The 144179-nt window shown below is 43.4% G+C and overlaps 7 protein-coding genes across 9 annotated transcripts; all 7 read right to left on the minus strand.

The window, feature by feature from the left end:
- Window positions 1-1653: 1653 nt before the first annotated feature.
- LOC311109016 (protein rapunzel-like) lies at window positions 1654-5684 on the minus strand. Its single transcript, XM_084151800.1, has 3 exons — window positions 5502-5684; window positions 3451-3947; window positions 1654-3298 (listed from the first exon to the last, which is right to left on the minus strand). Exons 2-3 carry the CDS (start codon window positions 3942-3944, stop codon window positions 2608-2610), a joined length of 1185 nt encoding a protein of 394 aa, XP_084007926.1. The 5' UTR covers window positions 3945-3947; window positions 5502-5684; the 3' UTR covers window positions 1654-2607.
- A 12568-nt stretch (window positions 5685-18252) lies between these two features.
- On the minus strand, window positions 18253-19838 carry LOC311124757 (protein rapunzel-like). Its single transcript, XM_084158332.1, has one exon. The coding sequence runs from the start codon at window positions 19748-19750 to the stop codon at window positions 19067-19069; it is 684 nt and encodes a 227-aa protein (XP_084014458.1). The 5' UTR covers window positions 19751-19838; the 3' UTR covers window positions 18253-19066.
- A 2398-nt stretch (window positions 19839-22236) lies between these two features.
- LOC311118117 (protein rapunzel-like) lies at window positions 22237-41542 on the minus strand (the record flags this gene model as incomplete). Its single annotated transcript, XM_084157594.1, has 2 exons — window positions 22237-22931; window positions 41386-41542. The coding sequence occupies 2 exons, from the start codon at window positions 41540-41542 to the stop codon at window positions 22237-22239; spliced, it is 852 nt and encodes a 283-aa protein (XP_084013720.1).
- Window positions 41543-43861: 2319 nt separating this feature from the next.
- On the minus strand, window positions 43862-59686 carry LOC311112087 (uncharacterized protein). Of its 2 annotated transcripts, none has more exons than XM_084155066.1 (7): window positions 58984-59683; window positions 56665-56952; window positions 56360-56456; window positions 46005-46215; window positions 45710-45875; window positions 45013-45257; window positions 43862-44517 (listed from the first exon to the last, which is right to left on the minus strand). In XM_084155066.1, the coding sequence occupies exons 1-6, from the start codon at window positions 59300-59302 to the stop codon at window positions 45037-45039; spliced, it is 1302 nt and encodes a 433-aa protein (XP_084011192.1). In that variant the 5' UTR covers window positions 59303-59683; the 3' UTR covers window positions 43862-44517; window positions 45013-45036. The 2 variants fall into 2 exon arrangements, with proteins under 2 accessions (XP_084011192.1, XP_084011191.1); XM_084155065.1 differs by lacking the exons at window positions 43862-44517; window positions 45013-45257; window positions 45710-45875; window positions 46005-46215 and adding exons at window positions 46660-47678; window positions 53311-53485; window positions 54163-54232; window positions 54382-55294 and having other exon boundaries at window positions 58984-59686.
- A 96-nt stretch (window positions 59687-59782) lies between these two features.
- LOC311112104 (uncharacterized protein) lies at window positions 59783-61715 on the minus strand. Of its 2 annotated transcripts, none has more exons than XM_084155081.1 (4): window positions 61120-61715; window positions 60658-61023; window positions 60429-60525; window positions 59783-60188 (listed from the first exon to the last, which is right to left on the minus strand). In XM_084155081.1, the coding sequence occupies exons 1-4, from the start codon at window positions 61466-61468 to the stop codon at window positions 59954-59956; spliced, it is 1047 nt and encodes a 348-aa protein (XP_084011207.1). In that variant the 5' UTR covers window positions 61469-61715; the 3' UTR covers window positions 59783-59953. The 2 variants fall into 2 exon arrangements, with proteins under 2 accessions (XP_084011207.1, XP_084011206.1); XM_084155080.1 differs by having other exon boundaries at window positions 60607-61023.
- A 31987-nt stretch (window positions 61716-93702) lies between these two features.
- Window positions 93703-111069, minus strand: LOC311126952 (nuclear receptor subfamily 2 group F member 5). Its single transcript, XM_084158676.1, has 4 exons — window positions 110003-111069; window positions 98778-99058; window positions 98118-98364; window positions 93703-95864 (listed from the first exon to the last, which is right to left on the minus strand). Exons 1-4 carry the CDS (start codon window positions 110367-110369, stop codon window positions 95548-95550), a joined length of 1212 nt encoding a protein of 403 aa, XP_084014802.1. The 5' UTR covers window positions 110370-111069; the 3' UTR covers window positions 93703-95547.
- A 28851-nt stretch (window positions 111070-139920) lies between these two features.
- Window positions 139921-141312, minus strand: LOC311126960 (bolA-like protein 1). Its single transcript, XM_084158684.1, has 2 exons — window positions 141258-141312; window positions 139921-140817 (listed from the first exon to the last, which is right to left on the minus strand). The coding sequence occupies exon 2, from the start codon at window positions 140780-140782 to the stop codon at window positions 140330-140332; it is 453 nt and encodes a 150-aa protein (XP_084014810.1). The 5' UTR covers window positions 140783-140817; window positions 141258-141312; the 3' UTR covers window positions 139921-140329.
- Between the last annotated feature and the right edge of the window lie 2867 nt (window positions 141313-144179).

Consider the following 144179-nt stretch of genomic DNA (forward strand, 5'->3'; position numbering starts at 1 on the left):
CACTTCTTTTCTATTTCATCTGTATCTAGGGGCGATTTGGAGATGGAAGACAGGGATCAATACTCTGACATTCAGCAGTGCCACTGCTTACATCAGCTACATGTGGTCCTGTTTAAATATGTGAATCTTCAAATACTTTATGAAAGTGAAAGTAAAAATCAAGCAGTTTTGGAAAATGTTTTCAGAATAGGATTATTTTCAGGTTTTGAAAGGTTTAACATTTTACCACATATTACAAATAATCTGGTATGAAAAATCAAACATGGTCATGTACAATATGTTGTTAATAGCCTCAAATTTGAATCCATAACTACTTTGAGACAGCTGTATATTGTGGAGAATCACCACGCAAAATGTGTCATTCTGAGGGAGTCTTGGACAAGGTCATTGAGAAGCCTCTTGATCTGTTTGTTGATAGCGCCCTCTGTCTTCAGAGTAGCACCGGCTCCATGTCACCTCACAACCTTTCTCATTCATTATGGAGAAACCCAGATAATATTTCTAACCAGATGAACAAGGTAACCTTGGCTCCTTCACCACAAAGCAGATTCCCTCAATAGATCAGGCTAGCAAACAGAAGATTTGTTAGTTCCATACTGGCAGTTGGAATTGACATGCTATCACAGGGAAAGCTCTTTATGCAACAGTAGATCTCCATGGATCAATAGATGTTACCAAGGAAAGCCCACAGAACCACTAATGAATATAAGAGGTTCCATGGGCTTATGCTAGGTGGTTTCTGCAATAAGAGCTGAACTAACCACCAACCCAGTGATAAACAGACCATGGACAGTGACAACATGGCTCCACTCCTGTATTAAAAAACTAAACTAAAACACATGAACCCAAATAGCCTATAAATCGAGACATTGCAATTATTTCCATACTTATATACTATAGCCAACTATGCTAGGCTGCATGAAGAGCAAAATGACGTCCAGGGATGCCCTGTTTACCCCAATTTCCCGTCCTCCTGGTGAAAAGTTGGCAATGGAATTCAACTTTGAGGCATTGTTTTTCCTGTTGTGATGATGCATTTCACCAGTAGTCTGCAGGACAGGTTTTCTGGTGTGTTTGAAGAGAAGTGCTTTTTCATGGTCTCTATTTGACACACCCATTGGTCTGCGCACATCTCTTTTCAACACACCACCTGTTTTTCAATGGTGGAAAATGTATGATCAATGAGACCCTTCTTATGGAACTCATACCCTTGCCTAAGAAACTCAACCTTCAGAGATGAGCAATGTTACCCTATTAAGCCACCCTAGTAAACAATAAGAAATCTCCTAATCCCTGTTTTCCCCACACATGGAAGACAAGGGGACAATTCAAAAAGGTCTATTTCCTACTGCACTGTATATTACAGACTCAATGAATTTTGACAGGCTTGATTTACGATAGCGTAGCACTGAGGCTAAAGCCCTGGCAGAACCATATAGCTGCTCCACCGGCTCAGAAATGATGTCCGTCTCCACCGCTCTCCACCTCCAACACGGCTAATGTGTGATTCCATCATGCTGATCCAAGCACTTTGGAGCTCGTCTTCAGGACATTAGCGTAGCCAACGGTTATTCACAGACTATCAAATCAAAGCTGTGGTCAGGAAACGCTGACTTATGTGCAAATATCAATTCAATTAGTAGAGGCCCCATTGAGTGTGGGTGCACTAGCTTGCTTTAATGGCAATAGACGTCAACATGTTTACACAAGACAGGCAAGACACACTCAGATATACATCCAATAACAGCTGATGTGTTGCCGTTTACTGTCATAAAGCATAATGACAAATGTAGAATTTGGATGCTGTTTTTATTATGACTGAATTAGTGCGAATTAGAAAGATTTGTCAATTAAACATCACTTCACATCCATGCTGTAACAACTGGCATAAATAATCTGTTCACAAATAGGCACATCTCGGGAGGTAATACCATTAAAGTTCTGCTACTGCAGCATGCTTGATATGGGTTCAGAAGCAAGGGTTTGAGTGTGTTGTGAAGACAAGGCACAGTAGAGAACACTGAGTGCCAAGTTGTTTTCACGGTCGGCAAATCAGCTGCCATGCTCTCTTTCATTGTAATGTAGGCCAGCCTGTGTCGTAGTGAAACAAAATGAGAGCACAGCTCAGCAGTTGCAATCTCAGCTAAATCATCTCTTTGGAATTATGGCCAGCAAGGTTATTCCTCACAAAAACTGTGAGTATTTGGCAGTAGGGTAAGATGCATTGAGTAAAGCTATTTAACTATGAGAGAGTATTGAGTAGACTGTGGTCATACGCTTTGCTAGGGGTTAGTCACTTATAATAAAATGCATATACAGTTCATTAAATACTCTGTAAACACTTGGCTATGGTAACACTGCCTCAAATTAGCAATACATTCAGATTTCTATACAGTGAATCTAATTGCCACCAAAGCTTCTTGCTATATACAGTGTATAGTATTACATAATGACTAGCACAAACTGCATGGCGTATTCACAAAACCTCATCACCATTTATTCCCCACACATCCTCTTTGAGGTGGTCAATTCAGAATTTAGAATAACCCCTCAGGTTGATTACATAAATGATCCCTATTTGTCTGACTTGTTGCACCTCTATCAGCATCACTCTGAGTGTACGCACAGCGCCACGTTCTTGTGCCTCTCCCAGTAGTGGCAGTCCTCAGGGAAGCTCCAGGTGGCCTCGCTCTCCTTGTGGCGACTGACAGCATGCACCACGAACCCCGCCAGCTGCTTCTCCAGGACCTCCACCACGGCCTGGGCACCGCCCTTCTTCCCCGGCCCCTCCATCAGTTGCCGGATGCAGTCGCGGGGCACCGGTTGGGGACTGGTACTGTAGGAAACTATCAGGTTGGTATCGTTCACCTGCAACACCTCGAACCAGTTCTGACCAGCCATGTGTTGGAAGTGGTCCCCGGCACGCCAGTTCCGATAGCTGCTGCCAGAGTGGTTGACCACTCGGACCGACCAGCTCACCCAGTCGTACTTCCTGGATAGGAATTCCTGTACTTCCTGAGCCGTGTCCTGAAGATTGCATTCATCTTTTTCCTGGAGAAGACGCTGGGCGTCAAGGCAGGCCTGTTCAGGGAAGGCTGCTACGCAGACTTCAATGCATGCCTTCATCTTTGATTCCACTTTCTCGATTTTGCTGCTCCAGTCATGGATGGTTTCCTGCTCCTCATCAGGGCCCTTGGTGAGGGCACAGTGGCCCAGCAGGGCAATCAGGCCCAGGCAGAAGAGCTCCTTCATCCTGACACAGAAGTCCTCCAGCACGCGCCTGTTCCTCGCCTCATACCTGAGACAGATGGAGAAGCATCCACTATTTACCATAATCACAAGTTAACAGTTCAAATTAATGCCATAAGTGTTCTCAAACTAATGTACTCAACAAACAGAATGCACCACAGGTGCATAAAGGCCCATTTAGCATGGTTAAGAACACTTTACCTCTCAACTACCTCTAAGATGGACTCCCCAAAGCTGTTGGTGCCCATCAGAGCATCATACAGCACATACAGGTTCTTCTCCCCTCCGGTCTTGGAGAAGTGCTCCAGAAACAGCCTCGTCTTGACCTCCCGAAACTGTGGCTTGGCCTCCAGAATGTCCATGTACTTTCGGAACTGGTTCCTGATGTTCTCCTCCACCAAGAAGTACTGGGAATCCAGCCGGCCCTTCTTAATCTCACAGTCAATGTCCTCCAGCTGGGTGGACAGTACGTCCAGCTTGTTCCTCACGGCCAGGAACTGCTCTTTGACATAGAAGACCTCTTTGCTCTGCACGTTGTCCAGGGCTAGTCGTAGGACAGGGGCGGCTGCCTCGCAGAGAGGGAAAAGCTCCCCTACTGCGCTGGCCAACACCTCAGCCCCTCGCTCAAAACTCTCCATCACAGCCTCGATGGCCTCTTTCTTCTGGGCCACCACCTTCTCCAGAGGACTTGTCATGCTCTGGAGAGAGAATCAATACGAAAGTTGAACTATGTGTCAATGCTTGGCATAGGTGTGCCGGTCTTCAGAAATCATGCTCACAATCTGGAGGGAAAAGCTTCACATTGCTCTCAAATAATGTGGTTGAATGCCCTATAATAACAGTTGACATTCAACCCTTTATGGGGGAAAAGTCTGTGAGTTTTCCCTGCAGAGTAACACAGATAAAATGATCAATTCCAATATCACTATTGGACATTTACAAATAAGATTGTGAACCTTGTTACAGACCAAAACACACATTCATGGGCCACATCACTATTCAATCTTAAAGGGGCAATCAACAGTTCCTACATACATTTTTGGACTTATAAAGTAATGATATGCACCCATGGATTTTTGAAGAATATAACTTTTAAATGCCTCATGAGCTTAGTTCAACTATCGTACCGTATCAGAACCCAAAATATAAGCTTGTTTTACTCCAATATTTGTCAACAAAGTAAACCTAATCATACACTCAAAACATGGTTAAAACTATATTTTTTATATCATGGATGGTCAGTCCTTAAATCCAGCTCCGTTTATGATTTGGTTACATCCATAGCTCTGTTTACATTACAAACGTTACAGCAGTGGGGTGTGTTTTGTTATAGTTTCTACTGCTGACTGCCCCTTTAATGATTGACAGCCAGTAAAAAGAAATACGTAGAATATCATATTTAAATCAATAAAGTGCTGTAGTCAGGCAGCAAGTGTAGTCACTGGCCTGGAATGCCACTATGCCACTATTTACAGACACGTTTTAGAAATGCTTGTATACAAGAGCTACATTTTTATATATCTGATATTGTCATATCACAGGTAAAAATCTGTATAATATTGAATGAGATGCAACATTTGCATGTAAAACAAATTACAATCTAAAGCCAAAAGGGGATAATACATTTACCATTTCATAAAATGACTGAAATAGACAGAGGTGTGAGCAGCCTTTCACTGGGTCTGTTTATGCCTAATTTGGTTTCAGAACCGACCAAGCCCAAGCAATATATACAAAAAATCCCCTTTCGTCCCTTGTCTGCAACCTCTAATAGGCTAAATTATTGCGTCCTTGGTCAGACCACAATCCGTAGAGGATGGACCGTCATACAGACACTGCGTCATTTTCAAATACATGATGTCCAATTAACCAAGCCTAAATAAATAAACACCAATTAGATGTGTTTTATTGGAATATATTGAAATTATATTTTTGCCAACTGCCTGTGTTGGAATTTCCAATGTTTGAAAAAAATTAAGAATAACAATTTATAGCAAATGTTGATACAAAGTTTACTTCTACAGTTGTAATACTCCAACTGCAATTAATAACTATTGCAGTTGGGTCGGTAGAATAATAGAATAATGTGTTTTCACTCATGCCCATGTATGATGGAGACGCACTGTATGGTTACATTTACGCACGCATTAGCTAAGTCGGATGAGTAACATTGGGCACACCTTGCAGTCTTTACCCTGTCTTGTTGTTTGAGAAACCCATTTCTCTCATACAACAGCACAGCGTTTCTTTACCTGATAGTGGGTCGACTTGTCCTTCACGCCCGATCAGCCCCAACAGCTGCAGTTAAGATTTTTTAAAACGTTTTCCCACGGCTCTCTTTTCACTGTGATGTTGAGGAGAGGTCCAAATAGAGAGAAGGATTCACGGCCACGCATTTAATATCTGCAGATTGACATGTAGAGACAAAGAGGGAGAGAGAGCGAGAGAGCAAGCGAGAGCAATCGAGAGAGAGAGAGAGAGAGAGAGAGAGAGAGAGAGAGAGAGAGAGGGGCGCACACTATGCGGTGGAATATTTTAGCATTCCCTCTCCCCTGTCTCAACCGCCAGTGCTTACATGAAGAGGAATTTGGTAAGCTCTTATGAGTGAGGGAAAGATAGATGTGACTGTGACTGTAATTTTCACTGATTCTCAGGTATAGGCTGAAGATCTTGGAAGAGACTATTGCGCACTTTGCGTGAAAGAGTCATCTCTTGAAAATGGGTGCGGGATGTGCACACATTGTGTATTCTGAAATGTTGTTGTTTTTTAACTCGGTAAGTACATCACGTTTGTATAAATGTGTGATAGTGTAACATGTTCTAGCAGTTAAGACATTGATCGATGGGTGAGACGTCGATACCGTTGACCCGAGCGCATCTCCCATACAGGGAAAGCTTTTATGTGCTACCTATAGCACATACAATCTTTTCTAGCCTAATCTTTTTTGTCTAACCAGCATTGTATTCAGGGGTTTACTTATTGAAATCCAATTAATGAAGTCGTGTATACAATTTGAGAATGTGCATGACTGTTTGAAGCTTTTTACCTCAATAATCAAAATAATATTGTGCCATATTGTGCCTATAATATTGTATAGGCCTATATGACAGTCAAATTACATTGATGATGTTGGTCAATTTTTACAGCTTTTACAATGAATTGAAACAACTTCATAGTGTCTAAAACAATTAACTGCATCAGTTTTATTCTCTCTCTCTGTCTCTCTCTCTCTCTGTGTGTGTGCGCGCCGTAGACATGGTGCGCGCGCGCCTCGCCTCACGAGGTACTCCCCATTCCAGCATGAACAGAAACCATTACGCAAATCACTAATCATTATAATCTGCTTATATATTTGGTTAATGCACAATTAGACCTTTCTATTCATTGAAATGTTATGAAACGGATTACACAACACAATTGAATTTAACGGCATTTAGTTGCCATTTAATTTGAAAAAAACAACAACATATTTTTCGGTGTCTTTGAAGCATGCAGCGGCCAGTCTCAAAGGATGACTTCTGACTGATGCATTAAGGTGTGGGAGCTGCACATATAGGCCAACTGCACATGAAACAAGTGCTTCCAACACGTCATGAACTTATGCAGGTAAGACAATATCTTATGTCTCAGACAGTAGGTCTACTCATCTTAATACATTTCAGTTTTGGTCCACCAACTCAGGGGACAGTGATGTGTGGGGAAACCTGTTTTTCTGGCTGGCATGGGGGCATACCACAGAGGCGTAACATATAGCTGTGTGTGCTGTCTAGATGTGTCCTCTTTAACAGTGCAGTGGCCTAAAACAAAAGCAGACTTTTGAGTAGGCCTACTCTCATAGTAACATATTTTACCAAATTAATGTATTTTTCATTTAGGCCCACCATGAGACTTATCAAAACGGCCCATAGGCCTATACATAGATTTTCTAATACAGTTTGGTATACACCAGGCCCTATGGTGGAAATATACAGTACACTCTTAGAAAAAAGGGTTCCAAAAGGGTTCTTCGCCTGTCCCCATAGGAGAACCCTTTTGGGTTCCATGTAGAACCCTACATGGAAGCCAAAAGGATTCTACCTGGAAACAAAAAGTGTTCTTCAAATGGTTCTATTATGGGGACAGCCAAAGAACCCTTTAAGATTCTACATTGCAATTTTTTTTCTAAGAGTGTAGGCACAGCATCTTCATGCAACAGCATTGGCTTGCAACAAGAAAATGACATTCACTAATACAGTTGAAGTCGGAAGTTTACATACACTTAGGTTGGAGTCATTAAAACTCGTTTTCAACCACTCCACACATTTCTTGTTAACAAACTATAGTTTTGGCAAGTCGGTTAGGACATCTACTTTGTGCATGACACAAGTAATTTTTCCAACAATTGTTTACAGACAGATTATTTCACTTATAATTCACTGTATCACAATTCCAGTGGGTCAGAAGTTTACATACACTAAGTTGACTGTGCCTTTAAACAGCTTGGAAGATTCCAGAAAATGATGTCATGGCTTTAGAAGCTTTCGATAGGCTAATTGAAATAATTTGTGTCAATTGGAGGTGTACTTGTGGATGTATTTCAAGGCCTACCTTCAAACTCAGTGCCTCTTTGCTTGACGTCATTAAACAATCAAAATAAATCAGCCAAGACCTCAGGTTCATCCTTGGGAGCAATTTCCAAATGCCTGAAGGTACCACGTTCATCTGTACAAACAATAGTACGCAAGTATAAACACTATGGGACCAAGCAGCCGTCATACCGCTCAGGAAGGAGACGCGTTATGTCTCCTAGAGATGAACGTACTTTGGTGCGAAAAGTGCAAATAAATCCCAGAACAACAGCAAAGGACCTTGTGAAGATGCTGGAGGAAACAGGTACAAAAGTATCTATATCCACAGTAAAACAAGTCCTATATCGACATAACCTGAATGGCCGCTCAGCAAGGAAGAAGCCACTGCTCCAAAACCGCCATAAAAAAGCCAGACTACGGTTTACAACTGCACATGGGGACAAAGATCGTACTTTTTGGAGAAATGTCCTCTGGTCTGATAAAACAAAAATTGAACTGTTTGGCCATAATGACCATCGTTATGTTTGGAGGAAAAAGGGGAAGGCTTGCAAGCCGAAGAACACCATCCCAACCGTGAAGCATGGGTGTGGCAGCATCATGCTGTGGAGGTGCTTTGCTGCAGGAGGGACTGGTGCACTTCACAAAATAGATGGCATCATGAGGAAGGAAAATTATGTGGATATATTGAAGCAACATCTCAAGACATCAGTCAGGAAGTTAAAGCTTGGTCGCAAATGGGTCTTCCAAATGGACAATGACCCCAAGCATACTTCCAAAGTTGTGGCAAAATGGCTTAAGGACAACAAAGTCAAGGTATTGGAGTGGCCATCACAAAGCCCTGACCTCAAGCCTATAGAACATTTGTGGGCAGAACTGAAAAAGTGTGTGCGAGCAAGGAGGCCTACAAACCTGACTCAGTTACATCAGCTCTGTCAGGAGGAATGGGCCAAAATTCACCCAACTTATTGTGGGAAAATTGTGGAAGGCTACCTGAAACGTTTGACCCAAGTTAAACAATTTAAAGGCAATGCTACCAAATACTAATTGAGTGTATGTAAACTTCTGACCCACTGGGAATGTGATGAAAGAAATAAAAGCTGAAATAAATCATTCTCTCTACTATTATTCTGACATTTCACATTCTTGAAATAAAGTGGTGATCCTAACTGACCTAAAACAGGGAATTTTTACTAGGATTAAATGTCAGGAATTGTGAAAAACTGAGTTTAAATGTATTTGGCCAAGTTGTATGTAAACTTCCGACTTCAACTGTACATTCTAGTGATTTATTGTAAGGATGTCTTAACTACTTATGAGTTATGACAGCAAATAGCAAATGTTAAAATGCACTTTATCATTAGGTATTAAATTAACTTATATGGCATCATGTGTGGGTGCCTACAGTAGCAGTGGTCCCAAATGTTTACTTATCATGATTCCAAGTCTATTCTGACACCTAGAGGTATGAAATTATACTACAGCAGGGTTCTCCTACCCTGTTCCTGGAGAGCTAGTCTCCTGTAGGTTTTCGCTCCAACCCAGTTGTAACTAACCTGGCTCATCTTATCAACCAGCTAATTATTAGAATTAGGTGTGCTAGATTAGGGTTGGAGTGAAAACCTACAGGAAGGTAGCACTCCAGGAACAGGGATGGAGAGCCATGTACTACAGCCACTACCCGATTGGCTTCATGCAACACATGGGTCCAATCCCTAAAGGACCCATAGACCCTACACTCTATGCACTTCTGGAGCTCTGATAATATTAGACATGTGCAATCAATATGGTAATAGTTCCACCTTGCCCTCTGATAGGCTAAGTGGAAGTTTCACCATATTGCTTATACCAATCAAATCCTCTCAGATCTCCGCAAGTGCATAGGGTCTAGGGGTCCATTTGGGATTGGGCCATGGACTCAGGGGCAGACTGGCCATTGAGAAGTTTGGGCAAATGCCAGATGTAATTTTTTGTTTCACAAAATTATTTAGCTAATAATTTGGGTCTTGGGGGAAGGAAATGGGCGAGTGTTAGAAATGTTCATACAGTGGGGAAAAAAAGTATTTAGTCATTTATTTATTTTTATTTTTTGTTATTTCACCTTTACTTAACCAGGTAAGCCAGTTGAGAACAGCTTCTCATTTACAACTGCGACCTGGCCAAGATAAAGCAAAGTAGTGCAATAAAAACAACACAGAGTTACATATGGGGTAAAAAAAAACATAAAGTCAGAAATACAACAGAAAATATATATACAGTGTGTGCAAATGTAGCAAGTTATGGAGGTAAGGCAATAAATAGGCTATAGTGCAGAATAATTACAATAGTATTAACACTGGAATGCTAGATGTGCAAGAGATTATGTGCAAATAGAGATACTGGGGTGCAAAAGAGCAAAATAAATAACAATATATGGATGGGGTAGTTGGGTGGGCTAATTTCAGATGGGCTGTGTACAGGTGCAGTGATCGGTAAGGTGCTCTGACAACTGATGCTTAAAGTTATTGAGGGAGATAAGAGTCTCCAGCTTCAGAGATTTTTGCAATTCGTTCCAGTCATTGGCAGCAGAGAACTGGAAGGAATGGCGGCCAAAGGAGGTGTTGGCTTTGGGAATGACCAGTGAGATATACCTGCTGGAGCGCAGACTACGGGTGGGTGCTGCTATGGTGACCAATGAGCTAAGATAGGGGATTTGCCTAGCAGTGATTTATAGATGGCCTGGAGCCAGTGGGTTTGACGACGAACATGTAGTGAGGACCAGCCAACAAGAGCGTACAGGTCACAGTGGTGGGTAGTGTATGGGGCTTTGGAGACAAAACGGATGGCACTGTGATAGACTACATCCAATTTGCTGAGTAGAGTGTTGGAGGCTATTTTGTAAATGACATCGCCGAAGTCAAGGATCGGTAGGATAGTCAGTTTTACGAGGGCATGTTTGGCAGCATGAGTGAAGGAGGCTTTGTTGCGAAATAGGAAGCCGATTCTAGATTTAACTTTGGATTGGAGATTCTTTATGTGAGTCTGGAAGTTGAGTTTACAGTCTAACCAGACACCTAGATATTTGTAGTTGTCCACATACTCTAGGTCAGACCCGTCGAAAGTGGTGATTCTAGTCGGGTGGGCGGGTGCTAGCAGCGTTCGATTGAAAAGCATGCATTTAGTTTTACTAGTGTTTAAGAGCAGTTGAAGGCTACTGAAGGATTGTTGTATGGCATTGAAGCTCGTTTGGAGGTTTGTTAACACAGTGTCAAATGAAGGGCCAGATGTATACAAAATGGTGTCGTCTGCGTAGAGGTGGATCTGAGAGTCACCAGCAGCAAGAGCGACATCATTGATATACACAGAGAAAAGTGTCGGCCCAAGAATTGAACCCTGTGGCACCCCCATAGAGACTGCCATAGGTCCAGACAACAGGCCCTCCGATTTCACACACTGAACTCTATCTGAGAAGTAGTTGGTGAACCAGGCGAGGCAGTCATTTGAGAAACCAAGGCTATTTAGTCTGCCAATAAGAATGCGGTGGTTGACAGAGTCGAAAGCCTTGGCCAGGTCGATGAAGACGTCTGCACAGTACTGTCTATTATCAATCGCGGTTATAATATCGTTTAGGACCTTGAGCGTGGCTGAAGTGCACCCGTGACCGTCAGCCAACAATTGTGCAAGTTCTCCCACTTAAAAAGATGAGAGAGGCCTGTAATTTTCATCATAGGTACACGTCAACTATGACAGACAAATTGAGAAAAAAGAATCCAGAAAATCACATTGTAGGATTTTTTATGAATTTATTTGCAAATTATGGTGGAAAATAAGTATTTGGTCAATAACAAAAGTTTCTCAATACTTTGTTATATACCCCTTGTTGGCAATGACACAGATCAAACTTTTTCTGTAAGTCAAGGTTTTCACACACTGTTGCTGGTATTTTGGCCCATTCCTCCATGCAGATCTCCTCTAGAGCAGTGATGTTTTGGGGCTGTCGCTGGGCAACACGGACTTTCAACTCCCTCCAAAGATTTTCTATGGGGTTGAGATCTGGACACTGGCTAGGCCACTCCAGGACCTTGAAATGCTTCTTACGAAGCCACTCCTTCGTTGCCCGGGAGGTGTGTTTGGGATCATTGTCATGCTAAAAGACCCAGCCACGTTTCATCTTCAATGCCCTTGCTGATGGAAGGAGGTTTTCACTCAAAATCTCACGATACATGGCCCCATTCAGTCTTTCCTTTACACGGATCAGTCGTCCTGGTCTCTTTGCAGAAAAACAGCCCCAAAGCATGAAGTTTCCACCCCCATGCTTCACAGTAGGTATGGTGTTCTTTGGATGCAACTCAGCATTCTTTGTCCTCCAAACACGATGAGTTGAGTTTTTACCAAAAAGTTCTATTTTGGTTTCATCTGACCATATGACATTCTCCCAATCCTCTTCTGGATCATCCAAATGCACTCTAGCAAACTTCAGACGGGCCTGGACATGTACTGGCTTAAGCAGGGGGACACGTCTGGCAATGCAGGATTTGAGTCCCTGGCGGAGTAGTGTGTTACTGATGGTAGGCTTTGTTACTTTGGTCCCAGCTCTCTGCAGGTCATTCACTAGGTCCCCCCGTGTGGTTCTGGGATTTTTGCTCACCGTTCTTGTGATCATTTTGACCCCACGGGGTGAGATCTTGCGTGGAGCCCCAGATCGAGGGAGATTATCAGTGGTCTTGTATGTCTTCCATTTCCTAATAATTGCTCCCACAGTTGATTTCTTCAAACCAAGCTGCTTACCTATTGCAGATTCAGTCTTCCCAGCCTGGTGCAGGTCTACAATTTTGTTTCTGGTGTCCTTTGACAGCTCTTTGGTCTTGACCATAGTGGAGTTTGGAGTGTGACTGTTTGAGGTTGTGGACAGGTGTCTTTTATACTGATAACAAGTTCAAACAGGTGCCATTAATACAGGTAACGAGTGGAGGACAGAGGAGCCTCTTAAAGAAAAAGTTACAGGTCTGTGAGAGCCAGAATTCTTGCTTGTTTGTAGGTGACCAAATACTTATTTTCCACCATAATTTGCAAATAAATTCATTAAAAATCCTACAATGGGATTTTCTGGATTTTTTTCTCTCAATTTGTCTGTCATAGTTGACGTGTACCTATGATGAAAATGACAGGCCTCTCTCATCTTTTTAAGTGGGAGAACTTGCACAATTGGTGGCTGACAAAATACTTTTTTTCCCCACTGTACTTAATTCTGGTCCCAGTCCGTCCCTGCATGGATTTCTCAATTCTCAGCTCCTACCTTTTTCAATGTCTCAGATACAGTCAGGTCCATAATTATTGGCATCCTTGAAAAGATGAGCAAAAAAAGACTGTATAAAATAAATAATACAAATACTGAGCTACAGTGCCTAAAGAAAGTCTACATGCACTTTAACTTTATTTCCTACAGATCTACACAACATACAAAAATAATAATAATAATAATACAGAAATATCATCATTGGATAATGTGTATTTTGCATTCAAATGTGTGTAATTGTCCTGCAGAAAAATAAAATCCCAGGGTTAGGTTTTCAAAAGACAGGTGAGTTTTCCTATAACTTTTACCTGGTCTTTGCTTCTTTCATATTTATTTGGATCCTAACAAACTCTCAAGGCCATGCCAGTGACAAGCATACCCATAACATGATGCTGCCACCTCAATATTTGAAAATACAAAGGGATCAACAACATTGCATTCACTCCATATCACTGGCCTGTATGACAAAGTGAAAAGAAAGAAGCCTGTGCTAAAATATACACTCCAAATCATCCATTCTGTTTGCAACAAGGCTGTTAAGTAATACTGCAAGACAAAACGGCAAATAAATTAAATATTTGGCCTAAATTCAAAACTACATTTTGGTGGCAGCATCACGTTATGGGTATGCTTGTCATCGATAGGGACTGGGGAGTATGTCAGGATCAAAATAAATATGAAAGGAGCAAAGCCCAGGTGAAAAGTTAGAGGAAAACCCACCTCAGTCTTCTGAAAACCTAACCCTGGGATAGAGTTTTATTTTTCAGCGAGACAATTACACACATTTTCATGCCAAAGACACACCAGAATGGCTTTCCAAGAGGTGTTCATGAGTGGTCTAGTCTCAGTCTCAGAACTTGAGCAATTTTGACAAAAACAATGGATATATGTTGCCTTAAGAGTTGTGCAAAGTTGATGGAATCTTATTCCAAACGATTCACAGCTGTAATGGCTGCCAAAGGTGCTTCCACCAAGTATTAATTCAAGGGGGTGGAGACTTATCCAATTATGATATTTCAGTTTAGTTTGTATTCGTTTAGAAACATTTCTATAACCTTCTTTCACATTGAAAATGTGGAGTAGGTTGTGTAGATCTGTAGGGGAAAAAATCCAATTTAATCCCTTTTTAGATGTAATTTTCAGGCAGCATAATATGAAACGTGAAAAAGGTTCAAGAGGGTGTAGACTTTCTGTTACATGCTCAAAAAATGGCGTAAATTATTGTTATTTTATACTAATACAATTTCTCAGAAAAATTGATTTTGTTTAACAAGTCTCAAAAGATAGGGTAAAAAATTATTGGCACCCCTGTTTTCAATACTCTAGCACCCTCCCCTTGCGAGGATAACTACACTGAGCCTTTTCCGAATTGCATTATTTATTGTATAGTATTTTTTTATCAAGTGTGCCAATAATTATGGACCTGACTGTATGTATTGCCCCTCATCATCATTTTGAGATAAACCAAGTTAAAATGATGATACTATTGTGAATGCCTCAAGATATTTTAATGCATAAAATCAACCAAATACAAGTGATATTTAACGTTCAATCTTTATTCATAGTGCTGCATAGCACATCCAGGCAACAAAGAACATAACAAAAAAAAGGCTATGACGTTTAGATGAGGAGCATATATTTTCAGAAAGCCCTAAAGAGGTAAATATATTTCCATCTATTCATTTTAACAGTGCAGAATTATAACTATTTAACAGCCATACATCTCGGTTGTAACAATATGAGAGACAGGGACTGGTACCACAGAATAGCCATTCCATTGAATATAGGGTTATGAATCAGAGAGCTCTCTTGGATCGGTGAGCATAGAAATGGCATCAATAACACTGGAAATCTGAGTAGTGGGGTTAATAGCACAGAAGAGATCAAAACAAACTGCAGTGCTTTAGAGCACAAGAACAAATGAAGTAGAGAACATAACTTTGTGAACCCTTTCTTAGGCAAAGACATAGTAAGGGGACACGGAACGTGGACCACAGTGTAAGAGGAGACACTGTTGGTCAGTTTTGAGAGGATACTGATCAAAATAAAAACTACTATGGAAAATTAAGATATATAAAATCCCCAAAACATCCCCATAATATATTTTAGTCATTTTTTATCTTTTACCTCACTTTTGGTGTAAATTGCTTCAAAATATGAAAATAATATAATACATTAAGTGAAAAGAAAGAGGGGCACAGAGCAAAGACAATTCCCCAGAAATCAAATTATTTAGGGTGTGTTCGTATATTCAGAGCGTTGTCAGAATCTCCGTTTGTAAATTCAGAGCATTTCGCTCTGGCCGAGGAATAGGGTTAATCTGAGCGTTCTGACCTCACAACGGCAGACAAGCACCCAAGCTAACTGGCTAAAGTTGGCTAGCTTGCTAGCTACTTCCAGACACAAATGAGAGAACACCTCACACTGACCATTTTACTTGCCCTAGCAGAGCTAGTTAGGCTATTTTCATGTTGTCTAGAGCGTTGGTGACTATAACTGTGCTGCTGGCAACAATTTAATTATGTTTTTTTTGGAGACGTTTACTGACACAGGTCATATTCAACGGGTGTTGCGCGTTCGTAAATTAATCAGTTATTCTGCGCTCTGACACTCAGATGAGAATGCTCTGAAATCAGAGTAGATGGCCAGAGTGAATTTACGAACGAACCCTTAGTAAAAACAAACTTGATTTCTCTGAGATACAAGAGAATACATAAGAGAGGAAGCACTTAAAGCTAATGTATACATGTATACTTTGACCTTTTGTATTGTTGTGTGGTTATTGTAATGAGTTGTCACGTATAGTTTAGTGTTGTCACTGCACTTGGTTGGCTTAGATCACACCCACCATAATGTAGTGTGTTCATGAAAACAAATGGAAACACCATACAATATGGTTGAAACGGAAAGAGTAGTGTTTTTGGCAGTATAGTAGCCATGTTTTGGTATTAAATTGAACAGGCTACAAGTGTTTAGTGTTAGTTACAGTATGATTATCATTCCACTGACTTCATTATCCGGGCCAAAGCGCTTTGACAGACAGTCTAGTGTTTTTGTTGAATAATTATGGAAGCAACATCATGCTAGTGTTGTGTGTGTGTGGCATTAACTATAGAATCCCCGTCATAAATCCATTCTTAGATAACTTTGGATATTTGTTTTCAGTTAGATTTGGGTTAAATTCGATTTTACAGTGCATTATTTATCAATACTTTTTTAAAAAGCTATTTCCATTTAAATGGTAAATAATAGTTGCAGATATATAAAATAGTTACAAATTACCTAAGGTAATAAGTAAAGTAATACCCTTCTAATTAACCCACTGTAAAGTCAGTTTTTTTTTGTATTTACAGTTGAAGTCGGAAGTTTACATACACTTAGGTTGGGGTCATTGAAACTTGTTTTTCAACCACTCTACACATTTCTTGTTAACAAACTATAGTTTTGGCAAGATGGTTAGGACATCTACTTTGTGCATGACACAAGTAATTTTTCCAACAATTCTTTACAGACAGATTATTTCCTTTATAATTCACTGTATCACAATTCCAGTGGGTCAGAAGTTTACATACACTAAGTTGACTGTGCCTTTTCTGTGTCCAGAAAGCTTTAGAACAGGGTTCTTCAATCCTGGTCCTGGAGGGCCGAGACACCTCTGTTTTTCATCCTCTCCTTCTAATCAGGGGCTAATTCAGACCTGGGACACCAGGTGAGTGCAATTAACTACCAGGTAGAAATAAAAAACAGAAGTGTTTCGGCCCTCCAGGACCAGGATTGAAGAACCCTGCTTTAGAAGCTTCTGATAGGCTAATTTACATAATTTGAGTCAATTGGAGGTGTACCTGTGGATGTATTTCAAGGCCTACCTTCAAACTCAGTGCCTCTTTGCTTGACATCATGGGAAAATCAAAAGAAATCAGCCAAGACCTCAGAAAAAAAATTGTAGACCTCCACAAGTCTGGTTCATCCTTGAGAGCAATTTCCAAATGCCTGAAGGTACCACGATCATCTGATCAGCCGTCATACCGCTCAGGAAGGAGACGCGTTCTGTCTCCTAGAGATGAATGTACTTTGGTGTGAAAAGTGCAAATAAATCCCAGAACAACAGCAAAGGACCTTGTGAAGATGCTGGAGGAAACAGGTACAAAAGTATCTATATCCACAGTAAAACGAGTCCTATATCGACATAACCTGAAAGGCCGCTCAGCAAGGAAGAAACCACTGCTCCAAAACCGCCATAAAAAAGCCAGACTACGGTTTGCACATGGGGACAAAGATCGTACTTTTTGGAGAAATGTCCTCTGGTCTGATGAAACAAAAATAGACTGTTTGGCCATAATGACCATCGTTATGTTTGGAGGAATAAGGGGGTTGCTTGCAAGCCCAAGAAAATCATCCCAACTGTGAAGCACGGGGGTGGCAGCATCATGCTGTGGGGGTGCTTTGCTGCAGGAGGGACTGGTGCACTTCACAAAATAGATGGCATCATGAGGAAGGAAAATTATGTGGATATATTGAAGCAACATCTCAAGACATCAGTCAGGAAGTTAAAGCTTGGTTGCAAATGGGTCTTCCAAATGGACAATGACCCCAAGCATACTTCCAAAATTGTGGCAAAATGGCTTAAAGACAAAAAAGTCAAGGTATTGGAGTGGCCATCACAAAGCCCTGACCTCAATCCTATAGAACATTTGTGGGCAGAACTGAAAAAGCGTGCGAGCAAGGAGGCCTACAAACCTGACTCAGTTACAACAGCTCTGTCAGGAGGAATGGGCCAAAATTCACCCAACTTATTGTGGGAAGCTTGTGGAAGGCTACCCGAAATGTTTGACCCAAGTTAAACAATTTAAAGGCAATGCTACCAAATACCAATTGAGTATATGTAAACTTCTGACCCACTGGGAATGTGATGAAATAAATAAAAGCTGAAATAAATCATTCTCTCTACTATTATTCTGACATTTCACATTCTTAAAATAAAGTGGTGATCCTAACTGACCTAAGACAGGGAATTTGTACTAGGATTAAATGTCAGGAATTGTGAAAAACTGAGTTAAAATGTATTTGGCTAAGGTATATGTAAACTTCCGACTTCAACTGTAATTGGCCTGCTCTGTTAATAGTGGCCACAGTATAGATAATGTGTTTGTTTTTTTACTGAAAGTGCTAGGTTGCATCAGTGGCACTATTGGACTTGCATGGAGTATATATATATGTGTTCAAATAGATACCCATTATGGTCAATCTTACATTCATGCAACAGAATGAGCCTGTTCTCTCTGTCTCCCTCTAAATCACCAGCAAATTTATAGGCAAGACAACATATTTTTTTAAAGTGCTGAATATTGTCAGACATTAAAACCACTCCCTCTTACTCTTTAGAAGACAGGAATGGCATAGTTAAATCTAATTGAGAGCCAGTCCAAAGGTTGATCATCAGACCACTGTGTATGCAGGTTTCCATATCAACATTCACATATATATTATATAGGTCTGTTAATTGACTACTGCTGTGGATGAGGCAAATCACTAACTGTTTTCATTCAATCTACTTATCTCTAACTCATAGATACCAACAGTGAATAGTCATGTGATCATTAAAGAATAATTAATCCACATCACAGGAGGCTGCTGAGGGGAGAACGGCTCATAATAATGGCCGGAACGGAGCATATGGAATGGCATCAAACACCTGGAAACTATGTGATTGATGTATTTGATACCATTCCAGCTCCAGTTATTACCATGAGCCCGTTCTCCCCAGTTAAGGTGCCACCAACCTCCTGTGATCTACATTGATAGTCAATTAACTGGTTGAATAAACACAGAGAAGTTGTATACACAGCGGTCCTGGAGTAAGGACAAAAGTGATGGAAGGAAGGATGGGGGATCCTAGGTCATAGAGGGAATGTGGAGAGAGTCCTACGTATGGAGGACAAGTAGCAGAGGAGCAGCCTCTACACCTCCTTCTCCTCTTCACTTGCACTTCTGGAGGGCCTCTTGCATCCTCTCCTGCACATGCTCCATCTTCTCGGTCCACTCGTCGCTAATACCCTCCTCGTCGTCTCCGATGACGGCGGCATAACCCATGAGGGCAATCAGGCCGATGCAGAAGAGGTATGTGAGGCGCGTGCACAGGTTCTCCATGGTGCGGCGGTCACCCTGCGAGTGCTTCAGGTACACCTCCAGGATGGGCCGGCTGAACAGCTTGGGCTTGCCCACCACGCCCTCGTAGAGTGTGTGCAGGTTCTGGTCTCCCAGGTCGTTGGAGTAGCTCTCCTCGAAGTCCTCCTTCTTGCGCTCGCGGTGCACGGGCCGCGCCTCCACCATCTCCATGAACTTGCGGAACTGATTGCGCAGGTTCTCCTCCACACGGCAGTACTGGCCGTCCAGCGTCTCCTTCTTGATCTGTAGCAGGGCGCTGTGGTTCTGCTGGGACAGCTTGTCCAGGGCACGGTTGACCGAGCCAAACTCGCGCTTCAGCGTCTGGATGTCCTCATCGTCCACGTGGTGCAGCACCACTCGGATTAGAGAGCCGGCCACGCCGAAAATGGGGTTGACCACAGCTGCAGCAGAAGAGATGGTGGCCACACACTGCAGCACCTTCACCAGGCCCTGTTTCAGCTTGGCCCGGTCTTCCACAATCTCCATCTCCGACATGATGGCACGCAGGGGGTCACGACACAGACGTCAAAACCAGGTAGTGCTTGAAAGGGTTGGGGAGGATGGTAGCTTCTGATAGAGAGAAAGGAGCCTAAGAGAAAGAGAGAGTAGAGCAATCTATTGACAAGTTCTTTAAAATAAAAAAGGGCAAGTTTTAAACTCTAATAGTGTTACATTACTAGTATATACACTGCTCAAAAAAATAAAGGGAACACTTAAACAACACAATGTAAGTCAATCACACTTCTGTGAAATCAAACTGTCCACTTAGGAAGCAACACTGATTGACAATAAAGTTCACATGCTGTTGTGCAAATGGAATAGACAACAGGTGGAAATTATAGGCAATTAGCAAGACACCCCCAATAAAGATGGGGTTCTGCAGGTGGTGACCACAGACCACTTCTCAGTTCCTATGCTTCCTGGCTGATGTTTTGGTCAATTTGAATGCTGGCGGTGCTTTCACTCTAGTGGTAGCATGAGACGGAGTCTACAACCCACACAAGTGGCTCAGGTAGTGCAGCTCATCCAGGATGGCACATCAATGCGAGCTGTGGCAAGAAGGTTTGCTGTGTCTGTCAGCGTAGTGTCCAGAGCATGGAGGCGCTACCAGAGACAGGCCAGTACATCAGGAGACGTGGAGGAGGCCGTAGGAGGGCAACAACCCAGCAGCAGGACCGCTACCTCCGCCTTTGTCACTGCCAGAGCCCTGCAAAATGACCTCCAGCAGGCCACAAATGTGCATGTGTCTGCTCAAACGGTCAGAAACAGACTCCATGAGGGTGGTATGAGGGCCCGACGTCCACAGGTGGGGGTTGTGCTTACAGCCCAACACCGTGCAGGACGTTTGGCATTTGCCAGAGAACACCAAGATTGGCAAATTCGCCACTGGCGCCCTGTGCTCTTCACAGATGAAAGCAGGTTCACACCGAGCACATGTGACAGACGTGACAGTCTGGAGACGCCGTGGAGAACGTTCTGCTGCCTGCAACATCCTCCAGCATGACCGGTTTGGCGGTGGGTCAGTCATGGTGTGGGGTGGCATTTCTTTGGGGGGCCGCACAGCCCTCCATGTGCTCGCCAGAGGTAGCCTGACTGCCATTAGGTACCGAGATGAGATCCTCAGACCCCTTGTGATACCATATGCTGGTGCGGTTGGCCCTGGGTTCCTCCTAATGCAAGACAATGCTAGACCTCATGTGGCTGGAGTGTGTCAGCAGTTCCTGCAAGAGGAAGGCATTGATGCAATGGACTGGCCTGCCCGTTCCCCAGACCTGAATCCAATTGAGCACATCTGGGACATCATGTCTCGCTCCATCCACCAACGCCACGTTGCACCACAGACTGTCCAGGAGTTGGCGGATGCTTTAGTCCAGGTCTGGGAGGAGATCCCTCAGGAGACCATCCGCCACCTCATCAGGAGCATGCCCAGGCATTGGAGGGAGGTCATACAGGCACGTGGAGGCCACACACACTACAGAGCCTCATTTTGACTTGTTTTAAGGACATTACATCAAAGTTGGATCAGCCTGTAGTGTGGTTTTCCACTTTAATTTTGAGGGTGACTCCAAATCTAGACATCCATGGGTTGATACATTTGATTTCCATTGATAATTTTTGTGTGATTTTGTTGTCAGCACATTCAACTATGTAAAGAAAAAAGTATTTAATAAGATTATTTCATTCATTCAGATCTAGGATGTGTTGTTTAAGTGTTCCCTTTATTTTTTTGAGCAGTGTATATTGTCCCACACTGCACAGAGGTTAATGTTACACTTTTGAAAGTGTTAAATGTTTTGAACCTAATAAAGTGGACTATACTTTAACACCATTGGTCTATTTACATAATTCCATCTAAGAACATAAAAATGAATAACAATTAATAACAAGTGCAAAAAAGCATTTATTTAGAAAAAGTCAAGAAGTAAAAGTACACTTAATCCAAGTAAGAAAAAAACAACGATATACAAGGTTATCATAAAACACGCATTCAGACTAATTTCTCAAAGTAAACATGACAGCGTTGGCAGTGGGAAATAGAAAACATGAGGGCTGAAGTGCAACACTGCTCATAGCAAAATACTATAAAATCTATATTTAATCAATTGCATTCATTGACAAAGAAGATTGCCCACCACCCAAAAGGAAATTACTTTTCTTTTTTAATTGAGGGAAGAGGACTAGTTTAGTCTCCAAACAGCTTTTAACCTTAAAGGGATACTTCTGGATTTTGGCAATGAGGCCCTTTATCTACTTCCCCAGAGTCAGATGACTTGCAGATACTCAGACTTCCAGTCATTGCGCTAATGCCAGTTAGCATTGACTCACAAAACTACCTCTAACTTCCTTCATACTGGACACAGAGACATTACATTTATACCCACAAGTTCATCTGACTCTGGTGAAGTAGATCAATTGCCAAAATCCAGAAGTATCCCTTTAAAGCCCTCATATGCCCACCCAACCCTGGGAGTGGATGAGGATCAGTTCCCCTCACACTGGGCCAGCGCCTCATCCATCTTGGCCTGAATAGCCTTCACCCTGGGGGCCCATTTATCCCTGACTTCATCCTCATTATCCTCTGTGACCACCGTATATGCCATTAGTGTCATCAGGCCCATTCGAAAGACATTAGCCAGTTGGGAGCACTTTTTCTCCATGTCGCCTCGTTCTTCCTTGTAATGCTCTAGGTACACCTCCAGCAAACCCCTTTGTTCAAAATTTTTCTTCTCTTTTATGACCCCGCTGTAGTACGTGTTCAGAGCAAGGGTACTCTTGTCTCTCTCATAGACCCTCTGGAACTCTGCCATGTAGCCCTCTCTTCCCTCAGGGTCTTTTTCAATCTGCTCCACCATGGTGTTGAGGGCAGTGTACTGGTGCTTGATATACTCTTCATACTTGCTGTACTTCTCATTGACCTCGTCCAGGTGAATCTGCTTCAGAATCTGCTGGTTTGTCTTGGAGATGCTTTCCAGTTTGGCATGGATGCGGCGGAATTGTTGGGCGTCCAGGTCTTGGGTGAGGTCTTTGGCGACAAGGCCCTTTGTCACCTTCACCACTGCGGTGACTATGTTGAAGAGTGGGTTTATGGTGGAGGCGAAGGAGGAGACTTTCTCTATGCCGTTTAGGATTATGAGCACTGTCTCCTTGTCCATGGCTGCTGCTGCACACTGTAGTCCTAGAGAGAAGAGAGTATTTTAGTATGTACATCGCTCATGTCTGCAAGTAGTGCCAACTTTATTGAATTTGAATTATGTGGGGCCATTTGCTTGAACTTGTATTCAGAATATTCACAATGCAGCCTTGTCAATCTTTTGCAAACTTTTTAGTGTGTGCGCACATTCTGCAAATGCATCTTGAATTTAAGATACAGTGAGCTAACTGTCATAAAGCTGAAGGACAGATTACAGTCTTCTCTTTGAACATCGGTTGACTCTCTACAACATTGGCACACAACATTATACCCCTTATTTTTAACAAGCAGAAAATGATAAGTAGTTTAAAATAGCATATATGCCACACAGATGGAAATGTTAGTTAAATAAATACTCTTCCCAGAGTATTGATGAATGTACAATTTTTTATGCAATCATTGGAAGGGATTACGTCTTTTGATATCAGTGCGATCTACAGCTAGCACTATTCGATCTGAAATTGTGCCCAACAATAGATGTTATTGTGCTAGATAGATTAAATCAATGGACATTGAATCTAAAATTATGATTAGTAATCGAATCTTACCTGAGTCAAGTCGGTAGCTGTTTCCCTCCTTATGGTTCTGTAGTAGTAGTCTTGGTAGTTGTGGTTCTGTAGTAGTAGTAGTAGTAGTAGTAGTAGTAGTAGTAATAATAGTAGTCTTGGTATTGTGGTTCTGTTGTCTCTGTACTAGCAGCCTTTATATCCATCTGTAGACCTTGGCCAGTCCTCCTTGCCATGTAAGGGCAGGGTGTGGGAGTGACTCATGCATACACAATGCTGATTGGGTTACGGGGAAAAGGCTACTCTTCAATACACTTTTGATTGGTTCACTATCCCACGGCGGCTGTAGTGGAAATCTTTCATTAATGTGCATGTAACCACAGGAATGAAGAGTGACATTGACAAAGTGCACAAAAAAAAAAAATGTTTTTTTTGGCTGTGTCTTCAGGTTTACATAGAAATTATCTTGGAAGTTATGATGCCAGATGATGCAACTGCACACACAAAGAGATACTGAGTTGAGGGTGTCCATGTTTGCTGTTTCAAGACAGCTGCTAATGTAGCACATGGGGATATGTAAAACGTACTCCTCAGTCTGAAGTGTCCCCACTTGCGCCCCACCGAATAGCTAGCTGTTTGCGTGGCGCGACTGGTAAGACGCTTTGGGAGGGTGGTCACGTGCTAGCAAAAAAGAGATCCTGGGTTTGAGTCTCTGTGTGAGCCGAATCAGGAGGAAGTGGTACTCGCTAAGCAAGAAACGAAGTCCATTATACTAACACCAGTACCATAGCTGTTGTGCAAGTGATAGACATTGTCAGCTAAGGGGTGCACAGAGGTGTAGCAACAGCCAAAATAAAACTGTACACATTGCAGTAAGTTTACGTAAAACACCCTTACTTTTTATTATGACAGAAATGTAGGTAAAATAGTGAAAGCTTTAATCAAAGTGGAGGTGATATGTAGGCTATATTAAAAAGTGCAGAGCCTTTGTATCATCCATGTGAGTAAAATATGTAAGTACAATTCTGAGTAAAATTCTGAAAGAAGTATTTGTATCTGTTGACAAGTGAGTGGAGGAATTGTAATGGCTTACGTTGAAGGGTTCGACTAGCTCCTGGTCTGTGACTCCGTGCTCTGATTGATGTGATGCCTGAAATAGATAAAATGCACTTATTACTACTAATCACTGTACCTGAGCACACCTTATTGTGTCCTTTCAATTTCTAGTTTATATCTGACAGCAGTGAAGGCGTTAACAGCCATCTCTGTTAGTGAAACCTAAATCAGTGTGCTGCTAACAGCTTTGCTTCCTCCACTGTCCCTGTCCCCTTACTGGGCTCGAACCAGTGGTGCTCTAATGGCAAACAAATGCCCTCCTTGACAACTTACCAACCAGTTGTGCTATAGAAAATGATCCGATACGATAGCACCATGGGCGACATTTAAGCTAGTTGTGTGGAGTAAGCTTATGGCACTTTCTGACCTCCGTTACATTAGCATAGCAGCCCTCCTTTCAGCATTTCAGCACCAGGCCGATTTGATTGTGCCTTTATGGAGGGGACTGATAGCTCCAGTGAGGAAGTCATGCCTTTTGAGTGGTAGTTAGAAGCAATGGACGCTAATCCATCCACTTGTGATTGGTTCACACACCCACTGCTGCAGGATAGAACACTGCTGCAACCCAACTTATTCTAACTGATGCATGTCAACTTCCATGAAAATCTTTCAGTTAATGGAACTACGGGAATAAGGGTAGGGTTATCCAGAAATATGTTTTAGCTGGAACCAAAAGCTGGAACCATCTTTTTTCAATGAAGCAAAACATACTGCACAGTGATAAAGTACACAAATATGTTGGATTATTTTTTGTTGTTGCTGTAATTGTCTTCAGAAGGTATGGGTTTACATGGAAATGATCTTGAAAGTTATATGATGCCAGATAATGCAACCGCACACACAAAGAGCTAGTGAGATGTCGAAAAACCTGTTTTCACTTTGTCATTATGGTTTATTGTGTGTAGATTGATGAAGGATAGAAAAAAGAAAAAAAAATTATAGAATAAGGCTGTAACGTAACAAAATGTGGAAAAATTCAAGGGGTCTGAATACTTTCCGAATGCACTGTATGTAGGCTATATTAAGAAGTGTCAGACAGAGCCTTTGTATCATCCATGTGAGTAAAATATCAAAGTACAATTCTTGGAGTAAAATTTGTGGCTGTTGACAAGTGAGTGGAGGAATTGTAATGGCTTACGTTGAAGGGTTTGACAAGCTCCTGGACTGCGACTTCGGGCTCTGATCGATGTGACTCCTAAAAAAAAGATTGGGGGAAAATATGACTGCATCTGTGCGCAGCTAATAGACAGAATTTCTCTCTACAGCCTTTCATGCAGGTTTTAAAAGGGGATCACATTGCCTATCATACAGAGACATTGTATTTGTCAGTGAATGAGTTAACAGCTATCTCTGATAGCATAGCAGCCCTCCGTTCAGCACTTCAGCACCACGCTGCTTTGAATGTGCTTCTATGGAAAAGACTGATAGCTCCAGTGTAGCTGTGATAGCAGCGCTAGCAGGCGAAATGAGGAAGTCATGCCCCTCAAGTGGTGGTTAGAAGCAATGGAAGCTAACAGACACTGGGCAGGACTGAGTCATACAGAGAAGCAGAGACGACAACAGACCCTCAGAGGTCAATCTTGGTGGAAGAGAAACCCGTACTATGGCAACACAGTTGCTTAAACTGTTGTGTACTACATCAAGGACACTACTGTATACGAAGTGAAATAATTTCACGGTGCTAATTTAACCTGCATGAGTTGAGTGAGAGTGATGGACATTTTCAAAGATCGGCAGTTGTTGCCAAAGGTGTACCTAGATCACTGCGACAGAAACTGAGGTGGCATAGAGGCTAAATGTTCCCGACATGTTTCCACATGTTTGAAATACAAAATATTTTGTTGTTGGTTTTTTAGCTGTGTTTGTCTTCAGAAAGTGTGGGTTTACATGGAACTTATCATGTGATGCCACCTGCTGCACACAAAGAGCTACTGAGATGAGGGTGCTCATGGTTGTGTTTTTTTTTTTTTTTTTTTTTTTACAGCTGCTAACAACAGTGTCACAGCTGTCGTGCAACTGACTCCCATTGTCAGCTGTCTCAAAGGAGTGCAAAGAAGAGATGTAGCCAAAATAATAGGGGGGGCTACTCTTCAATCCACTTTTCGTTGGCTCACATGGCCACTGCTGCAGTAGAACATACAGTAGCTACAAACCAAAACAGAAATCTGGAGTAGCAGTGGCATTTGGCAGTGAAGGAGTTAACAATAGCAGCCCTCTGTTCAGCACTTCAGCACCAGGCCGATTTGAATGTGCCTCTATGAAAGAGACTGATAGCTCCAGTGTAGCTGCGAAAGCAACGCTAGCAGGCTAAATGAGGAAATCATGCCCTTCGAGTGGTAGTTAGAAGGAATGTGCGCTAACGTCCACTGGGCGGGACACTGAGTCATACAGAGAAGCAGAGGCGACAGATTGAGCTCAATCTTGGTGGAAGAGAAACCTGTTGTAGGGCAGTACGGTTGACATAACTATAGTACTACATCAAAGACACTACTGTACATGAAGTTAAATGATTTCACCGTGTTCTAGTGAAGGAATTCAGAGGCTAATTTAACTTGTATGAATTGAGGAGTAATGTTTGAGAAGTGCTTTCTCAGTCTACACAGTAGCACTTGTGCTCATGTTTAAATATGTTGCAAAAACACAGAATTATAGACCACTGTGTTTTTTTTCAAGCACAGCCTTAATGTACCACAGTCACATGAGCTGAATTTGACAGATATCAGACAGAGCAGTGGCAATGTTGAGAGTGGAGTCAAAGTGAGAGCCTGCTCATAATCTCTTTTAGTCTCTCACCTCACATGACAGGATAGGAATAGGAATACGTGCTGAGACCACAGCCACTACAAACATTCACCCCAACTGTGGGATTGCAACAGTGGCTAAATACACATGGGTTCTGATAGAGGTTCACCCACATGTACAGGCAGAGACAAGGGTTTATCAAGAGTTGAGGCACTGCACACAGTATAGTGTGAGAAACACCCAGGTTGCCTGTCTGTCTTTGGTCCCACTCACTCTTTCGTGCCTGAATCTACCAGAGGGGGCAGTAAATGTACATATTTTAAATGGGGGAAAAAACTCTGTCAGATTTCAGCACCAATGATATGGACTGAGTAGGAGTGTCACTCCAGAGCACGTTTTAACCCTTTACATTCAGGTACATATTAGTTAGTGGGTTTGGATGTTATTTAAAATAATATGGGGGAAAGAATGCACTTGAAAATAAGAAAATGGGGAGATAGTAGCTTAAAGAAATCTGTTTTCATGAGAATATGATCCCATTTTATCACATTTTCTGGCTTTTGGTGCTCAATTAACCCTAACCACACACGTGAGACAACATATGTCACTTTCTGAGATTTGAAATATATCTATGGATACAATTTCTAATTACTTTAATTATTTGTCTTTCCCTTTACAGATAACACCACATCTGAGAGAGAACTCGTTACCCATCACCCATCAGTCAACCCAATATGGCTTTGAAAAGTAGGTAATGAAAGCGTTAATTGTTTTCTTTAACCTGGGGAACTTTTTCTTTTTTACTTCTAAAACTACAAAAACAGCAACGAGTGAAGTAAATGAAGAAACATAAAGCCCTATTACAGACATTTTCACATTAATACTGTCTATCATCATCGCAGCAATGCAAGTGGCAGTGTAATTTAACCCTTTGTGCAAATGAAGCCTGTGTTTAATTGTTCCTCCCAATTGAATGCTTTATAACTGGTGGTTTCAATTCTACCCATCCCATAGTAAACTGTGTTTCTACACAGTAGAAAAGTGTATGCATTGAAAAGTTGATGTATATGGGCTGTTAACCCAATATGCTATTTCAGGGAAACAGCTGATCAGGCCCCACGGCAGTTAAACTAACTCTCCCTTTTAGGTTAACCGATCACCACTGTGCTATAGCTGAGCCTTCAGAGACTCAGGACACTGCAACACTCCCTGTTTGAAGCAGTTAGTCTAGGCCCATGTCCTGAAACCTCACATACCACCATTATTTCCCAAATAATTAACTTAATTCTAAGTTAAAGCTGGTAATTTGTATTCAAACAACATATTTTGCCTGAGCATGAGTGCAAACAAAGCAGCTGCGATGGTGCTTCAATCAGGAAGTGGGCAGTTACTCTCACCATTCTCCCTACAGTGGAGCGGCCATCTTTACAGCTCTCTAGATATGCCCATAGCAGAGCAAGCTAACTAAATTCTACATGTTATCTCACACTAAAATCTTTACAAACTTTACCATTTGCATGTTTGCACTTTATTTGAATAATTTTCTGTCTCTTATTGTTCAAACATGACAGGTTCCCATCTTTCTTTACAGAGCACAGGCTGTGAGGCAGTTTGGGCACTTCCCTTTGGACAACAGCCCTGAGACCAATATAGATTAAACAATAACTGACTAATTAACACAATATACAACAATACAGTTTCTCCCAGAGTTTTAATGACTTTGTGAGTACTAAATCCAACCCACATCTCCTCTGCAGTAGCACAGAGCCAGCAAGCTCCCTTCCCTTCCCAGCTATGGCTCCCCCTAGCCGTGCTTCCATATTTCCTTGTTTATGCACAGCATAATGTCCTGTCCCTCCCTTCTCTATAACATTATACAGACACCACCTAGCACCTGAAAACCTCTCTTTTTCTGGATAAATTTTGAGATTAGAGTCTCTATATAACCCATATCCATCTAATGACACCCTAACCATAGTGGAACATAGCTTTTCTTACCTTTACAGAGTGCCTCTCTCTATACCTCTCTCTCCAAAGTCCCAACCTCGATAGCCTCCTTCTTCTTCCCAGAAATCCCTGCAAAAGGGGCACTTCCATGTAAGTTGAATGTGTAGGGGTGCTCATATTGGACTCAACCATTACTGTACAATACAGAGGGCCCCAGATGCTCAGTAAAGGCCTATTTGGGTACATAGTCCCACAAGCGCCAAACATGTCCCTTTCAAATGGTATGCCACTGGCCCTATAGTAAATACCCCTCCCCAAACTCCCTCTGTCCTCCCCCCCAATGGCTTTCACATCATATGGCCCATCCACCAGTCATACAGCCGATACTGAGAAGCAATTGTCACTTGCTGCACAAATGAGCTCTCAGAGAGTTTCCACTGGGTTTTTGTGGATTCACCAAGCTTTGGAGCCTCTTAAAGTGGCCCAAAATCATTGCTAGGGGATATTTTGGACACACAGAGACCCCTTTTTTATTGAAACCTACCATTTGAATGCAGAGGAAAATATTCTGGTGTGAATATGATGCAATCAAGCAAAAAGAGAGCACCGTCTCCAAGTGTCCCTCTCCAAAAGTGCAGAGATGTATCAAGTGGGACAAAGTGCTTTCCACTCACACAATGAGAAGGTAATTAAGCTCCTGAAGTTTAAAATGTAATTTTCTTCATATATTACTAAATAAATCATCCGTTTTTGGGGTCCGCGCTTTGAAAGCCCACCAGGTAAGCTCACCAACTGACAGGAGACACTGCAGTGCACAAGGTAAGGACTTAATTATTGTTCAAAACTATATGTACATACATAAACTATTTCTTTTAATTATTTTAAGATGTCATATAAAATCAATGGTGTATCATCTCAAACTGAAATTATACATATTTACCATATAGTCTACAATATACACCTACCACTTTATTCTAATATTTGATTCAGCACTAGCCTATACTAGCCTACAGTTGAGAGCATGGTCCTGAAATAAGATAACATGCTAAAATAAATGTACATAAACGTTAAGTCTTAAATATCAGAAAATGAACAATACTTCGCCTAGCAGTTTAAGACTTTACTGAACCAAATTTGATGTAGCCTACCTGAATTAGCAGCTATATTTCAGGATCTGACAGTAGGCATCATCATGAAATCAAATGACTATGCTTTCAAAAGGTCCAGTGTTTTAAAAACAAACACTAAAACCTTGTAGTCTTATTTCACAGTATTTCCAAGGTAGAAGTGGTGGGAAAACAAATGCCAGTATTTGGTTTCCTGCGAGTCCAGACTTGAGCTGAGCCATGTCCTAAAACAATAAGACCCCCAAACCAGTCGACAACTGCCCAAAGCAACAGCAGGTCAATCCAAATCTTCACAGTGTCAAAATAAGGCGTAAAACGTGGTCTTCATTTTAAAACCCTGAATAACAAACGCACAAACACCTGCCCAGAACGAATCTCGGCACTACAGCACAGATATGCTATTTAAAATTAATCATGTATTCTTCTTTAAACAATGATAAATTACATTTAATCTAATAAAAATGAGACACTAGGTACATTACCGAAGTGTTGTCAGAATATGGAGACAGGCTTCAGCGCAGGACTGGAGAAGTCAGCTGCTGGCGCGCGCCTGTCACTTTTGTTCAGGAGAACAGCCGCAGCTGTCAGACTAGAATAGAGCACATTTATGAGCGGAATAAGCACCAGAAACAGACATGAAGTGGTCATTTATCTGAACAGTAGCCAATAGCCATGGTGATAATAAGCGTCACATGTGAGTTGTCCGTCGGCGGTTTGAATGCTAAAATATTTACATGTAGGCCTACACAAACCTGGATGTGGCAAACGACAGACGCCCTTGTTGATGGGGGTTTATTTGCAGACAGGCAGACCATTGCATGGGCTACAAGGGAAACTCTAACCTAAATACCGGTACATACTATGCGACAAATTAAGCCTATTATAAGAGCATATGATTTGAGCATTTGACATTTTAAACCATTCCTTCTAGCTACCTAAGGTTGAATTATACATAAGAGATTAATGCTAGGCTAAATGTTGCCTTTCACTACAAGTCCTAACACATAATTAAAATCAATCAATGTATGCAGTGTAACAGTATCGCATTCCCATATGATATGAGGCAGTGCAGTGCAGGCTATGTGGCTACGCTATGGTCTGCGTGCGTAAAACACGTGCCAACGTCACTACGCTTCTACATTAGAACAGAGCATATGGATGAAATACAGTAAAAATGAATGAATGCCTTCACTTTTGTTTCATAAATGTTCTCTATAATGTTGTAACTTTTGAATATCTGTACTATTTATCAGGGGCGTCAAAAATCTGAGGGGGCACAAAGTAGGTGAGGATGGCTTGGGGGTGGTCATGAGCGGGGGTTGGCCCCTTTTCATAAATTGGAGAATGTAGCATTTTTCAATCTTGCAATCTAGAGCCATAATCATTATGCTTAATTCTATATCAAAATTTTGTTTTTCTGCTTATCTAAGCAAACCTCTTGAGCTGTCTGTATCCCCCTGACTGGTGTTTATAATTTAAAGAAACTAAATATGCTTCTCTGCATCTCTACTAAAATCTGGATAAAATATTGAAAGGAATGTGTGTCTTAATCAGTACATTTAGTTATTGGTGGCTTTTTTAAAGTCTACCAATCTTGCCAGTAGGCATGCCAGCGAAGATGATAGTTAGACAAGCTAGCTACTCTTACTTGATTGATTGCCTCAACCTATCTGGGCTAGCTAAAGCCAACTTCATAAAATTGCTAGGTGGCTAGTAGAATTACAAAAATTGATTAAATTCAGATTTTGTGTCACTGATCTACACACAATACCCCATAATGTCAAAGTGGAATTGTGTTTTTAGAAATGTTTAGAAATGAACTAAAAATGAAAAGCTGTCTTGAGTCAATAAGTATTCAATCCTTTTGTTATGGAAAGTCTAAATAAGTTTGGAAGTAAAAATGTGCTTAACAAGTCACATAATAAGTTGCATGGACTCACTCTGTATGCATTAATACTGTTTAACATGACTACCCCATCTCTGTACCCCACACATACAATTATCTGTAAGGTCTCTAAGTCGAGCAGTGAATTTCAAGCACAGATTCAACCACAAAGAAGGGCACCTATTGGCAGATTTTTTAATTTTTAAAGCAGACATTGAATATCCCTTTGAGCATGGTGCAGTTATTAATTGTACACTTTGGATGGTGTATCAATACACCCAGTCACTACAAAGATACAGGTGCCCTTCCTAAATCAGTTGCCGGAGAGGAAGGGATTTCACCATGAGGCCAATGGTGATTTTAATACAGTAACCGAGTGTAATGGCTGTGATGGGAGTTAACTGAGGATGGATCAACAACATTTGTAGTTACTCCACAATAGTAACATAAATGACAGAGTGAAAAGAAGGAAGCCTGTACAGAATAAAAAATATTCCAAAACATGCATCCTATTTGCAATAAGGCTCAAAATGTCCTGAATGTCCTGAATACAAAGCGTTATGTTTGGGCAAATCCAATACAACATTACTGAGTACCACTCTTCATATTTTTAAGAATGGTGGCAGGTGCATCATTTTATGGGTCGGCAAGAACTAGGGAGTTTTTTAGGATAAAAAGAAACAGAATAGAACTAAGCACAGGCAAAATCCTAGAGGAAAACCTGGTTCAGTCTGCTTTCACATTTCTACAGAACAATAACCTAAAACACAAGGCCAAATATGCACTGCAGTTGCTTACCAAGACGACATTGAATGTTCTTGATTGGCTTAGTTACGGTTTTGACTTCAATCGACTTGAAAGAAAAATGGCTGTCTAGCAATGATCAATAACCAACTTGACAGAGCTTGACATTTTTTAAGAATAATGGGCAAATTTTGTACAATCCAGGTGTGCAAAGCTCTTAGAGACGTACCCAGAAAGACTCACAGCTGTAATCGCTGCCAAAGGTGATTCTAACATGTATTGACTCAGGGAGTTTAATACTTATCTAATCAAGATATATTTGTGTTATATTTTCCGTTAATACAACATATATTTTTTAAATCTTCCACTGACAATACAGGGTATTTTGTGTAGATCAGTGACAAAATATGTCAATTAAATCTATTTTAATCCCACTTTGTAACACAACAAAATGTGGAAAAAAAGTTGTGTGAATACTTTCTGAATGCACTGTATATACTGTATATAATGTATATATTTTTAAACACAACAAATTTGAAGGGGCACGTGACCCTGTGCCCCCTGTGGGCATGACACCTCTGCTATTTATGTTTGTGATATTGTTATAATAAACAACAACAAATAAATAAATACACCAGAGCAATATTTCAGGGTAAGGTTCTTCTGTCCATGATATGTCATACATGTTGATGTTTCTATGTTCATTTTGATGTTTTCTATAAGCCCTAGGGCTAGGCAATGGAAGATGGAGTCTACATGCAATAGGTTCTTCAGATTTACAGAGACTGTCTATACTGTATGCCGCTTTAGTGATGATATTCAATTCAAAATTGTACAGATACTTTTTTAAAAAAGTAAATAAAATGTAATATTTCAAGACATTAAAGTGTAAAGTGTGAGATTGTTACTATAACCTCTTCTCATATACATTGTTTATAATTCAGTGACCATACAGTAAGTGATATATCATTCCCTTTTGAGTCTGTAGAATACTATCTAATACAACCTATCATAATCAACATCTCATATCTCACAACCTGCCTTATTTCTGCTTGTGGTCCAAAAGGGGTTACTGTAATGCCTGTCAGACTACACGGGGACAACCTCTGAGTTACTCTGCATGCTCATTTCCCATCTACAGTTACAATCACTCCACTCATAAGGAGGTTTGTCAAGATAGTTCATCTTCTCAATGTTGTATCAAGCTGCATTTAGTCATGGTAAAGGGTTAATAATTAAGTAATTTGTGCTTATTTTTTTGTGACGAGTAGAGAGTAGAATAGGGTAGTACTTTATTGATACCCACGTGGGAAATTGTTTTAGCACTCTGCATCATCAATAAATTACAAGGACAAGAAAAGACATGTAACAAACATGTAAGGGTTGGTGTGAGGTGTGACCCAGGTGCGGTGCAGGATAGACAGTAGGCAGTAGGCAGAGATGGCGAAACAAGGATCTTTTTATTTTTATATTGTATTGATTTTTAATGTTTTTAATAATAGATTTTTTTATTTTTTGGGGGGTAGATCAGCTTTAATATTGCAGATAGATTGTAACTTCCATCAATGTAATTGTCTGCATCACTTCCAATCCCCCATTTGTTCTTCTTCTCGCAAATACATACATACACATACATATACATACATATAAATACATATACATACATATATATACACATATCCATTAAAACAATATATTTCCCTGTATTACTTTCCAACCCCCCCCCCCCCCCCCCCCCCCCCCCCTTCCCTAATTGGAGTAAACTAGTGAACAACAACGCTTAGGCCTCTACTTCCAGCTATATACAGTGAGGGAAAACAGTATTTGATCCCCTGCTGATTTTGTACGTTTGCCCACTGACAAAGACGTGATCAGTCTATAATTTTAATGGTAGGTTTATTTGAACAGTGAGAGACAGAATAACAACAAATAAATTAAGAAAAACGCATGTCAAAAATGTTATAAATTCATTTGCATTTTAATGAGGGAAATAAGTATTTGACCCCTCTGCAAAACATGACTTAGTACTTGGTGGCAAAACCCTTGTTGGCAATCACAGAGGTCAGACGTTTCTTGTAGTTGGCCACCAGGTTTGCACACATCTCAGGAGGGATTTTGTCCCACTCCTCTTTGCAGAGCTTCTCCAAGTCATTAAGGTTTCGAGCCTGACGTTTGGCAACTCGAACCTTCAGCTCCCTCCACAGATTTTCTATGGGATTAAGGTCTGGAGACTGGCTAGGCCACTCCAGGACCTTAATGTGCTTCTTCTTGAGCCACTCCTTTGTTGCCTTGGCCTTGTGTTTAGGGTCATTATCATGCTGGAATACCCATCCACTACCCATTTTCAATGCCCTGGCTGAGGGAAGGAGGTTCTCACCCAAGATTTGACGGTACATGGCCCCGTCCATCGTCCCTTTGATGCGGTGAAGTTGTCCTGTCCCCTTAGCAGAAAAACACCCCCAAAGCATAATGTTTCCACCTCCATGTTTGATGGTGGGGATGGTGTTCTTGGGGTCATAGGCAGCATTCCTCCTCCTCCAAACACGGCGAGTTGAGTTGATGCCAAAGAGCTCGATTTTGGTCTCATCTGACCACAACACTTTCACCCAGTTATCCTCTGAATCATTCAGATGTTCATTGGCAAACTTCAGACAGCACTCTATATGTGCATTCTTGAGCAGGGGGACCTTGCGGGCGCTGCAGGATTTCAGTCCTTCACGGCGTAGTGTGTTACCAATTTGTTTTCTTGGTGACTATGGTCCCAGCTGCCTTGAGATCATTGACAAGATCCTCCCGTGTAGTTCTGGGCTGATTCCTCACTGTTCTGATGATCACTGCAACTCCACGAGGTGAGATCTTGCATGGAGCCCCAGGCCGAGGGAGATTGACAGTACTTTTGTGTTTCTTCCATTTGCGAATAATCGCACCAACTGTTGTCACCTTCTCACCAAGCTGCTTGGCGATGGTCTTGTAGCCCATTCCAGCCTTGTGTAGGTCTACAATCTTGTCCCTGACATCCTTGGAGAGCTCTTTGGTCTTGGCCATGGTGGAGAGTTTGGAATCTGATTGATTGATTGCTTCTGTGGACAGGTGTCTTTTATACAGGTAACAAACTGAGATTAGGAGCACTCCCTTTAAGAGTGTGCTCCTAATCTCAGCTCGTTACCTGTATAAAAGACACCTGGGAGCCAGAAATCTCTGATTGAGAGGGGGTCAAATACTTATTTCCCTCATTAAAATGCAAATCAATTTATAACATTTTTGACATGCGTTTTACTGGATTTTGTTGTATAATAAAAAATAAACCTACCATTAAAATGATAGACTGATCATTTCTTTGTCAGTGGGCAAACGTACAAAATCAGCAGGGGATCAAATACTTTTTTCCCTCACTGGACACAGTCAATTTTACAACAATTCTATTTTGTTTGTTTTTACTCCTGAACTTCCTCTACCCTCAATCTTTCCGATCATTTTCATGATGTCCATCCGGTTTGCTTCTATATGCCATATATTTCTAACTGTGCTCTTTCACAAAAGCTCTCAACCTATAACCTATATACTTATTATGGACACAGTATGCTTTACATTAGTTATCTTGTTTTTATTAGTTGTTGTTAGTTGTTATTAGTCCCATCCTTTAGCTCCATTCAACACCTCCCATCTATCTCTTAACACCATCCATATTGGATTTCTATTTGCCATATATTTTTCAACTGTACTGTGATGTTTCACAAAAGTTCTGAACCCTTCTATTCTCATTGTTTCTACAGATTGTAAATTGAAAATAAACATTTTTGCTAAAAGTATTATTATATTATTGATCGATTGACTATGACTTTTCAGATCACCCAGTAGTGCTATCTGCAGGGTTAGCTCCAGGTAAATATTGCAATCCTTCAGCCATTCCTGGACCTGTGACCAAAAACAAGCTACAAATGGACAGAACCAAAACAAATTATCTAATGATTCTGTCTCTTCGCAGCAAAATCTGCAGAGCTGGGAAGATTGTATCCCCCATATAAATAATATTCTATTGGTAGCAAGAATTTTGTATAATAATTTAAATTGAACAATTTGAAGTTTTGAATCCGGCGTCGTTTTGCATACCAGTTCATAAACACTATGCCATGGAATCGGTACGTCAAAAATCCCTTCCCAACTATTTTGCAATCTATATGGGATGGCTGTCAATCCTTTGGTCCTTAAATGAAACTGGTATACTTTTTTATTTATCACAATTTTCTTTAACCAATTATGTTCTTTAATGCAGGGCCAACAGACAAGTTCCTTACTTTTTCCCCTTCCACTTTCCTCTTCCATTTTTTGCGGTAATGCTGCAATTATGTAGTTGTAATTTTCCATATGTTTTTGTTAGCTGCATGTGCGACATAACTCCAACAGTCCTACCTATGATATCATTGACGAAGATTATACCTTTTTAATTTTTTTATTCTAAAAATAATGTTTTTTTAATCAATTAGTATATTTGAGTTTAACCACAATATGTGTTGCATTAATTGTTCTGTTGTTTCTGGAGGATTAAATTGAAATTGCAACCAACTTTCTATGGCTTGTTTTAGAAATAGTGATATTTGGGAGATTATTTCCTTTTCAAATAACTGAAAGTGAGAGGTTGTAATCTGAATAAAGGGAAAAAGGCCATTCTTGAATACGGGGTAGGACAATCTTACTAATTTGCTAGAGAACCATTTTGGATTTAAGTATAACTTTTGTATGACTGAAGCTTTTAGTGATAGGTCTAATGCTTTAATATTGAATAATTTCTGTCGGCCGAATTCATATTCATTATATAAATAGGCCCGTTTAATTTTGTCTGGCTTGCCGTTCCAAATAAAATGGAATATTGTTTTTTCTTTCTTTTCGCAAGGCAAGACCATAAGCAAATAGGTCAACTGGGATAATACTAAAGAGTTAATCAGGGGGATTTTTCCACAAATAGACAGGTATTTACCTTTCCATGGTATCAAGATCATATCTATTTTTGGTAACTTTCGATTAAAATGTATTGGAGTGAGATCATTTACAGTGGGGAAAAAAGTATTTAGTCAGCCACCAATTGTGCAAGTTCTCCCACTTAAAAAGATGAGAGAGGCCTGTAATTTTCATCATAGGTACACGTGAACTATGACAGACAAATTGAGAAATTTTTTTTTCTCCAGAAAATCACATTGTAGGATTTTTAATGAATTTATTTGCAAATTATGGTGGAAAATAAGTATTTGGTCACCTACAAACAAGCAAGATTTCTGGCTCTCACAGACCTGTAACTTCTTCTTTAAGAGGCTCCTCTGTCCTCCACTCGTTACCTGTATTAATGGCACCTGTTTGAACTTGTTATCAGTATAAAAGACACCTGTCCACAACCTCAAACAGTCACACTCCAAACTCCACTATGGCCAAGACCAAAGAGCTGTCAAAGGACACAAGAAACAAAATTGTAGACCTGCACCAGGCTGGGAAGACTGAATCTGCAATAAGTAAGCAGCTTGGTTTGAAGAAATCAACTGTGGGAGCAATTATTAGGAAATGGAAGACATACAAGACCACTGATAATCTCCCTCGATCGGGGGCTCCACGCAAGATCTCACCCCGTGGGGTCAAAATGATCACAAGAACGGTGAGCAAAAATCCCAGAACCACACGGGGGGACCTAGTGAATGACCTGCAGAGAGCTGGGACCAAAGTAACAAAGCCTACCATCAGTAACACACTACGCCGCCAGGGACTCAAATCCTGCAGTGCGAGACGTGTCCCCCTGCTTAAGCCAGTACATGTCCAAGCCCGTCTGAAGTTTGCTAGAGTGCATTTGAATGATCCAGAAGAGGATTGGGAGAATGTCATATGGTCAGATGAAACCAAAATATAACTTTTTGGTAAAAACTCAACTCGTCGTGTTTGGAGGACAAAGAATGCTGAGTTGCATCCAAAGAACACCATACCTACTGTGAAGCATGGGGGTGGAAACATCATGCTTTGGGGCTGTTTTTCTGCAAAGGGACCAGGACGACTGATCCGTGTAAAGGAAAGAATGAATGGGGCCATGTATCGTGAGATTTTGAGGAAAACCTCCTTCCATCAGCAAGGGCATTGAAGATGAAACGTGGCTGGGTCTTTCAGCATGACAATGATCCCAAACACACCGCCTGGGCAACGAAGGAGTGGCTTCGTAAGAAGCATTTCAAGGTCCTGGAGTGGCCTAGCCAGTCTCCAGATCTCAACCCCATAGAAAATCTTTGGAGGGAGTTGAAAGTCTGTGTTGCCCAGCAACAGCCCCAAAACATCACTGCTCTAGAGGAGATCTGCATGGAGGAATGGGCCAAAATACCAGCAACAGTGTGTGAAAACCTTGTGAAGACTTACAGAAAACGTTTGACCTGTGTCATTGCCAACAAAGGGTATATAACAAAGTATTGAGAAACTTTTGTTATTGACCAAATACTTATTTTCCACCATAATTTGCTAATAAATTCATTAAAAATCCTACAATGTGATTTTCTGGATTTTTTTTCCTCATTTTGTCTGTCATAGTTGACGTGTACCTATGATGAAAATTACAGGCCTCTCTCTTCTTTTTAAGTGGGAGAACTTGCACAATTGGTGGCTGACTAAATACTTTTTTCCCCCACTGTATTTCATTTGGGATATGTATTCCGAGTATATCCACATCACCATCAGACCATTTTATTGGTAAACTACATGGTAATGTAAAAATTGTATTTTTTAATGATCAAATAGGTAATATAGTACATTTATCATAATTTGGTTGTAATCCAGAGAGGTTAGACAATTTATCTAGATCCTCTATGAGGCTGTGACAAGGATCTTTACTGATGGTCCCGATGCCATGATACAAAATTACGGAATTTAATCGAAAAAGAAAGGCGTAGCAAATAAGACTCCAAAAAGCAGGCTGCCAGCCAAAATACGAAATACTAACTGTGACTGAAATAATAACTAAACGGAGAAAACTGAGCCTTGGCTTGACCTTGGCTGGGTACATCCGTAGGTCCCCCTGGGTGACGATGAACCCCAGGAAGGAGACTGTCTCAGTGTGGAACACACACTTCTCCGCCTTGACGTAGAGCTGGTGACGGAGAAGGCGTTGGAGGACCTGCCGAACATGATGCTGGTGTTCACTCATGTCCTTCGAAAATATGAGGAGGTCATCCAAATACACGAAGACGCTGTAGTCGGGGAGGTCCCGGAGCACGTCATTGACCAACGCCTGGAACACCGCAGGCACATTGGCTAGACCAAACGGCATGACTTGGTACTCGTAATGCCCACTGGGTGTGTTAAACGCCGTCTTCCACTCGTCCCCCTCCCGAATCCTCACCAGGTTGTAGGCATTACGTAAGTCCAGCTTGGTGAAGACCCGGGTTCCCTGCAACGACTCGAATGCCGTCGTCATCAGGGGGAGTGGGTAGCGGTTCTTCACCGTGATGTCGTTGAGCGCCCGGGAATCAATACACGGCCGCTGCCCACTGTCCTTTTTCCTCACGAAGAAGAAATCTGCGCCCGCGGGTGAGGTAGAGGGACGGATGTGACCCTCGACGAATGCCTCGTCAATATACTCCCTCATGGCCAGCGTCTCCGGCTGGGACAAGGAAAACAATCACCCTCGTGTGGGCATGGCGGCCGGCAGGAGATCTATTGTGCAGTCATATGGCCTGTGAGGAGGTAGGCCCTTGGCACGCCTTACTAAACACCTCCCCCAGATTTCAATACTCCCGGGAACGCCTGCCAGGTCTGGGCCGGTGACAGAGTCTGTAGCCGCCGTCCTCCCGGTGGCAACCGCTGCTAGGGTGGTAGGCAGTTCGGAGTGCAGGACCTGGGGAAGAGGTGAGGACTGGTAGGTGGTCTTGGATGGTGGTTTGGGCTGATGAGTGGTCGGTGGAGACCGGAACGGGACAGGAGCGCAGCCTCCCTCCAGGATGAGCCGCCCCGTGGAACAGTCTATCCGGAGTTTGTGGGCGACCAGCCAGGGGTGCCCGAGGATGAGGGGACACTCCGGAGAGTCCACAATGAAAAACTGGATATCAAAACCATTTGCCCCCCCCCCCCCCGCCACCGCACAGGGACAGTGCGCCGGGTGATGAAGCCCGACCCCAACGGCCGGCCGTCCAGGCCCATGACCGGAACCGGCTCGGAGAGGGAGAGTAACAGAATGCTCCACCCTTGGGCCAGCCCCGCGTCCATCAGGTTTCCCGCGGCCCCAGAATCCACCAGTGCCTGACATGCAGCGCGAGCCCACTGAACCCTGACGGGGAGAAAAGTCCAGGAGTCTCTGGAGTTTGGTTTTCGGTTCGCTAGCACCCCTCCCGATACTAGCGAGCCCTCCCGTTTACCCGGCTTCTCCGGGCTGATAGGGGGACGCGGAGGCGCACCTTGCGTCATGCCTCTCTCGTGCGCCCTCTCACGACGTCGATTGTCTACCCGCACCGAGAGGTCGACGAGGCCGTCCAGTCGCTCAGGCAGCTCCCTGAAGGAGAGTTCGTCCTTCATCCCCTCTGATAGCCCCCGAGCGTAAAGGACGACCAGGGCGGCCTCCTCCCACCTGCCTCTCAAGCCTGGGTCCGGAACTCCACGGAGTAGTCCGCCACCGAACGGTCACCCTGCCGACAGGCTGTAAGCCACCTCCCGGCCTCGTGCCCCGACACCACCCGAGAGGTGTCGAACACCTTGAGTAGCTCCTGGGTGAATAGGTAGGAATCGGAGTACGCCGGTGTTTGGCTCTCCCACTCTGCGGTAGCCCAGGAAAGGGCCTGACCCGTCAACAGAGTGATAATGTAGGCCACCCGGCCCTAATCCGTCGGGAAGAAGGAGGGTTGTAGGCTGAATATCAGGGAACGCTGGGTGAGGAATTCCCTGCAGCCCTCTGGACGTCCGTCGTACCTCTCCGGAGGTGATAGGCGGGGTTCCTGCGATGTCGCAGGTGAGACAGGAGGATGGTTGGGTGTCCACCCGGCTCTGCACGGCGATCGTCAGCTGGCGGAGATTCTCGGTGATCTGCTGCAGGCTGCGGTCGTGCTGGTTCAGCATGGCTCCCTGCGTTGCCAATGCGCTATGATACTGTGCTGCCTCCGCTGGGTCCATATTGGCTCAGTTTTCTGTAAGGGTTGGTGTGAGGTGTGACCCAGGTGCGGTGCAGGATAGACAGTAGGCAGAGATGGCGAAACAAGGATCTTTACTGATGGTGCGAAGCCAGGATACAAAATAATGGACTCTACACGAAGCAAATAAGACTCCAGAAACCAGGCTGCCAGCCAAAATACGAAATACTAACTGTGACTGAAATAATAACTAAACAGGGAGAACACTTCTCACGTACCTGTCCATACGTCCCACAATCAGACACTGATTAGTACTGTTTGGCATAGTGAAACTAGCAGAGAAAACTGAGCAAGGGAACACAGGGAAGTGAGGGCATAAATACACAGGTGAACAGGTAGACACAGTTGACACCAATAGGATCATGATTAGTCCAGACTGTGAGTGAGGAGGTGCCTAAGGTTGTCGGAGGATGACACCTAGTGGGTCGCTCCGGAACGGCAACCCCCTCCTGTAACACAAATACATGATACAAAACAGAGACACATACAGTAGGAAGGCACCTGTACCTTAGAGGCCATAAAAGATAGAGTTTGATTCAAAGGAGTTAAGAAATGCTGTCTATTCTACTCTGGGGAAGCAAGCAGCAACAACATTCATAATAAATCAGTTAATTATTACACTCATTAAGAAGCCTCATGGCTGTGGATAAGAACAACCGTCTAAACCTCTCTGTGCAGCTTCTTTGCAGGATGAACCTGCTACTGAAGCTGCTCCTGTGCTTTACTACAGTGCTGTGGAGTGGGAGCTGCATAACAGTGCTGTGGAGTGGGTGTGTCTTAGCTTGCAGCCTTTTTATGAATATGTCCTGCGTTGATTCTAGACTGCAGCTGATTGTAGCACTGGCTTTCTTGATGATTTTGTCAAGCTTGTTTAAGTCCTCCTTGGCTACGTTCCCATTCCAGCACACAATGGTACTGTATAGCACACCACACTGCTGTAGAACATGCAACGCATTTTGTCACCAACAATAAAAAATCTAAGCTTCCCTAAAAATACAGTCTGGATTGGGCTTTTTTGTAGACACTGTATGAATTCTCCTTCCAGTTCAGCTTGTTGTCCACTATTACACCCAAGTTATTGTAGGAGTCAACAGTACCGATGTCTTTACCATTAATACAAATTTGATTGAAAATATTTTTTTCCTAAAATCTACCACTAGCTCTTTGGTCTTTAGTAGATTGAGGTCCAGGTGGTTGGCCTCACACCATTTCACAAAGGACTCTGTTGTTTACCTGTGGTGAGCATCATCTCCTCTCATCACACAGCTTACTATAGCTGTCATCAGTTCATTGTTGTGTTTAAAGACATTTGTGTAAAGGATAAACAGGAAAGGTGACAGGACAGTCCCTTGCGGGGCCCCCATGTTTGTACATATCCGATCTGATACCGCCTGGTTCAGTCTTACGAATCGTGGTCTATTGGTCAGATCACAATCCATGTGATTATGTGTGGGTTGACATGAATGTCCTTTAGCTTTTGGCCCAGCAGGTGGGGTTGTATGGTATTGAATGCACTGGAGAAGTCAAAGAACATTGTTCTCACCACACAGCCAGGCTTCTACAGGTGCTCTGTGGAGGAGATAGAGCAGAGCATCTTCAACACCAGTTTTACGGAGGTATGCAAATGGAGAGGATCCACCTCGGCTCTTAATAAGGTTATTGAAACCTGTTCGATGATAAGGTAATAAAGACATCAATAAGTAATATTCTTCCAAAATCAAGGGATTTATTTTGGTCATAATAATTCTATAACACCTATCCAATTGTTTCAGATCAGGACCATTTGAAATTCAGAAAAATACTTCAGTTTGTTAAATGTAATTAATGTGCAAAAGATGGACAGTATGTCTAAATGAAAAAGGAAAAACATGTGTCTCGCTTTATTGCTATTACAAACTGGTAACAGTTTATGCTAAATTGAACATCTGATAGAATAACGCTACTAGTATGGACGCTGAGAAGGTACACCTGTAAGTTCAACCAGTCAGGAAACTCCTGAACATGCCCAAACAGTGCCTCCTGTTGACAGGCTACATTACATCAATTTCAGAGATGAACCAGGTATCTATTCAGTCCAGAAACTGTTTGTTACCGGCCATTTTAAGTAAGTGGTCTGTATGGAATGTCAAAAGAAGACTGTCCAGTAGCTATCCAAACTTTCCACCCTACTGCCTGCCCCTGCGGCGTCCCCTAGTCCCCCCAGGTGTCTCTGTATTCTGGGGGAGGTGGCAGGGCTGTGTGGGGTTCGTCTGAAGGGAGGACATTTTGCGGGCACGACGGCGTCTGGATGCTTCTCTCCAGGCCTCCCTCTGCAGTCTCTGGGTCTCTTCAGGTAGGTCTGATATCAGCACCCTCTTCTGATAATACCTGAAGAAAGAATGAGTGTGAACACAGGCTCCACAACACATACACACACTAGGGCTGTGGTAGTATAACCGCCTGACCTTTACTTTTGGATGATGTGCTTATTGTTTTCTAGGTATTATTGCTGCTCTGTTGGAGGTAGAAACACAAGCATTTCGCTGCACCTGCGATAACATCTGCAAATCTGTGTACGCGACCAATAAACGTAGATTTGATAACCACAGTCATAAATACAGACCATGAGCAAATTGAAGTAAGCCTAAACCTTGGTGGATAGTCATTGTTTTACATTTCAGTAAATTTATTTATTTTGTTTGGAGTGGTACATTTCTACAAGGAGATTAAAATAATGAATGATGCTGTTTCGCTGCCTTAATTCATTTATTCATCGGGCCTCTCACACAGACAGATGATTGATAGAAAACATGAAAATGCATACAGCTGTTGCGCAACATTTTAAAAACACTATTATGGCAAAACAGAGTTTGGAGAGCACACCTCTGTGGTGTAGTGCAGCTCCCTCTACTTTGTGTTCTTGGCAGGTGACTGGTAGTCAGGTTCCATGTCCTCTTCATCTCCCTCAGTTCTATCTCCATCCTCTTCTCCCACATCTGCAGCCCTTTCGTCCACTCCTTCCCCAGTGCTAACGTCACCCTCCTCTCCTTCCTGTCCCTCTTGTCCTACCAGCACACTACCACTGGTGGCTTCTGTGGAGTTGGTGGGGGGCTGGTTGTCAGGGATATCTGTTTGAAGAAAAATGCAAGGTATTTTTTATGTAAGGTATATCTTCAATAAAATAATTTAGCATACATTCTGCAATCTTCACTTTAATGTGTTGTTACACAGAGGGGAGTTGTTGGTATATGCTGTTGAAAGTACACTGAGTGTACAAAACATTAAGGACACCTACTACCATAACCCATTGAAAGGCACTTAAATATTTTGTCTTGCCCATTAACCCTCTGAATGGCACACATACACAATCCATTTCTCAATTGTCACAAGGCTTAGAAATCCTTCTTTAACCTCTCCTCCCCTGCATCTACACTGATTGAAGTGGATTTAACAAGTGACATCAATAAAGGATCATAGCTTTCACCTGGATTCACCTGGTCAGTCTGTCATGGAAAGAGCAGGTGTCCTTAATGTTTTGTACACTCAGTGTATGTTGTGTATGCTGTGGAGAGTAACTTACGCTTCAGTAAAGATTCATAGTATTTGAGCAGCTCCTGGAGGTAGACCTCCTCCAGACCTGGCTTAGGGTTGGTAGGCGTCATGACTTCTACTCCCCAGCAGCCTCCACGGGACTGCTTCCCTATGAGGAGGACGGGCCTAAAGCCCAGAGCATGCACTTTCCGGAGCTGAAGAACACAAAAGGTTTTACAGAATGATCATTTCAATCAGATGGCTGATAATTAGAAATACAATAGGAATTAGTTCAGTTCAAATGGAATAAAGCTAAGAATGTGTCCAGAAATGTAGAGGGTTACCATTATGAAAAGTGAGTCCAGGAACCTGGCAACGTTGTTGTGCAGGATGGTATTTCTCGACCACTCCATCAGTGTCTTGTCCATTGCCTTATTGCGTAATTTGTGGTATTTCTTGAAAGGCTGCACAGCTTTGCAGCTCTCACATATTTTAGAAGCACAATTTAACAACTTTTTGCAGTTGTCACACACCTTCTTCGTTGAGCCTTGAGTTCTATTGGTTAAATTTGATAAAGAATGAACAAAGAAACAAACAGAAACGCGTCAAGGAGAGCACATGGGTTTCACATTTGATTTGACAATAAACAGTAGTTGCAGTCAACATTACCTCTTGAACAGGGACCCTGAGTGTGGCCTATTACAATCAGCTAGATTGGGTGGGTTTTGATCATATCATAGCCTTAAGGATAGCCTCCCCACTCCCTATTAATCCCATTCAAGTGCAAAAAACGTTAAATAACCTATTCAGCAGTAGAGCACACACATCAAGTACAGGTTGAATGAATGGGGGATTAATGGATATTTTTTTGATTTATGGCCAATTGTATTTAAAATTGTTTAACATTTTACTGTAATTCAAGGTGCGAAATTGATCAGCTACCAGTCAGAGAAAAACACTGCACTGTCAGTAGACAAATTCCATTCCTCAAGCTAGATTGGCAATGTCAAAATGCAGTTTAATCCAAAACAGAACATTTTATCACAAATAAATTATATTGAAAAAGATAACATCTTAAAGCCCCCATGCAGTCTAATACATCACTGTGTTTTATTTAATGAAAATAACTCCAACATATACATATTTATTTCCAAGCCCCCTTTCGCCCTTAAAATGCTCAGTCTGATCGTGTGGGCGTTACGAAACGTTTGAAGATACAGTATTTACATACACAGACCTGATTGGCTGATAGGATGGTCTAGAGCCCACCCCCTTACCCAGATGAACAGTCATTGGTCTATTATAAATCAGATCACATTGGGACGTCATGATGTGGGCCAAAAGTTCCATCCCACCTGAACAGGCTGAAATTCCAGGCAATTTTCAAACAGCTCACAAAAAAAGGGCATCATTTTCACAATTTATGAGTTTTATTTCAACCTCATTGTGTGGAAATATAAAAAAAAAAAGCAGGAAAATCACATTTAACTACACTGCCTCTTTAACACTGTAGTGAAATGGGAACTCCAAAACATTCCGTAACAAAACAGAATTTACACTGATTTTGTTTACAATAAGTCAACAAAACGTCTTAACGAAATCTGTCCCAACATTTTTTTACTAACACTCCCGGTATTCCTTTAGAACATCATTATAACATAAAAGTTATAAAATCATGTTTCCCCATCACAGACAGGGCCAGTCAACAGAAACATATTCCAAGATGCATATCATGATAGAACTCAATTTCAATCTGTAGTGGTGATTGATTGATATTAAACAAGAGCAACATTGCAACATTTGAAGCTATGCATCATCTATCTGCATCCTTGTTTGTGTGTGTGCATCTCCTATTAAACTGGTTCTACTATTCAAATTCAGTCAGGTCTTTGAGGAAAGTGGCAACTGCATCGGTCTTCCTCTGCACAACTTTTCCAGTCCTGCGGCTCACCCCGGGTTCTGAATCAAGGTAGGAAGAGCATTTTGTTCCTTCATCTGGGTTGATCCCTACTAGAAACCTAAACAGTCAACATGGAATTGTTAGTCAATCCAGGCAATCAGGCATTGCTTTCACAATTCTTTAAATTTGGGTTGCAAAGCTACCGATAATTTACCAAAGATACCGGAATCTTCAGTAATTTGGTAATTAAGATAAAATCTATGGCAATCTATCATAACTTTGGAAAATGTATACATGAATAACTTAAAATATGTTTTCATATATAGTATTCCTTTTTTTTTTTTTATACAGAGGGGGGAAAAAGTATTTAGTCAGCCACCAATTGTGCATGTTCTCCCACTTAAAAAGAAGAGAGAGGCCTGTAATTTTCATCATAGGTACACGTCAACTATGACAGACAAAATGAGGAAAAAAATCTAGAAAATCACATTGTAGGATTTTTTATGAATTTATTTGCAAATTATGGTGGTAAATAAGTATTTGGTCAATAACAAAAGTTTCTCAATACTTTGTTATATACCCTTTGTTGGCAATGACACAGGTCAAACGTTTTCTGTAAGTCTTCACAAGGTTTTCACACACTGTTGCTGGTATTTTGGCCCATTCCTCCATGCAGATCTCCTCTAGAGCAGTGATGTTTTGGGGCTGTTGCTGGGCAACACAGACTTTCAACTCCCTCCAAAGATTTTCTATGGGGTTGAGATCTGGAGACTGGCTAGGCCACTCCAGGACCTTGAAATGCTTCTTATGAAGCCACTCCTTCGTTGCCCGGGCGGTGTGTTTGGGATCATTGTCATGCTGAAAGACCCAGCCACGTTTCATCTTCAATGCCCTTGCGGATGGAAGGAGGTTTTCACTCAAAATCTCACGATACATGGCCCCATTCATTCTTTCCTTTACACGGATCAGTCGTCCTGGTCCCTTTGCAGAAAAACAGCCCCAAAGCATGATGTTTACACCCCCATGCTTCACAGTAGGTATGGTGCTCTTTGGATGCAACTCAGCATGCTTTGTCCTCCAAACACGACGAGTTGAGTTTTTACCAAAAAGTTATATTTTGGTTTCATCTGACCATATGACATTCTCCCAATCCTCTTCTGGATCATCCAAATGCACTCTAGCAAAATTCAGACGGGCCTGGACATGTACTGGCTTAAGTAGGGGGACACGTCTGGCACTGCAGGATTTGAGTCCCTGGCGGCGTAGTGTGTTACTGATGGTAGGCTTTGTTACTTTGGTCCCAGCTCTCTGCAGGTCATTCACTAGGTCCCCCCGTGTGGTTCTGGGATTTTTGCTCACCGTTCTTGTGATCATTTTGACCCCACGGGGTGAGATCTTGCGTGGAGCCCCAGATCGAGGGAGATTATCAGTGGTCTTGTATGTCTTTCATTTCCTAATAATTGCTCCCACAGTTGATTTCTTCAAACCAAGCTGCTTACCTATTGCAGATTCAGTCTTCCTAGCCTGGTGCAGGTCTACAATTTTGTTTCTTGTGTCCTTTGACAGCTCTTTGGTCTTGGCCATAGTGGAGTTTGGAGTGTGACTGTTTGAGGTTGTGGACAGGTGTCTTTTATACTGATAACAAGTTCAAACAGGTGCCATTAATACAGGTAACGAGTGGAGGACAGAGGAGCCTCTTAAAGAAGAAGTTACAGGTCTGTGAGAGCCAGAAATCTTGCTTGTTTGTAGGTGACCAAATACTTATTTTCCACCATTATTTGCAAATAAATTCATAAAAAAATCCTACGATGTGATTTTTGGGATTTTTTTTTCTCAATTTGTCTGTCATAGTTGACGTGTACCTATGATGAAAATTACAGGCCTCTCTCATCTTTTTAAGTGGGAGAACTTGCACAATTGGTGGCTGACTAAATACTTTTTTCCCCCACTGTATATATATCTGTGTCCATATTGTCCATGAGTTTCTAGTAGATAGACCATATGGTTAAACAGAAAATAGCCTAATTAATGGAAAAAGCATCTAATCAACAATGGCATTATTTTCAATTGACTCTGCAACTCTTCCAACTATTGACTTTTTTCACAACTGCCACCAGTTTGACACCAAAACATTGACCAAAAATACATATTGACATAGTCAAATAAATAAAAGTGTGTACAAAATATATAAAGGATATTTAATGCTGAAACCCTCATATTAAACACTAAATGGTATTAACTAAGTTGATGGTTTATATTTAGGATAATGTTTTACAGTTTTGTTTTTCTATTATTTATATTTTTAAATAATCTTATTTAATTATTTCATATACACGGCTCAAAAAAATAAAGGGAACACTTAAACAACACATCCTAGATCTGAATGAATGAAATAATATTATTAAATACTTCTTTACATAGTTGAATGTGCTGACAACAAAATCACACAAAAATTATCAATGGAAATCAAATGTATCAACCCATGGAGGTCTGGATTTGGAGTCACCCTCAAAATTAGTGTGGAAAACCACACTACAGGCTGATCCAACTTTGATGTAATGTCCTTAAAACAAGTCAAAATGAGGCTCAGTAGTATGTGTGGCCTCCACGTGCCTGTATGACCTCCCTACAACGCCTGGGCATGCTCCTGATGAGGTGGCGGATGGTCTCCTGAGGGATCTCCTCCCAGACCTGGATTAAAGCATTCGCCAACTCCTGGACCATCTGTGGTGCAACATAGCGTTGGTGGATGGAGCGAGACATGATGTCCCAGATGTGCTCAATTGGATTCAGGTCTGGGGAACGGGCGGGCCAGTCCATAGCATCAATGCCTTCCTCTTGCAGGAACTGCTGACACACTCTAGCCACATGAGGTCTAGCATTGTCTTGCATTAGGAGGAACCCAGGGCCAACCGCACCAGCATATGGTCTCACAAGGGGTCTGAGGATCTCATCTCAATACCTAATGGCAGTCAGGCTACCTCTGGCGAGCACATGGAGGGCTGTGCGGCCCCCCAAAGAAATGCCACCCCACACCATGACTGACCCACCGCCAAACCGGTCATGCTGGAGGATGTTGCAGGCAGCAGAACGTTCTCGACGGCGTCTCCAGACTCTGTCACATGTGCTCAGTGTGAACCTGCTTTCATCTGTGAAGAGCACAGAGCGCCAGTGGCGAATTTGCCAATCTTGGTGTTCTCTGGCAAATGCCAAACGTCCTGCACGGTGTTGGGCTGTAAGCACAACCCCCACCTGTGGACGTCGGGCCCTCATACCACCCTCATGGAGTCTGTTTCTGACCGTTTGAGCAGACACATGCACATTTGTGGCCTGCTGGAGGTAATTTTGCAGGGCTCTGGCAGTGCTCCTCCTGCTCCTCCTTGCACAAAGGCGGAGGTAGCGGTCCTGCTGCTGGGTTGTTGCCCTCCTACGGCCTCCTCCACGTCTCCTGAAGTACTGGCCTGTCTCCTGGTAGCGCCTCCATGCTCTGGACACTACGCTGACAGACACAGCAAACCTTCTTGCCACAGCTCGCATTGATGTGCCATCCTGGATGAGCTGCACTACCTGAGCCACTTGTGTGGGTTGTAGACTCCGTCTCATGCTACCACTAGAGTGAAAGCACCACCAGCATTCAAAAGTGACCAAAACATCAGCCAGGAAGCATAGGAACTGAGAAGTGGTCTGTGGTCACCACCTGCAGAACCACTTCTTTATTGGGGGTGTCTTGCCAATTGCCTATAATTTCCACCTGTTGTCTATTCCATTTGCACAACAGCATGTGACATTTATTGTCAATCAGTGTTGCTTCCTAAGTGGACAATTTGATTTCACAGAAGAGTGATTGACTTGGAGTTACATTGTGTTGTTTAAGTGTTCCCTTAATTTTTTTGAGCAGTGTATTTACACTACCGTTCAAAAGTTTGGGGTCACTTAGAAATGTCCTTGTTTTCGAAAGAAAAGCATTTTTTTTGTCCATTAAAATAACATCAAATTGATCAGAAATACAGTGTAGACACTGTTAATGTTGTAAATGGCTATTGTAGGTGGAAACGGCAGATTTTTTATGTCTACATAGGCGTACAGAGGCTCATATTCAGCAACCATCAGTCCTGTGTTCCAATGGCACGTTGTGTTTGCTAATCCAAGTTCATCATTTTAAAAGGCTAATTGATCATTAGAAAACCCTTTTGCAATTATGTTAGCACAGCTGAAAACTGTTGTGCTGATTACAAAAGCAATAAAACTGGCCTTCTTCAGACTAGTTGAGTATCTGGAGCATCAGCAATTTTGGGTTCGATTACAGGCTCAAAATGGCCAGAAACAAATAACTTTCTTCTGAAACTCGTCAGTCTATTCTTGTTCTGAGAAATGAAGGCTATTCCATGCGAGAAATTGCCAAGAAACTTAAGATCTCGTACAACCCTGTGCTCCCTTCACAGAACAGCGCAAACTGGCTCTAACCAGAATAGATAGAGGAGTGGGAGGCCCCGGTGCACAACTGAGCAAGAGGACAAATACATTAGAGTGTCTAGTTTGAGAAACAGGCGCCTCACAGGTCCTCAACTGGCAGCTTCATTAAATAGTACCCGCAAAACACCAGTCTCAACGTCAACAGTGAAGAGGCGACTCTAGGCAGAGTTGCAAAGAAAAAGCCATATCTCAGACTGCCCATCTTTATCTTTTATTTTTATTGGCCAGTCTGAGATATGGCTTTTTCTTTGCAACTCTGCCTAGAAGGTCAGCAACCCGGAGTCGCCTCTTCACTGCTGACGTTGAGACTGGTGTTTTGCTGGTACTATTTAATGAAGCTGCCAGTTGAGGACCTGTGAGGCGCCTCTATGAATTTGTCCTCTTGCTCAGTTGTGCACCGGGGCCTCCCTCTCCTCTTTCTATTCTGGTTAGAGCCAGTTTGCGCTATTCTGTGAAGGGAGTAGTACACAGCGTTGTACGAGATCTTCAGTTTCTTGGCAATTTCTCACATGGAATAGCCTTAATTTCTCAGAACAAGAATAGACTGATGAGTTTCAGAAGAAAGTTATTTGTTTCTGGACATTTTGAGGCTGTAATCGAACCCACAATTGCTGATGCTCCAGATACTCAACTCGTCTCAAGAAGGCCAGTTTTATTGCTTCTTTAAATCAGCACAACAGTTTTCAGCTGTGCTAACATCATTTCAAAAGGGGTTTCTAATGATCAATTAGCCTTTTAAAATGACAAACTTGGATTAGCAAACACAACGTGCCATTGGAACATAGGACTGATGGTTGCTGATAATGGGCCTCTGTACGACTATGTAGATATTCCATTAAAAATCAGCCGTTTCCAGCTACAATAGCCATTTACAACATTAACAATGTCTACACTGTATTTCTGATCAATTTGATGTTATTTTAATGGACAGAAATTTGCTTTTCTTTCGAAAACAAGGACATTTCTAAGTGACCCCAAACTTTTGAACGGTAGTGTACGTGTGATAAGGCCACACAGAGGGCCAGAGATAATTATAGACACCTGTGATAATCTGAGGTACCCAAAAGGGCAACTATGTCTTCTAATAGATTACATAAAATCCTTGAAAGATACCAAAATTCTGGTAGTTTACTGGTAAACGAAAGTGTAGAGTAATATATCCTCCCTTTGCAACCTTAGGTAAGAGTCTCAAAACTGAGATGCGCAAAGACTAAATGTAATTTAACTGCAAGGCATGCAAGATAAATGTAAGAGCTGGATCAATAAATAATAATTGCCTCTGAATAAGCTCCAGTGTTGCTGAGGCTGTCTCCTGGTACTCTGTATTGAACACGTAGAAACATCCGAAGAGCACAGAGAGGGCAGCAGCAAAGTCGGACTGATTGTCCAAAACACAGACCACTCTCCCCTCGATCGACACCATCCACTTAGACGAAGCCAGCAGGGAACTCCCTGAAGTATACAGTAATAATGATTGTTTTACACAATATATTTTCTAATATAGGCTTACTCGACAATATATTTGTTACACCACAATTAAACATTACATTATTTAGGCTAGAATTAATCTTATTGTTCTATTCTTCTGTGCAGTGTTAACATTATGTAATTAAGTGCCAGTATGCATTTCTGATGTTTTATCTAGCCCCACCATGGACATAATCTGAGTTATGAATATGATTGTAATGATGTCATGTCATAGTATCGTGGGGACCAGGTTAGAATTACTAGATAAGTGGTTTGGTGCCACGGAGTCTACATTCCGTTATGTCAAAGGAGATTACTGATGTTTATGATAGCATGATTGATGGACAGGATATACTGACTTGGGGTAAAGAGTAATAACATCAAAGAATGGGAGTGCCCATGAGGATTACCAGATGTTCGTGGAGAGACTTGTAACAGAGTGTATATATAGAGAGAGTGGATCTTTGTTCTGGAGTTAGGGAGATGGTAGAGGCAAAGCTCTGTCCTTCTGTTATAACTAACCATGGTACATATTAAATATCTAATATGAACTCCCCATCAAAAGTGTCTAAGTACATCCTTACATTCGTAATCACTTGATACCCTAGAAACTCATCATAACAATGATACTCTCCGGTCCATACACAAAATGTTGTCATTACCAAGCATGATAAGTCTTGGAGTGGCCGGCAAATGCAGCTGTGCCTCTACATCCATCTGGGTGTCATTCACCTACATTAAACAGAAAAAGAAGAAGGTTGTTGAATCCTGATATGATCAATCATGTGTGCAAAAGCACAGTATAATGTATATAGTCCCACTATGAAACAATCAGAATATAATGTTTTTTTATTTGGATAAAATCACAGACAATAACTTACATCAGCCAAAAGGAAGAGAGAGTCCTCTTTCTCTCTGAAGTGGGACAGCACCAGAAGAATGGCAGCACAGGCTGTGAGGTCCTTGTTTCCACCTATATCACCTTCAATGTCATCGAGGAGACTTTGGATGCCTCTCCTCCAATTGGGTTTCTGACTTCGGAAGAAATTGACAATGGTATTTCCCTTGCTCAGCAGAGCGTCACTGAGGCAGCGGTCTATCTCAACTCCAGTGAGCATGTGGAAGTGGGCGCAAAGCCATCTCTTGGTAAAAAGAAAAGGCCATTGTTCCTTGACGTCACCGATGCTTGGGGCTGGCCATGCATTTATCATGTGGCGTTGGTTAATGTACGTAAGCCTCATGAATTCATCCACGTCTCCCCTGTCCACACCTCTGGGACCTGCACTGTTGAAAATGGTGGCCATAATCTGTCTCTTGTTTTCCAGGGACTCAGGAGTCTCTCCTTCCGGAAGGTCCTGTGGGTGCCAGTTGATGCACCCATAACTGTCCACTTTTGTTCTTGCTGTTTTGGCTTGTCTGTTGCTGTTTTCCCCTTTTTTGCTCGTCTTGGGTCTGCGTATTCTATTTTCAGTGTTCCGGTTCACATGCTCCACTCTGGTCTTTATTTGGGTGAGCAAGGAGGAGTACCTTCTGCTAAGCAGTTCCCCTTCTTTTGACAGGTCTGCAAAGCTCTCAGGATATTCTGAAACTATGGCTTTGGCTATTTCTGCGCATACTTTCTTGTTGGGGTTGAGGCAGTGTACACGCATTGCATCAACGGTGATCCTCACCATCAGCCGCCTATCTGCCGCCTCGACTCTTCGTCCCTCTGCAATGGCTCGCCTGAGACTTTCAGGCGTCTGCTGCCAAGGGACATGAAAGTTGCTGATCCAATCCTCATCATCATCATCCTCCCTAAAAAGCAATACCAATTGCATGGGATCAATTGATGGTTGCTTGTGTGGCAAGTGTTCATAGTGTTATACAAAGCCAATATGTTATTATACATTTTATTTTTTTTGCCTGAGCCAAGAGGATTTGGTACCTCCAATGCATCCTGGTAGATATTTATTGCCAATGATGATGGGAGGCTCTTGTAACAGTCCATTTTCTTTTAAATTTGGCCATTTGTCATGTCCTCATTAGCAACAAGGTGGATCATTTTGTACTGGTCTTTCACTGTTGACAGTCCAAGAAGAGGTGTCAGAGTCTCTTTGATAGGGATCTATTGACAGAAGCGTATCCTGCCTGTAGCATCGGAACCAAGACATCTGAGCTGAGTGGGCTCAACATATTGTCCGGTTAGACCGTAAACCTTTTCCATTTATACTTTAAGCAGATCTTCCGTGACAAATCAATGATTTTTTAAATATCTATTAAAATAATAGAATAAAAATATCTGTCTTCCGACAGTGAAGCGTTGTTGATTTTAACAAAAATGTGTCATTTAGCAGACACTCTTATCCAGAGCGACTTACAGGAGCAATTATGGTTAAGTGCCTTGCTCAAGGGCACATCAACAGATGTTTCACCTAGTCGGCTCGGGGATTTGAACCAGCAACCTTTCGGTTACTGGCCCAACGCTCGTAACCGCTAAAATACCTGCCGCCCCGTTTTCTCTGGTAATCTGATTTACTGACATCAATTACAGTAAATATGTTTTTATGTGAAGTACAGTAATGTTACAGTAATATAACAGGAAGCTTTATATTACAGAAGATTACTGTATTGTTTTCCCGCCTGAAAAAATTGCCCATATTGTAATGTAATTGAGGGTATTTTACTGTAGATTTGTGACAGTCATTCACAGGTTAATAACAATAATTGAGAACCCAAAATCCAGGCCTGTCACAACACTAAGATATGCTAAACATGTCGGAAATATTGCATGCTCCATGTTTTGCAAGACAACTTCACTAAATTGAATCACAATTTAAGTGAAGTTGTGGACACCCAGACTGTGTGGGTGAAAGGTCATACCTGCATTTTGCCCTCTCCTTGTAGGCCCGCAACTTCTCAGGGTCAGCACGGATTCTCTCTCTGTATTGCCGCTGTGTCTCTGCGCTTGACAGCCTCCCTGATGTCAAGAGACAATAGAACCGTATTGTTATTGGCATTATCCACTTAAACCTGAATTTAACTTGGATTTTACCATGAACTGCATAGCAGACAGTTGTTTTTAAACCCATAAGACCCCTTACAACTTCACAATCCCCTCACCACTCCACTATAAAAAAAACACAACAACAAACAGAAAAGGACAGAGACAAGACACACAAGCATACTTTTCACACGCTCTGTCGACGTCTCCTCAGACTGTTCTGAACGTCTATCGCCTGGACTCTGGCTAGCAGCAACAGAAGACGTTCCATCAGACTCTTTCCCCAAGACGTGCATCGGGCCTAGGCCCTCCTGTTGCTCCGCAATGCTCTCCTCACTCATCTCCCATTTTATGTAGAAGGACCCAGTGTCAGCAGGCTCCTCTTTTATCACTGGGCTGGTGACTAGACTGGGTGATGGGGACTGGCCTCTGGTTCTCTCTGCTGAAAGCCCAGGAGTCCCTGCATCGAGACCTGGGATTGAAACAAATACATTATATCTAAAGCAGGGGTTGGTCTCAAACTGGCCAGGTTTGAGCATAGACATGTTCAAGTAGCCTTTACCTGCAGACCGGTTACCATGCACAAGAAGATGTCTCAGCATAGGCGTTGCAATCCTAAATGGGGCAGTACCTACTACACAATGATAATCTACAGTGGGGAAAAAAAGTATTTAGTCAGCCACCAATTGTGCAAGTTCTCCCACTTAAAAAGATGAGAGAGGCCTATAATTTTCATCATAGGTACACGTCAACTATGACAGACAAAATGAGAATTTTTTTCTCCAGAAAATCACATTGTAGGATTTTTAATTAATTTATTTGCAAATGATGGTGGAAAATAAGTATTTGGTCAATAACAAAAGTTTCTCAATACTTTGTTATATACCCTTTGTTGGCAATGACACAGGTCAAACGTTTTCTGTAAGTCTTCACAAGGTTTTCACACACTGTTTTGGCCCATTCCTCCATGCAGATCTCCTCTAGAGCAGTGATGTTTTGGGGCTGTCGCTGGGCAACACGGACTTTCAACTCCCTCCAAAGATTTTCTATGGGGTTGAGATCTGGAGACTGGCTAGGCCACTCCAGGACCTTGAAATGCTTCTTACGAAGCCACTCCTTCGTTGCCCGGGCGGTGTGTTTGGGATCATTGTCATGCTGAAAGACCCAGCCACGTTTCATCTTCAATGCCCTTGCTGATGGAAGGAGGTTTTCACTCAAAATCTCACGATACATGGCCCCATTCATTCTTTCCTTTACACGGATCAGTCGTCCTGGTCCCTTTTCAGAAAAACAGCCCCAAAGCATGATGTTTCCACCCCCATCCTTCACAGTAGGTATGGTGTTCTTTGGATGCAACTCAGCATTCTTTGTCCTCCAAACACGACGAGTTGAGTTTTTACCAAAAAGTTATATTTTGGTTTCATCTGACCATATGACATTCTCCCAATCCTCTTCTGGATCATCCAAATGCACTCTAGCAAACTTGAGACGGGCCTGGACATGTACTGGCTTAAGCAGGGGGACACGTCTGGCACTGCAGGATTTGAGTCCCTGGCGGCGTAGTGTGTTACTGATGGTAGGCTTTGTTACTTTGGTCCCAGCTCTCTGCAGGTCATTCACTAGGTCCCCCCGTGTGGTTCTGGGATTTTTGCTCACCGTTCTTGTGATCATTTTGACCCCACAGGGTGAGATCTTGTGTGGAGCCCCAGATCGAGGGAGATTATCAGTGGTCTTGTATGTCTTCCATTTCCTAATAATTGCTCCCACAGTTGATTTCTTCAAACCAAGCTGCTTACCTATTGCAGATTCAGTCTTCCCAGCCTGGTGCAGGTCTACAATTTTGTTTCTGGTGTCCTTTGACAGCTCTTTGGTCTTGGCCATAGTGGAGTTTGGAGTGTGCCTTTTTGAGGTTGTGGACAGGTGTCTTTTATACTGATAACAAGTTCAAACAGGTGCCATTAATACAGGTAACGAGTGGAGGACAGAGGAGCCTCTTAAAGAAGAAGTTACAGGTCTGTGAGAGCCAGAATCTTGCTTGTTTGTAGGTGACCAAATACTTATTTTCCACCATAATTTGCAAATAAATTCATAAAAAATTATACAATGTGATTTTCTGGATTTTTTTTCTCAATTTGTCTGTCATAGTTGACGTGTACCTATGATGAAAATTACAGGCCTCTCTCATCTTTTTAAGTGGGAGAACTTGCACAATTGGTGGCTGACTAAATACTTTTTTCCCCCACTGTATACTGAGGCAAGTAGGGTAGTTAGCTACATGACCTCATGAGAAAACATTTTCTGTCATGTACCATATTTCCCTCAGTATTAGCAATGGCGTAACTTTAGAATATGGGGAATATCAGCTATGAATGCATTCATGGTCATGATATCATAGCTTGTCTATAATGATGCACACACTGACATTTATGCACCGATGTCCTGAGTGGGAATGTACAGTATTATGAACTACTGATAACCAAGCAATTGGGACATAGCTACTCACTGGGGAAATCCATTCTCCAATCAGTTTCGCTTGCCACCTCGTTCTCATTGCACATCGGTTTCCCAAAATCTCTTTCTGGTGAGAGAGCAGAAAATTCAAAGGATAGGCCTACTCGAAATGCTGTTAATTCGTCTTCAGCTTTTTTAAGCTTACATTTAAGCGTTTCGTTTTCTTTGTCCCTCTCGGCCACCTTCCTTTCATATTCCAGTATTTTGGTACTGTTCATATTGTAAATAACATCCATGACAGTATTTACCGCTGTCCTTATAGCATTTTCCACTGCACGAGCGTTTTCTTCGTTTTGTAAACAGGAATTCATTGCTCTACTAGGGAGATTTTTTTTTTTTTTATCAACCACACAACCTAACGTCACCTAGTTAGCTAAATTGGCCAAGTCACCGATAGTGAAGCAGCACTACCAAATAGACTGATAACTAGCTAACCCTTTTGTCTGTGGCACTGTAACGTTACTACTAGATACTAGTTACTACTGCTGAACAGCAGCCAACAACTTTATCGATGTGTGCGTCAGTTTGCAACCCTCCAGAAGTCCTGATAATTGTAGAAGAGAGAAAGCGAACGAAAATGTGGTATTTCAAAGGCACTCACACTTTTAAAAAATATTCCCCCAAAAATGCCTTTGACATGTTTTAGAGAGTAACTGTATTACATCTCAATGTTTATGTCGCAATTCACTTCCGCCGCGCCGACCGCGCGCGTCACGTGTCAAATGTGTTTGTGGCGTCTCAATCACAGCGCATTCTAGTGGTAAATCAGTGAATAATCAAATAGCAAAGGGTACAATGTGAACTAATTTAAATTATGAAAAACATAAACATGAACAGCCTCAACCAATTCATTGAATAACTGGATCGTTACAATATGATACAGAAATCGTCCCCTCAAACAACAAAGGAAATATCAACAAATATGATCCCCCAAATCCCCATCTTTGTTCAGTAGCCTAAAGTCAGCTGTGCAGGCCTAATCCCCCCCCCCACCCTACTGCCTGCCCCTGCTGGCGTCCCCTAGGCCCCCCAGGTGTCTCTGTGTTCTGTGTTAGGTGGCAAGGCTGTGTGGGGTTTGTCTGGAGGGAGGACATTTTGCGGGCACGACAGCGTCTGGATGCTTCTCTCCAGGCCTCCCTTTTCAGTCTGCGGGTCTCTTCAGGAAGATCTGATATAGACACCTTCCTCTGCTGATTCCTGGAGAGAAAAAAAGAGTGAGTATGAACACAGATTCTACAACAAATGTACATACACATGATCACAAAGTTAAACATATTGCATGCTCTATGTTTTCAAATGTCTATGCAATTAACTTCTCCATGCAGGTATATGGAATTAAGATTAATTGAATTAATGTTAACGTCAATATTCTCATCAATACTGTATTGAAGGTGGACACCCAGACTGTGGTATTGAAAGGTACTGTAACCTATTTACCTGCGTCGTTCCTTCTCCTTGTAGGCCCGGAACTTCTCAGGGTCAGCACGGACTCTCTCTCTGAACCTCCGCTGTGTCTCTGCGCTTGACAGCCTCCCTGAGACAATAGAACCATATTGCCGTTGGCATGATCCTCTTAAACCTGAATTTGTATAATTTAATCAATTCACATGCATACTTTTCAGATGCCTGGTCGGTCTCGCCCCATACTCATGTCCACTCTGACTACCAGCAACATGGTGAGTTCCGTCTCTTTGCCTGGTTGGAGCTCCACCCCTCTGGTGGGCTTCGTACTCTTTTCCCAGGACGTGTATCGGGCCTAGCACCTCCCGTTGCTCCCCAATGCCCTCCTCACTCATCTCCCATTTGATGTAGAACGTCTCAATGTCTGAGGGCTCCTCTTTTATCACTGGGCTGGTGACTGGACTGGGTGATGGGGACTGGCCTCTGTTTCTCTCTGCTAAAAGCCCAGACTCTTCTGCAGAATGGGAGGTAGGGTTCTGGTGATGGGACATATAAATAGTTGACGCGCCAGTGGGAAGAGCTGTGTCTTGGCACTGGGAAAAAACCTGTGGAGGTGTCCTTGCACCGAGACCTGTGATCGAAACAAAGATATTTGGACAAAAACAGGGGTTGGAAAGTGTGTCAAAGAGTGAAATATTGGGATAAAAACAATTGGGACAATACTCACTGGGGAAATCTATTCTCCACTCATCTTTGCTTGACACCTCGTTTTCATTGCAAATTATTTTCCCTCTAAGAATTTCTGGTGAAAGTGCATAAGTGCTTGACCTGACTTGATGACATTCATTTCCAGAAAATTCAAAGGACCCTCGCAATGCTGTGATCTCTTGTTCTGCTGTTTTAACTTTGCGTTTAAGCGTTTCGTTTTCTTTGTCCTTCTCGCCCAACTTCCTTTGATATTGTTGTATTTTGGCACTGTTGATACTAGAAATAACACTCACAACAGTATGTATCGCTGTTCTAACTGCATTTTCGACTGCTCGAGCGTCGTCTTCGTTTTGCAAAAAGGAGAACATTGCTCTACTATTGAAATAATTAATTATTATTTTTTTACATTAAAGCCGGCCACTAAAGACTGCATGTGCACCAAGCAGTGCTAGCCAACAGCTTCTAACACAGGTGATGAGATAACAACAAATTGGTAAGAGAACGAACCGACGATATTTCAAAGGAACGCGTTAAAAAAAAACAGAAAATAATACATTTTAGGGAACAGACACAGTTCATGTTGATTTTCTCCAAAGAGCATTCACTTCCGCATGTATTTGGTATTTTCAAGGTGGGTGGCGAAGTCACAGCGTCGACTAGTGGTAGCTAACTCAATCAATAATGAGGTTGTTTCAAGTTTTCATGTCATATGCACAAGTACAGTTAAATGCCTTTCTTGCAAGCTCAAAACCCAACAATGCAATAATCAATAACAATGTATTACTAGAAAAGAAATAAGAATAAGAAATATGAAACACACAATAAAGTAAGTAAGTAAGCATACTATATACAGGAAATATTTGAAAAGTCAGTTCCAATACCATATTTACATGTGCAGGGATACTGGAGTGATGGAGGTAGATATGTATAGGGATAAGGGGACTAGGCAACAGGACATAAGATAAACAGAGTAGCAGCAGCTTGCATGTGAGTGGGCATGCGGGTGTGTACATTTTACATTTTACATTTACGTCATTTAGCAGACGCTCTTATCCAGAGCGACTTACAAATTGTAGAGTCAGTATAACTGTATGTGCATATTATGTATGAGTGAGAAAATGATGGCGTGTGTGTTGGAGTGACTGTGTGTGTGTGTTGGGCCCTGTGAGTGCGCATAGAGACAGTGCAAATATTGAAATAAAAGGGCCAACTTGCAGTAGCAGCTTTGCTCCACATGATGGTAGTATACGGCAAATAATATGGACATAAGGGAAGAAAGTTGCCCAATTCTCCAATGCTGTAGGTACCAGCCTTTGAGGGATGGTCACAGACCATCATATATGCACAGGTGCATTATATCATCAAAATAAAGCGAGAAAGTTTCATGGGAATATCTTTACAAATTGATGTGGATATATCCATATAATGTGGTTTGCTGGCTCATAACATTTCAGGTTATGGATATGCATGGAAATCTAAATCAATTGTTGCGAGCAGAAAGTATGGGATAGATTGGGGTGGAATTACAATTGTAACAATAGATAACCCAAAATATAACATGAAAAGTTATAGCTTTCGACATTTCTTCATCATTAGAAGGTTGGACCAATATGAGGTAAAGTCAGGTATGATGTATACATATCCTGCTTAGTTCTTACTGTCTGACTGAAATTGAAAAAAACATGGAGTCATCACAAGTGCAAACACAGTCACAGCATGTTCTATTTTAGCCTTTTTGTGACTTGGGTGTTAGGGGAAGCGTTCTTTTCATTAGAAGTGGCTGAAATGGCTCTCCCAGGTCTAGGGGTTTTAACGCACTTGAGGCTGCTTCCCCAAGTTGTTCTGTGAAGTGACCCGGATACTAAAGCAAAGTGGTGGAGGTGTCTTATCGTGGGGGGTGGAGGGCTTGTATGTTGAGAGAAGGTAGTGGTGAAGTGGAGGTGGTATGGGGGAGATATGCAGTCTTGCAGCTGTGCGTGTGCTTGTGTGTCCGTGTGTTTAAATAAGGGGGGGCAGAAAAGGTTCAGAAGTGTTGGAGCAGAAAATCTCTCTCTCCCCCCTCTTTTCTCTCACTCCTTTTCTCTTTCTCTCCCTCTGTCGCTGGGCCAGACGTAAAGCAACAGCAATTTGTGCGATTTCACAGCTCACTGGGTCCCTAAAACTCTGACAGCCCTGCAATGACAGAGGGAGAGGAGGAGAAGGGAGAGGAGGGGATGAGGAAGAGGGCAGAGATAAAAGGATGGAGAGGCAGGGTGGTGGCGAGGGTAAATAGAGGAGGAGGATTAAGAAAAGCAAATTAAAAAGAACAGAGAACATTGTAGAGAGAAGGAGGAAGATTTATGATAATATATACATATAGATTTGGCTGTATGTGAGGGCAGGTGGTCAAGATGTGTACAGTATTGTGATGGAAACACGAATACATGCATGTGTAGCACTGATCCAATACTGAAACTGTCAAACCTTGGTGAAGACATGGGGCTGTTATATTCCCATCTGTAATACTTAAACAGTGTAAACAGTATGGTATCTCAGGTCTATAAGGAAATACTTGGACATTTCATGAAAATACTTTGGACCTTTCTCGGAATTTAAATTTAAGAAATTAGAGCCATTTTGGATGCTAATCCCAGCATCTGACCCGGACAGAGTCCGAATCCGTTCATCTCTCCATACCCTCTTAGACATTAATAGGGTTCCCTTTGGGTGGTCATTCCCCTGCCAAGTGTCTGTCCTTTGGAGCAAGGTCACCCTCGAGACCCCTCAAGGACCACCACCAACTTCTGAAGACCTGCACGGCACGAGGTTAGCGCGGTCACACACACATTCTTGAACAGAGCCACAGACAGGAGTATACATACAGACCAACTTTTCCTTTCTTCATTTCATACAGACAGCGTATGTCTTTGTCAGTAGCTCTCGACCTTGGTCGGCTATTCTGAAACACCTTGCAGCAGGTGTGCAGCGGAGGATTGAGACCAAGAGACTCATTTCCATCCTTAAGTCATTCAGAACCCCAGACCGCGGGTCCAGTCGAGGAAAAGCCGACACTCCGACCACCCCCTCTCAAGACCAGAGGGCAGGGAAAGCCATTAAGAGGCTGAGCAAGAGAGAGAGAAAAGAGGGAGCCCTTGAGAAAAGAGGTGTCACCTGAGTGCTTTGTCTTGAGAGTGTTAAGAGTGGGTTCAGGACATCTGGGCAGGCTTTGAAGGGTCAGCCACGGGACAGGAAACCCTCCTAATCCCCCAGCTGGGCCTGGAGGAGAGGATTTGGCCCGACTCGGCCTCCGCCCCCGGTCCCAATGCCAACACCCACAACAGTAGCTAATTGAACCCCACTCTGATCACAGAGCTCCCATCTAAAGCCTGAATGCTTTCACAGGCTTTTGTTGCGCAGCCTGGATATCTGTGCTACTGTATCTGCTATGGTAGATAGATGTTATCAATGTGCACAGCATATAGGAAGCCTGCGAATTGAATTCTAAGCACGTTACACAGATGTACAGATGGATGCAAAGCCTTTGAATATGTTCTGCCTGCCTGTATGCATACAGTTAGACACTGTTGGCAGGCATGTAAAATATTGATAACTAGATAGGCGGATGGATGGACTTAGAGTTCAATGAAGGAATAGAGGGCAGTAGTTTGTCTACAATGATGCGTAAACATAGCTAAGGCGGGCTGGTACATAGTTAGAGGACACTGGCCTTGAGCTCATGTTGTGTGGCCTCTCTCCTCTCAGATAACTGCCCCTCCCCCTACATGGCATTACCATACAGGCCGAGGGGTCAAGTGAAGGTGCTGTCCTCAACTAGCCAACTGGAAAACTTAAGAGTTCAGAGGTCATGGATAAGCAGCCCTGTTGGCTGGTTGGTCAGACATATCAAATTAAAATCATATTGTGATCCCCTCTTAAATCACGGTACATATGGAATTAGGTGGGAAGACTGCACATTTCATTTAGTTTATCCTGGTACTTGACCAAAATATTGATAAGAAATAACATCAGATCAATTGACAATATAGAATTATGTTTTAGAATTTTATTTAGCTTATCTAATAATATCATGCAAAATTATTTTAGCTTTAGTTCGTTGGTTCTCATGAATAATAATAATAATAATATAATAATAATAATAATAATATAATAATAATAATATGCCATTTAGCAGACGCTTTTATCCAAAGCGACTTACAGTCGTGCGTGCATACATTTTTGTGTATGGGTGGTCCCGGGGATCGAACCCACTACCTTGGCGTTACAAGCGCCGTGCTCTACCAGCTGAGCTACAGAGGACCACATGAAGCAATTTGTGTGCTTATACAGTGCATTCAGAAAATATTCAGACCCCTTCACTTTTTTCCACATTTTGTTACGTTACAGCCTTATTCTAAAATTGATTAAATACATTTTTCCCTTCATCAATCTACACACAATACCCCATAATGACAAAGCGAAAACAGGTTTTTAGATATGTCCACCTGTGGTAAATTCAATTGATTGGACATGACCTGTCCATATAAGGTCCCATAGTTGATAGTGCATGTCAGAGCAAAAACCAAGCCATGAGGTCGAAGGAGTTGTCCGTAGAGCTCCGAGACAGGATTGTGTCGAGGCACAGATCTGGGGAAGGGTACTAAAAAACGTATGCAGCAAAAAAATCTGTAGAAGGTTCTCAAGAACACAGTGGCCTCCATCATTCTTAAATGGAAGAAGTTTGGAGCCACCAATCAGGCCTTTATGGTAGAGTGGCTAGATGGAAGCCACTCCTCAGTAAAAGGCACATGAAAGCCCGCTTGGAGTTTGCCTAAAGGCACCTAAAGGACTCTCAGATCATGAGAAACAAGATTCTCTGGTCTGATGAAACCTGTATGCCAAGCGTTACGTCTGGAGGAAACCAGGCACACTCATCACCTGGCCAATACCATCCCTACTGTGAAGCATGGTGGTGGGTGCAGCATCATGCTGTGGGGATTTCTATCAGCGGCAGAGACTGAGAGACTAGTCAGGATCAAGGCAAAGATGAACGGAGCAAAGTACAGAGAGATCCTTGATGAAAACATGCTCCAGAGCGCTCAGGACCTCAGACTGGGGAGAAGGTTCACCTTCCAACCGGACAATTGACCCTAAGCACACAGCCAAGACAACGCAGGAGTGTCTTCGGGACAAGTCTCTGAATGTTCTTGAGTGGCCCAGCCAGAGCCCGAACTTGAACCCGATCTCTGGAGAGACCTGAAAATAGCTGTGCAGCGACGCTCCCCATCCAACCTGACAGAGCTTGAGAGGATCTGAAGAGAAGAATGGGAGAAACACCCCAAATACAGGTGTGACAAGCTTGTAGCGTCATACCCAAGAAGACTCTAGGCTGTATTCGCTGCCTTAGGTGCTTCAACAAAGTACTGAGTAAAGGGTCTGAATACTTAGGTAAATGTGATATTTCAGTTTTTCTTTTTTTAATGAATTTGCAAACATTTCTAAAAACCTGCTTTTGCTTTGTCGTTATGGGGTATTGTGTGTAGATTGATGAGGGAAAAAAATTATTTCATCAATTTTAGAATGAGACTGTAACGTAACAAAAGTGTTGGTCAGGTCATGTCATAGTTCTTTGTCCCTGCTCTTTTGAACAGTGTTGAATAGGCTGATGAACAGCCATCACTAGCCGTCTACCAGGTGATGCACACTCATTCACACAAAACACACACACAAGCTATCACACACACACACACCTCATACTCACAAACACATGCACATACACACACACACAGCCAACGCTGCTGTCCCATGCTAGAGACATTGAACCACTGGTCACTTCCAATTTCACACTGTGTATTTAAATACTGTATCCCCGACGTAGCTCATCATAATATTTATACTACTGTACATTGCATTTTAGTTACACTGTTTATACACACAACATATTTATTTACAGTATACACTGGATTCTTGACATAGCTTACTCTAATATATCCACTGCTATACATATACTATTTGGGTTGCTAATCAGATTCGTCCCGCCGTTCTTTATTTATTGTCCTTTTTTGTATTTTTTTCCTTACATTTGAATTATTTGACATTTTACTGCATTGTTAGGCGCTAGTAACATAAGCATTTCACTGCACCAGCTATAACACCTGCTAAACTGTACGTGACCAATAAACTTTGATTCGATTTTTCTTTGAATAAGTTATTCAGTCTGTTTCATGTACAGAGGACAAGCTAAAAGTGAAGGGGTTTGGGTCCAGTTTGCCACCACCACCCACAGGGAGATGTACATTACATGCTACATTGGTGTTGGCACCTCTCATCTGAACTCACCATCTTTGTAATTTCATTTTTATCCCTTCCATGACTTTGACCTTCTCTGGCTGCGAGCATTTGGGAAGTAGTGATTTATCTGCCAAATACATTTGTTGGCTCCATTGAAATGTGTTTAAGGTGAGGGTCACTCTCCAGGTCAAAGATGGCAGATAATAAATCGAAGTTGGGGTGAGGGTTGAGAGGAGAGGTGGAGAGAAAGAGAGAGCTGTAGGCAGGATGGGGAGATGGACCAGGAGATAAAGTGGGGGAGTTTACAATTCGGCGAAAAATGGGGGGGAGAATCATTCTAAGGAGATGTAGGGTGTTTTATAGAGGCTTGAATGCTAAACGTCTCGGTACAGTGCAGCGTGGGAAACCTCACCTTGAGTGAGATCCGGCATTAAGATGGCGTATCATTCATGTTGACAGTTTGAGGTTGAGCCGGCAGGTTAGAGGGCTCATCTAAAGAGTGAAGGGCAGTGTTACCTGGCGCAGTGGTGTACTCCTGAGTATTGCATTGCAGTGCTAACTGTGCCACTAGAGATCCTGGTTCGAATCCAGGCTCTGTCGCAGCCGGCCGCGACCGGGAGACTCATGGGCGGCGCACAATTGGCCCAGCGTCGTCCAGGGTAGGGGAGGGAATGGCCGGCAGGGATGTAGCTCAGTTGATAGAGCATGGCGTTTGCAACGCCAGGGTTGTGGGTTCGTTTCCCACGGGGGGCCAGTATAAAAAAATAAATGTAATCACTAACTGTAAGTCGCTCTGGATAAGAGCGTCTGCTAAATGACTAAAATGTAAATGTAATTATAAATTATAAATTATAATTATAAATATTATAAATGGCTTTGATGATCAGACTCTTTTAATGAGCATTTATGACAGTTGATATGATTTTATAAAGATGGAGAATGTTCGAATCTAGGTTGAATACTGTACTACTATCCCGTATACACTCTTAGAAAAAAAGATGCTGTCTGGAACCTAAAAGGGTTCTTCGGCTGTCCCCATAGGAGAACCCTTTGAATAACCTTTTGGTTCCAGGTAGAACCCTTTTGGGTTCCATGTAGAACCCTTTCCATAGGGGTTCTACCTGGAACCAAAAAGGGTTCTCCTTTGGGCACAGTCGAAGAACCCTTTTGGAACCCTTTTTTATAAGAGTGTACATGATTACTTGTTGTGTGTATTATGTTGGCCGTCAGCTGTTATGACAGTGTTGTGAAGTCGTTATGACAAGCTCTTGAGGTGAAGTGTTACCCACTTGCCTTTGGTAAGGCTTATTCCTTTGAATTTGGGAATGTCAATGTGATCATCTTAGCTTTCATCGCTCTTATTTTCCGTTTTGCATGCATCACAGCTGACAATTACAACCTCCCTACCTCTCCTATACGACAAGAAACTGTTTTGAAAAGGTAAGCACAACTATTGTTTAAAGATGTGAACTTGTACAGAGAGGTGAGTTGGTGGGCACTTCATGGCCTGAGCATATACTGTAGCTTCCGTACATAGATACGTAATCTCTGTTACAGTGAGCGCTGATACAGGCCCTCATGTAAACCCTTTTAACTTTGAGCCTGTTTCTTATGCTGAGGTCTGTAAAACTCTAAAAGCCATAGACCCTAAAAGGTCTGCAGGCTCAGACAACATGGATTCCTACCTCTTAAAGACAGCAGCTGCTATTATTGCTGAGCCTGTGGCTCCAATTTTTTACTTAAGTCTCTTGACCAATTCTATACCCAAAATATGGGAATTAGTTTATGTCCTCCTTCTTCTAAAGGGTGGAGACCCTTCAAATGTGAATAACTACTGCCCTATCTCCAAGCTCCCTATCCTCGCCAACGTCTTTGAATCCCTAGTGAAGTCCCAGCTAAAGACATTCCTACTTGAAAATAACATCCTGAGAGGGGTTCAGTCTGGTTTTAGGGCACAGCACCATAACTCCAGCTATGGCAGTGGCAATTGACATCATAAATGCACTTGATAAAAAACAACATTGTGTTGCATTGTTTGTTGATTTATCAAATGTGTTTGAATCAGTTGACCATGAACTGTTACTAGCCAGACTCAGTAACATTGGTCTCAGTGAGGGGCTGTCAATTGGTTTAGAAATGATTTTGCAGACAGAACACAATGTGTCTATGCTGATAATAACAAGTCGAGCTTCCTTGAGATCACTAGAGGTGTACCCCAGGGCTCCATTTTAGCTTCAATTTTGTTTTCTATTTTTATCAATGATCTGGGAAATGGGATGCAACCAGCAAAATTGCATCTGAATGCAGATTACACGGTCATCTATGCAAATACTCCTTCTCTGATTCAGGCTGTTGAAGAGCTCCAGACTGCCTTTAAGTCACTGCAGAACTCCTTATGTGGTCTCAAACTAATCTTAAATGCTCAAAAAACGACATTCATAACCTTCACCAGAGCTTGCGCTCAGCCAGAGAAGGTAAGCATTTTGACATCTGGGGGCACACCCATTGAAAAGGTGTCATCCTACAAATACCTTGGTCTTTGGTTGGACGATAAACTGTCCTACAAAGTTCATGTAGATAATCTTGTGAGGAAGATTAAACTGAAATTGGGTTTTCATTTTCGTAACAAGACTTGCTTCCTGTTTTGAGGCTAGAATGAAGACACTTTTTTGTTCAAGACACTTTTCTTTCTGTAATTGATTATGGTGACTTATCAAATCAAATTTTATTGGTCGCGTATACATTTTTAGCAGATGTTATCGCAGGTTCAGCGAAATGCTTATGTTTCTAGTTCCAACATTGCAGTATACCTAATAAAACACACAAATCCACAAAAATAAATAGAAAGAAATAAAGAAATATCAGAAAGAGCAATGTCAGAGTCTGGAATATACATAGATATATATACAAGAATGATGGAGGCCACTGTGTTCTTGGGGACCTTCAATGCTCCAGACATTTTTGGGTACCCTTCCCCAGATCTGTGCCTCGACACAATCCTGTTTCGGAGCTCTACAATTCCTTCGACCTAATGGCTCTGACATGCACTGTCAACCGTGGGACCTTATATAGACAGGTGTGTGCCTTTTTCAGATCATGTCCAATCAATTGAATTTACCACAGGTGGACTCCAATCAAGTTGTAGAAACATCTCAAGGATGATCAATGGAAATAGGATGCACCGGAGCTCAATTTCGAGTCTCATAGCAAAGGGTCTGAATACTTATGTAAATAAGGTATTTCAGTTTTTTGTTTTTAATATATTTGCAAAAAAAATCAAAAAAATGGTTTAAGCTTTGTCATTATGGGGTATTGTTTGTGGATTGTTGAGGGAAAACAATAATTTAATCAATTTTAGAATAAGGCTGTAACGCAACAATATGTGGAAAAATCAAGGGGTCTGAATACTTTCCGAATGCACTGTGTATATATATATATATATATACACAGTGGGGAGAACAAGTATTTGATACACTGTCGATTTTGCAGGTTTTCCTACTTACAAAGCATGTAGAGGTCTGTCATTTATTTATCATAGGTACACTTCAACTGTGAGAGACGGAATCTAATACAAAAATCCAGAAAATCACATTGTATGATTTTTAAGTAATTAATTTGCATTTTATTGCATGACATAAGTATTTGATACATCAGAAAAGCAGAACTTAATATTTGGTACAGAAACCTTTGTTTGCAATTACAGAGATCATACGTTTCCTGTAGGTCTTGACCAGGTTTGCACACACTGCAGCAGGGGTTTTGGCCCACTCCTCCATACAGACCTTCTCCAGATCCTTCAGGTTTCGGGGCTGTCGCTGTGCAATACGGACTTTCAGCTCCCTCCAAAAAATGTCTATTGGGTTCAGGTCTGGAGACTGGCTAGGCCACTCCAGGACCTTGAGATGCTTCTTATGGAGCCACTCCTTAGTTGCCCTGGCTGTGTGTTTCGGGTCGTTGTCATGCTGGAAGACCCAGCCACGACCCATCTTCAATGCTCTTACTGAGGGAAGGAGGTTGTTGGCCAAGATCTCGCGATACATGGCCCCATCCATCCTCCCCTCAATACGGTGCAGTCATCCTGTCCCCTTTGCAGAAAAGCATCCCCAAAGAATGATGTTTCCACCTCCATGCTTCACGGTTGGGATGGTGTTCTTGGGGTTGTACTCATCCTTCTTCTTCCTCCAAACACGGCGAGTGGAGTTTAGACCAAAAAGCTCTATTTTTGTCTCATCAGACCACATGACCTTCTCCCATTCCTCCTCTGGATCATCCAGATGGTCATTGGCAAACTTCAGACGGGCCTGGACATGCGCTGGCTTGAGCAGGGGGACCTTGCGTGCGCTGCAGGATTTTAATCCATGACGGCGTAGTGTGTTACTAATGGTTTTCTTTGAGACTGTGGTCCCAGCTCTCTTCAGGTCATTGACCAGGTCCTGCCGTGTAGTTCTGGGCTGATCCCTCACCTTCCTCATGATCATTGATGCCCCACGAGGTGAGATCTTGCATGGAGCCCCAGACCGAGGGTGATTGACAGTCATCTTGAACTTCTTCCATTTTCTAATAATTGCGCCAATAGTTGTTGCCTTCTCACCAAGCTGCTTGCCTATTGTCCTGTAGCCCATCCCAGCCTTGTGCAGGTCTACAATTTTATCCCTGATGTCCTTACACAGCTCTCTGGTCTTGGCCATTGTGGAGAGGTTGGAGTCTGTTTGATTGAGTGTGTGGACAGGTGTCTTTTAAACAGGTAACGAGTTCAAACAGGTGCAGTTAATACAGGTAATGAGTGGAGAAAAGGAGGGCTTCTTAAAGAAAAACTAACAGGTCTGTGAGAGCCAGAATTCTTACTGGTTGGTAGGTGATCAAATACTTATGTCATGCAATAAAATGCAAATTAAATATTTAAAAATCATACAATGTGATTTTCTGGATTTTTGTTTTAGATTCCGTCTCTCACAGTTGAAGTGTACCTATGATACAAATTACAGACCTCTACACGCTTTGTAAGTAGGAAAACCTGCAAAATCGGCAGTGTATCAAATACTTGTTCTCCCCACTGTATATATATATATATATATATACAGTTGAAGTCGGAAGTTTACATACACCTTAGCCAAATACATTTAAACTCCGTTTTTTTCCTAGTACAAATTCCCTGTTTTAGGTCAGTTAGGATCACCACTTTTTATTTTAAGAATGTGAAATGTCAGAATAATAGTAGAGAGAATGATTTATTTCAGATTTTATTTCTTTCATCACATTCCCAGTGGGTCAGAAGTTTACATACACTCAATTAGTATTTGGTAGCATTGCCTTTAACATTTTTTACTTGGGTCAAACGTTTCGGGTAGCCTTCCACAAGCTTCCCACAATGAGTTGGATGAATTTTGGCTCATTCCTCCTGACAGAGCTGGTGTAACTGAGTCAGGTTTATAGGCCTCCTTGCTCGTAGGCCACACGCTTTTTCAGTTCTGCCCACACATTTTCTATAGGATTGAGATCAGGGCTTTGTGATGGTCACTCCAATACCTTGACTTTGTTGTCCTTAAGCCATTTTCCCACAACTTTGGAAGTCTGCTTGGGGTCATTATCCTTTTGGAAGACCCATTTGCGACCAAGCTTTAACTTCCTGACTGATGTCTTGAGATGTTGCTTCAATATATCCACACAATTTTCCTTCCTCATGATGCCATCTATTTTGTGAAGTGCACCAGTCCCTACTGCAGCAAAGCACCCCCACAGCATGATGCTGCCACCCCCGTGCTTCACGGTTGGGATGGTGTTCTTCGGCTTGCAAGCATCCCCCTTTTTCCTCCAAACATAACGATGGTCATTATGGCCAAACAGTTCTATTTTGGTTTCATCAGACCAGAGGACATTTCTCCAAAAAGTACGATCTTTGTCCCCATGTGCAGTTGAAAACCGTAGTCTGGCTTTTTTATGGCGGTTTTGGAGCAGTGGCTTCTTCCTTGCTGAGCGGCCTTTCAGGTTATGTCGATATAGGACTCGTTTTACTGTGGATATAGATAATTTTGTACCTGTTTCCTCCAGCATCTTCACAAGGTTCTTTGCTGTTGTTCTGGGATTGATTTGAACTTTTCGCACCAAAGTACGTTCATCTCTAGGAGACAGAACGCGTCTCCTTCCTGAGCGGTAGAACGGCTGCGTGGTCCCATGGTGTTTATACTTGCGTACTATTGTTTGTACAGATGAACGTGGTGCCGTCAGGCGTTTGGAAATTGCTCCCAAGGATGAACCAGACTTGTGGAGGGCTACAATTTTTTTTCTGAGGTCGTGGCTGATTTCTTTTGATTTTCCCATGATGTCAAGCAAAGAGGCACTGAGTTTGAAGGTAGGCCTTGAAATACATCCACAGGTACACCTCCAATTGACTTAAATGATGTCAATTAGCCTATCAGAAGCTTCTAAAGCCATGACATCATTTTCTGTAATTTTCCAAGTTGTTTAAAGGCACAGTCAACTTAGTGTATGTAAACTTCGGACCCACTGGAATTGTGATACAGTGAATTATAAGTGAAATAATCTGTGGTCCTCTGTAGCTCAATTGGTAGAGCATGGCGCTTGTAACGCCAGGGTAGTGGGTTCGATCCCCGGGACCACCCATACGTAAAAATTTATGCACACATGACTGTAAGTCGTTTGGATAAAAGCGTCTGCTAAATGGCATATTATTATATTATTGTAAACAATTGTTGGAAAAATTACTTGTGTCATGCACAAAGTAGATGTCCTAATCGACTTGCCAAACTATAGTTTGTTAACAAGAAATGTGTGGATTGGTTGAAAAATGAGTTTTAATGACTCCAACCTAAGTGTATGGAAACTTCCGACTTCAACTGTATATATAGTGGTGTGTATGGACAGTATATGAATAGAAAAGGTGTTTACAGTTGTAGTTATATAGGATGAGCCTTGGCTAGAATACAGTATATACATATGAAGTGGGTTAAACAGTATGTAAACGTTATTCAAGTGACCAGTGTTCAATGACTATGTACATAAGGTGCAGGGTAGCCGGCTAGTACAGTGACTAAGTTCAGGGCAGGGTACTGGGCAGAGGCTGAGCACACATTCCCTTGTGGGGCCCGTGTGTTGAGGATCAGTGTGGCGGCGGTGTTGTTGCCTACCTTCACCACCTCGGGACGGGCCATCAGGAAGTCCAGGACCAGTTGCACAGGGTGGGGTTCAGACCCAGGGCCCCAAGTTTAGTGATGAGCTTGGAAGGCACTATGATGTTGAAGGTGGAGCTGTAGTCGTTGAACAGTATTCTTACATACATGTAGGTATTGCTCTTGTCCAGATGGGATAGAGCAGTGTGCAGTGCGATGGCAAATGCATCATCCATGGATCTGTTGGGGCGGTATGCAAATTGTAGTGGGTCTAGGGTTTCGGGTAAGGTGGAGGTGATAAGATCGTTAACTAGCCTCTCAAAGTACTTCATGATGACAGAAGTGAGTGCTACGGGGCATGCAGTCTCTTCTGTGTTAAAGAGACTGGACTCAGTTTATCATGCATCTTTCCGTTTTGTTACAAATGCCAAGTCGCTCACCCACCATTGCACTTTGTATCAAATGGTGGGCTGGACCTCACTTTACATGTGCTGACAGCTACATTTGTATGTGTTCATCTACGAAGACCTTCTGGGTAAACTCCCCCTCTACCTTGGTACCCTGCTCTCCTTCACCACTAGCAGTTACCAGACACTTTCTACTAGGTGGTTGATACTAAAAGTCCCCAGGGCCGTTACCGAGTTAGGCAACACTGCCTTTTCCTATTGTGCACAGGAGGCATGGAACAGTCTGCAAAATATGCTTCACCTAGATGTACGAGTGAGTTTAAAACTCTGGCCCAAAACTCTGTTTAGGAGGAGTGTAAATGTTTCCTGTAGGCCGGATCAGCTCTTAATGATGTGTTGTCGTGCTGTTTGTATTGTGTTAAATGTTGTAATATTGTATTGACTGCTTCTGCTTTCTTGGCCAGGTCTCCCTTGCAAAACTGTGTCTCAATGGGTTTCTTCCTAGTTAAAGAAAGGTTAAATTAAACAAGATGGTGCTACATATTCCAAAAGCATTGATAAAGAAATATAAAACATTCTGCAATCTTCAACAAAACCAAGGCCAATACAGCACAGGACTGTACATGCAACTTGTTGGCGAGCATTGTTCAGTTTCAGTCTATCAATGATTGTCCTTTTGTTTTCCTTAATTCACCACCTGCATTTTAGCCACAAATGATGTGGCCAGCGATGGTGCTAGGGGTCGTTTGGTTGGTTCACGCAGCTCTATATTGCGTCACCGTGGGAGGAGAGGGGAGTGCAAGTGGCCAGAACCCCGAGCAGATGTCAGCAGCTCACCATTAATGAGGCCTAATCACTAATTAGGGAGGGGTGGCTAATGAAGGCTACTAACGAGAGGGAGCCAGGGAGCAGCCTGGAAAAGGGAGGATAGGACAGTCACTAGCGTCTTATCAAAACAAGGCTGTTAAGGAAGGTTCACACTAAACCGTAGACATATCCAAGCATGCTAAAGAATCTTATCTTAGGTCGACACTTTCACTATGTGCTAAGTTAACAAAGCTATTTATAGAGTTAAGAAAGGGGCAAGCCCAACGAAAGATATCAACGCTAAATGTGCTCCATTGTTGTCCTTGGACCAGACACAGTGTCTGTGAACGTTTTGAGTTCTGAACTGTACACGACCGTCGACCGGGGGTCAAGCACATGCTTGTTTGTCTTGCAATATGAATAACTTTGTACTGGGATTACATTTGCCCGTGAAGGGAGCACAATGAGGAAAACAAAAGCGGGAGTAGCAGATGGAGACGGAGATGGATGGAGGGTCCTAAGAGGCAGATGTTTATGGGCCATTATTTACAAGCTCTTTAATCTGGGCTATTTCCTCGCCCTTGGCAATGGACAGGTCTATGGGTCACGCTAGCTGAACCCTTCCACTCCTGGTCATCCATCTCCCACTGGCTATGAGAGACAGAGGGATGAAGGGAAAGAGAGAGACGGACGGAGGGAGGGAGGGAGGGAGGGAGGGAGGGAGAGAGGGGAGATTGATGGATGGAGATGCAGACATGGAGCCACTCCACTGAAAAGCTGTCACAGCCATTATTCATTCATCTTTCTGTTGTTCTTTCGTTCTTTTTCTCCCTCTGCATACATTTCAATTAGAGGAGCCCTTACAGTGCTGTTGCAATGCCAACTGCTCTCCTCTGGCCCAACTCTCGCCTAATTTTCCCATCTGCAAGATGAATATTAGCCGAATTGCTGTCCATATCGATTTGCGCTAAGGTTAAAAGCTTTGAAGACCTCGGCTTGAATATGAGTTGCCTAGCCACCGGCCCTTCGACCGGGGTCCCGGCCTACCCAAACAGCTGAAGCCTGGACCTTGATTTCTTCTCCCCATCTGTGATTAAATGCAGCCCCTTCTGCCTGACATGGCGACCTTAACCCCGGACCTCCCTGCTCCGGGGTCACTTAACCTTGAACCCAATTACAAGATAAGGTTACTTAAGTGTGACCCACGCCTTGCTTCTCTCAGTTAATAGGACAGTCAGGAAAAAGGGCCAGCGCAGCTGATACGCTTCTAGCTAATTCGCTGGGTTGACAAAGGTCGGGTGGCTTCCATAAAGAACGGGCAGCTTCGATTTCTCATGCAAAATGAGACTCAGCAATACGATATTGCAGCGGACTAAACAGCAGCGCTAGCAAACCTGGTATTCAGATAGGGCGGTTTCATCACTTCAGACACCTCTGCTGAGCCTACTGCTTGTCTTCTGTGTTGGATATCCTTATGCACTAGCAACTGTCTTGTAGTCATAGAGCTATGCTCTACTAAACAAATGTATTATCTATTGTCAGTCCAACATTGTTCTAACAAAGCCAGTTTGCTTTGCTTTGCTATGATGCTTGTGACCCGTTATGGCTGAATTATCTAGTAATTATCTTGTTCTGCCATTCACCCATCCAATCTGGCATTACTCCTGTTGGAACCTGGCCAATGGGCTGGCTTAACAAGCTGTGCTACATCATAGCAGACCAGAGGGAGGGATATCAAAGTCTACAACTGATGAGCTATACATTAGCAGCTAATCCTGCTAGCTTGCTAGTTTTAATGCTGCTACTGGTGTTGCTGCTAAAATGTACAAATGTGATACAAATGTATTCAAAGACTAGAATTATACAAATATATTAATATGGACTGCAACTGTCAAACACTGCAACTAGCAAGCTAGCAATAAAGCATTATAGCGTGCTAGTTTTAGTGCTGCTACTGCTTGTTAATGTATCATTATGGGCTGTGTTACTGTTATTGGTGTTACACTTTGTATTATTCTCTTGATAAATGTAAGCTAGACTTAAGATAGACTTAAGCTAAGACAAAATAACTGTGTATGTGTATTTATTTTATGTACTTGCAGTCATAGCAAAAGATCTTCAAACTTCACCTCTAATCAAGTGCAAATACAAATAGCCATGTATATGAAACAATGATCTTTGACCACAATGAGCAATGCGAAAATGGAATGACAAAAATGTGAGCACACCGACATGTGTGATGGCAATGACTGGCATATGTTCAGCCACTGACTATAGAGCACACACTGTACTGTAGTGGTCTGGTTTAGCCTACATGGGCTTTGGGCTTGTTTTTCATTGGGTTGTTGACATGTCACAGAGGTCCTGAACTCTCTGGAACTACCCACAGATCAACACATAGTTAACCTTACCACCACATCGCCTTTTTTTAATCAGCTCCCAAAATAGGTCACACATTTTACCTACAGTGAAAGATAAAGGGTTTCTGATAAAATTTTGCGACCATGTTTGCCGACATACGGATTTATCCAGATCACAGCACGTCAGGTTATACACACGTACTGTACAACCTGATCACAATCTCCCTTGTGAAGTTTTAAAAAACGAATACTTTTCATATGGTGGACCACAATGTACCGTAACACAATGTTGTTAAATCGGATGAAATCTCAACTACAACCACTTTACTTTAGGTATAGTAACACGGTAAACAGGCAAAAACATGTACACACAGACAAGCATGCACTTCAACACTTAGCCAAACACATACAGCGCATATCTCCCATGCATAGAGGGAACAATATGGCCGTTGTGTTGTCTACGGCAGTAAACATAACACTCGTTTTTTAATACACTCTTTCGGAGAGAGTGCTGGCTGATTTGCTTAAAGCAGTCAAAAAAGAGACGGAGAAAGGAGAGGGAGAATGAGAAAAACAGAGGGGGGAGGGAGGGGGGGGGGGGGGGGGGTAGAGCGAGCAAGCGAGAGAGTGCCCTGGTAGCGGCTTGCTGACCGCCAGTTGAACCTATCACTGAACTGAGGATGAACCCTCAACTTGAGGAGCGTCCGTCACAGATCTCCCTGGGAGCTACAAGCGAGAGCAGCCAACGCTGGGAGACACACACACACACACACATATATACAGTCTTTCACTGGCATGCACACACACATTGGGACGTCATACACACATAATCCTCATTCATCCGGTACTGGGTGTACAAACATACGCACAGACACACCCCCATTTGTGCACGCGCGCACACACAGCAACGTAATAATGACACAATCACACACACGTACACTTTCGATCCCTGACACACAGGTCGACCCTGCTTGCCCTTTTCACAGGCACCTGCTCTCTGGTCCGCAGAGGTGTGCGTGTATAAGCAGACATGCAAAAGCATCACGCACAGTGTTTTGTGTCACACACACACACACAAGCACGCACATACACAAACGCACACTAACACTCTGCCAGACACATCCGCGGCAGCTAGCCCTTTAACCATCCCACTGTGACACACCCATGGGGACATGGCAGAATGCACCACGGGGTCACGGACAGGTCAGCACAGAGCATACCAACCCTGTCCCGGTTTGGCATTCATCTCCAAATGTCAGAGGGGAGGGGAAAGAGAGAGCGAGGGAGACAGAGAGAGATGTAGGGGAAAACTGATAAAGGTTGCAGAAGGGGCACTGTTTTTCATGTTATCTGTCTTTTCTGAGGGGTATTTCGTGTTACCATGAGGTCCCAATGGAAATCCCCACTGTATGAAGTGGGCAAGAGGGACCTTCGGGGTGAGGAAGGAGGGTAACGGGAGGATTTCTGATCTGGCGTTGCGCTGTCAACATGTCAGACACAAAAACACCAGGGTTTCATGTACTGGACCCCCCGTTGCGTAGCCCGCCCCTTCACCCCAAATGTGACTTTTCCTTTTGTTTATTTTGATTCAATCACTATATGGCGACCTTGAATCCAAAGGCCACCAGGACGCACTGTGGTGGAAATTCGGTCCGTTTTTAAATGTTTTGTCAAGGCGACAGACTCATAGGATTACAGTTTGCATGGTATATACTTTGCATTGAGTTATTGTCACAGATGCTTGCAGCAGATATACAATATTACAAATCCAACAGATTTGCCCCATTTATGTCGTAATATAAATGCAGTGATATGTGTATGGTATTAATTACATATTTATCAACATATATTATTCATTGCCACAAAAAATTCCTAAATACTAGCGTAAATATATTTTTGTTAATTAGCATTTGCTCTGTAAAGTTAAGCACTATTGTCCACATATGGAATTGACTCTGGCTTGGACACAGTCAAGCTTCTTGTAGAATTTACAATGTCCCGTTGTTTGAGATGTTGAATATCTGAGTGTTTAATTTAACAGGTGGATTAATAAAGAACTTTCCTACGCTTCCTCTGATAATTTATTCATATCCCAGAGGATGTATGTGGGAAGGAAAATAACAGAAGCTTGGTGTACTTGTACAAATGGGACGGGGGACGCAATCATTTCCCCTTTTATTGGTGTTATGTTTTGTCTTTTTCTTCTAACCTTTTTTAGTCACTTAAGTGGATCCCAATTAAACTGTAGTGTTGTGTCAACATCTTACACTACATGTGTAAAGGATGAGGCACTGCATAATTGGATGTACTTGCTAACCTATTACACGGTAACTACTTATGTCATTCCACTGGCTGTATCTGGTGTAGGACTTATTCAATGTAAAGTGTGACCTCTTTATTTCATATAATGAAATTATCTTGAACCTCTTTGCAGAACATGTATCTGTCACGATGATAAAGACATAGGTCTGTGTAAATTATAAACAGTTTGAAAGATAAAACACACAGAAGTGATTATTAGGTGTGACACGAGGTAAGAGGATTTCCAATTGATCCTCTGTTGTTTCCTAACTGTAGATGAATATGAGTGTCGTCTCAGGTGAGTAAGTTATGTCAGCCATAGGTCATGGCAGCATTTCTTGCCCTTGCTGTTATCCAGGCCAGCAGGCATCACATTGAAAGTCCTCACAGAACACTTTAGGTTTACTTGTGATATCACACGCTGTGAGTGAAAAGGTCACTATGTGGCCCCTGGAGGGGCGGGTGGGCCTCCCGCTGTGTTGTTCTCGAGTGGCGCAGTGGTCTAAGGCACTGCATCGCAGTGCTAGCTGTCACGGATTCTGCCGAGGCTGCTCCTCCTCCTTGCTCGGGCAGGCTTCGGCGTTCGTCGTCCCCGGAGTACTAGCTACCACCGTTAGATGTTTCGATGTTTGATTGGTTTGGTCTGTCTGTTGCACCTGTGTCCGTTTGTGTCTGATTATGTGTCCTATAAGTTTCCTGCTTTGTGTTTGTGAGTTTGTGTGTTATTGTCCGCCTGTCCGTTGGTGCTGCGTGTTTTTCTCGGATTTATTGTTTTTGTAGTTTACGCACAGTTTGCGTAATCGCTCGCCTCTGTTTTGTGTCGAGGCCGTTATTTGTATTTGCCTAGTTTTGACTAGTAAAGTCTGTTGGACTAAGCTTCTGTGTCCTGCGCCTGACTCCTACACCACATCTACATCAGCCCATGACAGAATAACACACCCGCTATGGAGTCAGCAGGAGCAGCGGCGGCACCCAAGTCGCTGGAGGAACGGATCAGCGATCAGGACACCATGATCCGGCAACTTGGGGCCGCCATGAACGAGGTGTCTAACACTCTGCGCCGTTTGGTCACCGGAGAGGTGTCCACACCTCCGCACACCTTACCATCACCATCGGCCAGTCCTCCTCTCCCAGCACCGGAACCCAGTGGTATTCGGCTCTCGCTCCCGAGGGCATATGATGGTACCGCAGCCGGGTGTCAGGGGTTCCTCCTGCAGGTGGAACTCTACCTGGCCACCATACACCCGGCGCCCTCGGTATACGAGAGCGTCTCCGCCCTCATCTCCTGTCTCTCCGGCAAGGCGTTGGAGTGGGCCAACGCCGAATGGAGGGGAATAGACGCCGCCACCATCACCTACTCGGAGTTCTCCCGCCGCTTCAGGGCAGTGTTCGACCATCCACCTGAGGGGAAGGCGGTGGGGGAGCGTCTGTTCCACCTCCGACGGGAAGAGGAGTGCACAGGATTTCGCCCTGGAGTTCCGGGCTCTAGCGGCGGATGCGGGGTGGAATGAGAGGGCCCTCATCGACCACTATCGATGCAGCCTACGTGAGGACGTTCGTCGTGAGCTGGCCTGCAGGGACACCAACCTATCTTTCGACCAGTTGGTGGACATGTCCATCCGTCTCGACACCCTGCTGGCTACCCGCGGACGTCCCGAATGGGGGTCGTCCATTCCATCCTCCAGCGCCTCCGAGACGATTCCTATGGAGCTCGGGGGTGCTGGCGCTAGAGAGAGGAGGAGATAGAACCCGAGGGGGGCCGTCCCCTGCACCAACTGTGGCCGTGGAGGGCACACTGCGGCTAGGTGCTGGGGAGGGTCTCCTGGGAGAGGGGACAACAGGTCACGCACTGGGGAGTCATTTCAGGTGAGTAGGCGCCCCACTTACCCAGAGCTCTCTGTTGTTCACCTATGTATACCTGTGAGATTTCCACAGGTGGCACCTCATTCCCAGCATAAGGCACTAGTAGATTCAGGCGCAGCTGGGAATTTTGTGGATCGTAAATTTTGTTCTAGGTTAGGAATTCCCCTCCGGCCGGTGGAGGTCCCCTTCCCTGTCCATGCCCTAGACAGCCGGCCGCTGGGGTCGGGGTTGATTAGAGAAGTCACAGCACCACTTAAGATGACTACGCAGGGGGGTCATGAGGAGACCATTCAGTTATATCTGATCGACTCTCCTGCGTATCCCGTGGTGCTGGGGCTTCCCTGGTTAATCGCCCATGATCCTACCATTTCGTGGCCACAGAGAGCTCTTTATGGAGTGGTCTGCCCAGTGTGTAGGGAGATGTCTAGGTGTTTCCGTAGGGGCGACCTCGGTGGAGAGTCCAAACCAGGTGCCCGCAATGCACATTCCCCCTGAGTATGAGGATTTGGCACTCGTGTTCTGTAAATCGAGGGCGACGCAGTTGCCCCCTCATAGACAGGGGGACTGTGCGATAAACCTCCAGGCAGGAGCAGCGCTTCCGCGGAGCCATGTGTATCCTCTGTCTCAAGAGGAGAAAAGGGCTATGGAGACTTACATAGCCGAATCTCTGAGACAAGGATACATTCGGCCCTCCACTTCCCCTGCGTCCTCGAGCTTCTTTTTTGTGAAGAAAAAGGATGGAGGGTTGCGCCCGTGCATTGATTACCGTAGTCTCAATCAGATCACTGTGAAATACAGTTATCCACTCCCTCTGATTGCGACTATGACGGAATCATTGCACGGAGCGCGTTTCTTCACAAAACTGGACCTCAGGAGCGCGTACAACTTGGTGCGCATTAGGGAGGGCGATGAATGGAAGACAGCATTTAGTACCACCTCGGGTCATTACGAGTATCTCGTCATGCCATACGGGTTGATGAATGCTCCTTCAGTCTTCCAATCCTTCGTGGATGAGATCTTCCGGGACATGCAGGGGCAGGGTGTGGTCGTGTACATTGATGACATTCTTGTGTACTCTTCTACCCGAGCCGAGCATGTAGCTCTGGTGCGCCGAGTGTTGAGGAGGCTGTTGGAGCACGACCTGTATGTCAAGACAGAGAAATGTCTGTTTTTCCAGGAGTCGGTCTCCTTTTTGGGTTATCAGTTGTCCGCGTCAGGGGTAAAGATGGTTGACCGTGTGTCAGCCGTGCGTAATTGGCAAACCCCAACCACGGTTAAAGAGGTGCAGCAGTTTTTGGGTTTTGCCAATTACTACCGGAGGTTTATCTGGGGTTTTGGACAGGTGGCAGCTCCCATAACGTCTCTTTTGAAGGGGGGTCCGGTGCGGTTGCAGTGATCAGCTGAGGCGGACAGGGCTTTTGGGAGACTGAAGGACCTGTTTACTTCGGCTCCGGTGCTGGTGCATCCAGATCCCGCTTTACCGTTTCAGGTAGAGGTGGACGCGTCAGAGGCCGGTATTGGGGCCATACTATCGCAACGGTCCGGCACGCCACCTAAACTCCGCCCCTGTGCTTTTTACTCTAAGAAGCTCAGCCCGGCGGAGCGAAATTATGACGTAGGGGACAGGGAGCTGTTAGCCGTGGTACAGGCCCTAAAGGTGTGGAGGCATTGGCTTGAGGGGGCTCAACACCCTTTCCTCATTTTGACTGACCACCGTAACCTGGAGTACATGCGGGCAGCTAGGAGATTGAACCCTCGTCAGGCGCGGTGGAACATGTTCCTAGCCCGGTTCGTATTTAAAATCACGTACATCCCTGGGTCCCAGAACGGTAAGGCAGACGCTCTGTCCCGGCGGTATGACACAGAGGAGAGGTCCGTTGAGCCCACTCCCATACTGCCGGAGTCTTGTCTGGTGGCACCGGTAGTATGGGAGGTCGATGCGGAAATCGAGCGGGCGTTGCGTACCGACCCTAGTCCTCCACAGTGTCCTGTGGGTCGGATGTACGTTCCGCTCGAGGTTCGGGATCAAATGATTTATTGGGCTCACACGTCACCCTCCTCTGGACATCCAGATATTGGCCGGACAGTGCACTGTCTTAGCGCTAAGTACTGGTGGCCAACGTTAGCCAGGGATGTGAGGGTTTATGTCTCCTCCTGCTCGGTGTGCGCCCAGTGTAAGGCGCCTAGACACCTGCCCAGGGGAAAGTTACAACCCCTGCCCGTTCCACAACGACCCTGATCTCACCTCTCGGTGGATTTTGTTACAGACCTTCCCCCCTCGCAGGGGAATACCACTATTCTGGTCGTTGTGGATCGGTTCTCTAAGGCCTGTCGTCTCCTCCCAATGCCGGGTCTCCCTACTGCCCTACAGACCGCTGAGGCACTATTCACCCACGTCTTTCGGCACTACGGGGTACCCGAGGACATAGTGTCTGATCGAGGTCCCCAGTTCACCTCCAGAGTCTGGAGGGCGTTCATGGAGCGTTTGGGGGTCTCGGTGAGCCTTACCTCGGGGTACCACCCGGAGAGCAATGGGCAGGTAGAACGTGTGAACCAGGATGTGGGTAGGTTTCTGAGATCGTACTGCCAGGGCCGGCCGGAGGAGTGGGCGAGGTATGTCCCCTGGGCAGAGATGGCCCAGAACTCTCTCCGCCACTCCTCCACCAACCTAACCCCTTTCCAATGTGTGTTAAGGTACCAGCCGGTTCTGGCACCATGGCACCAGAGCCAGATTGAGGCTCCTGCGGTGGATGAGTGGGTGCGGCGCTCGGAGGAGACGTGGAACGCTGCACACGTCCATCTGCAGCGGGCCATCCGTCGACAGAAGGCGAGCGCCGATCTCCACCGCAGTGAGGGCCCGATGTACGCACCAGGAGATCGAGTCTGGCTCTCGACTCGAAACCTGCCCCTCCGCCTGCCCTGCCAGAAGCTGGGTCGGCGGTTTGTGGGGCCTTTTAAAGTCCTGAGGAGATTGAACGAGGTGTGTTACAGGTTACAACTGCCTATTGATTATAAGAATATTAACCCCTCGTTCCATGTGTCTCTTCTCAGGCCGGTGGTAGCTGGTCCACTCCAGGAAGGTGAGATAGGAGAGACCCCCCCGCCCCCACTGGACATCGACGGAGCTCCGGCGTACACGGTCCGGACCATCTTGGATGCGAGACGTCGGATGGGGGGTCTCCAGTATCTCGTGGAGTGGGAGGGGTACGGCCCGGAGGATCGGTGCTGGGTTCCTAGGAGGGATATCCTAGATCCATCCCTCCTGACTGAGTTCCACCGTGGTCATCCCACGCGCCCTGCTCCGCGTCCTCCTGGTCGTCCCCGAGGCCCGGGTGGAGCCGCGCGTCAAGGGGGGGGGGGTACTGTCACGGATTCTGCCGAGGCTGCTCCTCCTCCTTGCTCGGGCAGGCTTCGGGGTTCGTCGTCCCCGGAGTACTAGCTACCACCGTTAGATGTTTCGATGTTTGATTGGTTTGGTCTGTCTGTTGCACCTGTTTGCCTAGTTTTGACTAGTAAAGTCTGTTGGACTAAGCTTCTGTGTCCTGCGCCTGACTCCTACACCACATCTACATCAGCCCATGACACTAGCTGTGCCACTAGAGATCCTGGTTCGAATCCAGGCTCTGTCGTAGCCGGCCGCGACCGGGAGACCCATGGGGCGGCGCACAATTGGCCCAGCGTCGTCCAGGGTAGGGGAGGGAATGGCCGGCAGGGATGCAGCTCAGTTGGTAGGGCATGGCGTTTGCAACGCCAGGGTTGTGGGTTCGATTCCCACGGGGGGCTAGTATGAAAAAATAAAAAATATGCTAAATGACGTAAATGTAAATGTAAATGTTCTGTCCTCAGTACAGGGACACTGAGGTCTTTATTGAGTAATGAGGAGGTTTGAACATTGGCCCATGAGGTCTATCATATGAGTTGGGAAGCTTGTTTGTGAGTGAAGAATTACAATTCTATGGATGTGAAATGAAAAATCTACAGTATGATTGCATATCAGAACGTCCACATCTAATCCTAAATTAAGTTCTAAAACCAAGACAAAAGTTACAGTCTATTGACCTGCAGTGTCTGTAAGTTTTTGTCCTCATCATTTCAATACTGATTGAGACCTCTCGAACCAATCTCTCTCACCATTAATGAAATACAAAGGAATAAATATCAAACAGCAGACATTTGGGCCTTCATGGAATCGTGCACCAGAAACGCAGCAATTTTCTGGACTTTATAAAAACAACAACTGGGAGTCAGGCTGTCCCCGAGGTAATAACAGGTGTTGGTATCCCCGGGTAACGTCCATAGCAACAGCTGCCATGGAGACCTGGCTGTGCGTTGGCCACACAGACAGTGCAGGGGAGGCTGACAGGTGGTGGAGAGGGAACCACTGTCAACATCCCTATCATTAGTCATGACCTAGGATGGGGTTTCACCTCCAGGCAACTGGTAGGTCACTGATACACATACACAATTCCCTTTGATAGGCTGTGGGCTCTGTTAATCTATTTGCAATAAAACGGTGGTGGTTGCTTTGTTATCGTTCCCCACAAATGCCGGAACCATGTCCATACTGGTGATAGTATGAAAATGTATGCACTAACTACTGTAAGTCGCTCTGGATAAGAGCGTCTGCTAAATGACTAAAATGTAAAAATGTCAATGTAATTCGAGGGTGACTCTCACGCTCACTTTCTAACTTTGAGTTTGTGTGTGTGTGTGTTCAGTGTCCAAGCCAAATAACACATTTACAGCATTGATGGAATTGCTTTCATTCTGACCCCTTTGGAGAATTCATTTCACCAACACACACATGCACACCAATATACGCACGCGCACACAAAAGTCTCGTTCTTTAATCACACTTGATGAAGCACTCAGGAACATACAGCTGCATCACCCAGCACCAATTACCACGGTGGTGACCTCACACATCCGGGTCAGTGATTCCTACAACAGGAACAAAAAGAAAGCTTGTCCTGGAATCCCTGTTCCCAATTACTCTACAGTGAGCTGCCCAGTGTACAATGCTGCAGGTGAGAAGTTGGATGGGGCCTCTGTTAGAGCTTGGCAGAGACACAATGGAACACTGTGGCTTCGGCTTTAACAGTTAGGCTACATGCTCGTTGGGAGAGATCTAGTCCAAGAATAGGAGTTGTTGGGGATTACGCCACCAAGGCCCAAAGACCTTGTCCACTGTGCTCGCCCTCCTCTTGTATCACCTGATATTTCATTTAAAGTATGGCAAGTCACAATGCTGGAAATGGCGTCTTTGTCTATAACTTTTATTTAAATGACAGTGCATTGTCGTCCTTCAATTTCAGGACAACATAATGATCCATAAGGACATCAAATGTAACAAATGTTAAACAACAGATTTTGAACTATTTCAAATATTTTCTCCCTTTCAGTAATACATTCTATGGGGTTACATGGGAACAAAGGAGATTCATGCATGGGTTGCAATGCACAGACCATCTGAGGGCAAAAACAACAGAGCTCTCCATTGAGCCCACATATGTGGCATGGGTCAAAATACATAATGGGACATTTGCTCCTGGGCCCATTCTAATAATTTCTGTTTCTGGGAAAACTTGCACCATGTTTTCAGTCCAATGGCCGCTCATCTCTGCAACAATTACCCTGCCCTCCTTGCATCCTGTGTGCTCAATGCAATATGCATGTGATCTAATATTCCAGAACTATCGCCATTGATTTGAGGGCACTGGAACCAGAGGATGATAATTAGTCTACTGTACAATATAATGTAATGTTTCCTTTCCACAAAACGTGGTTGTAAAGTCTATATGGTATAAAGTGTTCTTTCCGAACATATAAAACAATGTTGATCTGCGAACTGAAATGGACTATATGACTGACTGGCACTATTCACTCCAAAGACCAATCCTGAAATGGATCTGATAGGGGCATAGTGGATGATGGTTCGCATTGACTCCAGCAGCCAAGGCTTCAATGTCACAACCTCTGTGGCTCTTCTGTGGTTGGACATTTACGCTCAGTTCACAACCAATTACAGAGGGACCCTTCTGCACACTATGTGCGATTGATATGCCTCTGGGCCATGTGAAGATGACTTAGTGGGTCAAATGGAGCCTGCAGACATGGCAGTGAACGAGAGAGAAACAGAGGGTTGAGAGAGGAGATAGACAGGGAAAGACAGAGGGAGCGAAAAAGAGAAACAGAAAGATAGAGGGGAAAGAGAAAGAAAGATAGAGGGGGAGGGAGAGGGAGAGAGCGAGCGAGCGAGAGAGTAATGGAAAGAGAGAGGGAATGATAGAAAGAGATAGAGGGAACAAGAGAGAGAGAGAGATGCACTGGTGAACACACGCATGAAGGGAACGTACAGAAAGTGGAAACAGACAGGCTAAAAATAAACCATCTGAAATATTTAATTTACTGACCCAGAAACAGCCCCAGTGTAATCATATCTGTGCTCCAACAGAAGAGACTGCAATGGCACAGCCATGATATCATTTGGGCCAATGGAAACAGTAATGAAATGCCAGGAGTCCGTGGCTCGCCGCGGGAGAACACACTAGAAAATGTATGCATAATGACAGTGTGTCGGCCATAATGTTGGCGGCGAAAATCTGGAGATTTTACAACAGCTTGACTGAGATCAGGGTACCACTGAGTAAAATGAAGATACTCACTCAGAATGTTAGATGCGGTAGTAATTTATCAATGAACTAATAACACTTTTCACAATGGCCCAGTTTATAAACTCTCATGTGACCTTTCTAACCAATGAACAGCAATAGGGTAATACCTTTTCAGATTTGTCAATCAGATATGGAAAATACAACTTTCGCATGGCAATACTGAAAGAAAACATAAGAACAATAGCCCTTCTCCATATAATAGAATGAAAATAATTGAAATTTATTTGTTTATTTGGATCCAATATTAGCTTTTTGCAGAAGCAGCAGCTACTGTTCCTGGGGTCCACAAGAAACACGGTGACTAGCCAACCCTCGACAGACACGTATTGTGATGGGGAAGTTGTTGGAGAAGACCTGGTGATTGACATGGACCTTTGTCCCTTTCTACCTCAATCTCCATGTCCATCTTCAGCAGTGAGATTGGCCTATAACCCCAGCCCTGTTGCCATTACCATTTTAGATGCTGCACAACACCATCAATATTAATGTTCTGTGGCTAAACCGGCATTGGAAGAACTTTCTCCCACATTAATATTGATGCTATTGCCAGATATTGGAGTTTGGCCCTCTTTAAGGATTTCTAACAGGAACAGTGGAGGCACACTCCTCTTTGGGTCCGTACCTCGATGATGCGGACAATTTCTCTCTGTTCGTAGCAATTTCCGTGGGAGAGGGGTGACTTCTGTGTTGATGAGATCTGAGGAGAGAGGGTTGCCTTGACGCAGATCCAATTCCCTTCCGACTGTTATGGAGAAATGAGCTTTCCATTTCAAGGGATCTGGGAATGCCAAATGGGTATGTTGATTCTGGAATACGGGGTATTGCTTTTGGGACATCTTCACAAACAGCCACACACACAGACTCCCATATAACATTCATTATTCATTTTGAAGATGTATTGCTTTACATATCAAGTGTCAAGTGGGCTTACTTATGAAGCGTTCCAGGCCTGGATATTTTGTCATGCATTCTGTGATAAATTGACTCTGTGGAAAACCCAGTCATCGTTGCCTGACATACAATCATTCTATCAGACTTAATAAGGAATCCTGAAGCATTGGTAATCTTGACTGTTTAATTTAGTGACAGAGCCTTTATTGGTCATGATTTTGGGGGTCTCCTTCTGAATCTTATTTCCATCATGCACAAACATTTCTAACTAGGCAACACAAATAGCTTATCATACACTACATTACCAAAAGTACTGCTCGTCGAACATCTCATTCCAAAATGATGGGCATTAATATGGAGTTGGTCCCCCCTCTTCTGGGAAGGCTTTCCACTAGATGTTGGAACATTGCTGCGGGGACTTACTTCCATTCAGCCACAAGAGCATTAGTGAGGTCAGGCACTGATGTTGGGCGATTAGACTTGGCTTGCAGTCGGCGTTCCAATTCATCCCAAAAGTGTTCGATGGGGTTGAGGTCAGGACTCTGTGCAGACCAGTCAAGTTCTTCCACACCGATCTCGACAAACCATTTCTGTATGGATCTCGCTTTGTGCACAGGGGCATTGTCATGCTGAAACAGGAAAGGCCCTTCCCCAAACTGTTGCCACAAAGTTGGAAGCACAGAATCGTCTAGAATGTCATTGTATGCTGTAGCGTTAAGATTTCCCTTAACTGGTACTAAGGGGCCTAGCCCGAACCATGAAAAACAGCCCCAGACCATTATTCCTCCTCCACCAAACTTTACAGTTGGCACTATACATTCGGGCAGGTAGCGTTCTCCTGGCATCTGCCAAACCCAGATTTGTCCGTCGGACAGCCAGATGGTGAAGTGTGATTCATCACTCCAGAGAACGCGTTTCCACTGCTCCAGAGTCCAATGGTGGCGAGCATTACACCACTCCAGCCGACGCTTGGCATTGCGCATGGCGATCTTAGGCTTGTGTGCGGCTTTTCGGACATGAAAACCCATTTCATGATGCTCCCGATGAATAGTTATTGTGCTGACGTTGCTTCCAGAGGCAGTTTGGAACTCAACAATTTTTATGTGATACATGCTTCAGCACTCGGCGGTCCCGTTCTCTGAGCTTGTGTGGCCTACCCCTTCACGGCTGAGCCGTTGTTGCTCCTAGACGTTTCCACTTCACAATAACAACACTTAAAGTTGACCGGGGCAGCTCTAGCAGGGCAGAAATTTGACGAACTGACTTGTTGGAAAGGTGGCATCCTATGACGGTGCCACTTTGAAAGTCATTGAGGTCTTCAGTAAGGCCATTCTACTGCCAATGTTTGTCTATGGAGATTGCATGACTGTGTGCTCGATTTCATACACCAGTCAGCAATGGGTGTGGCTGAAATAGCCAAATCCACTAATAGTATATATTCAACATTTTAATTTGCATGGCCTATATATAGAACAAAACCTGTCAACAATGACAACTATGTCTTGGCTCAGACTCCAAATGAACATGTTACTGACAAAACCCATATATCTCTGACATGGGTCGCCAATACAACTATCCAGCTAACATCCCCCTCTCTCCATCCCCCTCACTTCCTCCATCCCTCTCTACCTCCCTTCAGCCCATCTAGCTTTTGCGTGCGAGCCAGTAAGTGGGACCTCTTAGGGGACAAAGAGTGACCTCAATTCAATCTGACGTCTAGCCTATCGATCTCCTCCAATTGCGGCCTGGGCTGTCGTATCCCCCGGAGACAGACAGCTTGGCCGTCCTTGTATGGCTGACGTTCATGTTTAAACCCCCCCCCCCCCCCCCCCACCAACCCCCCAGCCGGTTTTCCTCATACGCATTGCTCATCTACAGAACCCTATATAGAGTGTGTGTCATAACAGATTGAGGAGGTGTCTGGGTTAAATGCACGTGACTGGTGCCTGTGTGTCTCATCTCCATAGAGGCACCTGCGTGTTTCAGTTGGGCGATGGGACCTGGAACAATTACTGTCAGGCTACGGGTGATATATCGGCAGGGTTATTGTATTTATCATCCCAACCTCTGACTTGAGCCGTAATTGGTAAGACCTAACCTCCAGATTGTTTAGATGCATGCAGGTCTTTTGCCATGCTGTTCCAATATTGGTGTATTCAATTAAATACTTCTGTGTTCACACATGGGGAAGTACTATACAACCTTGAATTTGATTGTTGACTCCACCTACTGATTCATATGTCTATGTAGTCATGTTTTGGTATATGCAGGTGGAAATGTTCGCCGTAAAAAGGCAGGTGTGCAAAATGGAAGGCAAGAGTCATTCTTCTCAAACCATTCAAAGCAGCCATGTCAGGGTTTGATTTACCCTTACCCCCAGTAGTACACACACACACACACACACTCGCATATACGCACACGCGCACACACGCACAGTCACTCACACACAAACCTTTGGGCCACATGTGTTTTTTATATTCATACCAAGGGAGGGGGAAAAAAGTGTGCCTCCAAAATGGGGTTTGAGGGGTCATGGTGTTTGGCCAGGAGTGACAGCTCTGAAATGAAGGCATAAGTCATTCTCCTACTCACCACATGCACCATTCTGGGATAGGGTGAGAGGGGAGGGGAACAGAACAAGGCTATGAAAGGGTTGGGATTGGGGAGGGAGAAGGCTGCAAGGCAGTTGGTGGGAGGGAGGTGGGGTGTAAAGGGCACAAGGTTATAGGGTGGGGTAGTGTGGTGTGTGATGGGAGGAGGGGGGAGAATGACTGAATATAAAGCATGTCTTTAGGGAGGCAGAGGACCTGTGAGCTCTTCTCTCTTACCTTTATCAGTCTGACACAAAGCTGCCACTCCAAGTGAAGGACCACAGATGTTGTTTACACATACAGTACCCACCCACCAAGCCACTCTCTCTCTCTCTCTCTCTCTCTCTCTCTCTCTCTCTCTCTCTCTCTCTCTCTCTCTCTCTCTCTCTCTCTCTCTCTGTCTCTGTCTCTGTCTCTGTCTCACACACACCACCTTGAACTGAGGGGTCAAAGACCATGTGTACACTTTCTCTTGATTCTCTCTCTCTCTTTTTCTCTCCCTCTATTTTTCTCCCCGACTCAAACACACACATGCATCATTAAGTGAGAGGTCAGAGTGTTTGTTTACACTCTATCGCACACACTAACAGCAGGGGAGTATCAACATTTGGGCTGCACCCTGCCGTGAGAGCTGGGGAGTCCCCCACTTTGTTTCTCATCCATTGATTGGTTTAGAGCAGGGTTCTTCAATTCCGGTCCTGGAGGGCCGAAACACTTCTGTTTTTTATTTCTACCTGGTAGTTAATTGCACTCACCTGGTGTCCCAGGTCTGAATTAGCCCCTGATTAGAAGGAGAGGATGAAAAATAGAGGTGTTTCGGCCCTCCAGGACCGGAATTGAAGAACCCTGGTTTAGAGTATAGATTATTTTCATGCCTCTGTACCCCATCATATCCAAACACGCTCGAGATAAACACACTGACCACACTGAGTGACTACTACTCATGCCCAATGGACTGCACTACATGGAATTACCCATATGACTTGAGCCATCTGTCATAAGCTCTTGTCTAAAATGGCCACTTGAATTCATACTGACTTGGTGTATCACCTGATTTCAGCCTGTTCTTTGGTAAAAGAGAAAGTAGTTGTATTATGTTGTGGTCATAATGACAGAATATGTCATGGTGTTTGAAGTGAATATACTTTTGATAGTCTAGTTAAACATCTAAAACGTTAGTCATGGCTATGACTGGTTATGACATCTACAAGTCATGTTTTAACAGCATTAGGTAATACGTTCATAGAGTAGGATGTTAGCTGGTTCGCATAGGTCTTGCAAGTGGCGAGATCATAGCAACACAAGATGGAGAAATAACTGTGAACAACATATTTTTATTTCAATGAATGGATCCATATTTCCAAACAAAAATAGAGAAAAAAACATACTCTCATAGAAATATTCTGTGAACTAATTTATCAACAGACAGTCCTGCTCTCCAAGGTCCCAATGGCTTTCAAATCCCAATAATTGTTGCTGATACCCCAGTGCCACATTAAAAAACAGAGACTGGTCGTCCAACAATCAATGTTGCCTTACAGCCGTCATCAATTGATGGTAACAAAAACACATAATAATATCTACGCTAAATCACAGTAGATGCCCTCCTCTTAGGGGACCATTGTAACTTTAATTGAGGTTTTGGAGGTTAGTGATACAATTTCCTAGTATGCTGCTTGAATGACAATTGAATTGAGGTGGCCTCTACCCTACATGACAATGTCATATGGAGGACATATTGCCTGTCATAACAGGTAACTTCAGATTATGGCACAGTCATAAAATAAATGCTCAGTGACAAAATCTTGTTCTAAGGCAAGTACAACTATAGTTTTCAAATGCTTATTGGTTCAGGCTCCATAACAATTCTAATTTTTCACAAAAACATAAAATGTGATTGTGACATGAAACTAACTGGCATTAACTGGCATGTGTTATGTCATTCCTATGACAGCATTATGTAGACGTTATGAAGGGCCACTTTTATGATATTCCGCTTTGAAACAGTGGCAGAAGTACACTGACCATTACCAGTTAGTGGCCCTGTAGTTTTGACCTCAAAATGGTGGCTGAGGAAGAATCTACCAGTGCTGTGTTTATGATGGGAGTGGGTCAAGTGTGGGTTCTGGATAGTTTCACATTGCAAGTGCCTATTTTTTTACATATTTTTTTGCAACTTCCCACACCCTCTGACATCTAAATACAAGTAAAAGGTCAAATTATGGACAAACCAAACGTTTTTTTTTGTCACCACTACCACAAAGATAATCCAAACAATTAATATCCATGTTCCGCTTTGGTACAGGCTGTTGATAGGTGTTTTGCCCTGGGTGAGGCATGATTCTCTGTTTCCTACTGATAGTGTCATGTCTGTCCTGTCCTGTCCTGTCCTGTCTGTCCTGTCCTGTCTGTCCTGTCCCCCCACCCTGACCCTGAGCTAGTCCCAACATACCCCTTAACATGGATGTCTATGAGTCAATGACATACATATGGACACAATCATGAATTTCTCTCATTATAAACAGTGCTAATACACACACACACGGACAATACATGTCTTCTGAAAATTCGGAGGAAATTTGGCATCGTTTTTTAATGGCTTCTGGTTTCTTTAAAAAAAAAATGGTTGATGAATAACCTTGGGCCTGGCTCTCTCGGTCAAGCAGTTCTATCAGCAAAGGCCTTGCTCTAAATCGCCATACAGTGGAGATTCTTGGACACGTCTCCTTTAGATGCAAGCACAGTGCCGACAATAGAGTGACTGTGTCGCCAGTAGCCACCACCGCTTCCAGTCCGAGACTGACAAAGTCATCTTTAACGGCGTGAGTCCGACAGAGCTGCAGGAGAACGGCGCAGAAACCATTATGCCAGCCGGCCCGTCTAGTGTCACCTCTCAAACGTGGCGAAGGCGAAGTAGGAGGGGCCATGGCAGCCACCAAGTCTCTCTATTGGCCGTGGTCCCCTGGAGAAGAGGCGTGTGAATGGCTGGATTGGTGAATGGGGGAGGGGTGTGGTGAGATAGTCAGGTGGTCAGTCTTCTTTTTGGCGAAATGGTGGTGGTCTTCCAGGGGATGGATGGAGGAGATAAATGGAGGGAGGGATTGAGGGATGGTCAATGAAGGATGGATGAAAAGCAGAATCTGCGGCGACTCGTCCTCCTCAGGGCCCGTTCTCATTGTAGTGGAGGGAGATGGGGCGGTCGCGCTGCACGGGCATGTAGGGCCAGTTGTAGCTGGAGCCCGAGAGGAGCATGTCGCGCAGCAGCGTCTCGATGGGCGTCTTGCCCACCAGGCGCACGAAGAAGAGCTGCTCAATGACGGGCGAGGAGACGATGCGGAGGGAGGGCAGCCGCAGGAGCAGGCGGCCGAAGCGGTTGGGCTGGCTGGGGTACTGGTTCCTCACATACTCCTCCAGGGCACACTGGGACTTCTCCTGGATGCTCTCCACGTGGGCCACATCCGACAGGCCCATGGCATCTGAGAAGGAGAGAGGAAGGTTAGGCGTTGATGAGTTTATGGATCATTATGGTTCTGATGAGTTGACCTCACACTGACATACAATGTGAAATTGTGTCCAGCTACGTACACACATTAGAGCTGAAATGTCAGTATCCCTATGTAAATATGTCATTCTATGTAGTGGAATACAATTCCCTTTGCCTTCAGTTGTGGGTCGAGGTGTTGTCCCTGCTCTTACACCTCCCCTAGCACCAGTCCCTGGTGTGAGTCTCACACGACAGAGAGAGTGTGTAGACTGCGTGTGATACTTTTCACTCCCCCCGTGCTCCGTGGTTATGGGGTCAGAGATGGGTGAACTCAAAACAAAGTCACATTTAGTGTACTGCATGGTACTGTACTGCACGTTAAGTACTACTGTACCAGTGTTTCTGTCCCCAGTATGAACCTAATTTAAAGGCTGCATCGAACAGCGAGGGTAATTTTCTCCCAAGTGCTTTACTCTAGTGTGCAGCAGAAGCACTGGGCCAGGATTCAACCAGCACGCTAGTCCCTTTGTCACAGTACACTTTTATCAGCCCCCTGCGCAAACTTTGGCCTGCTGAGCTTCAGTCCGCATAACAAAAGATTAATGTGCCTCATATTTTTGTCGTAGGTCTCCCCCCTCCCCCTCCCCCCCCCCCCCCCATCACCCCAGGTGGGGTATAACTGCCAATTCTGCCACATTTCCCACTGTGAGGGCAAGCGTGTAGTTTTTTTTGCCATCCGCCATTTTGGGGTCTGTGTGAGGCATCAGTGGCTGACAAAGCTAGGGCTGTCTGTGCAACTGAGCCCTCGCGTGCTACCACGACACCTCCACAGGCGTCCTTTACAGGCACGACTTCCCTTTGTCTGGCTCCTTGGGCGCACACACACGCACACACACACACACACACACACACACACACACACACACACACACACACACTGGGGATGAGGATGGTGGCGGTCGTAAGATGGCCACTGTTTGATTCGGGGTGATGTGACTGGGATCTAGGGCGGAATGTCTGAGGGCGGAGGTGAGAGAGGGTATTGGGAGTTTGTCTGTCCTTGTTAGCTCATGCAGGCAGGTCTCGATGGGGGGCCTGTTCTACGAATGGTCTGTCTATCTCATTGTGTGTACGTGCATGTATGTGTGTATGCGTGTGTGTTGGCTGGAGTTGCGGGACGGATCACATGGATGCTCAGGGCTACAGGGGTTATGTAGGTCAAGGCCTGGGCTGTGGCAAATCCCCCTTGTCGCTGCAACCCACCATGAATAATTCAAGCATGGTGGTGGGGGCAGGGGTGAGAGGGCTGGGGTTTGGAGAGGAGGGAAGAGGCTGCCTGACTGGTTTCAATAATAGATGGTAGCGTGAAGGAGAAGAGTGTGATGAAATAAAAGAGAGAAGAGCGAAGGGGTTCTTCAGCCATCCAAATTGAAGAGTGTGGGCCAGAGCTAGATACATGCAAAGTGATTCTGACAAGCTGTGCGATGGAGGCGAGGAAAATGGCGATTGACAGGAAACAAAAACAAAGGTGGAAGACCTCAGAGTTGGGTTCTCTCACACTCACACCCCCTGGGTCATAAACAATGAATCCTCAACACATCACAATCCCAGATCTGACAGCATTCTGGGTGGCGTAGAATAGCCATAACTATCTACTGTGCCTCATACATTGGTAAAAGTGGTGTAACAAAGGAATGAGCAAACTATTGTTTGCTATTTCACCTATATTTACGCTTCTTTACCTCATATAAGTAGTTCATCCATGATAATATTTATATGGTATCCATACATTATCGATACATTGTTTACAAAGACATTGTTAACCACTTGGTTGTTAACCACATGCTATACTGCAGAGAGTCTATAAGTCTGCAGACTCTGTCATAGCTGGCCGCGACCGGGAGACCCATGGGGCGGCGCACAATTAGCCAGCGTCGTCCAGGGTAGGGGAGGGAATGGCTGGCAGGGATGTAGCTCAGTTGGTAGAGCATGGCGTTTGCAACGCCAGGGTTGTGGGTTCGATTCCCACGGGGGGCCAGTATGAAAATGTATGCACTCACTTAACTGTAAGTGGCTCTGGATAAGAGCGTCTGCTAAATGACTAAAATGTAAATGTAACTTATCTGGAGTGACCACCATTACCTAAATATGTTGTTCCGCACAAAACACAACACAAACTATCCTACAGATAGACATAAACAACGACATATAGAAACAGAAACCACTAAAGTCAGACGCCACTCACCGGAGGTGAAGAGCACAATGGATTTGAGGCAGGAGTACTCAGCCGTGTCCACCTGCAGAACCTTCAGTTTCTCCACCTGCTCCTGGAACACCCGGATGTGGTCCATGAACGCCACCACGCGTTCCGCAGACATGGGCGATGCGTGCAGGCCAGCCGCCGCCAGCAGGGGCGCCACGTGCAGTGGCATGGAGCACTGGGCCGCGTTCAACACAAACAGCTCACTCCATGACATGCGCAGGAGCGCCACCTAGGGCACGGGGGGAATGATGGTAGGATTGGTTAATTCAGAGTTGACAGAGGGTGGTTCTGGGAAATAAGGATAACAGTGTTTATCTTCCTTATGCAGATGGTTGAGTATGGCAAGTGTTAGTGATATGGCCAAACTTAAAGGCTGCTGACCCCACAATTTAACCTTTACATGACATTCCAATTGCAGACATGGACATATCTGTTCTGGACAATATTTTCTGGGCAATATCTGTGTTGAGCATCTACAGCTCATCCATAAGGGACTACCCAAATAAAGTGACCAAACCACATCTCTAGGCATACATTATTTATATTTTCTAGTCAGGCATAAAAAAAGATTATAGTCAGGCATAAAAAAATAATTATAGTCAGGCATAGTTTCTAGTCAGGAATCAGGGTGGTCTTCCACACCTGGTCCATGAGCTGCAGGTCAGGGAAGAAGGGGATGTTCTTGGCCCACTCCACAGCGCTGAAGAGCAGCCGTGCGGCCAGCTCGCAGATGTTCTCGATGCCCATCAGGTTGTTTCCCTGCATGCACTGGGACCCGTAACGGGATGTGGGGTAGGGCTCGGCGCGCAGCAGCAGAGAGATGAATCCAGATAGGTAGGGCTGCCCATTGTAAGGGTCGCTGCCATTGGTCAGGTACTGACCCGGGCTGGACTGGGAGTTGGACATGCGGCCTCTCTGGACAGCTGAGGGAGAGAGAGAAAGAAAGGGTTAAGAAGGAGATATGGCATTAGATTTTTATGAGAAAAAAGAAAAATACATTTGTCCTCTTTTTACATTTCAAAGGCTCACAAAAAAACTGTGATATGTCTTGTAATATGTCAAAGGCTGTGGGTAGAAGTGAATACTCAAGTACTAGAAGCTAATTGTTTGGCCAGGTGCAGGTACAGTAGGTACAGTAGAACTACTGCATATTTCATTCATTCATGTGGCTGTACTCTATCCACCTAGCCTTTATTTAAATCCAGGCTGGCGCAGTTACAGTAACATTTAGGACCTGAAGCTTCTCTGTCATCACGTCGTTATGACTGCATCCAGCACTAACCGACTTCATTTAGTAGGCTGCAATTACCACCGTGTCATAAAGCACCATCTAGAGGTTGGAGGTGCAAAGTGTGGAGAAACGGGGAAATTTCTGCGGCTCTAAATGTGTCAGCACTCTGTCTCCTGACAGGCAGACCCCGGTGCCGTGCATCAATGAGTAATGGCAACCAGCAGCCGGTAAAGACACTACGGCTCTTCACACCTTTACCCTCCTCCCCAAAACACCCCCACTCCACTGCCAAATGGCTCAGCCGAAGGGGAAGGGGGCACGCAGAGGCTAAGCACACATCCCCACCCCCGCCGAGCTATGATGCGGCGGCTCAAAGCCCATTTGGAAAACACCTGTTCAGTCATCCCCACTGTCTGATTAATAACTCCATCTACAGTTACACAGAACGAGGGAGAGAGAGAGAGAGAGAGAGAGAGAGAGAGAGAGAGAGAGAGAGAGAGAGAGAGAGAGAGAGAGAGAGAGAGAGAGAGAGAGAGAGAGAGAGAGAGAGAGAGAGAGAGAGAGAGAGAGAGGAGAGAGAGAGAGAGAGAGAGAGGGTGGGACAGGCCTTGGAAAATACTTTGAAACTCAGCATCACCTGTCCTTCGACACAACAGCTGTGAAAATGTAATACACTACAGTGTAGCAAAAAGAGGACAGGTCAAATCACTCAAGAACACAGTAAGTCAATAGAATTTCAAGACTGATTACAAAAAAAAAAACATTTGAGTTTGTGACCTCAAAATACTGGTTTCCCTTGAACTCAAGCAACTCCTGTCCCAGGGAAAGAATGTTGTCTCCTTTTGCAAACAACAACATAGGGTACAGAGACAACATTGCACAATGGGAATTACCATGTAACTCACTCCTAAAAAACCTTACGTCAAAAGAATTGAACAAATTCCGGAAAAACTATTAAAAAAAGATTCCAGTTAGCTTAAACGGGTTGAAAGTGCACATTTTTTTAGAGCATGGTTGTCCTTCATTACAGGTTAGTGTGTTTTGACTATCTGAATTAAAAAATAATAATCAATGCATCATAATGATTAATGCCATAATCCACCAGACGTCAAATCCACTCCATCCACTTGTCTTTTGAAAAGCCTCTTTGAGGAGGTTGTGTGTGAGTGCTTGAGTTGAAATGACGCATCAAAAGCATCTCTATGTGAATGAGCAAGGGAAATGAATGAGACAGGGAGAGAAGGGCATAGACAGGGTAAAAGGGAGAGGGGAGAAAGATAGTGAGTGGCATTGGATGAGAGAGAGAGAGAGAGAGAGAGAGAGAGGGAGAGAGAGAGAGAGAGAGAGAGAGAGAGAGAGAGAGAGAGAGAGAGAGAGAGAGAGAGAGAGAGAGAGAGAGAGAGAGGAGAGAGAGAGAGAGAGAGAGACAGAGAGAGAGAGACAGAGAGAGAGACACAGAGAGAGAGAGAGAGAGAGAGAGAGAGAGAGAGAGAGAGAGAGAGAGGATGTAGAGACAGATTTGAAAGCCTGCCATAATCCATTTCCAGTTTCTAATTGGTCGGCGGTGGCTTAGTGTGATTGGACAGACCAAATCCACTATCTCTTGACAGTAGATGTACTGGCAAACAGTGGGACTAAACAACTAAAGTGCCTAAAACCCCAAACAGAAAGACCATGGCACTACATCTAACCCCATGGTACAAAAATAAGGCAGAGGGGTAAAGAGGGCACGAAACAGGTATCCTTGGCGATTTCAGCCATGACATTTAAAAAACGCCACCACAGCGAGTCACAGAGAGTGTGTGGCGGTGGAATTAAGCACGCCTCATCCCACCAAGGCTATCCTTATTTGGCCTTAAGTCACTGTGCTAGAAGTACAAGACAGTTAAGCAAACTATTGTAGATAAATACAATTAAGGACTATCTGGGGCGGCAGGTAGCTTAGTGGTTAAGAGCGTTGTGCCAGTAACCGAAAGGTCGCTGGTTCTAATCCCCGAGCCGACTAGGTGAAAAATCTGTTGATGTGCCCTTGAGCAAGGCACTTAACCCTAATTGCTCCTGTAAGTCGCTCTGGATAAGAGCATCTGCTAAATGACATAAAAGTAAAAGGTCATAGTCGGGGGTTATGCACTAGAAGCATGACAGATTTGGCACAGCCTCTTCATTAACTGAGATAAGTGGTATAATGGGTTTTGTGTAGTCCATTAAAGGTCCGCTAACAAAAAACACAAGATAATATTCAAATACACAGACACACAAATATAGCTTATTTTGGACAGTAAAGCAGTGTGTATTGTGTAAGCCCACTCAGAGAGGAGCGTATGATGAGTGTGTGATGTGACATTCATGTGTTATTCCTGTGCTTCTCACAGACTCATTTAGCTTAGGTTGAACTCTGACCTCTGGGGTCACTGCTCTCACACGCTGCATGCAAGGGTTACAGTGAAGCACCAACCCCCTGACAAAAAGTCAAACCATTTACCCTTAGTCAACTACAAATACACAGAGGCCAAGGCTGTGAGAAAGACGTGGAAAGAAAGAGTGGAAGAAAGGGTGAGAGGAAAGGAGAGAAAAAAAGAGGTTGAGAATGAAGGTGAGTGTAAGAGTAGAGAATTAAGAAATAGGGGGATGGTGTGAAATAGACCACTCCCCCACCCCAAAAAATATATACAATAAAATATATGGGGGGTGGGGGGATGCGGGATGTTCCCCAATGCTGGAAGTGGGGCCTCGAGTGAAAAGGTTTGGGAACCCCTGAAATAGACAATGGGAGCGAGGAAGAGGGAAGGAAGCTAGTATGATATTGTATGGAAAGGGATCGAGAAGGGGTAAAGAGACAAGGAAAAAGAGCCAGACAGACAGACAGACAGACAGACAGAGAGAGATGGAGAGAGCTTCCTGTGAGGACGCTCAGACACATTAGCTGCAAACGTAGCCCCTTTAATATCCACCCAGTCACGTTGGCGCTGCTTTGATGAAGCAGATATGAATTAATAACAGAAATGCACCCTGCATGGAGGAGTGCTCTGGCTTTCTATCCATCTCTCTAGTCTATCTATTTCTACAATGGAAGAGATCACACAACAAGCTATACTATACAAGCGACTCAATCATTTTCATTACATTTAGTTAAACACTCAATGGCTGTTTCTCAAGAAAATTGGTGTAAAGTCACCTGGACTCAAAAACAATACGATACTTCAAAATGTAACAATAGACATGGATATGGATAACGCTAGACTTACTGTAAAGGCTAGCCTTTCATATTGTGGCAATAGGCTAGCCTGGCTATTGTACAGACAAGAGAGAAAATGAGCGACTCAACAGAGAAATATGACAGTATGACACGCAATGTGTCGTGAACTGGAGTCTATTCACCTTGAGGTGTCAAACGAAGCCCATCTCTGCAGAGTGAGCTCTAGTCCACACACATATCCTCCTCTAAAATATGAAATCCTAGCCTTGGGGATATCAGAATGGGAAACGACTAGTGCCTCAGCTCTATGGTCTCTTTGTGGCCTATCACTTCAATGGAGGCTGCTTTCTGTCAATGAATAATGGCAAGGCCTCTGTCAATATGGAAGCCATGGTGCTGGAACTCACAGCCACCTTGGACTAGGGAGAGTGAATTAGCCTAGTAGCTTTACGTAAAGAGACCTATTCTAACATGTCAGTAAACTATGACAGTATTGTTTTAGCAGGCCAGGGTTTAGGGGGTAAACTAGTCTCGGTTTTTGATTGCCTGCTCATACAAGCTGGACAACATGCATGGATTAGTCAATAAAGGCAGTCATTTAGCGAGCCGTGGTATTTACTCACATTTGGACTTTGCCTTGAACATGTCCATTATTAATGTTTCGTTTCTGGTTCTCGTTGACCTACAGTATATCTGTCTCTGTATTTGGTCTGTGTGAACCAAGTGTCAACGGCTGTAGCAACGAGTCTCATATAGAGTGATGTGTTTCATAATCCTATGTATGAGTAACTGAATATCAATATCCAGGACTTTCCCTGTTACCGTTGAGGGACATACACTAGGAGTCACAATGGAGATAATCTGTCTTTGAATGTTCTGTCTATGAACAGTCGTAACTATGTATTTACTATGAACAATCTAGAGCAGGGGTCTCCAACAGGTCGACCGCAAGATACCAGTAGCTTGCAGCCCACCTATGAGTAGCTCGCCAAACAATTCTGAAAGTACATGCAATTTTCACGTGTTCCACGGCAATCTGTCATAAACAAATCTCACAAGTATCAGACACCACAAGCTCCCAGCTACTATCTAATCAATGCAACATTGACATTATCCCACCCCTGGTTAGCCACTATTGGCTTAAAAAGCCAAACCTAACACAATATCTGCCAATTAATTTCCAGCAATATTGCCCCTGTCTGTCTGTGTGGTGCGTGCGTTTGTCACACCGTGTGTAGCCAGTTGATGTGATAATAACGTCTTGTAGGTTGACAGAAATACTTCCCCCCAAACCTTCTCAATTAAATGTTAACTGCAAAGTAGGCATAATAATAATAATAATAATATGCCATTTAGCAGACGCTTTTATCCAAAGCGACTTACAGTCATGCGTGCATACATTTTTACGTATGGGTGATACCTGGCAGAAGTATATCATGAGTAAGTATATCATTTATATCTATTATTTGTTATTTGAAAACTTTGCCATGAAATGAGCATTAGCAGTACAGAACCATCACTAGACCAGCACATTAGATGGCACAATCCTCACTTGCTAGATGTGCAATTAAAGGGCCAGATGCACAATTAAAGGGCCAGATGCAAAATTAAAGGGGAATTACACCCCCAAATTGTTGTTTTGTTTTATTCCAGACCCCAAAAAAAGGGTATTCTGATTTGATTTAAGCATTGACATGGACTCAGAACATCCAATTTCGTTGTTTCTCTATGAACAATTGCAATTTTGAGAGTGAAAAAAAATAAAAAATAAAAATCTAAAACCAGGAAAAATAAAACTGAGAAAACAACATCAGTTGGGAAAATATAAAATAGAATATGGGGAAAAAATCACATATTCTATAGGACCCCCCTTAGAGTTGTTTATTAACCATTATTTTACCAGGTATATTGACAGAAAATATAGCTAGAAAAAAATAAGTAGCTCACCACACGTTTCATTTTTTAAAAGTAGCTCTCATGCTAGAAAAGGTTAGAGACCTCTGATCTAGAGTATGTACTTTAGTGTACAGTGTGCCTGCCCATGCCAATCTCTGGGTGCATGTCACCATGTGAGTTGGTATCTGTGCCCATGTTACTATGTGTGGTAGCTGGTAGGGAATGTTAGTTGTGAATGTAAAATTGTGAATGTGTCAAGTATATGGTGTGTTCTTCTAACGTGTGAATTTGACAAACATCACAGTCTATATTGGTATTTTTTGGTCTCACTAAGGTCAGAGGAGCGCATACGGAAAATTCTGACAGCAGAACATGATATGCACTTCACTCCCAACTAGCCCAAGGAACTGTCAGCCAGTTGTGCAGGTTCACTGTCTCTCTCTCCCTCACAACTTCCTTATCCCTTAAACCAGTGTTCTACTCTAAGCAGGAATGTCATTGAGAAACATGGAGAGTAGAGGAGATGCCAGAGGTGCCAAACAGGTAGAGCAGTGAAGAGGTAAACATGACCTTTTACATGACTGTTAAGTATAAATTTACCTTAACACGAGATATTAGATATCTATGTGGGCTGAAATAGAGTGACCTCTCAGTCAAGTTACACACTAAGGTCAACCAAAATATCAGCTGGACTGTCCAAATAACACTCCTAAATTAGACACGTACAACACCAGTGAATGTGACACTTGTCTTAAATAATGCAGATGTATGTGCAGTACATTTTGGAGCAAGTTACTGCATAGATTGGTTAAATTACTCACTCACTTTTTGTACCTTACTAAAACGTCGCCATGTTTTACAGAATTTTGCCACTAGGGAGTGATGCATTTTTGGAGCGGGACGGGAGATGCAGGGCACCGACTTGGTTGACAAGAAAGGCCCACCTAACCACAAACATAACCTGTCAGGTTTGTTTTTCTATGCTTTGTTGCTGATATTCTGCTCTATTTGTTTGTTTTCACTGGCAGAAGCCTCCTACACCATCAATACGTTACTTTTATGCATGTTACCAACAGTAGCGGTGCGTGGGTAAAATCACTGGGGAAGCCAGAAAAAAAGCCATATTACAACCTATGTGTTGTGATAATTGCTTTGTTTGCGCTATAACCTGTTAGTTCATATGCCTTGCGACCGTGATATATAGGCCTAAAGGCCAAGACAATAAGAAGAGACAGTGGCAGAATAAATTCAACAACACCATTGTTTAATCACAAAACCAGAGAGCAACCTCTGTCCGGTGAAGTCCACAAAGCATATTGCATGTAACAAATGGTTACTTGACCTACAGCATGGTCAAGCAAGTTAATGTTTCCGACATTTCGGACCACTAAACAACTATTTATTTAGAACCACGGAGAGTTACCGCAAGTTGCAAAGAAAACAGGAGCTGCCTCCACTATTCCAGCACCATTTCAACTTCAACTTTTCAACATCATCAAATCACCTCTGCTTAGTCTAATACAGTGACATCTAAAAGATACCAGAAACGATTTAGTCCAATCATCGTAAGCTAAATATGATGTGGCTGTCCATGGTTCTGATTTCTGTGTGTGTGTGTGTGTGTGTGTGTGTGTGTGTGTGTGTGTGTGTGTGTGTGTGTGTGTGTGTGTGTGTGTGTGTGTGTGTGTGTGTGTGTGTGCGCGTGCGTGCGTGCGCATTTGTGCAAGTAGAAAAACATGTTGACTCACCCTACTTGTAGAGAAAGGCCAATGCCATCCTCCTCTCTTTCATGTTGATGAAATAGTCTATCACTCTGTCATACAGTATATGCTTTTATTTTTTCTTGTCCTAGGCTACCTGGCTAAAATGTTTGCTCGCTAGTCTAACTTCCTTTCATGGGCAACATGCTACTTAACATTAGCCTTTTACATCTAGCTACATATTGAACTTCCATCCTCTCAGGCCAGGGGCACAATGTAAGAATTAATGGTTGGATCAGAATCGCCTTTATAATCATTGCCAGTACCGGAGAATTAAGTAAAACCACAAGTTCATATACCTATCTCCATCCATGGCTAATTTATGAAAGGGACAATTTTAACTAGCTAGCTAGCCACCGGAGGACAACAACACAACATGATGCAACAATGCAAGTTGTTTCTGTCAATGACGTATGCTCTCAATGCAATTTGATAGGAGTGACGCCAAATTCAACTGGCTTCCCTTGACACTTTTGTACTTTTGGTGCACCAGGACCATTCACAGTTGAGCTCACTCAGTTTAGCTCAATGCTGATTGGCTATTATTTTATTTTATTTTTATCAAGGGAGGCCATATGCTCGATGGCTTCCCTTGCATTCAATGCTACGGGCGGCAACAATGTCATAGTCTTTTGGACCAGACAGCATCAGATAGATGGCCTACACATTCAGAGACATAGGTGCGCTGTTTTGCTCGCTCAGATGCTTTCTCCAGTGAGATACATTCAGCCTCTTGCAAATTGAAGGAAAATTATGAAACACAGAGAGACTAAAGATAAATTATTTTATATACTGAACAAAAATATAAACGCAACATGCAACAATTTCAACGATTTTACTGAGTTACAGTTCATATAAGGAAATCAGTCAATTGAAATAAATAAATTAGGCCCTAATCTATGGATTTCACATGACTGGGCAGGGGCGCAGCCATGGGTGGGCCTGGAAAGGCATAGGCCCACCCACTTGGGAGCCAGGCCCAGCCAATCATACTGAGTTTTTCCCCACAAAAGGGCTTTATTACAGACAGAAATACTCCTCAGTTTCATCAGCTGTCCGTGTGGCTGGTCTCAGACGATTCCACAGGTCGGGATCGATTGTCCCCAGCACAAGGTGCACCTGTGTAATGATCATGCTGTTTAATCAGCTTCTTGATATGCCACACCTGTCAGGTGGATGGATTATCTTGGCAAAGGGGGATTTGCTCATTAACATGGATGTAAAGAAATTTGTGCACTTTTTTTTTTTTTTTTGAGAAATAAGCTTTTTGTGCATATGGAAAATGTCTGGGATCTTTTATTTCAGCTCATGAAACATGGGACCAACACTTTACATGTTGCATTTATATTTTTATTCAGTATATTTATTTTTCTTGGTACATTTTTTGAGATGCCTGGCTTCCCTTGACATCCATGAATACTAGTTACCAATCCATGTGTCGAGAATAGCGTGATATTTAGATTATTATTTTGTGCCTGGCTTGCATAACACAAGTAGGCAATACCTTGTAGTTGTTTCTTTATATTTTGGAAAATTAAAGAAGATATTTCTGATGACTGTTATAGAAGTGATAGTCCTCAGTATTTGCCCTCTGCTTTAACCCAAGAGCAAACACACGTTTGTGAATAACTATTACAAAGTTAATTATTGATAGTTCCAACAATCAATTTGAGATTACTTCAAATCCATATACGGGGCAAGAATGTACATTTGTGTATTTCCAAAATGTTCCAAAATTCACACGGATTATAACTCAGAAAGCCCAATGGCCTCCTCTTGTCAGCCGACCCTGTTGCATTATATAGAAGAAACATGACTTATGTATGACCTCTGGGGAAGACGAATAGGAGATTTGGGTGTGTAGTCTTACTGCTTCCTCGCTGCTACCAGTAAGCTTTTAATGTGATTGCAATGCTGCATTTAAATGTGTACAATTTAATCCCACCATTAGGCTACCTCTGAACTTTTCAGGGCAAATTGTTAGCAGGACTTTATCTTAGGCCCTATTGCCGAGTTAGAAACAAATATGTAGCCTATTTCACAGCAAATAATGCCTCTATAACTGGAGTTTATTTTGGTTATTACAATCTGACTAAAAAGTTCATTTGATTTTCTTTTGGTGTTTGAAAACCTAATTATTGGTAGGCCTAAAGAAAACGGTGAAATATGTTTGATTTACTATCTGACAAATGTTGCCGTTTCAAAGCATTGCTAAGACTTGGTTGTGGTACAACACAACTCTGCATAACATTTCAATTATAATTATTGATTTAAAGTCAATTAGAAAATTAGGTATATCCAAAATACTTATGCCCAGGGCTTTAAAACCAACACTTTCAACATTTTAAAGAAGTGCGATTTTTTTACATTTTCCTCAAATGCACTGAGATTTACGAGGACATGGATCTAGGCTTATAATCCACGATGAGGACGAGTTTGTTTTGCGTATGATATACCAATACCAATTTAATCAACACTTGAAAGAATTATAGATTTTTTAATCGTGTTTATGCTGAATATTAGTCTAGACCATATAATAGTAGTATAGCTTAACAAATCCCTTTCAAAATGTTATCTGCAGTAGTTAATATATAATGTAGCCAAATAATGGCCTGATAACATATTGTGCATGTTTATGTTGATGAAAGGTCAACAGACTTCGGTGTGTCAGGCGATTTCCTCGGGTTCATTCAGTCAGATAGGGGCATGGCCGACTAAATTTACCCTGCAGTGCTTTACATGAACTGTGTACAGTGTACACACTAGCACACTAACGAGATCCCTTGAATGATTATTTTCGGCGATAGGACGGGTATTTCCACCTAAAATGTATTGAATAGTTTATTATGAAGGAGGCTACTGTATTCAAGACCTCGTTTGTAATAGGCCTGCCTGCTTGACACACTCACACTGGAAGTTCAACACAGCGTGCTTCCTGTTGAGTACTGTTTGTGCCACTATTTGCACTGTTTATGGTCATATCATAGGGACCTTTTGGAGTATCCACAACAGCTTGAGTGGCCAGGTTGATCAAGAATTACAGTATATCATTTGCGATAAAACCTATTGCAATATGCTAACAAGGTTTACTCCAGAGTAGGCTACACTGCACAGTGATGCATGCATTTATGATTAGAGAAATGTAGTATTGTTGGTGGGTAATGCATAAAATACAGAGTACAACAACAGCAACGTCCAGCATGGAGACATGCATGTGCAGAGATTTTGTGAGGATTTCGAGTGTCTGGTTCGCGTGTTATAATTAACACAACTCGTCTGATTGAACATGACGCAGCAAGATCCTAGCTGACTGATTAAAAGTGAAACGCAGTGCTTTGCGAACACGTTGCCACTGTTCATCTTTCGCACTAATTGACCCGTTCTTAATCATGCACAATACAATACATGTAGCGGGCCCTCTTGTAGCGGATAGGGTGTCGGGGAGCAAACACCAGAATTAATGGGGAAACAAAGAGAGCCCTTTTCCAAGGGGAGAAAAAGAACTGCATACTATGGACTGAATAGGGAATAAAAGGGTAGGCGATCTGAAACAACAAGCATTGCGTTACAGCAGACTACAATTGCTTTTAGGATAACTATGACTTATAGAAGAGGGAAATATATAAGACAGGGATATCCATCGTTAAAGCACTATATGGTTTCAACTATACGCAACGACATTCTTGAAACCGAATGTCCGCCAAAACCCAATTTGATAATTTTATTAGTTTACAACATTTACATAAAGGCTACAGTCTTCACCGAATCTCAAATCCTGTCTTACCTTCTCTTCTCATGCCGACTTTGAGGCACTTCTTCAGTCGGCAGTACTGACACTGGTTCCGATGATGTTGGTCGATGGGACAGTCGCGGTTCCCCCGGCATGTGTAACTGAGGTTCCGTCGCACCGAACGCTTGAAGAAGCTTTTACAGCCCTCGCAGGTGAATTGGCCGTAATGCTTGCCACTGGACTTATCCCCACACACCATGCAGTCCACGTTGGGGATCTTGTCCCCGGAAAGTGCATCGTTCCCTGGGGTTGAACCAGAGGGGGTTCCCGGTGTCCCTCCGGGCTCCTGACTGCAAATCTGGAGCTGGGACCCGGGATCCGCCGAAATGTTCTCTTGCCACTGGTTTACTACCATTGCCATGCTATCCTAAAACACTTTGGTTAAACAACAGATACGAGTCCAATTCCGTAGCGCGGGGAGGAGATAAGAATCCGTTCTGACGTCTTAGGAAAACAAGGCAGGGTGAAAAGGCGCTTCCCACTTCCTCCAAAAAGTATTTAATAGATTTTCAAATAGATTTTCTCTAGTTAATCAAATATCCCTGTCATAAACGTATCTTCTGTAAACTTCTATCAAAGTTTACGAAGACAGCACGGTATCAACATGACTATTACTTAAGAATGTAGCCTACTGCCAGTGTTCTGCTCTGCGCAGAAATCCATAAACACGCTCTCTCAAAAACGTTGAGTGTATTTGAAAAGTCGACTATCAATACAGCATGTACACACTGGAGAAGTGGTCGTTAAAGTGTCATTTTCATGAATATCGACTGCTTCTAATCTTATTGTAGTTAATTTTCGAACTGAACTAAATCAAAATCTTCTCTCAATCCCAAAAACACAATACTGACCATAGTTTACGCAATTATGTGATCGAAGTTGTCTTGTAAACTCATACAGACGTGCAATCCAGAAAGTAAAGTTGCTTTCGGTCCTCTAATATTGTGCGCCACGATGAGGTCTGAATAGAAACGTCGATAAACCATGGATGGAGTGCTCTGTGGTAGATGCAGTATGTTTACAAGCAGATATATTTGCCAATCATGTACTTCACCCGTCGGCTGTCGGTCCCATCTCTGAAAATCATAGTTAGAATTTGGTGAAAGTGACACTAAACAGCCGTGCTCGTAGCCCCCCCCCCTCCCCCCTCCCCCATATAAGGCCAGAACTACCATATAAGGCATGACCCCTCCTCTCATTGCGAATGGATTTACGCATGAACGGGCAGATTCAATTGGCCAGGGGAGGCTTAAGAAGTAAGGCACTCTCCAATTGGGCAGCCGCCGATTAGCTATACAGTATGTTCTGATTGATAGAGTAACTGTGTCATTAATGTATAACGGAGTGTAGCTGTATACAATAATCAATGTAGACATAGATCTTGATTTTTTTATATAAAAAACCAAAACTGTTAGGCCTCACTCAAAGGGTCAAATATATTTATCAAAGTAATAGGCCTATGTCAAATATGTCCTCAAACATCAGTGTTTATAAACTATTCCACTCAAACGTAGCTTTTATTTTCATTGTTTATTTGATGGCTATTTCAACTCAATCATCCCCACTTTAATTTACTTTTCTAAAAATGTTTTAATTACTTGTATATCCTACTGATACCACAATGCAATTCTGAATGTTTAATGTTATGCCCACGTGCTGAAAGCTATACAGTTTTCACAGTAAGATTATCGATTGTTCCAAAGCAAGGTGACAAACTTCTCACCAAGAGACACATATGGAGTGTTAATTTTGTCAGTTTGTTGTGCAGCTAAACTTGCCATCTGGATCTCAATGCACAAAAGGCCATAGCAGTAATTAACGATGACTACTGTGTTTTTCTCTAATGGGGTTTTCAAGCTGAAAACAGCAGGGACCTAATTATTTTTCCAGACAGGTCCTGATCTGTCATTTGAGGAGTAGTAAGACCATTGTGATTGACAGCAGCAGAATCCCATGTGAAGACTAAAAGTAAACTCAACTGAAATAGTCAATGTTTTCAACCTTTCACTCTGCGGAATTTGATGACCTAGGCCTGGGTCATGGGATATTAATAGCAGTGGTGTAAAGTACTTAAGTAAAAATACCTGAAAGTACTTCTTAAGTAGGTTTTTTGGGTATCTGTACTTTACTTTACTATTTTTGACAGCTTTTACTTTTACTTCACTACATTCCTAATGAAAATAATGTACTTTTTACCCAAAGGTACTCGTTACATTTTGAATGCTTAGCAAGACAGGAAAATTGTCCTTTCACACACTTATTAAAAGAACATCCATGGCCATCCCTACTGCATCTGATCTGGCGGACTCACTGAACACACATGCTTCGTTTGTGAATGATGTCTGAGTGTTGGAGTGTGCCCCTGGCTATCTGTAAATTTAAAAAACAAGAAAATCATGCTGTCTGGTTTGCTTAATATAATACATTTTACATTATTTATACTTTACTTTTACTTTTGATACTTAAATATATTTGAGCAATTACATTTACTTTTGATTCTTAAGCATATTTAAAACCAAACACTTTTAGACTTTTACTCAAGTAGTATTTTACTGGGTGACTTTCACTTTTACTTGAGTCTTTTTCTATTAAGGTATCTTTACTTTTACTCAAGTATGACAATTGGGTACTTTTTCCACCACTGATAATAGTAGTATAGGTAACAGCCACTTGTTTGTGACTTGAACATAGTCAATATCGAAGGTAGGCTATAGGCCTAACTCAAACAGAATTTCATATTTTTTAACTCCGGCCTGAAATGTCAAATACAATTTCATATTTTCTAACTCCGGCCTGAAATGTCAGATGTTGATAACAGCATTTAAGCCTGACAACTTTGACAACATCAGCATTGTATGTATTCTCGCAACAGATCAGTGAGTAGATTTCTTTCCCCAGACGTGTCATAACATGCAGAGGGAAATAATCCCTAATTGTCCCCAACCGGTGTGCGCCAAAAGTCAGCTCTCATACCGCCAATAAATTGTCGCAAATGGAAATGACATTAACTCATTCAAACTATTCTGACCGGAACTCATTCACACAATTTTAAGCTGTGCCATTTAGAAAACATTCTCTATTTCGCTTTCATGCTGTACCAGAACAGACCGAACAGTGTGTGTCGTGAAGGCTTTGTGCGCTTTCAGAAATGCAAAGCTACACACATTTTGCTTTTATTATTTTTACTTTTTCAATAATGAGGATAACTCATTATTAAAATATCTTCATTACAATGTCATTAGACAACCTATTGCAGGTGCAGGTTGGTTTGACAACCATGCGTAAAACCAAATATTCAGTATGCCTCAAGTATAAACGGAATACAGCCTGGGTTATTCACATTCACAGAAATAAGCTACGGGAACGGAAAAACTTCATTAACGTTGAAGTGATTTCCCCAAAGGAAAAAAGCGCGAAGAGGACGGGACCCCACTTAGCTTTTAGCCAGGTTGAGTGCAGTGCTTCAAGTGCCCCGGGCGAAAAAGTTGGCCTTGCGCTAGGCATAATTGTTGTCACATGTAACCTTACCTGTCTTCCAATTAGCCCCTTGACTCGCTATTAGAGCATTCCATGGGCTATAGGCTAGTGACCAAGGGCACTTTTTGGTTTGGGGGCCTAATAATTAGGGTGTAATTCGATACACTGAAGGCTTATGAGGAAGGCTGGAGGAGTTTTCCAGTAAATTTCATTGAGTAAAGCAACATTTAATGAGGTTCAACCAAAATTGTTCAACATTTTTTAATGCATATTATATGTACTCCTCCTCCTTCATTCTTCAACATAAGTAGATAGACCAATACTAGTTGTAAATTATGTTTTCATTGACTTAAGTGAACTGTTGAAATTTGGAACTTGTGAAATTGGATCAGTTTCCATGGCAGATTAATTAGAATGCATAAAAATGATCCATCAAATTCTATTTTTATTTATTTGTCACATGGTTCGTAAACAACAGGTGTATACTAACAGTGAAATGCTTACTTATGAGTCCCTTTCTATCAATGCAGAGTTAAGATAAAGATACAAAATAAAATAAAACACAGAAATAGTGACACAGCAAGGAATAAATTACACAGTGAGTAAGAATACCAATGAGTAAAAATAACATGGTTATATACAAGGAGTACCAGTACCGATTGGATGTGCAGGGGTACAAGGTAATTGGGGTAGCTATGTACATATAGATAGGGATAAAGTGACTAGGCAACATGATAGATAATAGACAGTAGCAGCAGCATATGTAGTGAGTGTGAAAGTGTATAGGCTATGTGTGTGTGTGAGTGGGTGGGTGTCATGTGAATGTGTGTGTGGCGTCAGTATGCATGTGTGTACATGTTATGTGTGTGTGGACATATGTGGCATGCATGTGTGTGTGTGTGTGTGTTGGGGTGTCAGTGTAGTGTGTGTGAGTGTGTGGGTAGAGTCCAGTGTGTGTACATAGTCAGTGCAAGAGAGGCAGTGCAAAAAAGGGTCAATGCAGGTAAAGATGTGACACCTATAAAGAGACCTGATTTGATGGACCTATGATAATTGCTTATTAAGATGACAATACAACTTCTGATTGTATTTCTGAATATAAATTAGGGTAATTTTTGTTGTTATTTAGCTGTAACTTGATGATTGAAATTGATATGGCAGCTCATACCAACCTAACCCATGTCAAACGAATTAGTCCTAAATGAATGAACCAAAACCTTTGCATGTTTAAGTGATAGATGACCACAGCAACTGGCGGTCAGGTTTGGGTTTAAGGGGTAAGGGGGGAGGGGGGAGGGGGAGGGGGTAAACATGACCACATAGGATTGCCTAGGACATGCAAAGTCATTTATGGAGGCTCTGACAATGCCAGAGGCCCACAATGCAATGCTTCTTCTGGCTATGCTAAATATGACCCATTTCAGAAAGGTGTCCATAAACTGATCAGGTATGTAAGCTGAGTGTGGGGTGAAAATAGAAGTGTGACCTGAATGACCAGTTCGACAGGGCTTCGCTAATCCCCTTAGAGAGACAAGAAGTGGTGTTTGGACTCTCTATGTATGTGATCAAGTCCAACTAGTTACATGGAGTGTAGTTTTCAAGAACTAGGCTAGCACAGAGACAGACATAAATGAAAATCCAAGGGAACGTGTGTTTGTGTGTGTTTGTTTGTGTGTGTGTGTGTGTCAAAGGGAATGTGTGAGCATGTTTACTTTTTATAGTGGTCTGAGCTGACAGTTTTTAGGCTTTGCTGTTTCCTTTGGCCGATTGGGGTTGATTAAGAGGTTAACCATGGAGAAGCATGGCGTCTTTAAGGGAGATTTATCTGTTCCTGCACTGACCCCGTAGGGGTTGCTTCCCTCACCCCAGTGTCCTTAGGATTTATTTAGTTATTTGTTTATATGTTGGAAGGGGTCACTCGTTTCCCCACTCCATTTCCCCCCTGTTTGTCCATCCCAAGCTAATTCCTCATCCTTTTTTTGCAGTGATTATGAAGTTGTTGCCATTTTGCTGAGCAAGCTATGTTATGACATGAATTAAGTCCCTGCTAAGTCTCATGACCTTTATAAAAACAGTAAGACGCTCCCTAAAATGGTTATTTTGATTTAACACATATTTTGTTATCAGTTCAACTTTGACCCCTGGATAAATGACTGTGTTTGTTTTAGAGCATTCACTGCTTATTTCAATTCAGTTCCATCTTATGCTTTTCAGCTTTATGTTTCCTATTTCATTTATTCCTACATTAATTTGTTTTGTACATTTTTAACGAACAAGCTCACTAACTTCCTGTACATTTAGTCCAATGAGGAAGCTATGACATATGATCAAGCTTGTTATAGTTATATAGATAAGGAGTTAATAGTTCTTAAACAATTAATTTTAATCAAGTTTAAGTCTATAATAATTAAGTTATTCTAACTACTGATATTAGGACTTGGGTTGAAAAACTACACATAAAAAATTCTAAACACATGGACACTTTCTCCCAAAAGTCTTTAAACATTTTCAACTGACTATCTTTCAAAGACACACACTTACTCAAACACACACTTACTCACACCTATTGTGTAGAGGCCTGCCACAACCTAGAGTCAGTGGGCCTTTTCCAGGGGGGCTATACAGGGAATGCTATGTGCTAGCATGACCTGACATGTCTCTGAAGCTGGAGGGGGTCTCGACCTTTGAACTCAGGCTCCAAAACTAGGAAGATGAAAAAAGGGATTGGGTGGGAGGGTTGCTCCTAAACAAGGGCTTCTGTTTCGACTACTCTAGGAATGTCAGTTCCATAAAAAGATGCCTACAGAGAGAGAGAGAGAGAGAGAGAGAGAGAGAGAGAGAGAGAGAGAGAGAGAGAGAGAGAGAGAGAGAGAGAGAGAGAGAGAGAGAGAGAGAGAGAGAGAGAGAGAGAGAGAGAGAGAGAGAGAGAGAGAGAGAGAGAGAGAGAGAGAAGCGATTCCCAAACCTTCCATAACAAAGCCATCACCTAAGCAAGCTGGTCCTGGGGCTCTGTTCACAAACACAAACAGACCCCACAGAGCCCCAGGACAGCAACACAATTAGACCCAACCAAATCATTAAAAAAAAAGATAATTCCTTGACACATTGGAAAGAATTAACAAAAAAACTGCGCAAACTAGAATGCTATTTGGCCCAGAGAGTACACAGTGGCAGAATACCTGACCACTGTGACTGAACCAAACTTAAGGAAAGCTTTGACTATGTACAGACTCAGTGAGCATAGCCTTGCTATTGTGGTCCTCTGTAGCTCAATTGGTAGAGCATGGCGCTTGTAACGCCAGGGTAGTGGGTTCGATCCCCGGGACCACCCATACGTAAAAATGTATGCGCACATGACTGTAAGTCGCTTTGGATAAAAGCGTCTGCTAAATGGCATATTATTATTGAGAAAGGCAGCCATAGGCAGACCTGGCTCTCAAGAGAAGACTGGCTATGTGCACAGTGCCCACAAAATGAGGTGGAAACTGAGCTGCACTTCCTAACCTCCTGCCAAATGTATGACCATATTAGAGACACATACAGTGGGGAAAAAAAGTATTTAGTCAGCCACCAATTGTGCAAGTTCTCCCACTTAAAAAGATGAGAGAGGCCTGTAATTTTCATCATAGGTACATGTCAACTATGACAGACAAATTGAGGAAAAAAAATCCAGAAAATCACATTGTATGATTTTTAATGAATTTATTTGCATATTATGGTGGAAAATAAGTATTTGGTCACCTACATACAAGCAAGATTTCTGGCTCTCACAGACCTTTAACTTCTTCTTTAAGAGGCTCCTCTGTCCTCCACTCGTTACCTGTATTAATGGCACCTGTTTAAACTTGTTATCAGTATAAAAGACACCAGTCCACAACCTCAAACAGTCACACTCCAAACTCCACTATGGCCAAGACCAAAGAGCTGTCAAAGGACACCAGAAACAAAATTGTAGACCTGCACCAGGCTGGGAAGACTGAATCTGCAATAGGTAAGCAGCTTGGTTTGAAGAAATCAACTGTGGGAGCAATTATTAGGAAATGGAAGACATACAAGACCACTGATAATCTCCCTCGATCAGGGGCTCCACGCAAGATCTCACCCCGTGGGGTCAAAATGATCACAAGAACGGTGAGCAAAAATCCCAGAACCACACGGGGGGACCTAGTGAATGACCTGCAGAGAGCTGGGACCAAAGTAACAAAGCCTACCATCAGTAACACACTACGCCGCCAGGGACTCAAATCCTGCAGTGCCAGACGTGTCCCCCTGCTTAAGCCAGTACATGTCCAGGCCCGTCTGAAGTTTGCTAGAGTGCATTTGGATGATCCAGAAGAGGATTGGGAGAATGTCATATGGTCAGATGAAACCAAAATAGAACTTTTTGGTAAAAACTCAACTCGTCGTGTTTGGAGGACAAAGAATGCTGAGTTGCATCCAGAGAACACCATACCTGCTGTGAAGCATGGGGGTGGAAACATCATGCTTTGGGGCTGTTTTTCTGCAAAGGGACCAGGACGACTGATCCGTGTAAAGGAAAGAATGAATGGGGCCATGTATCGTGAGATTTTGAGTGAAAACCTCCTTCCATCAGCAAGGGCATTGAAGATAAAACGTGGCTGGGTCTTTCAGCATGACAATGATCCCAAACACACCGCCCGGGCAACGAAGGAGTGGCTTCGTAAGAAGCATTTCAAGGTCCTGGAGTGGCCTAGCCAGTCTCCAGATCTCAACCCCATAGAAAATCTTTGGAGGGCGTTGACATCACTGCTCTAGAGGAGATATGCATGGAGGAATGGGCCAAAATACCAGCAACAGTGTGTGAAAACCTTGTGAAGACTTACAGAAAACGTTTGACCTGTGTCATTGCCAACAAAGGGTATATAACAAAGTATTGAGAAACTTTTGTTATTGACCAAGTACTTATTTTCCACCATAATTTGCTAATAAATTCATTGAAAATCCTACAATGTGATTTTCTGGAATTTTTTTTCTAATTTTGTCTGTCATAGTTGACGTGTACCTATGATGAAAATTACAGGCCTCTCTCATCTTTTTAAGTGGGAGAACTTGCACAATTGGTGGCTGACTAAATACTTTTTCCCCCCACTGTATTTCCCTCAGATTACAGCGATCCACAAAGAATTAGAAAACAAACCCAATTTTGATAAACTCCCTTATCTACTGGGTGAAAAACCACAGTGTGCCATCACAGCTGCAAGATTTGTGACCTTTTGCCACAAGAAAAGGGCAACCAGTGAAGAACAAACACCATTGTAAATACAACCCATATTTATGTTTATTTATTTTCCCATTTGTACTTTAACTATTTGCACATTGTTACAACACTGTATATATACATAATATGACATTTGAAATGTCTTTATTCTTTTGACACTTCTGAGTGTAATGTTTACTGTTAATATTTATTGTTTATTTCACTTTTGTTTACTATTTACTTCACTTGCTTTGGCAATGTTAACATACGTTTCCCATGCCAATAAAGCCCTTAAATTGAGAGAGAGAGAGAGAGAGAGAGAGAGAGAGAGAGAGAGAGAGAGAGAGAGAGAGAGAGAGAGAGAGAGAGAGAGAGAGAGAGAGAGAGAGAACAAGGTGAAAGTGGAAGATACTGCACTTTGCCCATAGTCCTTTACTTATTCACCAAAAAAAGATACCCTGTCACATTTCCACACCATTTATGATACCGTCAATTGTCCACAGTTTAAGAAGTTGTTAGTTCACATTTATGTAACAAACAAATAATAAGCAGAACTCTTTTGAAATATGAAGTGCATTTCAAATCTTTATTAGTGTTACTATTTCCTCTATACAGTCTATTGGCTGTGCCACATGAGGATCATGTAAGTGTGTGACTACCTAAATCCATACATAAGACTGTGTAAGGAGGCCTTGTGGCAGGCAGCCTTGTGTCCTGATAGACACGATTATAAATGATCAGGCGTTGAGACTGTGACCAATGGGCTTAACAAGACACTGTACCGGGGGCAGAAACAGATACTCTTCCCCCTAGCCTCCTCCACCTTCATAATGCAATGTTTACAGCCATTTCTACCCTGAACTGTGGTCATGCGATCGGGCAATAAATTAACCCCTGGCCCCTGCGGAGGGAAGGGAAGCCCTTGTGACTTGCTAGCCTGTGCGCACTAGGCTAGCCGGAAAAGTTCTGATGTCGAATGGCCGGGGCCACGTCAGGAGATAACCTTGTGTGACACTGTTTTCCATTGAAACAACCATGAAGAAGACAGACATCTGGAGAAGAACACCCAGCACCACCCAGCAAGGCTCCTAATGCATTCCCATTGGAACCTCGCTGACACAGGCCTGCCGACCGTACGTCTCCTGGAAGCGGCTAGCGTTTTAGCTTAATGTCGTCTTTGTGCTCTTGTGGTGATAAGAACGGCAACAACAGGAAATGAGGCAGCATATGAGCACAATGCGGAAAGATTGGGGATCCTGATGCTGTTTTTAAAAATGTATCTTCAATAACTCCTGCATGAGATGAATTATCTTCTAGTGTAAGGAGGTTTGTCTGTGTGGGCGATGATTTAGTCTATTCGATCTAGTCTGTCTAGACGCCATGTTTTTGGACCACATGCTGTTAGATCCACCTCATCAGGCTGTATAGATTATTCTTACAGAGACTATTTTGTGATCATGATTCACCAATGGCCATGTCATGGGCCATCCAGACTTCTGACTGATCCCAGACCTGCTTTAGTGTCTGATTGCATCAGATGTCCTCCATGTGACGTCCTTATGATGGAATCTCTACTAGTCAGGCTACAACCCATGGTCCAATCTCTAGGCACAGAAGACAAGAACCCCCAGCAAACGTTTGGAGAACTCCTTGGTTCTCAGTAACAAACGTTTGGAGAAAACTCCTCTGTTCTTAGTAACGTAACATTAGGCCACCAGGCCAGGTCAGTCCAGCCATCTCTGCGTAGTTAACGTGTGCAGGGGTGGAAAAAGGGCAAATTCCCTCCCCGCTGTTAAAATCTCAGACGGTGGTCTTTAACACATTCTCCCTCTCCCTCTCTCCCTCCCTCCTCCTCTCCCAATAAAAATCTCTGACCAACAGTTGACCTTTCGCCGTGGCCCCCTCCATTCCCTCCTCCTCCTCTCCTTCCATTCCCTTCTTCTCTCCCTCTAACCTCCACCACTGAGGCTCCACTGCTGGCCAATAGGAACCAGCAGCTGTGGGGAGGTGGGGAGGGAGGAATGGGGGGGAAGAGAGAGGGGAGTTGTGGGGGGATCGAGGTCACGAGGGTCATGGCACTGGTAAAGTCATCGCTGGGGCTCCGATGCGGGGCATCGCTTCCCCCTTCAAAGGCATTGTGGTGACGTCCATAGCCCCCCGCCCCCTTTGGCCCCGCTGTTCCTGGGCTCTCAGGGTCGAGACAGCCGAGGGTTAATAAAGTGATACCAGGTGTTGGCCAGAGAGGCTTTTTTCTTCTTCTCTTTTTTTGTTTTACTCCACCACCAAACTGGGGGCCCCCTATTTCACACTGCTGAATCCTGCTGGGGATCAATCATGAGAGCAAGCTAGCCAGGAGGGGTGGCCACGTATGTCAAAATTAAAACACTCAGTCAGCAGTGAGTCACAGAGACATGGTGGACGAGTGTGTGTGTGTGGATATCCTAAGCAGAGGGGAGGACACAATGCCATGTGATGGCAAGCTGAATAGCATCAGAGTTCCAATTGGCCTCTATGACAATATGGGTTAACTGAGCCAACAAAGTGTCCGATTATGTACCACGGAGGAGGATTTTAGCCAAAAAGATCCCAATCCCAAATCCCACCAGTCACTTTCCCGGCTCAGTGGACACACAAGCACAGATCAGAGGTTTATAGGGTTGCATACTGGGGTTAGAGTTGTGTGGGGTGGAGGGGCTTGAGCCCAGGAACACTAGAAAAGAGGACCCCCTGAATAGCTGTGAAGATCAAACCCAGTGAAAGGGAAACATTATTGCGAGAGCAAATCGTCTCTGACAACGAGTGAAGAGCAACAGAGGGAAGCGGCTGCAACCGCGATGCTAAACGAGAGAGTCCTCGGCTTGTGTGTGGATATCTGTGTAAAGCTCAAATTATATACAGCAGACAACCACCAGATTTGGTTCCAACACCCTCACAACCAACTCATTGTAAAGCCCCCACCCCATGGCACAACCAGCAATTCACATCAGTCCGATGTGGTCCTGATGGCGAGTGAAAAAATGGGTCAGGCCCCGGGGTCTGTTCCATCAGTCTCGTTGTGTTTATAGGCTGCAGCAAAACAATTACTAGCTGATGAGATGATGCTCCATCCATACTGAGATGCGCAGTTTTTCCCCACATGGGACCAACGCCATGCTTGGGAACACGAACACCCCCGTGCACTGTAGTGATTTGCTCATGTCAAAGGAGGTCGAACCAACGAGACCGGATAAGACGATCAGATTCTCCGGGAGAATTTCAACCAACGCACTCCCGACATTTCCCCAACATGCTCAGAATTTCATTCACGTAAAAGCGACGGTACTTAACTCTATCGAGTCGCCCAGGTCTAAATGAACCCTATGGGCTTTGAAAGAAAGCCTCCAGCGTACACACACAGGTTCCATGGCCGTACCCCCATCCCGTTTAATGAGGGGCTCCTAATTAACGCTAATTAACGTCAATGACAGGCAAGGGGCCATTAGTCAGGCTAATCCGTAGTTTACATTTTCCCCTCTCTTGGAACCCTGCTGGCGAATTCTCACTCCAATCACAGAAAGGACACATTGTTAAGAAGCCCAGCCGGCATCAAAGCTACGGCCCCCTCAACAAGTTGCCCCATTAGGACCTGAGAGAGAGAGCCGGGCCTGATCAGAACACACCACTCACACAGCTCTAGGACTGGAAGGGGTGGTTGGGGGGGGGGGTTGTGCCCCCCGGCCCCCCGAGTTTAGACCCCCGTCCGATCCATCAATGACTCGTTTGCTCTCTTTCATGATCCCTGGTCGTGTAAAAAATGTTGAGCATGAAAGAGGGTAGTAAGGGATCTGAAACTGTAAACAGGCCTCAGTGTAAGGGCTCTGTTGGGACGGGATGGGAGCCTGAGAGTGGAGGGAGGTGTGTGTGGGGCTGAGGGGCGAGGGGACGGAGAGTCTCTCTGGTTTTGGAAGGGGGAACAGGGGGTGGTGGGAGTAGGTCCTGACCTTTGTGTGTTTCTCTGTGTGATAGCACTGTTCTCTGGGCCAGGGTTGTGCAGTGGAAGCTGTGAATGGGACAGTGAGTTGAGCACTTGTTCACTGTTAATGTGTAATAAAGCCGACACTTCTATTGGCAACCACACAAAACCCAGAAACCGCATGATCTGCAACACACATTTTGTGCATTAATCAAAAGGGATCATTAAAGTAACTGTCCAGTGTTTCCAGATTTCTATGAAATATGACCTATAATTAATTACAATATGAGTAAAATAGTTTTCCTTCCCAAAAATGTTTAATTGAATGGATACTTTGGGATTTTGGCGAAGAAGCCCTTTATCTACTTCCCCGGAGTGAGATGAAATTGCGGATACCCATGTTTATGTCTCTGCATCCAGCATGAAAGAAGTTAGAGGTAGTTTCACGAGCAAATGCTAACTAGCATTAGCACAATGACTGGATGTCTATGATAACAGCTAACATGCTATATGGTAACATAGATGTCCAGTCATTGTGCTAACACTAGTTACCAATTGTGCTAACACTAGTTAGCAACTTTTTTCAAACTGCACACAGAGACATAAAAATGGTATCCACGATTTTATCAGACTCATTGCCAAAATCTTCCTTTAAGTATGTTAAAAAGCAGCTTTTCAGTGTTGGGATGGTGTGGGCGTACACCAACAAAATAATAGTGTGGGCATATACTGTTCATTAAAATATTCAATATATGACATCACCCTCTATGAGGAAATAGCAAAAACAATTGAAACAGTCTGTTTGAGATAAGTTTGAGTTGGTGTTTTTGAAGTGTTTTTTTCTGAAATGTATACTTTGCTCACAAATACAAGTATAGAATGAGTCAACAACATTATTTGGTTATGAGTTAACAGAATATGAACTTTTAAAAGTTAGATTTACTTCAACATTATGTTGTTGGAGTGTCACCCAAGCTTCTGGAGACATTTCTGAATAAGTTGCTATGGGCTGCTGTACAGTATGCAGCATTCCCAACTTGTAATATTCCTCAATAAAGAAAATATTGCCTGGTGGCTCAATTAACATAAAATCAATACTTCCATTATATGGTATGTTAATATTACCAACACGATTAAATAGCTATTACATCCACGGATTGGTAATATAACAAACATGGCTTGAGGAAGAGCAGTCGTAGTTGAATGACTTTCCCCATGTTTGCACCATGCAATAATAACACACTATCCAGTTAATTCTCCATGGGTTTGACCTGACTTGTCCCTCTAAACTCTCTTTAGTTCTCTGTGTAACTTTATCGGCCACAAAGAAACTCTGCACCACCTGTATGTCCATAATTCACTCATTATTTTTGAAATCATAAAAGTGAGCTCCCGTTTTACTATAGTGCTTCCAACACGTCAACCGTCCAACACTTTTTTCACTCATCTCCTCCAAGTCTTTGAGAGTAAACGTTATAAATTCCAGCACATAGCCAGGCTGTAGGCTTCAGAGTGTTGTGTTATTTTGTGGGTCCATGGATAAGTACAATGGAAAGACAGCTGCGCTCTCTATTTGTGGTCTTGGAGCCACTGGAGACATGGGAGCACATGTTCGTTAATGATCGATTACAAAGGCTACAATGGGGGAACTAGTCGCTGAGGGCTGTAGTGCTTTGCATCTCAAATCATTTGAATGACCAAACCTTCTGCTAAATGTATAACCGAGGATGTCGTCTTAAATTGATCATGGATGAGTCGACGGTTTAAGCCCATTAGGGCTGGGTGTAAAAACGGTCATTAACTATTAAACATTGATTTACTGAAGAAACAAGTTAGCAAGTTACTTGCTTCCCCTTGACTTTCCTCTAATTTTAAAGAAAGGCTGTCATTAATAATGTTTGGAGAAACGTCTACATCTGAAAACACCCCCGATTTTTTTAATGCATTTCACTCAATCTACAAGTCTTCCATATCAAAATAGTTCAGTTACATTTTCAAACACAACTATTTTGGTAAAACAATATATACTGAATAAAAATATAAATGCAACATGCAACAATTTCAAAGATTTTACTGAGATACAGTTAATGTAAGGAAATCACACTTGAAATAAATTCATTATGCCCTAATCTATGGATTTCACATGACTGGGACTACAGATATGCATCTGTTGGACACAGATACCTTTAAAAAAAAGTAGGGGCGTGGATCAGAAAACCGGTCAGTATCTGGTGTGACCACCATTTGCCTCATGCGGCACGACACATCTCCTTCGCATAGAGTTGATCAGGCTGTTAATTGTGGAATGTTGTCCCACTCCTCTTCAATGGCTGTGCAAAGTTGCTGGAGATTGGCGGGAACTGGAACACGCTGTCATCCATGTCGATCCAGAGCATCCCAAACTTGCTCAATGGGTGACATGTATTGTGAGTATGCAGGCCATGGAAGAACTGGGACATGTTCAGCTTCCAAGAATTGTGTACAGATCCTTGTGACATGGGGCCACGCATTATCATGCTGAAACATGAGGTGATGGTGTCGGATGAATGGCACAACAATGGACCTCAGGATCTCGTCACAGTATCTCTGTGCATCTCACGACATTGGAGGCGGCTTATGGTAGAGAAATGAACATTAAATTCTCTGGCAACAGCTCTGGTGGACATTCCTGCAGTTAGCATGCCAATTGCACACTCCCTCAAAACTTGAGACATCTATGGCATTGTGTTGTGTGACAAAACTGCACATTTTAGAGTGGCCTTTTATTGTCCCCAGCATAAGGTGAATCCACCATATATCGAGCCTGTGTTCTAAGTTATTTTGAATAGTGCTTAAATCATTTATGTTCGGATGAAGAGGCTTAGCTTTGGTTCCCAAGTCCTGTCTTTAAATCTCTTTACACCAGAGTAACTTTATCAGTAAAGGCTTACACTACAAAAGGCATTACAGTATGATGGGGATATTCTAATCTAGACACCAAGTTAGGAGTGTTAGTTTTGCAACATGTTGGGCAAGTTTTTCCCAAAAGGCTTTTGCAGAGCAGTAAACTTGAAGAGAAAGTTTCAAATGCTGTGAGCACTAAAGCTGTAAGGAGAAGTTTTAAATAAAGAGCTGTCCGGACAAGCTCACACACACAAACACACACATACACACACACACAGAGAGAGGCACCTATCCCTCTAGGGCAGTCCACGTCCCTCCCCCACCCCTGAAACCCGATCTGTAGGCATGCAGCACGGAATTCTCCAATCGGGACTTTTGACCTCTGCCCTTTTTGGCAGCACAGAGAAGAGAAGATGAAGTGTCCAAGCCTCTCTTTTCCCCCAACACAAAAAAATCCACTGTTCTGTCCTCCCTCCCACACACACACACACACACACACACACACACACACACACACACACACAGAGAGATTCCCATTTGGGACGCCTCTAGGCCAAACACTCCCTTCAGTTCCCGTGAGGCACTCGGCATAATGACTCTTAATATCTTGGTCTCTAACTAAGGTTTGAATGTGTGTGCGTGTGTGTGAATGTGTTTGTGTGTCTGTGTGTGTGCGTTCATGCTTGCATTCGTGCGCTCGTGCAGACGTGCATGTGTGTGCGAGCAAGTGTGTATGTTTGTGAGATGGTGTGAGTCCTCCGTTCCCATGCTGCTGCCCCAACACGACTCTAAAACCCTGTGGTGCACCACCTCTCGTTGCACCATCTGACCAGTGCCATTTGTGCATTGTGTGTGTCCGGCATGACTGCTCTCGTCATTTTCCTCTTTGATTGGCCCTCTCACAATGTAATCAGTGTTGCAGCTGTCTGAAAAGGCCTCTTGTGCAGTATCTGAGCAATGTCGATCGGACCGATGTGTCCGCACTTCGCGTTTATTTCCATTCACTTCCATGACAATCGGCAAACTGTCTGGTGAGCATTTGTCAAACCACTTGATTTACTTCATTGTTGGACTGTGGTGGCCTTTTAATGCTGTCTCGTTTCTGTATTTCTAAGAATTGCCATGGCCATCAGCTTGAAATTCTAATGTACAGACTGATAGACTGGAGAATAGGACCACAGTCGAAGAAGAGAAAGTCACATGATCCTGCTAAAAAAATAAGGCTTACTTTTTCCCCTTCTGCTAATTCTTTGAAGATTGCCTCATCAATTGAAAACATAGCTGACCAATATCCTTATTAACTAACCCAGTCTAGATTATCCAATGATTAAACAACACTTACAGATGTGTTTTTTAAGTTCGAAGCCCAAAGAGACAAGAAAAAATCCAGGAAACACCATGTGGTTTGAGTTAGTTTGTTACCGAGTGGCATGCCTTCATCTAAGGTAACTCGGTGTGGTGGATCCCTAAACTGTAGCCAATCCATTAAGACAAAGGTCTCTTGATCCCTTTCTTTAAACTGTGCACCGTGTCTGATTAAATGTAGCCGATTTTTACGCCTGGGCTATGGAGGCCATGAAGCTGAATGGGTCCTCACAGTCAAACCACCATGTGCTGTCACTTCAATAGCCTGAGGAGAATAAGCCAAATAACCACCAGACTGGTTAGAACTGCCAGCTTGCGATATGAAGATACATTTCACCAAGAGGAGTATGAAAGGGCTGTTTGTAGATTATTTCAAAGAGTTGCAACATAAAGACATACTGGGGCAAACAACTACAGTAGTATGGATATTAACAAGAACAAATATGATTAGGGGAATGGTAACTGGAACTACCTTCAAAATGTGTCGGTCAAAAAATCATAATTGAATTAACCATATAAAGGGGAATAATTAAATAACAATATTCTACTGCAACTGCATTCAACTGTAGATTTTTGTTGCCCAAACTAACCATGTAAAATACTGGGCCTGTAAAATACTTGTCTTTACAGCATACTTTAATAGAGAACAACCCAATTAAAGCCCAAATCAATAAAATCACCCAAAATTACCCCAAACAAAGCATTAATTATGCATCACTTGACGCCTAATACGTGACCCCTGGACAACAACAACCCACCCCCTCACGCCATTCATTCGTTCCTCCCCCATCCCTCCATCTTCAAAAGGGCATTAAGACCTGTATACTCTCTCCCTTGGGAATGCTGGGAAAGGAAGGCCTCCGCATCTGTCCTCAGCCCCAGGGGCAGAGAGAGGGAGAGCGACAGAAACAGAGAGGAAAATAGAGGAAAAAAGAGAGGAAGAGAGAGCGAGGGACGGAGAGAGAGAGAGAGAGGCCAGAATTCCTTCACCACCACGAGCCCCTAACCCCCACCCCAGAAAGGGAGAGAGAGATGGAGAGAGAGATGGAGAGAGAGAGAGAAATAGAGAGAGAGAGCGAGAGAGAGAGAAAAATCATTCCCTTCCGCTTCCCCTTGCCCCTCAGCCCTCCATTTGCACGTTCATGCTCACCTCCGCCATTTGCACAAGTGTCCCAAAGCTGAGGGAGTGAAAATTATTGAGAATTTAGGGGCTAATTAGACCCTCCAATGGCCACTTCAACCGAGCCAGCTATGCTGCCGGCTTCACAGGGAAGTTGTATCCAAACAAGCACAGCGATATGTTTGGAGTTTGCATAATTTCATACAGAAGAATGGAGAGGCATGACTAATTATATGACATTGATTTCGAGGTGTGACACATGTAACAAATGAAATGAAATCATTGAAGTCACAGGTATGTCCCAAAGTTCAATCGGTTTATTTGATACCCTCGCCACTCTGGAAGTCACACTTTGAGTTTCGTCACCAACACGTGACAACGGAGGGCCTTCTGAGCAAGTTGGTAGGGGCGAGGGGCTGGTTTGGGATTCAACAAGAGTCTCTTTATGAAGCCATCCATCACTTCCTCAATAGCCCAGTGGGCAGAACTAGAGAACCAGGCACCCCGGGCGTCCTCTCAATGGGATGGGGAGGATAGAGGGAGGAGAAAGGAATACAGGAGGGAGGAGAGGGAGGAGTAGGGGACTGCTGCATTGTGCTAGCAGGGCTGTGATCTGTCACTCCTTCCCCTCTGAGAAGTCAGCAGGGAAAGTGATTAGGCAAAGCACCCGCTCCTCCTCCTTCTCCTCCTCCTCTTCTGCCTTCTAATGCAAGTTGTGACAGTTTGCACTGTTAGAGAGCCTTGTTGCTATTTTCCTCACCTCTCAATGGATTGTAAATGCAGAAACCTCCTATCTCCACCTCCTAATACACATCCTTGCTTTCCCTCAATACACATTCAAGCACACACTTACTCATCTAGTTCTCTCTCTCTCTCTCTCTCTCTCTCTCTCTCCTTCTCCTCTGTTTCTCTAGCAACAGGTTACCACTGATCATCATTCTATTTCAGATTTGTCATTGACATTCGTCATTGAGCTAGCCATCTACCACAGGTTCCCATTGAAGAGAAGTGCAGACCAAGCCAGTGCAAAGCAACACTCAGTCAGCACTCTTCATTCTCACCATTGTGTTTGACCTGCTTACTCTGTACAAGTTGTCAGAAGTATGTGACGTTGTTGACCTTAGCTTGTCCCCTTCTCTCAGCAGGTTTTATTGGCCCTCTAAAGTCATCAGTGCTTTGGGATTGGGTGAAAGCCTTCTAATGGTGTTGGTAATTGATCCAATCAGTTTAGTAGGTGCTCTGTTGGTGGGAAAAGCTTTAGAGAAAAGTATACACAATTACCAGAATACTAGTTTATTCAGTCGTTAAATGAAATTCAGAAGCTGAAATTGTTTTGATATAAGTATTTGTATTGTAAGAGAAAAACATACAACACTGAAATGAGAGGAAAAGAGGTGCACATTTAGTACAACATCATAACGGCTTAATCCACTTTTTAAAGGGATTCCCTAATACAAACAGTGCCGCTAACTTTTTGTGAAAGTATATTTCCTGTGCTCTATTTGCGGTTGGTGCTCAGAGAATTGACAGAGTTGTAAAGAATCTCTCCACTGTGCCTCTGAAAAAAGGAAAGCTTTGGTCTTTAGCCTTTCCCATTATCTGTGTGACCCGTGCTCTTAAAGCACAGGGATGAGTGAAAGGTCCTGACTCTGCATTGAGCCTCAGCTTAGATGTCAAACTATGTCATTCAGTCTGCAACACCCCATTCTCTAAGACAAGGAAGCTGCACCCCCCTACTTCACGCACGCACACACACACGCACACACCCCTCGATAAAACCACTGCCGATCTTCTCAAACCAAGGGTTCTGGATGAGCTGACGAGAAAGAAAACGAAAACAAGAGTGGGAAAAGCCCCTGGAAATATCCCCACGCCCCTTTCAAACACCCAACCCCCTAACCCATGGGGTCTTTCTCCTCTGACCACTGTTTGGGAGCGCCCCCACCCCGGCCCTTTCACCCCGACACAATGGCGGCCTGGCCGTGTTATTTGAGGCACTAAAGAGGTGGCCCTCCTCGCCGCCCCCGGGACAATAGCTCCCCTGTTGAGGCCTTTCTTCCCTTCACCTTTCTAATGACAGGTTTCATCCTCTCTCCCCTGACCTCAGGGAAGGGCCTAGGCCACCACCACCTTCCTCCTGCTGACTGACCCTCCAGCCCTACCGCCTACCACTCCTAACACACACTGACCCTTCAGCCCTACCGCCTACCACGCCTAACACACACTGACCCTCCAGCCCTACCGCCTACCACTCCTAACACACACTGACCCTTCAGCCCTACCGCCTACCACTCCTAACACACACTGACCCTCCAGCCCTACCGCCTACCACTCCTAACACACACTGACCCTCCAGCCCTACCGCCTACCATTCTTAACACACACTGACCCTCCAGCCCTACCACCTACCACTCCTAACACACACTGACCCTCCAGCCCTACCGCCTACCATTCTTAACACACACTGACCCTCCAGCCCTACCACCTACCACTCCTAACACACACTGACCCTCCAGCCCTACCGCCTACCACTCCTAACACACACTGACCCTCCAGCCCTATTGCCTACCACTCCTAACACACACTGACCCTCCAGCCCTACGGCCTACCACTCCTAACACACACTGACCCTCCAGCCCTACTGCCTACCACTCCTAACACACACTGACCCTCCAGCCCTACCGCCTACCACTCCTAACACACACTGACCCTCCAGCCCTACCACCTACCACTCCTAACACACACTGACCCTCCAGCCCTACCGCCTACCATTCTTAACACACACTGACCCTCCAGCCCTACCGCCTACCACTCCTAACACACACTGACCCTCCAGCCCTACCGCCTACCACTCCTAACACACACTGACCCTCCAGCCCTACGGCCTACCACTCCTAACACACACTGACCCTCCAGCCCTACCACCTACCACTCCTAACACACACTGACCCTCCAGCCCTACCGCCTACCACTCCTAACACACACTGACCCTCCAGCCCTATTGCCTACGACTCCTAACACACACTGACCCTCCAGCCCTACCCCTTACCACTCCTACACACACACACACACACAGAAGCATGAACACATACACACACACACACACACACACACACAATCAAACAATCACAAACAAAATGAAGTACATACTGTTTGGGACTGTTTTATGGTTAACGTACTTGAAACCTAATCAAATATGTTAATGTTTATGTAATAATGTATGATTGCTCATGGTCTTTTATTTCCTGTTGCAAAGCTGTTAAAATACATTTCTACCATCCAACACACGCCCACACACACCGCCTGGTCCTCGCACACGCACACCCACCCCCTGGTCCTCTGGCTGGCCTTTACAGTAAATTCCTCAGTCATCACTTCCATGCTGTGACCGTGGCTACCGTAGGTTACTGCTTGTTCATTATGTGGACTTTCAGCATGGCGGCAGCTAAGCTCAAAGGGGAAATCACTCTCCATGCTCTTACGTAAGCTTACACAAGGCCTCTCACACTGATGATCGACTATGGTTCGGAATCTTCTGAAAGAAGCAAGCTCTGACCAGTTTAGTAGTTTAGAAGAGTTTTGGAGTGAAATTACCATGAGTTATTATGAATAAAATACCACTGTCTTTGGTTTTTAATTAGTTAAGGCCCAAATCCTAACTTAAGATGTGTGTGCATTACTCAAGTTGTCACATAAATCTTAGTTTTACACAATGGTCAGAGTTAAGGATGGCCACTACTTTAATGAGTCAATGTGATGTGCATTTAAAACAAATTTCAAAAGGAACTGTGGTCACTGGTCAGTTTGCATTTGGGGGACATACTATCTGTTTTGATTGCAATTTGTTTGGCTACAGCGTCTTACTGGAAAATAAATACCCTTCTTAAGAAGTGCCCTTTTTAAGAATTAAAATAACAGTTTTAAGTACTAACAACATGTACCTACACTGTAATTGCACTTTAACTGTCTATGTAACTACAACCATAAATGTAAAAGTCTTAGCATTTAATAATAAGCATTGGGACTAAATAAGGATTTATAGGAGAAGACAATCCCCTAGTAAACGATAGGGTCATAGTGGTAGTACTGTATATGGATGCTGACGTGGAGAGAGTGCGAAAAAAAAAAGCCAACTGGGGCGACATGAGGCGACAGCGTATGACAAGGATGAGTTGTTTGACTGCAGGGCGGATAACCAGGAATCCCCGACCTAGATACGTGCACACACACATACACGCATTCGCAAGCACACACACACGTACATACATGCACACACACCACACACACACACACCACAAAACATTCATAGAAATATTATACACACACACTCAACATGAATAGACAAGCTATTCTAACACACACGCGCACGCGCACACACCCGCACGCACACACACCTGCACGCACGCACACGCGCACACACACACACACCTCTCCAGTCCTCATGGCTCCTCCCTGGGGGGTCACAGTGGCAAAGAGAGGGGAATTTCACGGTTGACCTTCTCCTCACGCCTTTGTGAGCCCCTTCACCCCCGTGTTGATTCTCTTGACCTAGTTGGCCATCCAGGAGCAAGCCACTTATAATACCCACATCTCCCCTCTCAGCACCATCTCACATCTGTCTGTCTTCTGCTGTCGGCCTCATCACAGAATTGTAATTCTGGGTTTTGATTATTTTCAGATCAAGAGTTCATAAATTTTTAGCAACCCTTGCCATTTTGCCTGTTGCTACTTTTAACCAGAATTTTGGTGATCCTGTCTTGGTTTGATGCATTTACAAAACCTCTATCAAGTATCTCACCTTATTCAGCAATTAATGGGTCACATCTTTCTTTGAACGACCTGTGCTGTTGTGTTCTGTGCTAGACTGTTGTGTTCTGTGCTAGACTGTTTTGTTCTGTGCTAGACTGTTGTGTTCTGTGCTAGGCTGTTGTGTTCTGTGCTAGGCTGTTGTGTTCTGTGCTAGGCTGTTGTGTTCTGTGCTAGGCTGTTGTGTTCTGTGCTAGACTGTTGTGTTCTGTGCTAGACTGTTTTGTTCTGTGCTAGACTGTTGTGTTCTGTGCTAGGCTGTTGTGTTCTGTGCTAGGCTGTTGTGTTCTGTGCTAGACTGTTGTGTTCTGTGCTAGGCTGTTGTGTTCTGTGCTAGGCTGTGTTCTACAGTGTTGTGTATAGCTGCTGTGCTTCCCCTGTGCTCTAAGGTTTCCCCCCTCAGGGAAGGAGACTGGCACTCTGTCAGATTTCCCTCTCCCAGAATGAGTGCCTAAGTACTCCTGCCTCGCACCGCAATTTGACGCCAGGCCTGCTGCTGGTATACACTGAGTGTACAAAACATTAGGAACACCTGCTCTTTCCATGACATAAACTGACCAGGGGAATCCAGGTGGAAGCTATGATCCCTTATTGATGTCACTTGCTAAATCCACTTCAATCAGTGTAGATGAAGGGGAGGAGACATTGGATTTTTAAGCCTTGAGACAATTGAGACATGGATTGTGTATGTGTGCCATTCAGAGGGCGAATGGGCAAGACAAAATATTTAAGTACCTTTGAATGGGGTATGGAAGTAGGTGCCAGGCGCACCAGTTTGAGTGTGTCCAGAACTGCAACACTGCTAGGTTTTTCAGCCGCAACAGTTTCCCGTAGGAATCAAGAATGGTCCAGCACCCAAAGGACATCCAGCCAACTTGACACAACTGTGGTAAGCATTGGAGTCAACATGGGCCAGCATCCCTGTGGAACGCTTTCAATATCTTGTAGAGTCCATACCCTGACGAATTGGGGCTGTTGTGAGGGCAAAGGGGGGTGCAACTCATACTCAGTGTATGTAAACCATTTTCTGCTCAGATGATCCCAAACAAAGACATGCATGTGATGAAAGAGGGGGGAGGGCTGCAAGAGAGTCTGTTGGTCTGTTTAGTAAACAGTTGAAAATATGATGGTAGCACCAACTGTAAAGTGGAAGAGGAGGGAAGTGGATGAGAGGGAACAAGAGAAGTGGGCATACAAGCCCTACACAGGGTCAGTGGAGCGGAGACCTATGTGGAGAGTGTTTACTGTAAATTGGATTCAGGAAGGGGCAGGGGCTGCCTGCCTGCCACCACTACTCACTAGGTCAAATCACAGAGTTAGACAAGGGGACAACAGCCCCTGGCAATGAACACACACCACACTAGGACTGGACTGGTGGTGTGTGTGTGATTTATTTGATTTAATATTTGATCCCCATTAGCTGTTGAAGAAGAAGCGGAGGGGGGCATACCTTTTCCATGTGTGTGTGAAAGAGAGAGCAAAAGAGAGAGAGACAGCGAGAGAGAGAGAAATAACCCCTGCATTGCTCCTTGGTCCTCAGTGTGAGCGCATATGGTCACCAACCCCCCTCATTCACTGACGTCAACATATGATATGGGGTCTCCAAGTCTGCGTTTTTCACCATTTTAGAGCTCCGAGGTCAAAGACAAAAACGGAGGGGTTCCTAAAATCAAACACGGTGACCCCCCCATCTGACCCAGACCTTCACCCGAGCCCCGTTGTTTTATTTGAACCCTAATAACTCTTCAAATTAAAAGGCTATCCTATTATTATTTTTCTCTCCTCCCCTTTAAAAGGCCTGGCTTTCAAAGTGCTAATAAAATAAACTGGAGGGCCCCATTTCTTTATTTGTTTGTGTGAAGGGTGTGTGGGAGAGTGAGGGTGGGGACTGAGGTTTTAGGTTCAGAGGGGGGGTAAAAGGAACAGAGGTCACTGGGAACAAAAGAGCAGAGGACCCGAGAAGTCAAACAGCCTGGTGTCCAAACTCCCTGAGCTGGCGTTGTTGCAGGCCACCGGCCCGCTTGTATAATCGCCGGGTACGTTTTGTCCGAGAGTGTAGGATAGAATATATCACTGGCGCCCGACAGATGAACAATAGATCACATTTTGTCGGAGCCCCGAGTCAAGAGTTCTGGCTCTTTTCAGCTTGACCGTACATCTGAAGCGACGACGATTAACCCTCTATTCACCGGCCTTGCTTTCGGATGACCTTTATGCCCTACGCCCGGCCAAACAATCTCTCCCATGGGTTTTTATACTACACTACTACCACTACCAACGCACACCAGGTGCCTTACCTCAGCAATTCAGCAGGTTGGGATAGAATGGGGGGCATTCATGAGAGTTTACTGCAACGTTAGGTTTGGGTGACCCGACCGAGACCACTTGTTTTTCCTACAGGAAAAAGAGACCCCATTGCACTGTGTGGAATAGCTACTGTTTGCTCTTAAATACTTCCTCAACATCCTGAGAATGAAGCATGCATCTATTCAGTATCTGATCATTTCCTATAGACAGGGAATGAATATGAGTTGAAGTTACATTTATGAGTAACCATCCATGTCAGTGCATGTTGGTCCTAAAACTAAACCAGAAAGAGACCATAAGGAAGAGAGAGTTGCTGCTAAAGCAGGCGCCGCACACTACAGCCATAGGCTCATGTACCTCTGTCGGCTGTCACTCAAAATACTAAAAGATTCCTAACATTTATGTTGAATAACTTACAACCTCTGACTAAAAACATGAACATTAAGTTATACTCAGGGGGCAAAGCAATAACATCACATGGTAATATGATAATAGCTTCAGGCTGTGCATTAAACATAAATAGGCTCTGTCAGCTCTCTGGGGGGCTCAGCATTGGTATTCTTCTATGAGAAGCGGAGCATGGAGCTCACTTGAATGGCAGGGCTGTCCTAATGTGAAACCCAATGAGACAGGTTGAGAAAAAGTTGAGAGAAGGTTGGAGGACAAAGTGCAGCCAGGCTACGTTAGGTGGTCTAGAGAGGATTGAGATGAGGGTCAGCTAAAACGTTGAGAGAGAGTTGAGGAAAGGTTAAAAGAGGAATGAAGAAGGTTAAGGGAAGGGTTGAGAAAAGTTACAAGAAGGCTGCGAGAAAAAAAAAGTTCAGAGAGGATGAGTGAGGCGGCTGGAAGTGGATTCAGAGGGGGTGCATTGAAACAGTTGAGAGACAAAGTTGAGAAAAGTTTGAAAAGAGTTTGTGCATAGAACATCAAGAGAAACTACGGGTGGGGGCCGAGAGTGGATTGAGAGGGGGTCCTAAACTAAAAACAGTTGAAGGACGATTAGAAGATGAGGGAAGGTTGAGAAAGGAACGGGAACAGGTTAAAAGATACATCATAGATCAACAAAAGATCAGAGAAGATCAGAGGTTGCTCAAACGCTGACAGGGGGCTGAGAAAGAGAGAGTTTGAGAGAGGCTGGAGGGAGGACAGAGAGAGACGAGGTTGAAAGAGGGAGTCTTATCTGTGTCCCATCTGTCTTGACATGTACACTCCCCGAGTTGAAGCCCTGCAGGGGAGAAAATAAGAGGCATGCATGTCAGTTACTGAGTGTGGATCCTCCAGAGGGCTTAGGGGTAAGGCCTGTGCACTCTGGCCCAAAACCAGCCTAACCAGCCCCAGCCTCAACTCTGATGTCATGGCTTTCCGCTGTCATGTGAGTCAGCGAACCACGCACACCGAAAGTCATCATCACACAAAGGCAGATACTCTGTGTGCCACATGCAGATGTTACTCGATTTTATAATTTTTTAGAGTTTGGGGATTGAGTAGATTTTTTTACGCAACTGAACATTTCGTCTTCTTTGGTTATGACAGTATTGAAAAGGAAAAAACAATCGATATGACCTGCTTATTTTATGACTGGAGTTTGTGTAGAGGTCAAATGTTCTTGCACCCAGAACAAAATAAGTGAAAATGGAAAGGGCAGAGGTAGAAAAATGCTTCTCATCTAATGACATGATTGACATTTGTGCAGAGGAAAATGTGCAAAAGTAATTATGTGTGATTGATTGATTGTTTGAGATTGTTTAACTCATCTTCCATGAAGACTGAAATATGCTTAGCCTCATTCTTAGTCTCAAATCACAACCCTTATCAGAATGACTATTTACTGGCCATTATTAAGTTTAGATCCAAGATGTTTCGCATCAAGCAACCCTCCAATATGTTTTGCTTGACTTGGTTGTACTGCACACCTGGGAGATCTGCCTTAATGAATACCTGATGTGTAGCGCCAGTTAATTCTCCTATAAAATAACTCCCTTCCTTCTTCCTGTGAGCCCGGCTGGTGTTTATCAAACGAGGTAACGTCCTGTCATGTGACCCTGGTTTCTCAGAGAGCCCACCTGTGTGGACTTTTCTCTTAATCCCTGCAGCCCTTTTACTCTGCTTTGAATACATAGACTACTGAGTGTAACTAATTCTCCCACACAAGGATATTGTCTTCCCCTATCTCTTCTTTGTCCTTCTCTTTCAAGCCGCCCATTCACTGAATTCATTAGTAGGCAGTGTGGTGCGAGAGAGAGAAAAAACTTTCCAATTAAAGGACTTAATAGGCTATTACCGTCATCTTAAATCCAACACTTGTTTTTTCTCACATTGTGAAACCAGATAATGATTATTTATCAGATCAGTGTGAGCTTTTAAAACCCTTTCTGAAGTTTCTAACTTGTAATTAGTGTTTTGAATGTGATGTATTCCCTATTTTGACCTATGAGTGTACTGTGAAGACATGCCAAAGTATTTTTGTAATGCAAAATTGGATAATAAAGCTAGTACAAATCATCCCGTGTAATAGTCATGGGTCTTTGTAACATTTCCTACAATAAAAAATCATTTGTAATGTGTAACACCCCCAGTTTTATCATTCAAAACGTACATTTAACGATTGTTGTTATTAGTGGGGTTTAATTAAATGTGTTTAACAGGCTCTTTTCCCTCCACACACATGCTGCACAGACACTGCAGCTGACCAGGGGGGCTGTGGAGGCAGATAGTCCCCTGGGATGGTCAAGCAGGCCCCGGCAGGGCCTTTTCTCAGAGTAGACACCCATTTGGTGCCTCCCTCCCTCCTCTCCTCGAGCCCCCCTGACCGCCAACCTGGAGGGGTCAGCTGTGCAAAAGGAGCCCTGGTCCGGAGCCGGGAGCGTAAATCAGGGGCCATCGCGGGAACCCTGCCTTGCCCAGGGTCCCAGCCCGGCCTGGCACCATCACTCCTGGCTCTGACGTAGAGCAGGCTACCACTGAGGTGGGTTCCCACTGACGGATCACCCAGACCGGGACACGTGGGCAACCCGGGACCCCCTGGATTATCCATCATCACCAGGGACCAGCCAGAAGGAAAGCAGCCTATCTACCAGGGTTGGCTGTAATTTGTTTTAGTTTTTAATATTGTCCATCCAGGAATTTAATTTACATTCAGTTCATGAATTGAAGATACCACATTATCTGTCAACATTATTTATACTTTTAAATGAATACATTTCAACATATTACCAATTGAAAAGCAATTGACCCTAACCCATGCTACCTATACACCGTCACAATTTTCTGATTGAGTTGTGAACTAGCAGTTCAATAAACTCTGACATAAACTCTAATCTCATAACAACTCATGACGGATATCAACCAATCAACTTCGTCATTTTTGTTGCAACAGCATTATGCTATGCTGGTTTAAAATGGATGACGTGTCCTCCTCACCACTCCCTCATAACAGCACCTGGAATTGTGACAGGTAAATCTAATTTGCAGAGACAAGTCTTTGCTTCCCAAGGCAGTAGTCTTTATTGCAATTGCCTTCACCCTTCGCTTTTTGCCTGTGTAGTAGTTTACCTCTCCCCCTAAGGCCTGACTCTAATAGACAGGGTCATAAAATGGTTGTGTTACTGTTTTCCTTTTTCAAACCAGTGACACCAGTTGTTCACCTTCCTCACAGGGCCTTTTGTAAGGCCTGACAGGTCGTCTATTCCAGACAGGGACGTTTGTAGAAGTCAGCCTTGAGTTGACTCCACATTCAATAAGGACCAAGAGCTTTTCAGCACTTAAAAAATGTATGGGAAAAATGGCCGCTTGGATGGTTGTTTTGGCTCTGTTGAACATTGTTGATTTAGTTGCATATTTTAAAGTTATCCTGTTTGCTGATGTACTGAAATATTTCAATAAGACCTCCTAAAACATTAAAATGTTTATTAATTTATCGGATAAACAACACATTAAGAAAATATGGTTGTTCGCTGTTTGTTTAAGCTATCACCAACAATGTTTTTCGTGCCATTACTCTTACATGTTTTTGTAATAACAGATATTTTGGCAGGTCCTGGGGTTGAGGGTAGGACAAGAGGACCTTCACGGTGACACATACAGCCGAGATAGAAATAGAAACACACGGCCATGATAGGGTTAGGACATGTCATTCTGAGAACCACCATCTTTCACCCTATCTTCTGGCCCTAAGCCATCCACAATAATGAGAAAATACTCAAATTGTGGAATATAAAGTGTTGGTTAATAGAGGTGGTCAAACTCGATTGTCTTAACGCACATACAGGGTGTATCAGAGTTCACATACTTCCTTATCAATTTGACTTATTTGCCTGTCTTTTCTAATTATTGTGGATGGCTTAGGGCCAGAAGACAGGGTGAAAGATGGTGGTTCTCAGAATGACATGTCCTAACCCCATCATGGCTGTGTGTTTCTAAGACAATCAGGTTTGACCACCTCTATTAACCAACACTTTATATTCCACAATTTGAGTGATTATACCCTGTTGCTATAACACTGACATTTTGTTATGGTGAAACATTTAATAAAAAGTATTATGGGATTTAAGAATTACTGTATTTAAGAATTGATGAAAGGCAGTGTCATAATTAAATAATGAAGCCATGTGTCATCATTCTGTCAACCTTGTACTTCACATCAACATAACATTTGCGCATACTGCCCTCATGTGGTAACATTAGTACTACATTTAGTGTTCCATTTCAAAATCATAACACAGCAGGTTTATAAACCTATGTTGCAGATGTGTATTCAAAGGTAGCATGCAAAACAAAAACATTACATGCCAATATTTCATCAAATGTGTATTTTTATTAACAGACACACAAGCCTTTTGGGGGAAATAATGCAAACCACCAAACTGTCCTGACTTCATGTACTTTGCCCTCACATACAATATATTTTATTTTCAGACAAAACAGACACACTCCATCACTTGTCATATCATATAGTTCAATGTACCATATACTACTGAACTACAAGATCTTGATGCATTCTAGTGATGGCCACTAAACGCAAGAGTCTAATATAAAACCCAACTCTTCTTGAATTCAACTGCCAAGAGACCAAAGTGATGCTGCTCATTTAGAAACAACCTCTCAAGCAGTACTGAAATGATATCACACTAGTTTACATCAATGTTTATTGACATCCTCTACAACTGCATTCTGATGACTGCTGAGTTTGGCTGGTCAGTCCCATCCTGCCTTGAGTTTCTCCTCCACCGTGTGGTCCCCCTTGGATCCTCCCATGCAGGGTGGGCTCTTGGCTATACTGGGGTTGCTGCCCCACTGCTGGGGCGTCTTGGCCTGGATGGCCAGCGCGTGGACACAGGTCTTCAGCTCCTCGGCTAGGGTCTCGTTGACAAGGCGGTGGCGCTGTAGCAGGGAGAGGCCGTCGAAGCGTGGGCTGACCACTAGGACTCGGAAGTGGGACTCGGACCCAGGGGGCACAGCATGCATGTGGCTCTCGTTCTGCACTTCCAGGTGTTCTGGCTCCAGCTGCTGGGTGAGCTTGGTCCGTATGGCCCCCTCCACTGGCCGGTTGGGATCAGCAGCCATGTGGGGTCTGAAGTGGGCTAAGGGCCTGGTGAAGGCGAGGTTGGTGGAGATGGGACGGGCACAGCGGAGAACACTGGGCAGCATTCAGAGGACTGGGGCAGGCGACGACTATGGACAGCCTGCAAAGAAGAAGTGGACTGGTGGTCTCTCTTCAGGGTCAGAAGTTACACTTTGAAAGAAAAGGTGCTATCTAGAACCTAAAAGGGTTCTTCGGCTGTCCCCTCTGTGGAAAGGAAAGGGTTCTACATTGAACCAAAAGGGGTTCTACTTCTTTCTAAGTGTAGCTAGCTTTACATAGATACAGTATCTGTTATCTATAGCTACAACATCTAACTATGTTCTTTAGATACATGAAAATGACGTGTGCTAATTTCTTTCACAAGATAACTAGCTAGCTAGCTACCGTTATCTAACTGGCTAGCTACTTGCAGTAACCACAGCCATATTGACTGCATTTAGTAACCTCAAATAGTACCTTAGCTAGTTTGGGTTGTTATTAATAAATTATCAAAGCTGTAATAACCCAAAGTGCGTTGTAATACATGTATTAGCTACCTACCTTTTCACAGTGTCCTCAGTTGAAGCTACGTTATCCAACGTATATAGAAAGTACTGCCTGGATTGGACTGTCTGGGACTTGTAGTCTGTTTGAATTGTAGTCTTTGTAGACGGCCTGGGACTCGTATTTGCAGCAGTAAATTGTAGTCTTGTAGGCTAGTAAATCTAGTGCTGGAGGTTTGTTTTAGTAGGCTAGTAAATCTAGCGCTGGTGGAGGTTTGTTGTAAAGTCAATTTTTCTAAATTAGCTATCATGCCTGTTGGTGAAATTACGTGGTCCTCTGTAGCTCAGCTGGTAGAGCACGGCGCTTGTAACGCCAAGGTAGTGGGTTCGATCCCCGGGATCACCCATACACAAAAAAAATGTATGCATGCATGACTGTAAGTCGCTTTGGATAAAAGCGTCTGCTAAATGGCATATTATTATCTGAGCCGTGGGATGCTGTTCTGACCCCTAGTCACAGAAGTCAAGAAATCAATTAGATCATTGATGATCAATTCGGTAAATTAAATAATTACAAGGGTTTCATCATTAGGACAGTCGTTTATTTTTCATTGCTATCCACTGCAGTTCTGAAAAGGTCAATTGCACAACAGTACAAACCTCATCATAAATAAACAATGACAAAAGATAAGAAAAAATCTCACACACAAACTTTATAACAGAATCATGACGTTGTAACATTTAAGTATTCTTCATAACCAGTTGTATTTCTTTTGATGTTTTTACTTATATTCCATTCTCATTTACAAAATACACAAAATCAAAGACAACATACAATAGTATTCTGTCATTTACACTTCAGTTTTTTTGTCCTTTGTATTTTTTTTATGGCTACACGTATACAGTATTGTAATTCCTAATTCTATGATCTATACTTACATACAAACATCTACAGATTCTACAGCACAGTATAATGACAGTGATAAATTCTCTGTTACATGTAATTAATCACAATGTATTCTTATTGACAAAAGCCTCAAAGGGGTAGTTTTAGAAGTGAATATAAGCCATTCAGTCCCATTTAGTAGAAGCCAACACACAGCCTTTCAGTGGAAAAGGCCCAGCATATAATGTGCTTAATTTCCCAATAGTGTTTTGGGGAGAGATAAAATACAAATAATCTAACACTTATTGCTATAATTACGTTTTTGCACTCATGATTGACCGTTGACCGAGCAACAAGTTAAGAATACAAAAAAAAACCTGTAACAGAATAGAAAATATGCAACTACAGGTACTAAAAACAATCTTGACTGAAAATATCCTGAACTGGTTCACTGAGAGAGTAAATAGATAGTTAAGCATTTCACAGCGTTCCATGTCGTACAATACAGCATTAATATTGACATCCTTGTTTATCATTTCATGGGTGGTAAAATTAGGACAACATACAGATAGGATATGGAAATACAGATCAGCTGCAATGCTGAGGCTGATTCTTCAATAACAAATGTAACCTTTTAAGATTACTGTGCTTCTTAGAGGAATTGTGAACAAATGTACTTTCCGACAGACTGGCCGTCCATGTCCCAGGTCAGCTTATGGAAACTGCTCCCCCTACTACAGGAATTTTTTCAAGGGGTCAAAGGTTATAAAGAGCTATACTATTTATTAATGATCTATGTTATATTTTATTTATTTTAATTTACATATTTAAATCTATATTCCAGTTTTTTTTATGACATAGTATAAACTTAAGACATACAAAAATATTTGGCAATAATCAATGAAAGAAGTAACTCATGGCACACTTATAGATCGGCGGTCACTAAACCATCAGTGAATGGTTCGGGTGTGTAGACTACTGCATGTCAATTGTGAGGAACGTGGTAACGGCTTGAAGTTCCTACATAGATTAAGGGGTCCTAAATTGAACGTACAATATGCTAGTTTATGGTCATGTAACATAAAGTAAAGTGAGAGGTTGCTATGTCAATAGATTGGCAACTGCGACTACTGTAAATCAATGTACACTGATTATTTTGTGTACTGTTCACAACTGCATCCATGACTCATTTGGTACCAATTAATCATTTGGTTACTGTCTTAAATTGGTCGCTTGTAAGCAGTTGTTGTGCGTAAGTCAACTGCTTTACTTTCTGTTACCCTTCATGTGCTAGCTACTGATTTATTTTATGTCTCAAAGGTTTTGGTCTTTTGAATAACGCAAGGCATTAACAACTGTGCATGTACTGCTAGGTACATTTAGTGCAATGGATTGGTCTCTATCTAGAATACTGTTAAGTCTACATATGGCTGCTATCCTACAAAATGGCAGTTTATGATAATTTCCTTTCTTTCTGAATCAGTGCTTTGTTGCTTTTCTCTGTTTGTTTCTTTGTAACATGCAATTGTGAACATACCACACTTGATCAATGTGCTTGCTATAATGGGAATGTGAAACATTGTTTTGTACCAAACCAATGTACAGGAAATCTATGGATCAGATATCCCATGAGGACACTGCCCTTAGCAGTGTGTTTAGTCCTAGTCTATCATATGATAAAAACATCAGCGGAGGTGTGTAACATGTTAGATGTACCCATATATCATGATGTTCTAAGCTTCAAGGGTGGAAATTAAAGGAAGGTTATACTACTTATATTTCAATGCTTGTTGAAATGTTTCCCATAAGCATCCAATATCCAATAATGTTCCCTTTTCTCATTGAGGTTTAATTCTCATTTTGATCATTCGATCAATAAAGCAGCTTTTACATGTATCGCCACATCAGTTAATCATACTCCAAGTATCGAATAAAACAACAAATGAACAAGCTATCAAGAATCCACAAAAAACGAAAATAATTGCAGGTCAAAGTTCAATATTGCGCAGGCAAAAAAGCACATTCTCACACCCATACCAAAATTCTACTCAGAATAATATATGGGCTATGATGTACATGTTAGTATTTAATGAC

Source organism: Coregonus lavaretus (assembly GCF_964263955.1).
Source record: "Coregonus lavaretus genome assembly, chromosome: 3".
Classification (NCBI taxonomy): domain Eukaryota; kingdom Metazoa; phylum Chordata; class Actinopteri; order Salmoniformes; family Salmonidae; genus Coregonus; species Coregonus lavaretus.

What these genes read in the sequence shown, in the direction of transcription:
- LOC311109016 (XM_084151800.1), bottom strand. Translation starts at nt 3,944, where the DNA reads ATGACAAGTCCTCTGGAGAAGGTGGTGGCCCAGAAGAAAGAGGCCATC. An exon ending in ATCTTAGAGGTAGTTGAGAG is followed by an intron (nt 3,299 to 3,450) that starts GTAAAGTGTTCT and finishes CATCTGTCTCAG; the next exon opens with GTATGAGGCGAGGAACAGGC.
- LOC311124757 (XM_084158332.1), bottom strand. Translation starts at nt 19,750, where the DNA reads ATGTCGGAGATGGAGATTGTGGAAGACCGGGCCAAGCTGAAACAGGGC.
- LOC311112087 (XM_084155065.1), bottom strand. Translation starts at nt 59,302, where the DNA reads ATGAATTCCTGTTTACAAAACGAAGAAAACGCTCGTGCAGTGGAAAAT. An exon ending in TCCAAGACTTATCATGCTTG is followed by an intron (nt 53,486 to 54,162) that starts GTAATGACAACA and finishes TGTATACTTCAG; the next exon opens with GGAGTTCCCTGCTGGCTTCG. An exon ending in ACACTGGAGCTTATTCAGAG is followed by an intron (nt 47,679 to 53,310) that starts GCAATTATTATT and finishes TTGACTGTTTAG; the next exon opens with GTTTCTAGTAGGGATCAACC.
- LOC311112104 (XM_084155080.1), bottom strand. Translation starts at nt 61,468, where the DNA reads ATGTTCTCCTTTTTGCAAAACGAAGACGACGCTCGAGCAGTCGAAAAT. An exon ending in ACCGACCAGGCATCTGAAAA is followed by an intron (nt 60,526 to 60,606) that starts GTATGCATGTGA and finishes CTATTGTCTCAG; the next exon opens with GGAGGCTGTCAAGCGCAGAG. An exon ending in AAGGAGAAGGAACGACGCAG is followed by an intron (nt 60,189 to 60,428) that starts GTAAATAGGTTA and finishes TTTTCTCTCCAG; the next exon opens with GAATCAGCAGAGGAAGGTGT.
- LOC311126952 (XM_084158676.1), bottom strand. Translation starts at nt 110,369, where the DNA reads ATGGCAATGGTAGTAAACCAGTGGCAAGAGAACATTTCGGCGGATCCC. An exon ending in ACCTGCAGCTCATGGACCAG is followed by an intron (nt 98,365 to 98,777) that starts GTGTGGAAGACC and finishes CCCGTGCCCTAG; the next exon opens with GTGGCGCTCCTGCGCATGTC. An exon ending in CATTGTGCTCTTCACCTCCG is followed by an intron (nt 95,865 to 98,117) that starts GTGAGTGGCGTC and finishes TCTCCTTCTCAG; the next exon opens with ATGCCATGGGCCTGTCGGAT.
- LOC311126960 (XM_084158684.1), bottom strand. Translation starts at nt 140,782, where the DNA reads ATGCTGCCCAGTGTTCTCCGCTGTGCCCGTCCCATCTCCACCAACCTC.